Source organism: Syzygium oleosum, unplaced genomic scaffold (genome assembly GCF_021117445.2).
Source record: "Syzygium oleosum isolate NSW1041296 unplaced genomic scaffold, Sole_v2.1 Sole_v2.22, whole genome shotgun sequence".
In the NCBI taxonomy this organism is placed as follows: Eukaryota; Viridiplantae; Streptophyta; class Magnoliopsida; order Myrtales; family Myrtaceae; genus Syzygium; species Syzygium oleosum.
Window position 1 is genome coordinate 2,285,680 of NW_026607506.1, and position 120,651 is coordinate 2,406,330.

At 42.2% G+C, this 120,651-nt stretch overlaps 13 protein-coding genes across 21 annotated transcripts; 6 read left to right on the plus strand and 7 right to left on the minus strand.

Annotated features, from left to right (window-relative positions):
• The first annotated feature begins 504 nt into the window (after positions 1-504).
• On the plus strand, positions 505-1,979 carry LOC115669874 (bZIP transcription factor 11-like). The gene has a single exon (XM_030591022.2). It carries the CDS (start codon positions 1,123-1,125, stop codon positions 1,627-1,629), a length of 507 nt encoding a protein of 168 aa, XP_030446882.1. The 5' UTR covers positions 505-1,122; the 3' UTR covers positions 1,630-1,979.
• A 2,472-nt stretch (positions 1,980-4,451) lies between these two features.
• Positions 4,452-8,241, minus strand: LOC115669872 (26S proteasome regulatory subunit 10B homolog A). Its single transcript, XM_030591021.2, has 10 exons — positions 8,002-8,241; positions 7,107-7,226; positions 6,647-6,783; positions 6,375-6,536; positions 6,145-6,231; positions 5,961-6,047; positions 5,744-5,881; positions 4,998-5,189; positions 4,820-4,918; positions 4,452-4,669 (listed from the first exon to the last, which is right to left on the minus strand). Exons 1-10 carry the CDS (start codon positions 8,099-8,101, stop codon positions 4,595-4,597), a joined length of 1,197 nt encoding a protein of 398 aa, XP_030446881.2. The 5' UTR covers positions 8,102-8,241; the 3' UTR covers positions 4,452-4,594.
• A 952-nt stretch (positions 8,242-9,193) lies between these two features.
• LOC115669645 (uncharacterized) lies at positions 9,194-14,654 on the minus strand. 2 transcript variants are annotated; one of them, XM_056321416.1, is made up of 8 exons: positions 14,344-14,654; positions 14,221-14,310; positions 13,668-13,810; positions 12,528-12,799; positions 12,034-12,188; positions 11,197-11,459; positions 10,689-10,751; positions 9,194-9,819 (listed from the first exon to the last, which is right to left on the minus strand). In XM_056321416.1, exons 1-8 carry the CDS (start codon positions 14,522-14,524, stop codon positions 9,565-9,567), a joined length of 1,422 nt encoding a protein of 473 aa, XP_056177391.1. In that variant the 5' UTR covers positions 14,525-14,654; the 3' UTR covers positions 9,194-9,564. The 2 variants fall into 2 exon arrangements, with proteins under 2 accessions (XP_056177391.1, XP_056177390.1); XM_056321415.1 differs by having other exon boundaries at positions 14,221-14,654.
• Positions 14,655-15,976: 1,322 nt separating this feature from the next.
• Positions 15,977-20,304, plus strand: LOC115669654 (uncharacterized). 2 transcript variants are annotated; one of them, XM_030590811.2, is made up of 9 exons: positions 15,977-16,282; positions 16,806-16,873; positions 17,152-17,248; positions 17,334-17,462; positions 17,802-17,910; positions 18,011-18,155; positions 18,401-18,443; positions 19,225-19,398; positions 19,795-20,304. In XM_030590811.2, the coding sequence occupies exons 1-9, from the start codon at positions 16,037-16,039 to the stop codon at positions 19,894-19,896; spliced, it is 1,113 nt and encodes a 370-aa protein (XP_030446671.2). In that variant the 5' UTR covers positions 15,977-16,036; the 3' UTR covers positions 19,897-20,304. The 2 variants fall into 2 exon arrangements, with proteins under 2 accessions (XP_030446671.2, XP_056177120.1); XM_056321145.1 differs by lacking the exon at positions 19,795-20,304 and adding an exon at positions 18,559-18,766 and having other exon boundaries at positions 19,225-19,362.
• A 369-nt stretch (positions 20,305-20,673) lies between these two features.
• Positions 20,674-26,065, minus strand: LOC115669636 (jacalin-related lectin 3). The gene is made up of 8 exons (XM_030590799.2): positions 25,907-26,065; positions 23,543-24,859; positions 23,227-23,439; positions 22,556-23,023; positions 22,243-22,470; positions 21,768-22,136; positions 21,215-21,433; positions 20,674-21,116 (listed from the first exon to the last, which is right to left on the minus strand). Exons 2-8 carry the CDS (start codon positions 23,543-23,545, stop codon positions 20,814-20,816), a joined length of 1,803 nt encoding a protein of 600 aa, XP_030446659.2. The 5' UTR covers positions 23,546-24,859; positions 25,907-26,065; the 3' UTR covers positions 20,674-20,813.
• Positions 26,066-26,207: 142 nt separating this feature from the next.
• On the minus strand, positions 26,208-28,132 carry LOC115669666 (thioredoxin H-type-like). Its single transcript, XM_030590818.2, has 3 exons — positions 28,004-28,132; positions 26,682-26,804; positions 26,208-26,571 (listed from the first exon to the last, which is right to left on the minus strand). Exons 1-3 carry the CDS (start codon positions 28,088-28,090, stop codon positions 26,425-26,427), a joined length of 357 nt encoding a protein of 118 aa, XP_030446678.1. The 5' UTR covers positions 28,091-28,132; the 3' UTR covers positions 26,208-26,424.
• A 2,731-nt stretch (positions 28,133-30,863) lies between these two features.
• Positions 30,864-33,408, plus strand: LOC115670030 (uncharacterized). 2 transcript variants are annotated; one of them, XM_056321404.1, is made up of 2 exons: positions 30,864-31,854; positions 32,898-33,408. In XM_056321404.1, exon 1 carries the CDS (start codon positions 30,940-30,942, stop codon positions 31,816-31,818), a length of 879 nt encoding a protein of 292 aa, XP_056177379.1. In that variant the 5' UTR covers positions 30,864-30,939; the 3' UTR covers positions 31,819-31,854; positions 32,898-33,408. The 2 variants fall into 2 exon arrangements, with proteins under 2 accessions (XP_056177379.1, XP_030447079.2); XM_030591219.2 differs by having other exon boundaries at positions 30,865-31,830.
• A 1,525-nt stretch (positions 33,409-34,933) lies between these two features.
• LOC115670051 (probable GTP-binding protein OBGC2) lies at positions 34,934-42,487 on the plus strand. Of its 5 annotated transcripts, none has more exons than XM_056321364.1 (12): positions 34,934-35,122; positions 35,236-35,729; positions 35,864-35,955; positions 36,305-36,388; positions 37,068-37,145; positions 38,145-38,345; positions 38,421-38,528; positions 39,112-39,186; positions 39,289-39,488; positions 41,397-41,498; positions 41,570-41,651; positions 41,989-42,487. In XM_056321364.1, exons 1-10 carry the CDS (start codon positions 35,013-35,015, stop codon positions 41,494-41,496), a joined length of 1,542 nt encoding a protein of 513 aa, XP_056177339.1. In that variant the 5' UTR covers positions 34,934-35,012; the 3' UTR covers positions 41,497-41,498; positions 41,570-41,651; positions 41,989-42,487. The 5 variants fall into 5 exon arrangements, with proteins under 5 accessions (XP_056177339.1, XP_056177338.1, XP_056177340.1 ...); XM_056321363.1 differs by having other exon boundaries at positions 41,596-41,651; XM_056321365.1 differs by having other exon boundaries at positions 37,068-37,097; positions 41,397-41,651.
• A 488-nt stretch (positions 42,488-42,975) lies between these two features.
• On the plus strand, positions 42,976-44,769 carry LOC115670022 (dehydration-responsive element-binding protein 2D-like). Its single transcript, XM_030591213.2, has one exon. It carries the CDS (start codon positions 43,534-43,536, stop codon positions 44,269-44,271), a length of 738 nt encoding a protein of 245 aa, XP_030447073.1. The 5' UTR covers positions 42,976-43,533; the 3' UTR covers positions 44,272-44,769.
• Positions 44,770-50,647: 5,878 nt separating this feature from the next.
• LOC115669998 (protein WALLS ARE THIN 1-like) lies at positions 50,648-53,736 on the minus strand. The gene is made up of 6 exons (XM_030591176.2): positions 53,426-53,736; positions 53,246-53,308; positions 53,002-53,118; positions 52,414-52,831; positions 51,893-52,044; positions 50,648-51,147 (listed from the first exon to the last, which is right to left on the minus strand). Exons 1-6 carry the CDS (start codon positions 53,644-53,646, stop codon positions 50,952-50,954), a joined length of 1,167 nt encoding a protein of 388 aa, XP_030447036.1. The 5' UTR covers positions 53,647-53,736; the 3' UTR covers positions 50,648-50,951.
• Positions 53,737-66,301: 12,565 nt separating this feature from the next.
• LOC115670000 (cysteine protease RD19A-like) lies at positions 66,302-71,131 on the plus strand. The gene is made up of 4 exons (XM_030591179.2): positions 66,302-66,849; positions 67,073-67,192; positions 70,139-70,385; positions 70,560-71,131. The coding sequence occupies exons 1-4, from the start codon at positions 66,364-66,366 to the stop codon at positions 70,835-70,837; spliced, it is 1,131 nt and encodes a 376-aa protein (XP_030447039.2). The 5' UTR covers positions 66,302-66,363; the 3' UTR covers positions 70,838-71,131.
• Positions 71,132-71,360: 229 nt separating this feature from the next.
• LOC115669997 (V-type proton ATPase subunit a3-like) lies at positions 71,361-79,975 on the minus strand. 2 transcript variants are annotated; one of them, XM_030591174.2, is made up of 18 exons: positions 79,632-79,975; positions 79,210-79,254; positions 77,890-78,012; positions 77,704-77,811; positions 77,291-77,401; positions 77,022-77,195; positions 76,691-76,828; positions 76,019-76,126; positions 75,832-75,939; positions 75,553-75,701; positions 73,714-73,867; positions 73,464-73,624; positions 73,170-73,376; positions 72,749-72,932; positions 72,591-72,674; positions 72,294-72,487; positions 72,013-72,072; positions 71,361-71,921 (listed from the first exon to the last, which is right to left on the minus strand). In XM_030591174.2, the coding sequence occupies exons 1-18, from the start codon at positions 79,773-79,775 to the stop codon at positions 71,717-71,719; spliced, it is 2,457 nt and encodes an 818-aa protein (XP_030447034.2). In that variant the 5' UTR covers positions 79,776-79,975; the 3' UTR covers positions 71,361-71,716. The 2 variants fall into 2 exon arrangements, with proteins under 2 accessions (XP_030447034.2, XP_030447035.2); XM_030591175.2 differs by having other exon boundaries at positions 77,890-78,015; positions 79,632-79,710.
• A 24,016-nt stretch (positions 79,976-103,991) lies between these two features.
• On the minus strand, positions 103,992-106,607 carry LOC115669694 (protein SHI RELATED SEQUENCE 1-like). The gene is made up of 2 exons (XM_030590841.2): positions 105,319-106,607; positions 103,992-104,704 (listed from the first exon to the last, which is right to left on the minus strand). The coding sequence occupies exons 1-2, from the start codon at positions 105,908-105,910 to the stop codon at positions 104,319-104,321; spliced, it is 978 nt and encodes a 325-aa protein (XP_030446701.2). The 5' UTR covers positions 105,911-106,607; the 3' UTR covers positions 103,992-104,318.
• Between the last annotated feature and the right edge of the window lie 14,044 nt (positions 106,608-120,651).

Consider the following 120,651-nt stretch of genomic DNA (forward strand, 5'->3'; position numbering starts at 1 on the left):
CTTATTTAGAGGTTTATTTTCAAGGGACCGAGGCCGGAACCCCCGTGCATTGCATCCTTAACTTCCTCGTGCGAGGCGATGCTTCATCGGCGGGTGGCTCCGGTAATACTATCCCGTGATCAAACGGTTATCGATCCCGAATAGAAACGGGGTTCTCGAGAGATCGCAGGAGGACCTCGTCTGGCATATCGATCGAGTGTGATCGGTCTTAAACATCGTGTAGCGGGGAGTCCTTACTTTGCGAAAGAGCAATCAATGGAGCGTGCGTGGGTCACCTTGGTGGGTTGTGGAAATTTCGCCTCTTTTTCCACGTAATGTCCAATCGCTTATCTCCAGCAACCCAAATTTCTTCTAGAGGAGATTACTATGCTCACTATTCTCCCTTCCCTATAAACTTTTTCTTTTAATTTTTTTTGCAAAATTAATTTCTTTAACCTTTCTTCTTCACATTTTTGGCTCTATAAATTGGGCCCTCACTTCCATGAACAACCTCTTCCACCTCTCTCTCTCTCTCTCTCTCTCTCTCTCTTCTTGGAGCCTCTTGTATTATATTCATCTTCTCTTGGTCCTCATCTCCTCCTCCGCTTCTCCATGCAAGCTCTTTGGTTCTGCAGGAACCTCATGTCATAGATAGAAACCTTTTGTAATCGTTCTCTCCCTGTCTCCCAAGAAGATTCCATGCTTCTGGGGTTTTCGTTTTTCTGCTGAGAAGATGAACTTAGACACGTGATATCTTCTTCGTGTTGTTCTTGAACGGGTGAGAGCACCTTCATGTCTCCGGTTCTCAGTGAAATCCTTCGTTCGGGTTATATGATAAGTTCTTCCCTGAGGCGCAGGACCCACTTAGTTCAATCTTTCTCCGTTGCGTTCCTCTACTGGTTCTATGTTTTCTCATGATTTGTCTACCTTAAGTTCTTTAACGTAGTATTCATATACATATATAGCTTTCTAGATTAGCTAAAACATCGTTAGGATCTGGGTCTGGTGTGTTTTTCTCTGCTAGTTGACTCAGATCTTCAAATATTATCATAATTTTGATAGTATTAATTAGTATTCTTCCCTTTGTTTTGGGGGTTGTAATTTGGTGTTTTGCGAATCGGGTGTAAATATACGACTATTGCCATGGCTTCCTCGAGCCGGAATTCGAATTCCTCCTCGGGAACAACTGCTGCCGCCACCACCACTCAGATTCAAAACTCGAGCTCCGAAGACGAGTTGCTGCAGATCCAGAGGAAGAGGAAGAGGATGGAGTCGAACCGGGAGTCGGCGAGGCGGTCGCGGATGCGGAAGCAGAAGCACTTGAACGGGCTCACGGCCGAGGTGGATCAACTGAGGAAGGACAACAACCAGATCATCACCAACATCACCATCACCACCCACCACCTGCTGGGCCTCGAGGCCGAGAACTCGATCCTGAGGGCTCAGGCTCTTGAGCTGAGACAGAGACTCCAGTCCCTCAACGACATTCTCGGTTGCATCAACACGACCAATCTCAGGGTGTGCGACATCGACGATGTCGTGGGCGGCGTCCGGACAACGAGCCACGACCATTTCCTGAACCCACTCAACTCGCTGGGCCTTCATGTTAGCCAACCGATCATGGCTGCTTCGGACGTGTTTCTGTACTGAACGTGAAAACCTCGTCACAACCAAATCTCCATCCATGCGTTGGTGCCTTGTTCAAGCCTTCGAAGGGAAAGACTAGGGTTAAAGACTAGGGTTGCTTTGTTCCGTTTTGTCTATTACGATTTTGCAGGGTGATGAGGCCATGGAAAAAATGGCAAGAGCAATTATGAATTATTAAGGAGGGGGGTAGTGAGTGAGTGATGCAATGGATTGGATCAGCTAATCTGGGTGGTGCTTGTGATGTGTACTTTTGACTATAGTTTTGTGTGGTTTATTTTGGTTTGTGGGTTGTTAATTATTATATGTGATATTGTATTTAAAAGCTTGGTTTATCAATGATTGGTTGTCGCAAAGGGATGGTCTCTCTACATATTTAAAAAAATACAGCATTTGGTTGGTAACTTGGCATATATAAGCTCTTTATTGAATTCATTCCCACCGTGCAACACCACGTTAATTTCGATGATACATAAAAAAAGAAGCGCCATTGATTTCTGTACATTGGTGGCAAGGGAAGACAAAGAACAATTTGAAAAGGGATTAAACAAATTGACCTGATTTGTCTCTCCAACACCAAATTTTTCCTGTATTTTATTCCGGATTGCTGGCCAGAACTTCCAATACGACGAGAGATTCTATGCCTTCGTGACATTTTCCGCAATGAATATTGATTGAGCTTTTCTTGGAGTGCTGGTGGAGACAGACTGTGTCCATTAGTAAGCAGAAAGCACGCTGCCGAGGGCAACGTCGAACCATATTATATTTAACATCTATCATTTAGACCCAAAAAAAGAAGGCAGGATCAGTTCCATGCGCTCGAAACCAGTGCATTTGATGCAGTACACGTGATTCAGAAGAAAATCTCAATATATTGGATGTTCTGCCCCTGATGCTTGAACAGCTAGGGTGTGAAAAGAACCCTGTTGATGTACAAGGTGAAGCAATATAATTGCAGAAATATTCCTCCAGCAAAGGAAATGCGATCGGCGATACGCGAAAAGGGGAGGAAAGAAAAAAGATGTTGTGTGAAATCAACTAACAAGAACCCTAATAAAGAGCCTAGAAGTGGGTGAAATTAGGTATAATATGCCTCCAAAAGAACCAGACAACCTTCTTGCACTCTCTTGTCAATGCCTTTCTGTGTAAGGGTTTTGATTGCACGCTACAGCAACAGGAGATGACGGAAGGATGCATCAAAGAGAGAAAAGCTAAAATGTCATTTTCTTTGTAGTTTCATCTATATATAATTTTTATTGGGGGAGTGAGTGACCTTTTAGGATTTTTTTTTTAGGGAGGAAGGAGAGATTTGGCTTGTTCCACAAATCGGTTTCACACCCCAAGAAAAGGAGGAGACAGCAACAAACAACAGTACCACCATGGTTGCTGTAAAATATGCAGGAATTTTATCAGGTCTATTGTCCTGGAAAAAGCTTGGCAGTAACAAAGAAACAACGTCAACCAACATCCTTAATCCGGAATCGGGATAGTGTTAACGGAAAAATTAGCGATACCACAAGAACTTCAACGAGCATCGTTAATCAGTGAGCTGAGGTTTGTCTCGAGATTATTAACTTGGCCACTTCAGGGCCTTATTCGAGGCCAGGTCCATTTTGAAGACTCGTCGTATTGATAAAAACCAGTTCGGGATTGAATTTCAAGCCCCAACTTTGTCCCGCAAAAATAAATAAGCAAATTCCTTTTTCAATCTGTCTTAATGGTGAGGAATAAGAAAATTGAAACCATGGCATCAATGACGGCCCAAGCATCTCTCCCTTTTTTGTCAGCCAAGCATATTCAAATTTCTAGGCTTCCCAGGAGAGGGATAGATAAAGTGAGCATTTGCGATAATGGGTAAAAGCGTCACCAAGCTCAACCCCATCCACGAAAAGATCCAATGAGCATTGAACCCAAACTTCATTGGCCCGACCGCAATTTAATTTGTGCAAAGGTGTTGTGGCGTCTCCTCCTTTTTGGGATCTCTCATTGGTAATCTGTGGGGGGTGGGAGAGAAAAAATTTTGTTACCTTTAATGACCGGACCTTTAATGAAGTGCCCATCTCACGCAAATGAATGGGTCGTCATCGCATCATCTCTCGAGTCAATGGTATCGTATGTTGGTTCCCGAGAGGAAAACCGCCGCCCTAATTAAATGTAAAAAATAAGCACCGCAGAAAGAGGTGCCAACTAGATTTGTCAAAATGAGTTATAGACTTATTTCTTAACCTATATCTGATGTTTGATGGGCTGAATTATTATATGAATTAATTATATTCAATAAATGGATTTCAAATGAATTTAGAAATAGAATTGCAAAATCCATAATAATATGAATATTCAATAAATTCACAACTTATTTAAATTTAACCCACGGCTATGACTTCTTCTTCACTTTCTCACTTTTACTCGATTTTAGGCTTACTCACTCTGCGCTCTTACCTCAATTTGGATTTGAATTTTCTTAAATTGGATTAAATTATAAATGTTTCAGCAATATGTGTCAAGTACAAGTAACTAAATTTACATTACATAAAAATGGGTCAAAACTAATTAAATGGATCAATTTGGATCCGAATATTTTCGACCCGACCCGACCCGACCCACCACTTTTATGGGTCTACTGGCAACTCATGTCATCCCATTAAAAAACACACCCCTATAAGCAAGGGAATGTATGATCACACCATTAAACCAATTGCAAGTTAAAAGAGACAGCAGCAACCAGCCTCCTGCGTCGGTCTCGACCAATTCAAAAGATTCATGAACGACCATTACAGTACCTACTGTTGTTCTGCAGCTGATAGATCCTTTTTCAAAATCAGCAGTCATGACCAAACAAAGTACCGCAAATATCTTCATTGAGTAAGGAAACTTCATCAATTAAATTTAATATCCCATCGCACATTACAACAGAATGAACAAGAAAAACTATCGCCAAAGCGTCCATAACAATGAAAGAGAGGTGTCATTACTACTCTTTTCCAAAATCAGCATTATAGTGCGCGCTAGACTCTAGTTTCTTTGCTTCACTAAGTTTCCGAACAGCCTGCAAAATGGATCAAGTTATTGAGATAGCATCCTCAATCGTTGCTAACAACAAAAATAATTCTAATTGCGATGATAATGTAACCAATTCTTGCTCAGACGAAAAGACGAATACTGAAATATAAAATTATGCAAGAGGAAGGCCTCTTACCTTCATGAAATCTTCATGAATGACATAATCACGTTCTGCACGTATGGCAGACATTCCAGCCTCAGTGCAAACATTACGCAGATCAGCACCGTTGAAGCCCTAAAGCAATCAAAAATAAATCAGGACAACAAATTTGCCAGGGATAAAAGTAACAACCACAAATCAGTTCACAACTCACCTCTGCGAGCTTCACAACAGCCTCATAGTCGATTTCTCCATGCTTGGCAATGCCAGCAGCATGAATCTTAAGGATCTCCATTCTCGACTGCTCATTTGGCAGTGGGATCTCTATTTTTCTGTCCAATCGACCTGGTCGCAGAAGTGCAGGGTCGAGCACATCTGGTCTGTTTGTAGCCATTATCATTTTTACCTGGAATGCCAGATTCCCAACTAGTTGTGACCATCTCGCTATGCAGGTACATAAAGACAAAATGAAGCAGAAACTAGAACAACTGAGAACCACAAGGACCTATTAAAGCTATTTCAGCTACCTAAAGAGGGCTCCATCCCATACTACATGACACGGAAGAAGAGAAAACGTAGTCAAAATAATTCCCAGACCCCTAACAATTCAATTCACATTCCAAACAACATATTGAAGCAACAACAAAATATAACGATCTTCTCAAAGATTACATGCTATTGAAGTGGTAGAAGTCTGTGACATGGAGAACGAAAGCACAATAGCACTCTTCTACTTAAGCACTAACAAACTTTTGTAGAATTGGTGATTAAGATGTTTTTTTAGCATAAAGAAGACTTTCCCGATCTATAACAAATAAAAAGCACATGGAAAATTTCCTCCCCAACCTTGTCTACACACAGTCTCCCCCCAGCCATATTCAAAAAAGACGAAATGATAATCATACTTAATATCAGCCATTAATGAGAGCATTTCAACTGCAAAAGGCCTAGAAAAGGTACCTTTCCCAACTGATCAAATCCATCAAGTTGATTAAGTAACTCCATCAAAGTTCTTTGAATTTCACGATCAGCACTTGTTCCCTCACTGAAACGCCGCCCACCAATGGCATCAATTTCATCCATAAAGATGATACAGGGCTTCACAAACAAAAGAAAAATCTCGTAATTGGTTTCTCGGGAAGAATTATAAAAGTAGGTAGCAAGTTGGGTTTCTTACTTGATGATCACGTGCATATCCAAACATCTCCCTTATCAACCTTGCACTCTCTCCAATATATTTATCGATAATGGCACTTGAGACAACCTACACTTGAACAAGAGTGAATATGAAACAGAAAAATTTTCACGAAAAAAATATTCAAGGAAGCAGCATCACAGCATATCAAGATATAATATCTTACCTTCAAAAAGTTTGCATCTATATTACTTGCAATTGCCCTGGCTAACAATGTCTTCCCAGTCCCAGGAGGGCCATATAAAAGAACACCCTAAAGAGAGAGAGAAAGAGAGAGAGAGAGAGAGAGAGAGAGAGTCAGACTTTGTCCATCTGAACGCTGCTGAGAATATCCCCTCCATGCACAGACAGGACAACGTATGATCCTCTCGAAGAGTACAAAAAGCAACTACTCACCTTGGGAGGTTTTATTCCAACTCTAATGAAGAGTTCGGGATTCATCAGAGGCAGCTCAATAGATTCTCTCAGTTCCCTAATTTGATCTGATAAACCACCCACAGCAGAGTAGCTGACATTTCCAGGGTCTTCATGGAGCATGTTATAAACAACTGGATCAACCTGTTATTTCATAAAGCGCCATTGTAAAACAGTAGGATCGCATTCAAAAATCATCAACTCTATTAAAACTTACAGACTATCAATCATATCCTTGGGGAAAACCAAAATACCTCACGAGGAAGTGCTCGCATTATTGTCAAAGTTGTCATATCAAGGACTACTCTAGTTCCTGCAGTCAACTTCTCCTTATCCACTTTGCTCCGGCAGCCAACCACATATCTGGGGCCACTACTTGCTTTGACAATCACTGCTCAAATATTAAGCAGAGTTTCAGATACTTCTTTAGAGATAGAAAGTTCGATTTTGATCCTAAAAGTAGGAATAACAGTTAAAGAATTGATTATACATCAATCCTTATCCAAATAACCAACTGAATAAAGGCATTGATAAGGGAAATCCATTTCCACACCAAAGTTTTAACAAATACATCTCCATGCCAAATGCTTGCTTGCTAAGTGAGAAGCTCAGCAATTTACTTACAGAATGAAAAAGGCAGAGATAACATAGACCAAGCAGATTAGATTGTATCCTAAGCAGCAGTACAGGTGACCACTAAAGAAGGGAAGTTACAGCGTTCATTGTCAAGAGGCCTGAGAACTTCTCCGATGATCTGCCCAACACTTTGAAGAGACTTCAAATCATCCTCTGTCTTGTTGAACTCTTTTTTGGCACCTCGCAAATTCTCTCTCACTGCATATTTTACGCAATGCCAGTTTAAACATCACAATCAAAGCAAGATAGATTAGCACACCAGCATTTCTCTAAGCATGCAAGAAGCAGCTAAACCCGTGTGATAAGAAAGCGCGGATTCTTCACAGAAGAAGATTCCTTGATTTCCAGGTGACAAATTCAAACGATGAAAAAGTTGCTAGTCCGACACCTTATGCATTTAACAGACTATATGGAAAGTGGTCAATTAAATCTCTCCTCCAATACAGGATACAAGCGAATTTCAATTTCACCTCACAGAACACATCAAAACTTAAGCTTTTATCCACCAATTCCAGCAAATGAAGAAAAAGTTGCTAGTCCGACACCTTATGCATTTAATAGACTATATGGATACAAGCGAAATTCAATTTCACCTCACGGGACACATCAAAACTCAAGCTTTTATCCACCAATTTCAGCAAATGAGCGAAAATGCCGCCCTAAATCAATCGGTCTCTCCGGAGAAACCCTAACGCACAGTCAACTCGAGTGAAGAACCGAAACCTCTCGCTCGCCCAACACGAAAGCTCAAAATCACATCATCAGATTTATCTACCGAGTAGGAAATTGGGGAAAAAGCCCCAATCAGAGAGAGAGCTGCGACAACGGATCTGCCGTAAGAAGCCTAGCACGAAGCAAACACGAGGCATACGCAGACGAAGGAATCGGACCTCTCTAGCGGTTACTTCACAAAGAGAAACAACGCAGATCCACGAACGAAAGAAGGAGCTAGGGTTCCGGCGGATAAACTGACCCGATCGGACTCTGGATTCGAGCTCCTTGTGCTGGAGGAGCTTCTTGCGGTACTCAGCGACGGCGCTGCGGCGCCGCACGGCGTCCTCTCCGTCGTTCATCGTCGTCGGGCTCGGCGGAGGGGGGAAATCTGTGCTTGCGGTAGAAGTAGCTTTCGCAGGTTCCCCTCTCACTCTGCTTCGTATCCCGTCTCGCCAGCGAGTCCTTTGGCCTTGAGCCTAATACCCCTCGCGACGCCGCGAGGAAAAACCTTTCTTTCTCCGAAAGAAACCTATTTGCAATTTAATATTTGTGTTTTATAAACTTTTCTTTTTCCTCTGGCCCAAAAAGAAATTCGCTTTTTTTTAAAAATCTTTCTGCTTAGTGCTTACACAAAATTTTTATCCATCACAAATATGAATTTCTAAAAAATATGCAAAATATTAACGTATAAATTTACATATGAAAACTTCCTAACATTTTATATTCTAGATTTTTCTACCGATTTTTTCTTTCGGATTTAGGAAAAACGAATCTTTTTAAAAGCAAATCCAAACAAGTTCCCAAATTTCAATTACATGTCTTAGGAAAACCACAAATTATGAGTACGCTGGTGTGTGCTTTTGCAATTTACATTCAGCGACATTAGGGTGCGATGTTTGTGGTTTGGGCTTCATATCCCATATCACCCGTGTATATTTGTACATGTGAGGTGAGGTTGCTCACAGCTCTTACAAGTTAGAGTCGATTTGCCATGTTGATTGACACATAAGATATTTGGCATCGATGGTCGGTCGGAATGCAGAGGATGTCAATTTCAGCCTTATGGGTCGAAATTTCTGCCTTTTTTTCTGGACAATTGAAAGATCGTTATAACTTATAGGATTATTCCACGAGCAAGATATCGTGTGCCCGCCCGAAAAGTGAATTAGTCGAAGTGCAAGAAAACTGACCTGAAACACCACCCGACCGCTAAGATGAGAAAACGAAAAGTCGTGCTTTTCTGTAATATTTTGGCATATACCATGATAGCACCGAAATAGCGCTGGCGGAAAAACATGAACGCAACATTACCATTCTTCCGTCCCATTTCAGTGCGAGGTGAAAAGGTCATTGGTGCTCTTCGATTTGACGGTGCAGCTTAAGAATAGAATCATGGCTCTGTTCGAGTATCGAAAAATACAGGGCATGCGCAATCGCATGGCTACACGATCGATCAAAAGGGCATTAAACCCACCGGTGAAATTAAGGTACTCATTCGACCAAAAAAAAAAATTTAAGGTACTCAGAAGTTGGCCATCCCAGTCCCGAATCGAGAAGCTACGATCAGATATTTCCTATTGTAACATGAAGTTAAATGACATCTGCTCCACTATCGTAACCCCATCCATCAACCATCCATCAACCGAGGGAAGAATTGAGACCGGGACCGTTCCCATGACTTGCTTTTTATGCACAGCCTCACCATACACAGGAGCTTCCAGGAGCATGCCATTTCCGCATAATTTTAACCTTGAGGATGTTGCTGTTCCCGATGCATGAGTAAATCACGATCTTTTGGTTTATCGCCATTCGTGGATAATCATCATTGCTTCTGTCTTCTTGCATACTGCAGCACTTCTTCCAGAACCAAAGCGATTCTCTGCGCCATGTGGTGTTCCAAGAACTGCCCTTTCACCCTCCCGTATCCCTTCTTTCCCATTGTTAGCCTCGTCTCTTTTTGGGTGGCCAATTTGATGATATTTTCTGCCAGAGGCGTCACGCCTTCTTTCCCAGCAGAATGCAACCATCCTGTTGACCCATCTACCACAATTTCCGTGGTTCCTCCAGCAGCCGTCCCCTGGATTAAAACGAGTTAAAACATTCTTCTGTTGGAAATAAGAAAGAAACCCACAAATAGAGATAGTACAGCCTCTCATAGAAGAACAAGCAAGCAAACAATTCAAAGACCACGCGCACACGGTGAAAAACGAATCAGCAGTACAAAAACTTCACAAAGGGCATTAAATGATCCCACAACCACCATCACAATTAAGAGAGGGGGAACTCCATGCAGTAGTCTTTAGACATCCTAGTATTTAGGATAGATAAGGAACACAATTGACAAAAAAGAAGATTTCCACAAACATCATCATCATTGAGAAGCGAAAAAAAGTGAGGATTCTACCCGTTTGTCCACAATGGAAAAAATGGAATGTACAATGAGAGCAAGAACAGATAGATGACATAAAAAGTATCAAAATGGGTTGTCAATTGTCAGCCTGTTTGGTTGGGCTGAAAGCCCTTTCAAACAGCCACATTTGAATGTCCCACCAAAACAAAAATGATGTTTTAATATGAAAAAAACAAAGGACAATTTTGGGGTGACTTTAATTGCTTCTATATTTTAAAAAGATTTCTGGTATTTCATGTGAAAACATGTCAACTTTTTAAGGTCAAGATCAAAAGTAAAAGGACAAAGCAAAAGCATAAAAGTCAGAACCAAACACTTTCTAAACATTCATTATAGTTGTCACGAAATACAGTTAATATGCAGTGCCAAAGCTAAACGGTGTCCCAAGAGACAACCCTCAAAGGATGCAACAAATACCCCTACGATGGAAGCATCTTGTCAAAACCATGTATTTAACAAATTGCTGTTGATGAAGGAGAAATATGAAATGCATAAAATAGTGAACGAGGAAAAAGCGATAAGTAAATAAGGTTTACCAGTACAGGGAGTTGGAAGGCCATTGCTTCAATAGTTATTCTCCCAAAGCACTCTCCCCGCGCCTACACATGAATAAGAGTACAAGGTTTGAGTGAATCAGATCTACCGATTGGTCTGACACCAGATGAGTGGCCTCACTACGGTTCTCTCAGCATTTAGAATCAAGTAAAACTAAAGATTAAATAAACCTAACATTCTATTGTTAAAACCCAAGGTGCATCGTAGAATAAAATTGGTGAAACAACTCTTCCAATCAATCCTGAACTCAGCATGCTGGAGACCCACTCCTACATTCATAATGGTAATACAATTCCTTCTCTTTTTTATCGAATCTTTACATATCACTATACACAGCCTAGCCCCACTGTGAATTACCAAAAAATATTTTAATTGCACAGGTCTTGAGGTACATAGAAGTCACAAGGTTGATGCGATAGCAATAATCCAATTAAAGAACATGAACGCATCTACTCAGGCAAATGAAGTAAAATATGAACAACATTATACCTGAGAGTTTTGGACGAGAACATCAATTGAAGCCAGATAAGGAGCAACTTGCAAGGTCTTATTGACAAAGTGTACGCGATCCTGAATTTTCTTTTCTGCCACAAAGTTACGAAGTTCTGTCTCAAACTTTGTTTGAGCATTCATATCACTTCCCACTATCACCGCATGCATAGATGGCACCTGCAATTTCTTCTCTTGAATCAATTGCAGACTTTCATAAAAGGCCCTCAGAAATAGATCCTGCCCTTTCCCACGGGAAACACCTGCAATTAGATCAGACAACAGACAAGCAATGTTCAGGAGCAGAAGTTATACTGGTGGAGTACTATCTAGTAAACCAACAAATGGTACTCGGAGTGAATTTAAAGAAGTTAAGTCGATTTCGACATAGCATTCAGAAAAATTCAAATGGAGATCTAAGACATGAAGAAGTGAGCTCCAAATGGAGGAACTCTATGTTGCCTCTTGCCTTTGGAAAGAGACACTTCATTTTTTTCAGTGCTTCAGATACCCAGGATGAACCAAGTGGCAGTTCCACAGAAGTAAAGGATGCTAAAAGTGCAAAGGGGGGATAGAGGAGCAAAGAAGCACTCAAAAAATTCATGAACGCATAGCAGTGCTACAAAACTCATGAGGCTTACGTCAGCAATGAACACAAATTTGTTCAAGTTCCTCATTATCCTCATCATACTAATCCAACCTTATGCACTAAAATGTCAAATAAAAGGACCCAAACCTTCCACTGGAAGGGATTCACTTAACAGAGGCATCATTTTAGAATATCACAAGTCGACATAATCAGTCGGCAAAATTAGAAATTCGCTGTAGAAAGCATACTATTGATGATGGCAAAGAGTAGATCTTCATTCCGCACTCCAAAGGATTCACGGACATGCTGACGGAGAACCCTCTTGGCCACATTATCTTCTGCTACTTCCATTAATTCATTGCTATTTCCAAGGTGCACGACGTAAGTCTTAGGCATCTTGATCCTGCCAATATAGTTATTAGATAGAGAATAGGGTGAATACAATTGCAGAGTCCCACATACTAGTAGAGAATGTTAGTAAAAACAGCACTAGAAAACTGCAAAGCATCCATATAGAAACTATCCAAAATGCCAAGGTAAGAAGCAGATGAACTTGCTGAGTATCTGCTTCAAAATAAAAAACTTGCCGAGTATGCAAGGGGAAAAAGAGAAACAAGAATACTTGAACACGAAAAATCCTCCAGCACTGGTTAGTTCTTCACTGTGAAACTGGTGAGAAAAGCATCAACAGACTTAGAAGACCATGGCAAAACATGGCATATTTAATATGCGAGAATAATACCCTAGACGTTCTTGAGTTCTGGTCTTCCAGTATTCAGCTGTTGTGTGAGAATCAATCATTGCCCCTGCCACATAAGGCAGGTGCTTGACGTACTCCAGTTTGAAATAATGTCCTCTCATTTCGTGAATCCACCACAAAATTTTTGGGAGAACACTAGAAACATTGTCCTTGAGAACAGCATCGAGCCACTTCCCAGCAACAGCAGTATTTAACACCAGCAAATCAGCCTTAAGGGCTATATCAATGGCTTTCTGTCCTTTTGCAGAGAGAACCTACTTGTATGAACAGAACACGTTCAGACGAAAGCAAAAAAATGCAATTTATTCATGTCATATGTATAACAAAACAAACCAAAATACACTCAATGAGCCTTTCTGGTGTGACTCTATATCAGCTAGGTTTGTAAAATGTCAGTGATGATGTCATGCCTTATTGCTATTTCACTGAGGAAACCATATTACTCTCACTTGAGAAGGTTTCTGCCTCCCTGACCCATGCAAGAAGGACCATCTACACTTCTCCAACAAAACCAGTGCCCCTCGGCATGAGATTAGCGGTTAGCACCTGGGCCTATTTTCCCAGTGGAATTTCTTTCTATTGTTTAATTTAGAGGCTTCTTAGCTAGAGTTACTTAAGAAGGTTGTTTTATGGCTTCAAGCTCACCAATCTAATTTAAACTAATGCAGGTGAACGTGGCCTGTCAAGCATCGCTTGTACGGGCCCCATCAAGGGTTTTACAGCCACTTCATGGATTCATTTGTAATCAATTGACGATTTTGTCTTCGATGACTAACATTCAAAGAAATTGCTGGTCCTGCAGCCCCACTGGAAACGCTTATTTTTGCTGCAACCGACCAGACATACACTGCTTTGAATCAATTGACACTACTCATAGACCATACATACTTGTAGAATTCCAAACTAATCAGAGAATTGCATACCATTGTGCAAAACATTTCTCAAAATGCTACCAATTCCTCATCAAATTGAAGCTAGTGACCTCTACAATTTTTCCTATACCCCAAGCATATCAAATATTCTTCTGATGCTTTTACACAATCGTAGTCTAATGAGCAATGAATAATATTGAAACTGACTAAAGAACAAACCGCCAAGCAATAACATGAAGTTAAAATTTACCTGCACTCCATGGTCTAACATCTTATGCTCCAAGCTATAAGTGACATCGTCTGGCTCTGCTGGTTTCTGGTTAGTAATCCAGACAACCTCCGAGCCCACACCTCTCAACAGAAATGCCAGCTCCATGAGCAATAACGGCCCACCTTACACCACAGAACCGAAAAAATTCAATTGATTATCGCAACCCTCAACAGGAAGAGTGAAAAACTACATCTAAAGCCTGCTGGGAATGCCTGCCTCAAGGGAATACAATTCATTTGCAACTAACTCTGGTTGGATTGGAGTTGGCAAGCAATCTAAGGTCACCATTGAGTTTGCTTATACTGGATTTTACACACTACAATGATGCCAAAAGTGGCATAATTTTCCCAGAAATCAATTCATTTGGAGCTTAATCTCAATAATTTGCCATGCCGCATCCCAACCAATATCACTCATTCCAATACACTTCATCTCGCCAGCAACCCGAAACAGCTTAAAAACTCCACAACCCGAAATCAGATTGATACGAACTACACTCCGGGGAAAGATTCAGAGTTTAGCCAGTAACTACCGGAAAGGGAGAGCTCGTGGGAGACGAGAAGGACGAGCTTCGACTTCATGAACCCAAGCGGGCTGGGCGGCGACCCTCGGGGAGGCGAGCGGACGCCGCCGCCGCCGCCGCCGCCGCCGCCCGGGACCGCCTCGCCGGCGAAGCGCGCGCCGCTGGTACTGGAGGGGACGGCGCTAGGGTTGCAGGAATCGGACGCGAACCTGGTGATCAGGACGAGCGCGGTGGAAAGGGAGAAGAGGAGCAGGATCGTCAGAGGCCATCGCTTCTTCTGCATTGCGATCCACGCGCCCGATTGCTTCGCCATTGAAGGTTACCGTTGAGCGACCTTGCGTGCTCGCGCGCATCAACGCAGTTCAGGAGGTTTCCAGCTTGAGGCAGTCTGCAACTTCCTCCATCTTTGGCCAGAAGAGAGAGCCAGGTAAAGATATCCTGCACATCAAAGTTTCGGATCTATCATAATAACCAGACGACGGCGTTTTCTCTGTTAAGGAAAAAGCAAATTTTATGTTTTATTTTCTTTCACGTCTATAAATCGTAAAACTTACACACACAAAAAAATAAATTAAAGTGCCTAAGGCACTTACTAAATCTCGTTAATTGCGCTTTAAAAAGATAAATACTTTATTCCGAGCACGTGGCTTTTCGAAAAGTAATATTATTGCTCCATTTTCAAAACTTTGTTTTTTTTTAATTTTCAATGATCTTAACTAGTACCCTCGAAGTACTTATTAACAGAATTCATTTTAAAATGATGTTATCATTTCGCACTTACATATTTAGTTTATGCGTCCAAAGTTCCAAATTAATTGAACGTATTTCAATAACATCGTCCTTATGCTTTATTTATTCTCTCTGGCTTTATTTTGTTTACAAAAATGATTTGCTTCATTACAGACCTTAAGCCCAAAAAATTCAACCATGTTGATTAGTGAATAGAATCGAAGCACAGTTCAAATCATTTGACTTCCTTATTTATTTAAACGTTTTTCGGTAAAAAAAAAGATTCGGTCACGCCAAATAATAATATTTATCTAATTCATTTTCATTAAGCATCGTTTGTCATGTCTAAACGTCAACTATACCTTTTGTTCATTTTATTGCTCCCGTAATAACTTCATTAATAAGTTATATATAGCTAAAATAACTATCAATGAGTAAGAATTAACAAAACTAGCAATTTTATTTCCTTTCAACATTAAAAGAACCACTTTTGATTTAGAATATCTTCACCATTTTTATCAAGCGTAAGAATATTTGTATTATTACAAACAAGAATTATAAAGACGATAATAGCTCTTATGAGTTATGACATATAAGAGAGGGTACAATTAATTATAATGATAATTTTTAATTTCATCCCTTACAATTTTAAAGGCTTTAAGAGCTTTGCATCGGAATTTTGTGGCGAAGAGAGAAATGTAAGCTCTCACATGTAAGAGATCTGCAATCGTTTTCTTTCATCAATCTCAAATTTAATAAAGAGATAATCAGAATCACTTTTCAGATTATGAATAAACAATTCATTAAAGATAATTGATTATATCAATTCTTGTTTTAAATATAAATTAATTTCGTCGACAGCCATCCAAGTGGTATTTCACGTAGGATTATTTTTTTTTAAGAAATAGAAAAAACGGTTTTTGTAAATGTATCAAAACCGACTCTTATATAACACCCTACTAATAATTACGAGCGGGAAAATAAAAAAAAACGATTAATAATCATCCAATGTAAATTAACTCCGGCCCAAAAACAAGAGTAAACTCCTCGCTCCTCCTCTTCACCTCGTCGACGGAATTCCCGGAGAGCGGCGGAGATGCGGTTGCGGCAGCTTCAGCTTCAGCTTCCGTCTTCTGCAACCTCCTCTCTCTGCGCCGCCGCCGCTCCTCCTCCCCATCGTCCATGGCGGCCGAGACCGTTCCGCTTCATCCGCACCGTAGCTTCGCCTCCCTCCCCATCCCGCTCGCCGCCCTCGCTGTGCTCCCGCTCTTTCTGTTCCGACTCGACCTCGCGGCCGTTCCCCGAGCCCTCCGCCGCAGCGCCCGACGAATCCTCCAAACGCGTAATCATCGTTCTCGCCTCCGACTTCTTCTTTTGATCGTCCGCGGGCTCGTCGATTTGGAAAACCTCTTTCGTTTGTGTATTCCCCGTTGTTGTGAAGCGAAGCGTAACGGAGATAGTTTACTGAATGCTTTGAGAAATCCTCTTGTCGTTCTTGGTACGATAGATTTCGCTGAGTAATAATCGGATTAGACAGCTCGGTTTATCGCCGGCGCATGATTTACCAAGCGCTTGAAGAGACTCTGCGCTCTGCCGCTGTAATGGATAAGTCTGGGATATCATGTTGCCGTGTTTTGTCATCAACACTTGAACTCTGTGAAGATAAGTTCTTAGATAGGTCTTGCGGTGTAACGAAGCAGTCGGTAGTGTGTTGAGCTCGCTTGAAATGCTCACCATGTTTTTCGAGTTTTCATAGAAGGAAATGAGCTCCTGATGCATGCTCTTGTTTCGAATTCTCTCGCGCTTGCTTCAGTAACTTTTTCTCTGATGCCGTCTCGCAATGTTGCCTTAATTTGATTGCACAGGCTCCTCTGAAGCCTGGCCTCTATCTTGTAGGAACACCCATTGGCAATCTTGAGGATATCACTTTACGGTACTTGATTTTCAGATAATTGCTGTAACTAAAGCCTTTCTTCTTTCTCTGTTGATTTAGTATATCTTGGAAGTTGTGATCACTTTTCACCTGCACCTACTTACATCCAGTTGGAAGTCAAACTGATCTCTGTGTCTTAAAACGCCTTTTCCCGTCCTTCCGCTGCACATTGTCCTATCTCGTGCATCCGATATTTAGTTTGATGTCCTAGCAAACTATTCAACATAGCACACGCATGATGATTCTGATGCTTGGTAATATTGGAACCATCAATGCAGTGCGCTTCGCGTGTTGAGGTCAGCCAATGTAATACTTTCAGAAGATACAAGGCACTCGGGGAAGTTGCTTCAGCATTATGAAATTAAGACCCCTCTCGTAAGTACTTATAGAACTACTGTGCTCTGTTTTTTTATTGCTATACATTATTATGTGATTCTGATTGCGTGCTTTAGATTTTCAGCTAAGTTATCATAAATTCAATGAGCATCAAAGAGAGCAAACGGTGCTAAAAAGGTTGAAGCAGGGTGAAATAGTTGCGTTGATCAGTGATGCTGGAACACCAGGCATCAGTGATCCAGGCATGGAATTGGTAAGTTGATGCTCTTCTTCAAGCTTCTGCATCTGTTTGGAATTTTTTGGTGGTAAAGGAGCTGGAACAGAAAGTCTTTATTTAAAACTTCTTATTCACTGCGCAACATTGGGTCCTTTATGCATAGATGTTTCTTGTAAGTTACTAATCTTCAATGAGATAATAACAGTCTTATTGGGATGGGGAAGCACTTCAATAACTAGCTCACTCTAATCTGAGATACACTGCTTCAATGATAACGAACTACTATCGAAGTTAAAGGGCCAGTGGTGTTGTTGGGATAAAGCATCAATTTTCTCTCTTTCATTGATCTAGTCCCTCACATGCAAGTTTTCGCAGGCAAAATCATGCGTGGAAGAAAATATTCCTGTTATTCCTATCCCTGGGCCTTCTGCTTTCGTAACTGCTCTCTCTGCCTCGGGATTGTCAACAGAAGAGTTTACATTTGGTAAGTTCAAAAGGAGATAGGGCCATTCAAGTATAAGTCAATGAGTACGCCTTTAGTTATTATCGATCTTAGAAGCTAACAATTCATTGCACTTCTTAAGTTGGATTTCTGCCGAAACACTCTGGAGCAAGGAGAGAGAGGCTATTGATTTCTGCAAATGAAGCAAAGACTCAAATATTCTATGTTCCTCCTCATAAGCTTCATCAATTTCTTGAGGAAGCCTCAACCATGTTCAGTGAGTCAAGGTACAGAAGATAGAGCATGTGCATAAAATTCGTCTGTTTATCTTTACATCTTTATTTCTAAGTATTAATTTATTAATTTCCATGTAGTTTGACGGCAGTGAATAATGCTCTATGAAGTCTTGCATCCTTTCTAAATGCATGTCCGAGCTCCAACTGACAGACTCTTCTTAATAACTTAATCTTTTCATATGCACCTGATATGTGTTGCATTTCTGCGAGGGATGATGTACCTTGATGTCTCGCAGAAGATGCGTTGTAGCTCGGGAAATTACTAAGATTCATGAAGAGGTAGGATATTCTACAGAAGTTATCAACTTATCATTGCTAAGTTTGCTAGCTGTCTCTCAGTTCATACTGAATTTTTTCTGATGCTATTAGTATGTCCGCTTGCCTTATCTTGCAGTTCGAATATAAGCGAAAAACATGCTGTCGGTCAATTACACATGGGTCTCCCTACATTCCAGTTTTATGTTACATCTATGGCCTTCTTTTCCTCTCTCTCTTCCCTCCACTAAATGGGCATATAGGCCCTTATACGAACTCGGCTCACTTACTACTTGAGATTCAAGTATTCTCGAATTCACATGAGAAGACATAGTCAAAAGCTACAGGTACCATATCTGTAGACATATGCTCGTATATAGGTTTAATACCATGGGGGTATCATATCGTAATGTACTGGAAAGACGGAGGTTGAGATTGGGTTACAATTCAACCTCAGATAATATTGTAAGGGCTACTTTTGGTAATTGAATTGAGGAGCTTATATAACTCAAGCTTGAGTTACAAAGTGATGCTAGTAACATTTGACAATTCAAGTAATTCAACTTAATCTCTAAGTACATCGATAGTTTCTCTTTCACTCTAGTCATCTTTGAGTGAGAAAAAATGCACATTCCTCCAAGTGATTGTATTTCAGGGGACTACAGAGTTATTAAGTAGTTTGTTGTCTCGATTTTATTTTATAGATCCGACCACAACCTTCGTTGACCTTTTTCATCTGGAGTGCCCGGTGATCTCTCTTTGTATTTTCCTTGTAAAATTTTTAAAATGTTCTATGCCTCATCAGTTCTGGCGGGGTTCATTGGGGGAAGCTAAAGAAGCATTTTTGACACGTCAAGTGAAGGGAGAAATCACTCTGTTAATTGAAGGCAAGACAGACCGTTCTGTTGAGATGCCGTCAGAGGACCAGCTTGAAAATGAATTAAGACACTTGATGTCCAGTGGGCATAGCCTTTCCGAGGTATTGATCTCATTTTGAACATACTGGTTGCGCATTAGTTTCTAGTGTTTCAAATGGCTCAATGCGGAGCTTACCACATGCCCGAGCCAAATAAACCTTGTATAGATGATTATGGACCTTCTGGCGAGAATGTATCACTGTTCCACAATGCAAATGCATGTTAAAAGAGAGGAACAAAGTGTATTAAAACATGCTGTAAGTTTCCTCACAGCCACGTGTTGATAGAAATGCTCTGGTTGTTGTTTAGTCCGGCTGTCACTGTACTTTTTAAAAAACTCATGTGTTTGGAAGAGCTTAGCCATTTAGGCCCCAGTTTCTAGATATAAACATCTATTTCAAATCATTGTAACATGAGGTTAGCATTCTTGATGTGTGATGTAGTTTGGTTCTATTCAGGCTGTCAAAGTGGTTGCTGAAGGAACATCTACTAGAAGGAAGGCAGTGTATACACTTGCATTGCAGAAATTTGGACAGCAGCGCGAGGGTGGAGATGACTGACTTAACATATTGCTGTGGCCTAAAACATATTATGCTGTAGTTTTCTGCTAAGGCTCTTTAGCCTATCTGCTTCTAGCTGTCAGACTGTAAGTGCAAGTGAAAAGGCAAAAAGGACTTTTCAGCCAGTGGAGAGATCTCTAGCCAATTCATGCATCAACATTCTCAGGAGACAGAACTTTGACACTGAGGCAGAGTAATTCGCCATCCCTTACATATAGAAATTGAGTCCATGACTGACATGGCAGCCTTAGATTTCCTTTTGCCTTGTAGTGTCTCTACTTAAAGGAACTACTAGTTTTACTCTGTCCATTGGCGTTCCTGCAATTGCCATGGCTCTGTCGGCGATAATTATCTATGTTGAGCAGTTGACACGTCCCTCGAAAGATTGATCATTTACATTATGAATTACGTCTGCATGTATTGGACCCATATTAGTAATTTCGGTTTGTTAGTCTCTTTCTTTCTCTGTTTTGATTTTAAGTTGTGAGTCAACCGCTTTTACCAAAAGTTTAAACTCTTAGAAGATGAACCCACAAAGAAAAATTTCTTAGCGAATGTAAAATTAAGCTTCAGAGATGGATATCTAACTATGACTCCTTTGGTTAAATTGATAGGAGGCCTCAGATAATACCTCAATCTTTTCATCTTCCTTTTGCTGTGTCAAAACCGCATGTAAAAAGGAAGTTTCATTCCTTTCGAAATCCTTCATGTTTTGCCATTGAGAAGCCCGACTTCTCGAGCACTTACGTGATGTCATTCCCCATAGCAAGATGATGATATTCCAACGTGTGTTTTTATTCAACCAGGGATATGGATCATAAAGAGGCAATACATAATTATCTCCGGATTTGAAGGTAAGGTACAGGATGCGGTTTAACTTTTTTTAAAAGATCATATCATGAACTAGATACAGTGGATCAATAGAACATTCTCATGAGGGAGGACCTCGCTGTCTTCTGGTGTCCTAACCAGTGCTGCATATGGACCCCGATGGCGTCCAAGTACAGGCTGCTCCTCCCATGAAATCCCACCACCTTTCCTTCTGTCGTAGTTGAAGTGAAAAAGGTACCCACTTCTTCTCCAAATGGACCAAATCTCCCTCGACTCGTGTGAAATGTCAGCGACCTTATGAACTGAGGCTGAGGCCGCTCATCTTTGCTGATGGGGCCATAATAGCCAGAGATGCATATTAGGACTTCATTTGGATGCTCCAGCTTGATCTGAGGATAGAAAATTAGCTAAAGTTCAGTATCTCGTGGGAAATAGTAGATTAGCAGGAGTAATTTGTCTTCCAAAGTGAGATGTATATTTGGATTACCCGATGCGTGGTGAGTCCTCCGTTGCCTCCATGTTTGACTGACCAAACAGATTGTCCATTTCTATCATACTCTATCTGTATGGAGCAGATAGCTTCGGTTCTGGTCAGAATTATCTGTCTGATCCCGGAAAAAACACCATCATCCCATGGTCGCCCGTATTCCCCTCCCCAGGGGCCCGGTCCGCATGGAGCTGGCTCTTTGATAATGCCGCAAGCAACCTGGGACATCCAACAGACAATAAACTTAATGATCCCTTGGGCTATTGGTGAGTTCCTTTCAGTAGGCTCAATGTTTGTCCCGATTCAATCGGAAGAAAAGATGATGCCATGCTATGTAAGGCGGGCTCGTCGTATATCCCCCTTAGTGTAGGCATGCGTCTGAGTGTTGCTACAGCTAAAGTATCTACAACTAAGGTCAGCAGCTTCACAGTCACCCGTCTACCCGCCCAGCTCAGACTCGAACATTTTTAGGTTACCATGAACATTCTATTGACACATGTGCCTTAGGATTCAGCCAATTGGATGGATGCAATTATAAAGCAAAGAACAGTACCTCTTCTGCCGGCCTTTGCTTCACGTGAACCAATTTATTCGACCATTGAGGATACTCCACTTCAGCCAGATCCGCTTCGGTCTTGTAATTCTTGTTCGCCCGAGGAAGAGCGGCCGCCGGTACTTTCCCTTCGATCATATGGATGCCGATAGCATCTATAAACAGGCCGCTTCTACCGTGAAAGCCCACGATCTTCCCTTCTTTCGACTTTGAAGTAAAAGAAGGTCCCTGCTCTTCTCCGAAAGGTCCGTGCTTTCCTCTGTTGGTGTGGAAGGTGATTGATCTAATGATACTTGGTCCCATGTACATTAGAGGCCCGCAGGTGCCCGTTATGTGTGTTAAAACTTCGTCCGGGTAGTCGAATACTATCTGTGAAAAGTACAGAGAACAAGAAAGGAGGGATGAAAAATGCAAGTATAATCTCATTATTTTCTTGAAATGTAGCTTAGTACTGAACCGGACGTTGTTGTTTGACCTTATCGCTTCTGTATCCTCCTGTTCCGCCGCGCTTGCTTCCCCACAGCGCCTCCCCGTTCCAATCATATAGAACCTTTATCGATACGATAGCGACATTCCGAGATAGATTGATCTGTCTGATGCCGGTGTAGATTCCATCATCGTATGCAGACCCACCGGAACCTCCCCATGGTCCGACCGTCAATAGCCCTTCAATTATCCGGGGCACATTTTGTACCTCGGGCATCTGCAAAAGACTCGAAGTCTAGTGATTTGTCCCTCCACCTACTTTACCGGAAGGATGCACAGGCTAGATAAGTGAAAGAGCTTACCTTCTCCTTGGCTTCGTCGTCGCTGGATGACTCATGGGAACTAGAACTTTGTCTCGAGAATTTGGTCGGGAAACAATTGCCTTGAACTTCCTTCTGCCTCACGGCAAGCACTATGTCGAAATTCTGCCCGATGCTCCCTTGTACGACCGAGTAGCCAACCTTGTTGTTCCCATTACCGACACCGGTTTGAGTATGAACCAGAGTTCCAGAAGACTTTTCTTTCTGATACGGCTTCAGATAAACCCCAATTGCATCCAGGTACCAGCCGGCCTTGCCATGAAACCCAACGATCTTGCCGCTGGTCGCCGGGAAAGAGAAATAGGTCCCCTGTTCTACACCATATGGTCCGTAAGTCTTCCGATTGCTCACAAAGGTGAGCGAGCGAACAAGAACAGGTCCCCATTCATTGAGTTTCCCATAATGTCCATGAACAGAGGTTAGGAACTCATCCGGGTAATCAAGCTTGACCTGAGAACAATTAGTAAGGCCACGCGGCTTAGTGAGTTAAACCAGGATGATCCAGTAAAGAATGATTTACATAGGAAAAAACACGGTGATGCCTCTGTTGTGGAACAGCAAAGTTTCTTATTGCAACTGTCCTAGCTACAAATAATCAGCACTAAAGTCCTTCATGATCAAGATTCAAATCAAGACAGTTAGAGATTACCGACCCTGTCCACTTTGCAACCTCCGTTTCCACCGTGTTTTTCTGTCCAAATCGAGTTCCCTTTCATGTCGTACTCGAACTGGATAGAGTCGATGCCGGACCCATGAGCTATCACCAGCTGCCTCACCGTTGAATAAACTCCATCGTCCCAGCGGAACCCATCTTGACCGCCCCACGGCCCGACTGATACAGTCTTCTTCCCGCTCCCCTCCAAGCTCTGTAGAGTGAGCAAAAAAATAAAAAACATACCGAGTCATGATTGCCAACGGTAGAATTTTGAATTATGTGCCTGTGAAATATCGATCTATGCAAGTTCTTACCATTCTAAGTTGCGATGGGATCGGAGGGCTGAGGAAGGTGCTGGCGGACTGCGAAGATGGGAGTTCTCCGATGTTGCACGCAGTCGGGGTGATGCTCGGGTCTGAATTTCATGACCTTAAAAAGGCGATTTAGTCTGTGCCCTTCTGTTATAAAATGGTTTAAGAACCATGTAGAAGAAGCTTATTCGCTTTCCACTATGGAGGGAAAGGATTGAATAGGAAGAGAACCAGATGCTAGTTATTGCCAGGATGAAGGTTCTCCATTGAAGTTCTTTGCTTTTGGGAGGATAAAAGTTGCTTGAATCTTTTCTCTCTTCACGGTCATTGCTCATGGACCGCTCATTTTTTCGCCATCAGATTGGACTACACTCCCATCACTGAATGCAAGCACTTTGCTTTAGCGCCTCTTGTTTTCGAGTGCCGAGGCATCGTTCCATGGCAGATTACGACACATTGCGCGTCGCCTAGATACAAAAGCCATGACAGAAGACAAATCTATTCGCAACCAAAAACCATCATATGCCGATCAAATATTTGCCTCTTTCTTTTGTTGCAGAGTATCGATCTCACACAGCTTTCATCTGGAGATGGTGATATTATGCTCTGACATCCCTTCTCCTTTGACTCTAACTTTGCATACATGACTGTCGATGCACTTCGTTGTGCTCTGTTTGCATAAGCATATCAACCTTTAAATCAAGGACGAAAGATTTACCAATCTATTCCCACTCAAGAGATGGTATCCTGACTCGGGTTCGTTTAAAGTCGAACTCGTCGATTAAGTATTCATTCTCAATGCGAGTGCTAAGCAAAACTTATCCTCGAACATGAAATGATTAGTAGAAGGAATCGACAACAAAGCACCGAGAAATAGAAGATAAGAGTAGCGAAAATCCGATTCGTAAGCTGCTCTCATCTTGCTGATGGTGGTGATCAGTGCTGTCTCTCGCCTTCTGATTATGATATATTGCAGGTAGACTTGTACTTGGCCTTTCCTGGTTTGAGTTCACTTTCGCTTAAACATGGTAAGTTCCCAGAGAGAGCACCATCAAGCCTTCAGTTAACCGGCGGACAATTTATAGATCAAGGCACGAAAGATGGAAAACTTTGACACATTTGATGCCGCGATTCCTTGATGATAAGGAGATCAACTTGTCTAGGACGATTTTCTCCCCTGGTCATTTCCTTTCGTGCGCAATTTCGAATATCTCTGCCGGCTACAGAGCCGCGGTGATGGTCCCAAACTGGGGCTACAAGGGCTCCTTTAATTCAAGTCATGATCATCGACCCAAAGGATCAAGCTAACCTTCATCGGACCTGTCGAATAGGTTGATTGTGTCGAGTTTTGACCGATCGAAAATGATTTCGAATTGACCCATAATGATCTATTTCTACAAAATACAATTGTAGCAATTCATACTCAATCTAAATCCGATCCTAACCCGATCCACAACCTGTCCAACCTGGGCTCTAATTCTTAGAAATTTTTCTTAACCATTAAAATTAGGCATTTTTTTGTCGGAACACATCTCAAACATTAACGTTGGATGATTGAGAGGCGTTCTACTTTTTATTCATTTTTTATCATTTTTTTCTTTTCTTTATTTCCATGTTCGGTCTTCTTCTTCCCCATGACATCGAGGCTGAGGGAACGAGAGAACGAACGCAAATGCCGACAACGAAGGACTTCCGAACCAGCTGCCATGATGCTGCCGAGCATCGCCGTCACGCCTCCAACAGTTGGCGACACCAACCCCCTTGCCCACTTAACTCATCTAACACCTCTTTATCTACCTCTCCGCGCCGAAGTTGCGACTCGCCGCTATGGAGATCATGACCTCCAGATCTGGGGTCGCTCGCCAAGCGCAACCCGAGATCTATGGTCGCTCGAAGCCAGGCCTCTATAGACGCGACTGGTGGGGCACAACGCCTTCTCATCCTACCATTTCAGAGCCACAAAGAGAAAGGACCCATTGGCATGAACGTTTCAACGCCTGTTGGTACCCTCCAAAGGTGGTCAGGTCTACGGTCACACAAGGTCGACCGCCACCATGGCGGCGGCGGCGGGACTGTGGATTACAATTTGTGTGGCGACCCAAGTGAGTATGTGTGGTTCGATCCCGCTTTATCCAACCGAGAGTGCCGATAGGTAACTGCTAAAAAATGAGCCAAAATGGGTTCTCTAAAATATCCGAGAGGACCCAGTTTGATGACACTTTCATTTCTTAAAATCACCTTCACCTGAACCTTTAAATGTTTAAACACTCCATGTACAATCTACTACTAAAAATGAGTCAAAAAATGGATCCACGAAGCGTGTATGACACCTCTAGTCATATGTACATGAGAGAAACTCACTCTCACCTCTAATCAATCATGCCTAAGTCTGTGGCCACAGATTAAAACAGTCTAAGTTGCAGACACGCTTGATGGATACACATCAGACATCGGAAAACCTTGGATCGGAATGCAATGCTTCTGTGGCCAAGTCTTCCGGTGATGTTACCAACATCATCGGATGGTAAAAGAATGGGACCACTAATACAAACCAAGTGTTTTTTCCCTCAATTCGATCCAGCAACCAATACTTTGAACTCTGCACGAAAGATACTTCCAGCAACAACAATCAAGAAACCGCCTACCGAAATTTTGGCACAACAAAGCATGCGGCCAAACCTTAGCTCATTCCAAGAGATAGCGATATCACAGGCGCCAACTGATGACATTACATCAACCATATAACAAGCAAGTAGCTTTTTCTCCCACTAGTAACGTCAGAAGGCGATATCCAAGGGAGCTAGAAGTACACACCAAGCATAAAGATTGCAGAGTACCCAACAATTAAGCTGGTTATTTATTTCAAAGGAGCGCTAAATTCACAGTCAAGCGGCAGCTGCATCAGTTGCATGTTTGGCGACCAATTCCTGCAATTCGTCTTTCCGTGCACCCACAAGCTTGTCCACGACCTGGCCTTCTTTAAAGAGTAAAAAAGTTGGCATTGCCTCCACTTCATACTGCACACTAACAGACTGCGGACAAAAAAATAGCGGCAATAATCCAAATATTCAGCCGAATGAAGCCTAGCCAAAGCTGCTTGTGGTAAACCCTAAAGCCAGAAAAGATTTGGGCACACGCTTACCTGCAATTCATCCACATCCACCTTCAGGAACAGAACATTGGACATCTTCTTGGCCAACTCAGCAACGACTGGGGCCATGATACGGCATGGCGCACACCATGAAGCAGTAAAATCCACCACCACCTAGCAAAGATCTTCTCTTTCAGCGAACACTGGCAACAGTCGCATAGGAATGCAAGGCGATGTGTAATGTCGCCCAGTTTGAAGACTCGGGTCTAGTAAGCTCGAAACGTGAAAGTCGCGATAATTTGAAGAAGTTTTATAACAAACAGCCTTATAGGCGCGCAGAAAAAACTCTTTTCAAGGTCACTGGCATGAACAGGCTGAGATCGACTTTAGCAAGAACAGAACAATCAGAAAGAATGCTATTCATCAAATGAGTTGTTTTGAGAGAAGAAGAGCACGGAAGTAATTCTAGAGCTACGGATACAGATGGAACTCATCCGAATTTGGCTCTGGAATAGCAGAAACCTCTTCGCAACAAATTGCAGAGAGAATTTTTGCTAAGGGCCTTGTCCATCCTAGAGCACCAATTCTTTAACTACTCAAGGGAAACTGAAAGTCAATGCAAAGCCAGGTACAGGTGTTCACATAGACCTCCTGTGCATATACTTAATCGAAACTGAAAGTCATTGCTTTCTACTTTGCAAATGCCTCCTGGGCATATGCTAAGGCTGAGAGGCCCCCCCAAACAATCCTAATAAAAGCCGAAAAAAACCCCTCATCTCCATACACTTCTGTCCAAACGAAGAGCAACCCACAACAAGAGAGAAAACAACCATCAGCAAGCCCTTTTCCTCGGGATAAGGAAAAAAAGTGACATCACCACCACCACCGCTGCCGTCCGCATAGCATAACCGGCACAGAGGGGGCGAAAAACACAACAAGAACAAGACAAACCGCACGCACGCAAAACGGAGCTATCGCGCAGCAACCCATGTGCAAAAATCTGTGCTTGTAAAAGCGAGACGGGGACAAGAGATGGGTATCGTCTCGGCAAAATCATCGCTTTTCACCACCGTCCACCCACCTGAGAGGCTAAAGAGCTACGCTAGCACCAAACCCGCACCGCATTACCGGAAACCCATCAAACGCGAGACGTAACAGCGCACCCGATCTCGCTGCGCAAGAAGAAATCTCGATGATCCTCACAAGCGGTCGAACGAAAACCAGATCCACACGCGCGCGCGCGCAAACACACACACACACACAAACACACACGGAGTTTCGAGTAAAAAGGCGGGAAAAGAGAAAGAAGACGGAAAACAGGAGGATCGCAGAGAGAAGAGGGGGGCGGCGGAGGAGGGAATCGACAGCGATACCAGTTTCTTGGAGCCGGTCCCCTTCTGCAGCTGCTCCTTCCACTTCTCGACGGTGTGGCAGCCGACTACCTGCCCTTCCTCCGCCATTCTCCCTCCCTCCCACTCTCTACCTCTCTCTCTCTCGAATCAAATGTGTCGTACGTAAAAGTGTCGGTCGGGGGATCCTGTGATTTATAGCCGAACGGTTCGGCTCAATTACCAAAACGCACCTTCCTCGGCGCGTTTATTTGCTCGTATGCCACCGCACTTTGCGTTTATTCGCGGGTCAGGCCGGGTCGAAAATGGTCCGGCCCGAATTGACCCGTCTTACCTGTGTCGACACATTTTTATGTAATATAAATTTAGTAACTCATGTCCGATCTATATTTGTTAAAACACTTCCGTATTGAACTTAATCTAGGAAAATTTGTGGAGCACGGAGTGAACGAGGATGCGAGAGAGAGTGAAAAAAGAGTTACAGAGATCGGTTGGAATTTAAGCGAGTTGTTTGACTCATTTAACATCGAAATTATTTTGGTCTTTACCGTTCTAAACCCATTTATGATTCATTTACAGAATATAATTAACACATATAACAACTCGATTAATCAAATATGGGTTAAGAAATTGATTTATATCCTATTTTGATAGCTCTACTCTAAATCCAAAAACAACACTCCATCTTACAAAAGGTTCCCAGCTAATCTTTGTGCCGTATCTTTTCTCCTCCCGCTCGATTTTTACCCCAGATCTGCTCACACTTCAAATTTTGCTCCCAATTTACGAAAAGAAAATCGCTAAAATTGACCTAAGATTAATCGAGAGCTGACCAAGATTCGACCGATGATTTGTATAAACATCTAATAAAAACGGCGACAAAATTGATGCGACCAACATCTACCAAACAACAGACCAAAAAAAAAACATCTACCAAAACGCAGTTGAGAGTGACATGAAATGAGGACCAAAATCAAAATTCAGGGTGGAACCAAAAAAATTTGGAAGTTTAGAATGGAAATATTCCGCGTGGCTTTTCGGGTAGCTTAGGATTAAAAATGTTTTCTACACGGCGATTCCAAGTCAAATTGCATCTATCTAATCTTATTAAACAGGATTTGGTGATGTGAAGTGGAAGTCTCCTCGGCTATAACATAACATGCCACGGGGGCGACCACGACAATGTGTTGGATTTGAATGGTCAATTAGATTGCAAGAGGAAATTTATTTGTTGTCACATAGACTTAGGAATAAAAATATTCTTCCAGAAACATGTAGAGACGAAGTTGCACCCATTGATTAAAATTTTCAATTCTCGTTTCGTTCGCATTCGCTGAAGTTTTTTTTCTCTTGTCTTGTTTAAATCATGAGATTTTTTTTATGGTCAAATTTTAAATCATGAGATTAATGAGGTACGTTATAGGCACGTGATTTATGCACTTCATAACATTTTAGGTTCCAATCTTTTTTTAAAATAAACATCCGTTTTTAGTATACCGAATCCGGCATTGAAAAGGAGATCAATTTTACTCCTTCGTGGTGAGATGATGTATCATTGCCTATGAGGTTAAGATCCACATGCTTTACTAGATTGGAATACACAATAGGCACTACCGACTATATATGAGTAGAACTGATCATTGGGCAAGTCTGGGCCTGATTGGACCGGACTAGGCCTCAATGTTAGGACTCGGAAATGTTTACAAATCTGGTTGAATTGGGCTTGGCTTAGGCCTAATTGGGTCAAAACGAGCTTCTCGCTATTTTTCCTAGCAAAGCTCATCTAAATTGTCTCTGATAAGGATGATCGGTTTCAAAGTAAGTTGGTTCTTACCTGGAAATTTGAGAACCGGACTAGACATGACCAGTTACCGGGAACCGATCGTGTCAACCTGGGAACCGGTTGGTTAGACCGGGACAGGCTATACTTTTTTCTTTCTTTCTAATACATGCATAGATTCTTTTGACCATGGCAACACTTGCACGAAGAATTGCCGCATTGGTTACATCTCTTTGCTCTCACTTCCGTCTCCTCCAAACCCAGCAATCCTAACCCTCGCGAGCCCTTTGATCCAGACGACAACGCCAGCCCTAGCCCAAATACTCCTTCCAAGGTTAAATTCAACCCCTAGAAGAAGAGATTTGCCGGTGCAAGCAAAAACAAAAGGAAAGATAAATAAATAAAAAAACCAAGAAATTTACCTGATTTTTGTGTGCAAAGAAGAGGGGCTTCCTACGGCAACGAATGAGGGAGAGGAGACGATCGCAGGAACTGAGCATCGAGTGTGAGATTGAGCGTGAGCGGCGAGCGAGACGAAGAACTGATGAGAGACTTGAAAGCAGCCACCACTCTAAGAGTATGCCGAGGAAGATGAAGAACTGAAAGAGGAATGACCAACTACTCACTCGCGTCCTAAATATTCTATTAGGGCAATCAGTTCTATCGATCTTGTTCCGTTGGTCTGGTTTCGACCATTCCAAATTTTGGGAACTAGGAACCGGCACCAATTCGGTCCAAATCCGGCTTTAGTTCCTAGGTTCGACCAGGACCGGTCCTCATCCCTAGTCTCCGATCCTTTATTTCGTAGGGCTCTCAAACAGTTTTTTATCTTTTGGGTCGAGCTATCGAACGGGTCCAAGTCTAGTTGAGAGTGGTGGTGGACAATGCAAGTTTCTATTGAAAGGCCTCGGTCGAGCCGAGCCACGGGCTCATGCTCCGTCGCGAAGTCCGGCTACATAGGCGGCACGGCGAGGTCTCCTCTCCTTTAGCCAAGTGCACCAAGGATAGCGTAGCCAACCTCACGGTCCACACATATCTCTTGTCCATGGCCCATTGCAGTCCACACAGCACAGTTCTCGGTCACAACAGTCCCCGCCGTGAAGCTCAACAATGGCCGCTCTCTCTCTCCACATCTAAATGCAGCTCTCTCTTTCTCTCTCTAAAGCAAAACCCATCAACAATGGCCTTCCCTCTTCACTGCCCTCCGCTCTCTCCTCCTCCTCCCAAGACCTCCTTCGCCGCCGCCGCCGCCGCCGCCGCCGCCGCCTCCTCCTCCTCCCCGAACCACCCCTGTCCCCGTCTCTCCTCCCTGGCTCCCCCTCCCCACCACCGGCGGCGCCGGCGGAAGCCGGGCTCCCTCCGGTGCAGGGCCTCCTCCTCCTCCTCCCCGGAGCACCGCCGCGCCGGCCCCGCGCCCTCCTCCGACGCCGCCGAGCTCCCGCTCTTCCCCCTCCCCCTCGTCCTCTTCCCCGGCGCCGTCCTGCCCCTCCAGATCTTCGAGTTCCGCTACCGGGTGATGATGCACACGCTCCTCCAGACCGACCTCCGCTTCGGGGTCGTGTACGCCGACGCCGCCTCCGGCACGGCGGACGTCGGGTGCGTCGGCGAGGTCGTCAAGCACGAGCGCCTCGCCGACGACCGGTTCTTCCTCATCTGCAAGGGGCAGGAGCGGTTCCGGGTCACCGGCGTCGTCCGCACGAAGCCCTACCTGGTGGCGCGGGTCGATTGGCTCGAGGACAGGCCGTCCAGCGACGGAGGCGACGACGTCGAGTCGCTGGCGGGCGAAGTGGAGGCGTACATGAAGGACGTGATCAGGCTGTCGAATCGGTTGAATGGGAAGGGAGAGAAGGAAGCGCAGGACCTCAGGAAGAATCAGTTCCCAACGCCCTTCTCGTTCTTCGTCGGAAGCACGTTCGAGGGCGCGCCACGGGAGCAGCAGGCGTTGCTCGAATTGGAGGACACGGCGGCGAGGCTGAGGAGGGAGAAGGAGACGTTGAGGAACACGCTCAACTACTTGACCGCCGCCTCTGCGGTGAAGGATGTGTTCCCTTCGTCGTGATCGATTCCAGAGGTTGGTTCTGGTTTAGCTTTACAAGTGTCATACATTCTCTCTTTTGTTGGAAACTATTGGTGATTGTTCAATGCAATATGTTGATTGGGTAGCAATGGAATTTGCACTTGTTGCTCTGCTTGTAGAATTCGGATTGAATGCAGAAGCGAAGCACAATCCTTGAATTGGAAGACATGTTTAATCATATTGATGTTGGGCATGGTTTCAATTGGCATGTTGAATGTTTAGGAAAGAAGTGCAGTTTCATGCCTAGCAAAACATGGTTAACTCTTGCTATCCATTAGATTGGCTCTAAAATTGGGATATTAGCAATGTCCCCGTCATGTAATTTTCGTCGAGCTAAAAAGGATTTGTTAGTTTGAATCGAAAATGTAATGCTTCCTGTGAAAAAAAATGTAAAGAAACAAATGAACCTTCTCAGTTGCTACTGGCTCATACTCATCTTCCATCTAGCCACGAAAGAAAAGAGGGACTTGGTCACTTGATCTTCCTCTTAGTCGTGCGAAATGAACTACATCTACTGCCTATCAACAATGAGTGGGGTCTTTTTCGAATCATATAAGACGAGCTTATTCTTCTATGGCGCTCTGGGACTCTGCTTATTTGCTGTTTCCTGTCTCGAGCAAGCATATTTTGTGATCCACCTGCATTACCGCGTCTTCTCCGATGTTTGAAATGCACTGTTAACTGTTTGTCAAAACTGATGGTTCAAAGCTAAACCTGTGAAGAGAATGCTAGTTGCTATAGATGGATGCTAGGCCTCGTACTTTGCTGGCTTATCAAATAGCTCGGCAGATCAATTAGGGACCTAAGTTGGCTTTCTGAGCATATTTCATCCATAAGTAGGGGGTGATTTATGTGCTTTCCATCTACTGAAAAATTTGTTTGCAGAAGGGCCCGTGAAATTGTCTTTTACTCTGGGTTAAATGATAGGGTAGACTACGAAAATGATTCCTCATCTGAGGTTGGCACAATGAAAATAGCCTGACTTAGGCGGTGCTAGTATTCAGTATTCAGAAGCACGGTTCATTCTTTCGATCTTTGCTGACTTTTTCCAAACTTTTCAGCATAACTTCGCGAGGAGATTGTGGTGGGATTCTGGCAATGTTGTATCGATCATCGTTGTCACCATCGGACAGTTTGTCTACGATCAAACTCCTTGTTCAAAGTAAGGGATGGGGATCCAAGAAAACGGACCGTCCTTTATTCGGTAGTCCTACTCTGGACCAACAAAATAAGCACAAGCGGAAGTTCAAGTTCAGAGAAGTGCAGGCCATTTAAGCAAATCATAGAGCTTCTCCGATCTCAAGCGGGTTCTTAAGTGGCGGCAGATCGCCTTTCTGAATCCGGATTATTGCTGCTAATGAGTAATGTCGTCAAACATGATCTGTGTATGACGAGAGCTCCCGGTGTACATGTTTCTTTTCTGCATCATAGTTGAATTCTTCCAAGAGCTGAACTTTGCCGTGTCGAGGTGATTAAATCTGTTTATCTTCGGTTGTCAGCATACACATTCATCGGCCACCCTGCGGATCCACTGTTTCTGCCAGTCATAATATGATCTATTCATGGTTACTAGCCTCAAGTTCATTACGTGATTAGGCGTTTTCTGGATTTTCTTAATTTGATTGTGTTACTTGTGCATCCCTTCGAAAGAACTGACAGCTTCTTGTTTTGGTAACCAAGTGAGAGAAACAACAGCTACTTTTTAGGTACTCGTAAAAGTGAGTCCTAAGGATCACCAAAAAATAACCAAAAAGGCTGTTTGAATTTTTCACCATATATATATATTTATACATGTTACTATTTCTTAAACATTTAAAACAATTTTTATATTTCAATTGTGAAAAAAAAGTGGGATTTGCTTCCAAACAAAAGTATTCAAGAATTATGAGAAGTATTATGGTCATTCCTAGTGTTGAAAACTTAAATATGTTAAGAAAATTCGAGGGTGTTTGTCGCGAAAATAAAAACCTTTTTCATACTCCCAAAATCTAAATATAACATCAAATCTGTTTGGTCCGGCTTAGTTTTAGTTACGAGTTGTTAACTTTCCCGTCGAAGATATGTTTTTCCAAGAATAAAGGACTACAAAAATAATATTTTCAATAATTTCGAGAGGTCCCAGTTTTTTATTTTGAGTGTATGGTATTAGGGCAAAATTAAACATCGAATGTAAAAGGGAAAAGAGCACGTCAAACGGAGAAAGGAATGAGAATAGGACGAAAAGTGGGGTGGAGAAATTGAAATACCATGTTTGGAAGGGCTTAGAAATAAATTAGGTGAAGATTTTGAGGATGCAAAATGGGCACTTGGGTCCCCACCATTTTTTGTTCACCCCATAATTAATATGATAAACAAAGTTTAGTCTCACTGATATCTTTGGGCCATTACTCAAAACATTTATCGTTGATTAAGAAACCAAGGAATTAGTGGGCCAATTATTAATTTCCAAAAAATAACCTCTCGCTGCAACAAATTTTACACCTTCTTTCCTTGTCTTCTTCGCACGCACGGCAGTATATAGTCCGTAATAATTAAAGCAGATATTTCTAAAAATTCATTGAATGGGGCGAGATTATTCATTTAAAACATCTCTTATTCGCAGGCACAAAAAGGACATTTGACATATAAGTATATTTTTTCCCCTCAATTTCTTTCTCTTTTCCGAACAAATCAATTTTACGGCTCATCGTCGATATTTGCTTTTCCAAACAACATCGAGGAGAGTTTTTCCTTTCACATATGTTTTCTTCACCGCTTTTTGCTTTCGAATGCAATATAAAAGTTATACCAGTTAAGTGTAAAAATATTTGTTGGCTAAATCATTGTGTTGTTTATTCATGTTGAAGAGCATGATATAATTCTTCGATGGGTGCAAAATTCTTTTTTTTTTTTAAAAGAGATTTCAGAACGATATGAAAAGTTCCCTATAGGAACTGGCTGTTCCGGCTTTGATATCGGGAAACCCAACAACCGGTTCTATCTAGAACCGGCCTTGAACCGGTCGGTCCAAATCGATTTGATTCGGTTCCCGAATTGAACCGGACCGAATCGATCCCGGTGCTGACCCCTACGGAAAACCCGCCTAAATCGTGAACCCCCCCGTCTCTCTCTCTCTCTCTCTCTATCTCTATCTCTCTGATCCTCCTCCACTCTGCTTCAGCCTTCTTCTTCAGATAATGGCGTCTCTGGTTCAGCCGCCGCCGCCACCACCTTCCTTCCGCCGCCGCCGCATCATCCCCTCTACCGCCGCCGCGTCGCTCTTCTTCGGCCACTCCCTTCCCCTCAGGTACTCCCTCTCTCATCTCCCCTCCCCTTCTCCCTTCGCTCCCCTTCCAACTCTCTCGCTCTTCCGTCGGGGGCAAAACGCCGTTCCCGTGATTCGACCTTCGCGCCGCGCAGGTGCAGCCGGCGGTCGGAGGGGAGCGGGCGCGGTCTCTCGCGTTCCGCCGGGTACCGCTCGATCGAGTGCAGCAGGGCCGCTCGGGCGAAGGAATCGCCGCCGTCCCCGACCCCGGCCTCGCTCGCGCGGGAGCCTCACAAGTACTTCGACCGGGCGGTCGTCACCGTGCGGTCCGGTGACGGGGGTCACGGCGCGGTCCTCGGCATGCCCGGCCAGGACAGGGCCTCCGGCAAGCAGCGCGAGAAGGAGAGGACGAGGAGGAGGCGCGGCTCGTTGAAGAGGGACTTCGATGGCTCGCTCGTGCTCCCCGTGGGCGGACACGGGGGCGACGTGGTGGTCTACGCGGACGAAGCCAGGGATTCGCTGCTGGAGTTTCACGGGAGGAGCCGGTACAACGCGAAGCGCGGCGGGAATGTGGACGCGATGGGTGTTTTGACGTCTCTATTGCACAATGGATTCGCTGCTCCTGCTCTGCGCATTCCCGTGCCTGTAGGTTGGTGGAATTGTTGATTTAGTTTTAATGGAGGATTACGTCTGGTCTCTTGAAGCAGATATTACTACTGTACCATCTCGAACTAACTAGTTTCTTGTCCTTTTGGTCTACTCCTGCGATCGTTCGTACCCCAGGAACAGTTGTCAAACGTAAGCGAGGGAAGTTGTTGGCTGATTTGGCAAATCCAGGGGATGAAGTTCTTGTCGCAAGAGGCGGACAAGGAGGGGTGAGTCAATTCAGTTTAATAAAACTAGATATGTCAATTGGTGGTCAAAAGCATTTGTGTGTTTCTTTCTATAATGCTATGTCATGTTGCTGTTAAGTTATTGCTTTTTTCTCCATTCTTAACGTGGTTTACAATTGCATTTTCCCAAATGCAAAATGAATTGCGGGTGCCGACAGCTGTAAGATAGGAATCTACGCAATTCTAAAGGTCGCAAAATGTTAGTGCGTCGTGAATTTACCTCGAGTTTTGTTAGTTGCATGCCCATAATATAAGCAGGAACTCTGTGGAGCTTTCTATAAAGCTGATATCTTTGTAAGTCGGCTTCTTACATAAGTTGGTGTTTTGGCAGATTAGCCTGTTAGAAATTCCTGAACATAGAAGGAAGAAATTGATGACGCTTACGACCAATGTTATGAGAGATGACAGTGATAAGGTATAAAAAATGTCTCTCCATCCTCAAGATTGACTGCTCATAATCATCTTGCATTGATTATATTCGAGATTCACGTGAACTTATTCCTGTCATTGATTCTGTCTGATATTTTCTGATGGAGGCTGGTCTTTGAGTAGCACCAGCTTTCATTTTTTCGAATTTTTTCGTTTGAGTTGCTTTGACATAAGTTTATATATTATGGAATCTTTAGGCTGACTATGGCTCATCTCCATTAGCTGAACCCTTTCTTACCTTGCCATTGAGTTGCATTTGGTTTGGTAGACAGGTGTCTTGACATGGAATTGCATGTACTTGGAGTTAATACTGGATTTCCATGACACTCCTTTTGTGTCTTGTGCATAATTAATCGTGAAATATTCATGCTACTGAAGCTTGAAGCACGCTGAAAATATATGAGCTTAGGCTTGCTACCATATGCCATAGATCTGCGTTAATGTCACCTGAAATCGTCAAGTGTTGACATCGTATCAGTTAATTAAATTTCTTCCAATAGATTTCACCTAATTATAGTCTTACTCCAATGCATCTCATGAACTTTTGCAGAAATTTGATTTTGTTTTTTGACTTTCATGTGATTCTGCTGGCAAGTCATATCATTTTCTTTGTCCACATTATTTGTTTCTTTATGTCCTACTTTATCATTTTTATCTAATTTCAGGTTCTAGTTCTTGGTCAGCCCGGGGAAGAGGTTAGTTTGGAGTTGATTCTACGTGTTGTAGCAGATGTTGGTTTGGTGGTGAGTTTTACTGTTCCATTAGGCAGAGCTTAACAAGAACAAATTAAACTAGTAGTGAAATCATGATTTCAGCTTTCATTTTGGTGTTAGCCTTTTAGTTGTACTCTGAAGCAGTTATTTGTATATTTTTTCTTCATGCAGCCCCACCTAGCCCAGGCTATGCATCCCCCCCGGACCTAGGCCTCCACATAATTTCCTTGGAATTGAGCCCTGCATCCATTATGGTCATTGTTCGAGAGATGGGATTAAAAAATCCCACCTCCCGCATACCCTAAGGGATGTGCAAGATACCTGAGCTTGAGAACAATGATTTGAATGACTATGATCTGTAGACTAGTGGCTGCATCCGTTATGGTCATTGTACAAGCCTAGTGGCTGAAGCAATGATCTGTAGACTTGAACTTGAGAACCGCAGTAATGGAAAACCCTTTTCACCTGCTGTTTCCACTTATTTACGTTTTCATCTGTAGTTCATATGGTTTGGTTGCTTTTACCCTGTTCAATTAGAGACTTCGGTGGAAATTGGTCTTATAGCTTTCAATCTTCAAATCATGGATTTGCAGTTGGTACAAGATACCTGAGCGACAATGTTGAATGTGTACCTTTGGATTATTACCTTCTTTTTTTTGCATGAATCTATTATAGAAGCATGGGTTTCTACTATACTTCAAGCAGCTACATTTGACTTAGTAATTGTGGGGATAAATAATTTGAATGACTACGAGTTGCAGCCATCAATGTGTATTTGATGAACTCGTGGTTGAGTTGACTCAAATATAAGATAAATAGAGAAGAATGAAGAAAGGATTTGAGTTTGACCTTTCTCCTAGGTTAAATAAGGTAGGGAGGGGTTGGTGAGGCTAGAACCCAGTGTTAGTGGCTTGGAAAGGGTCTCTGACAACTGGGCCAACCCTAGATCATGGGAAAGAGCCTTTTGGTACATGTTTACCAGCCTTTGATGTTGATGTAGCATGTATATGTTGTTTTGATTTTGTATAGGGTCTTCCGAATGCTGGCAAATCAACTCTCTTGGCAGCCATAACACATGCAAAACCTGATATTGCTGATTACCCATTCACAACTTTGATGCCAAACCTTGGGCGCCTCGATGGTGATCCCAATTTAGGGGCTGGGAAATATTCATCTGAAGCAACATTGGCAGATCTGCCTGGTCTGATAGAAGGGGCACACCTTGGGAAGGTAGTACTCTATCTTCTTCATATCATAGTGCAGCTTACTCTGGCCATGAATTTGCTAAGTTTATCTTCTAAGCAGGGACTTGGTCGCAACTTCTTAAGGCATCTAAGGAGAACTCGGCTATTAGTCCATGTAGTTGATGCAGCAGCTGAGGACCCGGTGAATGACTACAGAACTGTGAAAGAGGTAGATCTGATTGAGCTTCTATTCCATTAAGACTTACCCATCCTGAAACTCATCAAGTCTTGTTTCTTTTAGCATCCATTCAAACTAAATTGAATGCGATGCACCGGGTTAGATTTTCATAGTTATTTACTCAAGATCAACTATCTTATTCGTTTTTCAGTGTAAGAGCTACTCTTTAGGTCACTTATGCTATTAATTACTCCTCAGTCTTTTTAATGCCTTTTCCATGACATGTACATAGAACAAGCAGATTTCTTAGGACCCACCAATTGCCTAAGTGAATAGTTGTTCGGGGTAACTAATTCATGGATCATTTATGCAATGCATCCTTTTGCCTTTTCAGATGGTTCTGTAAAGAACTTGGTTTACCTTTAGAGACTCGTGTTCAGAGAGAAACCTGAGGTTTATAGATTCAAGAAGACAGTGTCTGTTGACAATGTTCACTCTTTTTGTTCATTATATGCTTCTTTACAGTTCATGCATCTTCCTCGTGTACTGTGTGAAGCATTTATTATGACATCAATGTTTCTTTAAGCTGCTTTTCTTTATTGTGGCCTAAATTCTCCTAACGACGACTTTGCAGGAATTGCGGATGTACAATCCTGACTACCTGGAACGACCATATATTGTGGTTTTAAATAAAATTGACCTTCCCAAGGTATGAGGTTTTTAGTTGTATGTCCTCCCTCAAATAATGTCCTTTCTTCCTTGTTTTTGGGATCTGCAATCACTAGTTATACTTGGGTTTCTTATATTACAGGCTGGGGATAGAGTTTCACATTTGACTCAAAAGATACTAGAAATTGGATCTGAAAGGAAGCCACCTGAGTCAGGAATGAGGTCTAGCTCTTCCGACAGTGGAAACGAGGAAAGTCTTTCTTCACATGTTTCTGATGTCAGAAGGGATAAAGAAATTGAGGACTATCCGGGCCCACTTGCTGTTGTAGCCGTCAGTGTCCTGTAAGACCAGTTCTCATTCTCATTTCTCTTCATTGAATTTATATGGTTTTGGGGGTTGTGGCTTCTCTTTGAGTGAGTCCTAGATCCTTAACTTTCTTTATCCTTCTGCACCAATTTAGTAATTCCCTTGCTTTTTGTCCATAGTTTTTTAGCATGTACAAGCATACATGCACTGTTCTAGATGGAGTCCTACAATTTAACTAATGTAAACATGTGCATGTGCTCACATACATGTTGTGTGCATGCATGTGCACACACGGAATTCTCATTCTATTGAAGAAAGAAGCCTTGGTTGCAATGGAAATGCGGGTCATCATAGATTTCGTTTCATTGTAACTTGTTCAACGCAGACTGCAATAGAGTAGGCTGCAAATATTTAGTCAAATTTGGAACTTTTGCAATATTGTGGGTTGTTTCTTCACTTTAGCTTTTGGTCAACCCCCTTTTTAATGATAATCATTTCATCTTGAACTTCCTTTCAAGCTCCTATCTGAATAGTAACTTTTCAATTTTTTAATTCTGCGACGACTATACCAAAAGTAGTTAACCTTTTACTGGATATGAGGTGGAAATTCTTATTGGGTACTGTTGTTCAGCAACCTGGGCTGAAATGTCCTTTTTTTTGGTTTGCTTGATTACCCTATCTCTCTTTGTGGATGTATTGTAAGTTTTTACCCCTTTCATATGAGTTATACAATGATTCTGTTATTCATATTCCCCTTCTGCTTCCCTTATATGATTATATTGAAGTAATGATTCACTGAATTTAGCAGTAGTCTACTGGTTCTCTACTGTATAAAAACTAAAAAACTCTGCTTGGAAAGCTAGAGAAAGGAAGGGATGAAAATTGGGGTGGAAAATGAGAGAGATTCTAAAACTTGTGTGAGGGAGAGAGGGAAATTTGAAATTTTCTCCTCAAATTTTGTTTCCCCGCCCTTTCTTTATGTTATGTATGGAAGCATGAGGGAAGGGAATATGCAAAGAACATTTTCACAATTGTAAATCTTATCTCCTTTTCATTCTCACGAAAAACTTTAAGGCTTCGTTTGTTTTACGGAAAATGAACGATTTGGAAAGCATTTTCCTAAAAATGATCGCTTGTATCACTTGAAATAATTAGTGAATGAAAACCCACAACAATTTATGTCTAAACATTTTCATGGACGAGGATAATATTTTTTATTCATTCATTTTTGTAAGCGATACAAACAATCATTTTTAGGAACATATTTTCTAAATCGTTCATTTTTCGCGAAACAAATGGAACCTAAATGCTATAAAATTTTCCACCTGATTTTCCCCCACCTCAACTTCCCAAATAAAGCCTTAGCTTCTCAAAGATAGTGTCAATCTATGCAAGTGAACGGGCATAGACGGAGGTCTGTTTGTACATAATTAAAAATGAGATTACTGAAACAGACATTTTTAAACTCAAGGCCCTTCTTGGATCGCAGATGTATTGTAGTCTCACAGCACCCATGCTTTAATGCAGACACGATTATAGTGCAACCAAAGTGTACTCAATTTTCTTTTAATGAAAACAATGGAGTTATGATTCAATATTATTCTCTATGACAGACTTCTTCCTTCTCGGTCTCTCAGTTGGAGCATGTGTGACCGATTTTTTAGTACATTGATCAATTCGGATGCAGCTTTAGAATGTTTACCTGAGAAAAATGAAACTCTGCTTTATGTTTTCTTTAGAGGTGGATTTGCATTGTCATGTTGATGGTCACCACAAAATAAACTTACCTTATTTTCGTCTTTGCTTTTGATTTGGATTTTTTAATTTTATGACATTCCCACGCTCGTGTCCCAAAATTTAATTTGCAAGGTATCACCTTTTCAATTTGTTAGAAAATTTTCTTCCAACAACTAATATTATTGTCCTTCTGTTGGCTGATGCAGCAAAGGCATCAGAATAAATGAGATGTTGGATGAGATAAGAGCAGCTTTAAGGAAGTGCAAGGAACTCAATGAACTCTTGGAACTAGCTTCAAGATCATAATGGTAATGGGGTTGCTAAATCCTGGAGGTGTTTCTTTAACCGTGTTTTGAGCTAGAATGCATTAAGGTGGTAGGCTTTTGTGGCCATCTGTACATGCAGACACGGGAAAATTGGGATAGCAACTACTGAGCCAGATACGGCTCGAAGAAAATCAGGTGCTTGCTGTCACCCTCTTGTGGTTCCTTGTATATATCTGCATATTTGTAAGTCGGAATGCGAGCTATCTCTCTAATCTTCTTGTAGGCGATGAAGATCTGATTTTGTTGTGACATTATTGCTGTAATATGTCTAGTCATGTCTTATCCCTTCTGTTGAGGTTAATAGCTGCATTGACCTAGATCATGATAAAGTTTTCAAAACAACAGACTGGCGTGTCTAGCTAAGCATGGCATTAGAGACATCCTTACCTAAATAAACTCAGAATTAGATTGTGAAATCTGGCACTTATGAGAGATCTCATGCATGGGTTTTGGCAAATGTCAATGCACGCAGGAAACGGTTTCGTCCGTTGTCTTTTTACTCGAGCCGTGTCACAGGACAAATGAGACCGGTCGCGATCTCGAGGAGTTTTTCGTCAATCAACAGCAGCAGACGGTAGTTGAGTTATTTATTTCTCATAGCGTCGACAATGCCGTCAACCCGACACAAAAGGCGGTAACTTCAGTTTCATCTTTTCTCTGACTTTTCTAGCGTCTAGTGTCCTCCTTCGATCGGATATTGGTTTTATCCCTGCGCAATTTATACACGTCTCACTCTATAGTATGTTCTTCCGTAACTTGAACTAGCTTTATCTTTATCTGGTGAGGCAAGTCGATTGTTGAGAAGGAGTGGGAGGGGAGATGTATCAAGTTCGGGTCTGCCTCTGCTTGTTTTTCTTTTTAATGCATTAATTACACATGAACTGTGCAAAATAGGCAAATGCAATGAATTCGGCCTTTGTGGAATATGTTATAATTAAACAATTATTATTCGATGTGGAAGGGATCTTCCTGGGAAGTCTCCCTCCATTTTGTGGGCCCCGCCTAGGAGGAACTGCGCGGACAGGACACCCCCCTTGAGGGAGGGGGCAAGAAATACTTAGGCTGCGTTTGGTCGACCGGATCAAAGCCAGGATAGGATATGTTTTATCCTATCCTGTGTTTGGTGGTGGTCCAGGATAAGATAAGATCGGATATAGACCGGATATAGCCCGGATAAAAAAATCCGAGGGGGGAAGGTGGGATAGATCCGGATAGGATTTCTAATGCTTATTTTTCCAGAAACCCTACGCTCCACTCGCCGTTATCTTCATCCCCACACCTTGTGCGCTTTCACCAAAAAAATTTCTCGGCTTTTTTTCCTTCACCAACTCCTCCGGACCCGTGAATAGCAAAAAAAATTATCCTATCCGACTTTAAATCCGTAGTTCACCAAACAGTGGATAGGATATGAAGAAATTCCAGGATCTCTTTACGAAATTTTATGTGCGCCCCCACGAAATTTTATATGCGCCCCCACGTGAGAATATGGGGGATCACTGCAAAAGTTTTGTCATAGGCATAATCTCTTCATTCTTTTTCTATTTTCTGGGAACTCCCGGACGGGCTTATCTTTTAACCGTCGTTTCTTCTGAGCACTCCCGCCCCCCGAAGATGAATGACGATTATCCAATCTCCATCCCACGGGAAAAAAAGGAAAAAGAAAGTGAAAATGAGCAAATTTGGAATTTTGCTTCTCTGTATTTGCCCACCCTAGCCAGGTGTGCCCGACCCACATGAACACAGGACCCTCCTCCTTGACACGACCAATCCGTTCCTCATGCCAAGTATCTTCTGCCGTGTCACTGTGCAGACACGTTACAGTAGGTTCTAATCTGCTCCTACCCCTTTTGCCTTTGGTCTTACTTGGCGACAGTACATAAATAGCGCTCGCCCTTCGAGCCGTGAGCTTTACTGCTAAGTCCCCCTCCAGTCTTTGTACTCCTGTGCAGTCCTTTTTCTTGGGTGTAGTGGGGTCTGGGTGTTCTTTCTGGTTTTTCGTTTTAGGGAGAGGGAGAGGATGTTGAAGGCTGGGGTGGGAGAGAAAAAGCAGGGCAGGAAGCCCGCCCAGGCGAGCTCGAGAAAGGGGTGCATGAGGGGCAAAGGTGGTCCCGAGAATGCTTCCTGCACCTACAAGGGGGTGCGGCAGAGGACGTGGGGCAAGTGGGTCGCCGAGATCCGGGAGCCCAACCATGGCGCCCGTCTCTGGCTCGGGACCTTCGACACGTCCCTCGATGCGGCGGTCACCTACGATGCAGCTGCCCGGAAGCTGTACGGGTCGGAGGTGAAGCTGAACTTGCCCGAGCTGTATGCCGCCGTACCCACCACCAATCTGCAACCTCCTGCCCTAGCTCCAGCTATTACTACCCAAGCTGTTAACCCTGTGGGAAACCAAGCTCAAATCTTTCATAACTTGGTCCCTAATCCACCAGTCGCACCCCCTGTTCCCGTGATCGCTCATGTGACGCCTAAACTTCAGAACACCCAAGCCACGCCCATCTCTAATGATGGCTTTCAGGCTCACGGTAACGATCCAGTCGATCGGGTCCACGACAGCCTCAAACTCGGACAAGACATCGAGGAAAACGACCTGTGGGGGAACCCAAACGTGAACTTGCCGTTCTTGGACGAGTCATTATGGCAAGAGGCTGCAATGTCAGTGGACTTCCCTGTTTTGGACGATCCCGTCAACTTTGCAGGGAATTTCATGGATGGCAACGCCTGGGAGTCTTCTCTACCGTCTCCATGGTACGTGTGAAAAAAAAAATGGCCTTTGGGTCGTCAGCACATATGTGTATAGTTATATATGTGTGCATATACTATTATGTGAAAAGTCTCTATAAGAACTTATAGGAAACATATATAGGTATATAGAAGCATGCATGGTGATGGCCACGAAAAGGTCCTGATATATCTGAGCTATTGGCCGTGGCCACTTTTACATGTAAAAAAAAATCTTTCGCGTGTCCCGGAGACGTTAAATTATGTATTTCCATAGGCACCTTATATTGCACATAATGAAGTCCGTATCGTATATTCCATCAGTATTGGTCTGCGTTTGCAGGTATTTTTACTGTAACTAAATAGCGTACTGCGTTACCCCGACAAATGCGTACGTGTACATATGTATTTATACATGCATGTCGTATTCAGATGTATACGTACGGATATAGATGACGGAGATAATTAGTCGTTTCTCCGTAGATGATTGCGGGACACCTTGCGTCTTGTGTCAGCTGCAAGATAATTTGGACAAGTTCCTCCTTTGTCATTTAGGGCAGGCTTTGATTTCTCTTTGATCTTTGTTTGAATCGTTGGACACGTGAAATTACACGGCTTCATAGATATCTGAATTAAGGGTGTCAAAATCAAACACAATACCCGAACCGAAACACGAACCGACCCGACCCGAACATGAAATTTTCTTATTGGGTCGGGTTGGGTCTCAACTTGTTTGGGTAACAATAAAAAAAATTGGATATTGTTTGGATTTATTAGGCTTGGGTACCCAAACCCAACCCAAATAAGAAAACCCAAACAAGAAACCCTTACATCTCTCTTCCACATCTCTTTCCCTCTCTCACCTCTTCTGCGATCTCTTTTGCAATCTCTCTTCCACGTCTCTCTCCGCCGCGATGAAGCTGCCGCCGCCGCGACCCTCCGCCTCTTTGAAGCTCCGCTAATGTGCAGTTACTGCGTAGGCGTGGCCCCACGCCCCCATTCCAAGTCCCTCTTCTACCACGGCGGCGAGACCTGCATCGTCACCGTCAATCGCACCTCCGCGGCCACCTCCCCCGTCTCCCCCACCCTCGACGTCGCGCCCCCCTTCGCCCTCAAGTACTAGCTCCCCGACTCCGACCTCGACGCCCTCATCTCCGCTTGCATCGACGACGACCTCGCGTCATGATGGACGAGCTCGACCGCCTCTCCTCGTCGTCGCCCTCATCTCCGCCGCGGGCCTCTCTCCATCGCCGCCAAGACATCTCCGCCTCCTCGTGCTCCGATCTTCTCGTCGGTCGGTCGCTCGCTCTTCTTTGCCTCGCCTCATTCGCTCTCCGCGTCGTCCTGTCGCTCGTCGACGCGCTCGCCTCCGATCCATTCTGCTCTCGCGGCTGCTCGTCCGCGGCGCTCGTCGCCTCTCCGTCGTCGTCGCGGCCTTCGTCGTCGTGATCCGCTCCGTTGCCTCGCTCTGAATCTCGTTGCGATCGGTTCGTCCTATCCGTTCTGTTTTTTCTCCTTTCTTTAGGTAGGATTTGGTTGTTGATCACGGAATTGAATCGATATATGCACTAGCTCGTACACCGAGTGGCATTTGGAGGTGTATGTTCTTAGCTTGATCGTTAATTTTCCTCTTTGCTTCGTAGGATTTGTGTTCATGATGCTTAAATTTTCTTCCCTCGATAAGAAAACGATCTCATAGTTCGAAGCTCCAAAATGTGGAAGGAGCAAGTCCACAACGATCCCTCATACGATTCTCTCTGCATATGTCTCACCGATTACGAACGAATCATCTATAAGCCCTCTATAGATGTCCCCACCAAAACAATGAAAAGATCGATGTCTCCAAACAATGAAAATTGATGTCGATCGCAACAATGTACATCTCCAAATCTAGGATTTTTCGGTTCCTTCGCCAAATCGGCAAGGGATCCTCCGATTATGACACGGCTCGCAACCTCTGTAGATATCAACTGCAACCATCTTGGAGTGAGGGATTCGGAGGAAATCCTCAGGAAAAGAACACGGCAATGACTCTACTTTCAAGAGGATCAGATTCCTCATGTATTTGTTTCTTTCATTCCACTCCACACCACGCCAACTTTAAGAGTGTATCCTTCATACTTTGCCTTAATGCACTGCAGAGCTCGAGGCAATTCATCCTCCCGGACTCCAATTCATACTCCCCTCTTTCCAAAACACGAACCCGACCCGACGAACATGACCCGAACCGACTCGATTGTGTGGCTATATCATGTTCGGGTCTTTATTCGGATCGGGCCAAAGCACACATATTCATTGTTTCGGGTCGGGTATCATGAAAACCCGACCCGACCCATTGACACCCCTAATCTGAATATGCAATGGCTAGAAATCGACACGACACAGATTACAAACCCTGCGCGGCCAAAAAACTGGAGAGAAATCATGGAGTGGAAGAGTCAAAAAACAGAAGACAAAAGCTTGCGGAACAATTTTAACCCGTTCGGAGACTGTAGACTTTTGTAGGCTCTTTAATGGTACTTCAGATGGTTGGGTCTTTGCGTTAGTATTTATGGATTAGAAAAATAAGGGGGGGTTACGTAAGTTTTTCAAATCGTGGCGTTCCTTCCTATCTCCTCCTTCCTTGACTTCTGAAACGCATATAATGAGGTCATTTGACTTCTCTTAGGTTTTTACTCTCGGGTCAAAACTTTAAAAAGCATTTGCCTTGATTAAAAAAGATAACAATAATAAGAATCATATAAGCGTACGTCTCAATACAGCCATGCGTCTATATTCGAACGTTTTAAAAAAGCTCCAAAGTGTTTCGAATATAAAGTGTTTTTATGTACCGTGAAATTCCTGAGCAGAGATGTAAGCTCGAAGGGAGGCTCTCCTTTCCATCCACTTCTCATTCTTTCTGGAGAGGAATTGGATGTCTCTGCTTCGATGGGTCTTCATGATGCTGTGATCATTTTTCGATGACTTGAGCTCCGCCGGTTTACGCATTTACCCTCAAAGTAATGGTTACTCTAGCGTTTTCTATATACTCATCTGAAACTAGAACAAGGAATCACTGACCAACACAGCTTAGGGGTCAGAGAATCGACGTGTCTATGTTCCTCGAACATCTGCGTGACATTGGTCTGCAGAATCTTTGGCCAGTGTCCTACTACTTACTTCCCCAACATTTATGCTTTGGGCAGAGCCCTTAACTGTCCCTTGGCGATGGCTGTGGACATGAAGAACTGAACGAAAGTGTTACACAAACCGTTCTTTATCTTAAGTTTAAATTTCAAGAGACTTGTCCACGATGTGATTATAGCGTATTCCTCGACGGTCCCCGGTGCGTGTATCCCTGTCCCTCAAACGCGTAAGACAAGATGTGGACGAAATAAGTCAACAAGATAGCCGGAGGAGAACAGAAAACAGATGGAACGATAGAAATAACAAATAAGAGAAAATTGAGCGGGTGTGTTAAGGGTTTGAACTCTTGACCCGTGCTCTGGTATAATCTTAGAAAGTACTGTCCAAAAGTTTATATTCTGAGGATATGTGTCGGCAATGTACATAATATTTCTTAACCAAAAGAAACGTCGAGCCTCTTTCGGTTTTTGGGGGTTAATGTTGGTAATGGTAGCATCGTTTTCAGATCTAGAAGCAAGAAAAAGCTATTTAGCCATTCGCCTCTCTGCCCTCTCGGAAACTTCGATATCTTCGTTGAGAATTGATCAGGTGATTGTCACGGGGATTAATCGGTTCCGATTCAACTTGGGAACCGGTTCCGATTCAACTTGGGAACCGAACCGGCCTAGATTGAACAGTTCAAGGCCAGTCACCCTGGAATCGGATAGGTTCATGGGTAAGAAATCTGGGAACCGGTCAATCTGGGAAGTGGTCAAGACCGGTTCGACTCTTGGTTTAATGTGTTGGTTTCTAGTTGGAACTGGTTTTGAAATGATGTGCATCTTGTAATAACAATATCCGTAACTTGCTAAGTAAGAAATTTGATCCAGGGCCGCTCGAGGAGACCTACAGGTACTTATTATGCCAGGCGTATTTACTATGTATATAATGTTGAAAATAACTTTATTATATTCTAATAATTGTTTAATATTAAAAAAAAGTACAAAATAAAACAAACCCTAGCTAACACAAAGTAGTTTTAAACCTACGCCTCTTCACTTATTTAATCTCTCAACAAGATAGATTCAACTATCCGAACTGCAAAACGAAGAACGAAGAAAAAGAAAATATAGGTTTCGATTTTGGGTTTGCCTTGGAACTGGCCAGACCGGTTTCCAAGGGTTCCAATTTGATGATCGATTTCGAAATCTTGGAATGCCCTGACCGACTAGGTCCTAGATTCATGATCGATAATCTGCACACCCTGAAACCAATCACCTCTAGCACGTATTCTGTAACATTGTAGAAAATTGTGCGTTTGTCCCGATTGTGCTCCCGGTTCCAAATTCCCGAAATGCCTTGATCAGGTAGGTTATATATACTTGGTCTAGAATCTACTCAACTCTAGAACCGATTACCCTTATTTTGTATCTTACGACATTACAGAATAAATTGCATCTATAATTTCTTTCTTGTCTTGACCCTTTTCGAATTGCTTGCACCTCATTATCCTTTTTAAATCTTACACCTAGAAAGAAAAAAGTCCCCAAGTTAGGAACATGTTCAGCAACCCAAGAGCTGTCAACTCATTGAAAGCAAATTAGCAAAACTTTCATCCTCCATTAACTTTCAATCGGGCCGGGGTCATGTGGATCGGTCTCGGGCCCGAGCCCATCTGTTTCGGGCCTTTTAACTTTCATTTGTTCATAAAATGGTCCCCAAAAAATAAAAAAAACTGTGTCCCTCCAAACAAAAACTTAGCATCATGCAGTCCTCACCTCAGGCGATCCTGTTTCTGTTTTACTGCTGATGATGTATGTGTTTGGTCATCAGAAAAGAGTTTGAAAACTCGAGACCGCATCTTGTAAAACAAAACACGGATTGCCTTTTCGCTTCCGCGATCGAGCAAAGATATTCTTGCACATCCACCATCATCACTCATTATTGATCCATCCCATAGTCGGGAAGTCCTTGTGGAGGGGGGCCCAAAAGCTTAACGAGAAAGGTTAAAACCATGATGAACGTTCTAATCAGTGTTCTCACAAAGATCGGTGCGAGTGCGGTTGATATGATTGCAGAGGGAAAGCAAAAGCATCTGATCTTTGAGTACTAGATAACTTCTCTTTAGGGTGAGTTACAAAAGGGAGGAATGTGATATCGATGGAGGTCAATGATTTAGGTCACTTTGTAATGATGAATCTCGGGATTCAAACAAAAACTTGACTAGTATTCTCTATCATTTGATTGATACCAAGTATATTAAAATCGATCTTCTAAATTATTCGTGAGGTGATGTGATCAAGTTCTATTGAATATAAAGCATGACCGGCTTATTTAAACGCTCAATCCGCCGTATCATTTAGTGAACTAGCATGGTGAATCACTTTCACGTACCTAGCACCAGTCTTTTGACTTTTCTTAGCCTATGATTTGGGTCAGTGACCTGGAATTTATATCAGGAATAGTAAAGAAGCTATTTAATTACACCAACCCACTTTGTGGCTCGGCCAAAGTCGGCTAAGCGAAAAGCATCTGCGTAATTTCTTGCTTTCTAATGCCAAGAGATTGGGTTGGCCAAAAGAAAGGCCAGGTTGAAACTTGCTTTTTAAACATTTGCGCTCGATGTTTCTTTTTAAACATTTCTTTTTCTCCAACAGTGCCATGTCTTTGATTGGGGCGGGTTACAAGTTACAGATAATACCCATATGTAAACTTAACTAAAATTAAACGCGGGTAATATTTATACCAAAATATGACAATGGATATTGGATGGAAGGGATTAGTTTAAATAGTGATTTCTAGGTTGGCTATGTGATATGTAAATTTTGATTCACCTATGATTAGACAGTAGGATCTATTCTAAGTGCCCACGCTCCCCACAGACCTTTGTGATATGCCTAGGTGTGGGTTACCTATTTGACACTTAAAATAATAATCAATTAGTTTCTCCATTATTAGACTTGCACTCGAATGATTTGAAGTAATAGAGTAGCACATATACATGTCCGTATTTCGTGGTTGACTGCTGTTGTAGTATACATTCGATGGAGACTTAGACAAGGATTAGATTTGATCACGAGCCTAGCGGGTCACGGGTATGCCCCCAAATTGGCGGGCTTGGCCGACGAAATAGGCCTGCTTGGGTAGGCTTGGCCACAAATTTTGGACCCACTCGGGCCGACCCAGGGATCAGGTCTAATATTGATTGAATTGGTGATAGGCCCTTAGTTTTTTTTATTATAAAAATTAAACACTTTCATATACAAAAAGACAAAATAGTAAGAAAATAAAGATTGAACGCATTAAAATTCCATAATAAGGTGCAACTTTCTTTAGTTGATTGACCAAGACCATGAACCAAGACATAAAACCTTATGCAACATTAAAATCAGTCCTTTTGGTACCCCCACATTCGGGTACCAATATGTCTGCTTTTTTTGCGCTTCCTACTAGCAACCCAAAGGTAACAAAAGATGAAAATATAAAATAAAAAAAATACAGAAGAAAAATTAAAGAAAAAAAGGGACAAGCGACTCCAATACATTACACAGCACAAGCACAACAAGCTTTATTAGCTCCTGTGGTTGGTCAAAGGGGTCAGCGCCACGGCGGTCAGACGTTCTCGGTGGACGGCGGGAGGAGGGGCTGAGCGAGGGATGACGGCGCCTTGATGTGGGCGGGCAGGCGGGTGTTGCCGTGCTCTGGGGCGGACTGGATCGCGGCCTTCTCCAGGGTGAACTTGCGCTCCTCGTTCTTCCCCCATAGGACCAAGTAGAGCCCGGCTATGATCAGGACCGCTCCTATGATCCTGCGCGCCGCGCCCCCGACCGGAGAAAAAAAACAACATTATTCAGGTCACATTTTCGATGTTTTCCGATCCTACCGAAAAAAGGAGAGTAAACAAAACATAAAGGAAAAAATCTTCTCTAACTCGGAAGTCATGATAAATCATTAGGGCATGGTCGGGCCCTATTTGACCGAAATCGACTGATTACATGACGTGCTCGATGCCTTCAATTTGGATGAATGGGGATGAGCATGTCGGGCCTAGCTGGTGATGATTGATGATGGTGGGAGGCATTAAGAAGGGGTAGCGTCTAGAATGATGGTGTTGGTGCCTTTGGGGGTACCCTCGGGGATCGAGTGGACAAAAAAGCAAGGTAATTTCGTGGAGCCCAAGAAGGCCCTAGGAGAAATTTTAGATACTCCATCCGGGTGTCGTCGTTTCTGTTCACTCGAGTCAATCATCATGTCATGACGTACTTCTTCTTCTTGCAAGAGGGCACAACAATCAGTGGCTCGGGTGAACTTCATACCCGAGAGACGCCCGAAATGTCTCTCAAATTGGTCTTTTCGATGTCTGTGGCCGTCTAAATTGTTGGTTTTGATTATGCGAATCTGGGTATTCCTAAGAGATTGGACGGATTGATTTACATGCGGGACGAGTACATAAGGTCCACTTTTGGTTTCTATTAGTTTGGGTGGTTTAATCATGATGCACGTGTCGCGTCGATGTAATGAGATTTCGGACAGTGTGGGAATGCATCACATACCCGCCCAAGTAGAACTGCTCGCCGAGGGCAATGGAGGCCATGATGGCGACGACGAGGGTCTGGACGGGCTGGTACACGGCCACGAACACCGGGCCGCCTCTGTCGATGCACCATATCTGCACGGCGAATGCGATCCCCGACGCGACCACTCCCTGCATAGCATACATTCGCACAACAAAGCACACATGTTATACAGATCATCAATCATGTCCACGGATCGAACGTTTTGCTAATCTTCTCAGCTTCTTTTCTTAATTTGATTGAAGGCCTTTCTTTACTCAGCTGATAAATCTTTATGAACTTTGCCCCCACCACCACCACCTCCCCACATTATTGTTACGTCCCAACTAAAACAAAGCCACGAGGGAGGAAAAGGAAAGGCAACAAAGATGGGCGAGAAAGAAGGAAGGAAAGAGCTTTTTGCTTTTGTAGTCTTCTTCGACCGAAGCCAGCCCCCCCCCCCCCCCAGAAAAAGAACGATTCAAAAAAGATAAACAGCACTGAAGATTCGAATATCTCACCGCATAGAAGATGCTGAAGACCTCGGCCCCGGTGTGGACGAGCCAAGCGCTGGCGTTCCGCTCGATGAAGGCCGAGATGACGAGGAACTGGAGGAGGCCGAAGAAGCAGGTGTAGGACGTGACGGAGAGGCGGGCCGGGTACTTCTTCAGCACCGGCGCTTGCAGCACCAGCCACCCGGACCACGACAGGCAGTGGCCGATCAGGTACACGCACCCCAGCGTCCAGTTCTTGCCCTCCGCGTCCCCGAGCGCCAGCGTCGGCCGCCACACTGGACCCGCTGCCGCATGAAGCGGCGGCGCCGGGCTGTATATGGTGGGCCCCTTGTACAGCGTGATCACCGAGGCCCCCGCGACGCAGAACGCGGTCCCCAGGACCTTGGCGATGCCGTCCTTCCGGTCCAACCGCACCTTCTCTATCCTGAAAATCAGAAGAGACTGAGATTTCAGAAGCCGCAACTAACTGACTAAATGCACACGATCATTCTGGGGAAACTTGTTTGGTTTTCAATATTCATACTTGGCTGATAAGCTTTGAGACAAACATGGTTAAGTCATGAAATATGTTCGATGTTGTAAGTTTGAGCTTGCCTGAGTACGGCGGCCATCAGAAAAGTAATGGCGGGGACTGAGTTCTGAATCGCGGATGCGAATGTCGGCGAAGTGTTGTCAAGTCCCAACAAGTAGAATCCTTGGTTCGCTGTGATCCTGCCAATATTACGTACATCGAAACCTTTTATCATCTTATAAGCACTAGCCAAGATACATGCAAGACCTAAGATGCTGAACAAATCAACTCGTGGGGTGTCGTTAAATCATCTGATCAAATCATTACCCAACGAGCGCTAGAAGAAAGAACTGAACGAGGAAGTTCAGAGTGATCGCCGGCCTCTCTTTCCTGGACCAAGAAGAAAATAAGAGAAGAGAAGGAAATGTCATTGATCATCACATCGTTTACGAGCTACGGAACAAGTAAGACAGCATTTAGCCATGTCGAGCAGCCGGGTAAACGCACTTCTCGAGAAAGTAAGCGAAGGGGGCGAGCAAGAGGAAGGCGATGACGTTCCGGTAGACGATGAACACTATCTTGCTGATGCCCATGTTGAGGGCGGCCCTCGAGACCACATGGAACCCGGCGTAGCCAAACTGCAAGGCCAGCATGGCCATGTGCAGCTGGAGCCGCTCCGGCACCGAGCACCACATCCTTCTGGCCGATCCCGCACCGGCGTCGGCCATAATTCGACCGGGACGAAAACAACAAGAAGAAGGAGGAGGAGGAGGAGGAGGAGGGTAAAATTCAAAGAAACGCTAGGAGGAAGGGAGGAAGGGGAAAAGGTTGATGGAGTGGTAGGCTTAGGGTTGGGGGGATATAAATATTAGAAGAGAGGGAGAGGCAAATGGCTAATGCGTAGTGTATTGCAGTAGTAGTAGTAGTAGTAGAGAGATAGAGTGTAGGGAGTAAACCCCACATGGGACCTAAAAAGGAGATGTTGTGTCAACTATGCGGATGGGACCCCTTCAAATGTTTTTGGTTGTCTCCCACATTCTCTGCCTTTCTCTAGTCTGACATGACAACCCCCGATCGCACTTCACGTTATAAATTCAAAGATTCACTTGCCCCGTACATTCATTTTATGAACAGTATCATAGAAAAAATCAATCTTAGTTTTAAAAAAAAATGCCAAAAGCCAAAAAAAAAATCTCAAAATACACCCACCACCGTGACACATAAACCTCAAATTTGTACCTATGTATTACTCTCCGTCAAAGCTCTCTCAATGAGGACCGTTAAAAATCTGTTTGCATTAACGCCGAAAAGCAAACTTTGTTGACATGGCGTTCACGTGGTTTAAAAGAAATAAAATTAATGTTTTGACTGAAAAATTATCGAACAGAACTTTGATAGAGGATAAATATGTCACATATGCATAAATTTGGAGTTTTTTATGTCACGAAAAAAGTCCATGTTAAATGTGTCACGGGATGTATAATTTGAGATTTTTAATATTACAAACGTGACAATGAACATAGTTTGAGGTTTTTAAAACAATAATTTTTTACGAGATTCAGTTTAAATCTATGGATATTCGATAACCGGGTATGAATTGATGTGGTCTTGTGTAAACGAGTCTAGATAATATCACGGAATTAATTAAATCTAACAGCATCTTTATTGGACTTTGAGATATAAATATTGTGAGGAATTAGAAAAGGAGAAAAGGCTTCTGTTTTGGCAGCATGCTCTTAATGATGATAATGGAGGTGAGTGAAGCCGCCATCGATGGATAGCGCGCACACGAGGGGGATGTGGGGAACCCCCATGTCCCATGCCTTCACATCCTCCATACATATAAATTTATATGTGTATATAAATATATTTATATAATTACGATACATTGGACTTTATTGTATACATGTATGATGGATTTTTCTTGTCCACATAATTTTATCATTTTGTCTCAATAATTAGAACCCCCCCTCATCAAAAGAAGAAGAAGAAGAAGATATTCTTCAAAATCAATAGTAGCCTTTAGATAGCACACTCGTGGTTTAGCCTAAGCCACTAAACTTGGATTTGCAACAGATCCAAACCCATCATAAATATGTAAAATCGATGTGGGCTGCGGTGTAAACTTCAGGTGAGTCATGACAATACCATCGATCTAATGTACCGAGACGGAAAAATAAGCTTGTGAAAGTATTGGGAGGATTCCTGATTAGCTCCATACGTTGCTTACGGTAGGTGGTGCCGGCATCGGCAATAACGATCGATGGCATCAAGCGTCGGCCAATGCGGCGAGCGGTTACTATTACAGAGGAAGAGTAATTTGGTCTTCTCGACCATACATTTCCGTTTTACAATGCGATTTTGAGAGCTGTAAAAAGAGAAAATGTGAAATTGATAAGCTAGTGAAAAGAGCAGGAGTGATGTCTTTAAAAAAAAAAAATTCCCCATTTTCCTTTCGCAATTATAGGGTCCACCTTGTATTGATCTAGTAGAAGACAACAAACTGTTTAATTCATAATTGTTGATCCCACCTTTTCTAATGGTGGATATTATACAAGTAGGAGTGAGCACGGGCAATATCCTTCTTTCTAGGAAACTTTTTTTGCGGAATTCTCAACATAGATTAGGCCATGCTCGCTTTATGGAATTTCTTAATCAAACTCAATGGACACTAGATTCATTCATGGCATGTTGATCCTCTTTCATATGCAAAAGGTTAACACTAATCAATAGTTAAATACCCACTGAGGTTTGCAAGGGGTTGGGTTCTGATATGCGCCCCTCCACTTGAAGGGACATGTTGTCCCCCCCTCAATTGAGACCATCGTTAGTCTAAAATTCAAGAAAATAAATCAAATAAAAAGAGGGAAAATAATACAAATGATCCCTGAAATTTGACCCAAAGTGCAATGTAGTTTATGAACTTTTAATTTGTTTAATGCGATCCCTGAACTTTAACCCGATGTGCAATGCGATTCCTGAACTTTTAAATTGTTCAATGTGGCTCATGAACTTTTGGTACATGTTCAATTTAGTTTAATGTACAATATTGAGTATTTTCAACATCTACTACAAGTTCAGGGATCATATTGCACAAATTAAAAGTTTAGGGATCACATTACACATCTCGGCAAAGTTCATGGACAATATTGAACAAATTAAAAGTTCGGTAATCAGAATATACATTGAATCAAAATTTAGAGACCTGTGCCGTTATCCTTAAAAAGAGGTAAGAATGGAGAAGCTTTCTCTCTTTTGTTTTTTTTTCCTTTATAGAAACATGCGAATTGTACAGAAAGTGGGTTTTGCATCTGACAGCAAATGCTTTTGGGGGGGAAGGGGATATGGTGGAATGAGTGTGTGTGGAAAAGAGAGGGTGGCGAGACTGACCCGGCCTGCGTGGACCGGTCGGACAACGCCCTGACCAGCACAGTTGTGATCTCGATTGCGGTTTCGTGCTGTGCTGTGCTGTGCGCGCACTTTGAGCTCTCGTGCTCCTCCTCTTCTTCCTCTTCTTCGTTCGGTTGCGAATAACTACAGATACAGAAGGGTCTCTGACAGCTACGGTAGTAGATCTTTGCGGTGCACGAGCGAATCTTTGAAAGAGCAGGCAGTGTCGTCTCCGGTCGAGGTCCTGTCTGTTATTGCCAAAAGCAAGGGAGAGAAGAAAGTGAAAGTTTTTCTGAATAGATTCCTTTGACCCATCGATTAAAACTGATAAGAAGTCTTCGTTTCTTTTTCTTTTTTTTTAAATTTATGTCCCTCGTGAACCTGGGACGAAACCTGCTACGGCTCGACCCGTTTCATTTGAGCCGAGCTCGAGCGGTAATTATTGAGAGATGACCTACACTGCTTATGTATCACATAACGTTTTCCTATCGCGCTACACATGGAATTTTGGACAAAAAATCCCCTCGTATAACGTAGGACACAACTCCGATGAGGAGGCTATCTAAATTACATACTTCTCACGGATTTACTCATATGGTGTCGTCTGTGATAACCCAATTAGAGATGGACCTAGCGGGTAGGGCTAGTGGGTGCCGTCACCCTCAGGGCGATCGGGTGTTTGGTACAATTTTAATCAATGGTGTATTATATTATTGAAATTTCTTGCAACCTGTTTTGATCTTGACCCTACGCTTTTACAACCTTAGATTATAAAGTTTGCATCCGCTTCTAGATCCGATCCAATTTACGGCAGTCAAACCCGATCCCTCCCTTTCAGAAAAAGCAATACTCAAATCAACGATTGATTGCGAAAAAGTCATTACTTTTGCAACACTGGGTTTCATTGCAATCTCATAGGACTTTGGGGGTCATAAATACAGAGGTACAAAATTCTTTGGTGCATCAAATCTGGTCACTCATCTTCACATCCACACTAGGTGAAATCAAGGATGGAGAGCGTATGTGAGGATTTAGAACTTTTCCCATCGCATCGATCGAGAAGTTTTGACGTCTGTTGTTGCATCAATACTGCCTCGTTAGTCCCGATATTGTATCTTAGAATATTCAAGTCATGTTTACACTTCTTTTTAATGCTGAAAACATCAATACATGATAAATTTAACTCATAAAGCGACATGGCATATTATTGTTGGGTATTGAATATAATTCACTTGCTTAGATGCTCATCTTATAGCCTGACATAGCTCTTTCTGAATTAAATAAAAATTTCAGGACATGTTTGATAGAACTTTCAATAAGCGAAAGTACATAAGTGCGGTTGTCGAGACCTCGTTGAGCCCTCATGTCTTCGGATTGAGGCCGCCTGAGGGCGTCGAAGCACTTAGAACCGATTTGGGGCGTCGGAGATCTTGGATTGAGCTCGATCAAATCCATGGTCAAGCACCTCGGACGACCTGGAATCGAGGTCACCAAGGTCTGGGATCGAACCCGAAGGTGGCGGGAAGTGGGGGATCGAGGGAAGAGGCGAAAATAGATAAACAAGGGGAGATGCTGTAGGATCTAATCATATACATATACTTAGCGAATCGTAACGTTGATCTATTCTTGTAGAACTAGCTTCGCAAATTCTATCGCACGTTCCTACGATGCGCTGCTTCACAAGGCTTTTCATCCCGACCCACCATACAACAATTCTCAATACAGTCAATGGTGGCACGACCATAAAACGCGTTGCCCCTACCAGCACGTGGCGCATTGACATTGGGGAAGTGGTCTGGACTCGTACAACAACTGGCTGGACCTATCTTCTCCACGCAACGTACAATGATACATACCACGAAATCATGCGGAATATGCGAATTCTCTCTACGTATCCGTATTTTATCGTGAGAGCGAACGTATACCATAATTACGAATTACAAAAGTCTCAGCGCCCATCGAAACAGTCTCTGTACTTCCATGCCATGCCCATCTGATGGCATGCATGCACGAGAAAGGAGCTCATCATCGCAATTTTCAACCTTGGCGATCATTGCGTCTTCACCAAATAATAATGTCCTCGTACCCTTTGACGATCGATTTGAATTCCTACATGACCAACCCAATCGAGCCCCACCGATTCGCATGAGTTGACCCAGCTCAGTCCCTCTCGGCAGAACACACGATTAAGCTGATTAACGTTAATAATAAAGCCTCCTCTTTGATTAAAGGGCACCAACTCATTAAGCTTCTTTCCTCACGCCCCCACGGAATGCTTAACCCTTTTGAGACATCGTCGAGACCCCGTGGGCTTCAGTTGTTCCTTGTTTTTCCTCTTCAACGATTCCGAATTAGCGTGAGCTGTTTTCAGAAATCGAGTGCTCGTGTTAAGTCGCCTTCATTGTTCGGGATCAATTAGACAGCACATGGAAAGACAAAACTAAAGGTTTTTTGGGGTAGATTATGGTCCAAGATTCTTATGATGAATCATGAGGACCGAGTGGAATAAGTCTAATTAAATCGAGACTTGGAGGAGCACTGAGATTGGTTGTGTCTGTGTTTTTGTGAACAGCCATCACTATCTCAGCATGAGTTGAACCTAATGTAACGTTTCGAGGATCTCCACTCAACTGGAACTTTGGGTGGACCCATTCCATTAGGGTTTTGATTTTCGCAAGAATTTGAGCACTGTCAATGAAGATCTCGTTGTTCATTTCTGGTGAAGCTTCATCTGATTTGAGCTCTAAGTACGTGCTAATAATTGAAATGATATTGTTCATCTATTACCTCGAAGAGCTTGATATGCAAGCTCAGGTCAGAATCATTTTTCTAGTAAGCTTTTGTGTGAAGCATGTAGGATAAGTACTTAATCTCTAATCAAGTATAAGAAAGTGTAATTTGAAAGCATTGGACGAGTGAAATGCAAATCCATGTATGGGTCCGGAGTGTCTAACAATTATATATTGTGCAAAGGAACAATTTTGTCAGCTAATTGATAAAGAGCGATGTAACGGGTCGGAATCAACCGGTTGTGTCTAGCTAATTTGCTGGTTATAGCATTACAAGTGGTTATTGGTCTAGTCTATCAAATCAAGCTGAGAGAACACCTTATCTGTAAGGCACTAATGCTACACTCTTAGAGGTTTGGGATTTTTCGCTAATTAAACTTCTCCTCGCATTATATTCCCATCCTCGCTCCTTTTAACTATTAGGCCGATTGACCAGTGAGGTTTACTGCAAGTAGATTGTATACCGTATGTACGAGATCCTATATATTCGGGTGCTCCAAAACATACCGTTTTGTGAAGGGAAGAACACAGAGATGTGCTTACCAGATATTACATACATATTACGTCAACAGGCAGAGTCAATCAAAACCTAGACTCATCATTCACGCACAGCAGTGAGAACAGGAAAAAGAAGAAGAAGAGGCAGCAAAAGGAAAAAGAAAAGGCCAAGTCCCCTTCCTTTGGGAAGATCCTTGTAACTTTACGTGGTTTGCCTCCATTCAAGCTTTGGAAGGGTAGCAGCTGAACGCACTAAGGGGGGGCTGGCCTCCTTTTTTACTGCTTTTTGCTTGGCTCTTTTGGCACACAAGAAAGGACGATTCCATCCACATCGCCGTTTGCAAGAGGGTGAGCAAAAGCAGACGGAGAGATTTGGTGATCAACAACTTTCACATGCTTTTGCTAAGGTCCACACCCAACATGATGATAAGATCGGTTCGTGCAATTTTCTCAAATTGCGTCTGGACTAATCTAAATTAAAAGAGAAAGATAGGATTTGGTGATCGATTGTCACCTCTTTGATGCCGATGGCTTCTCTTTGTCATTTGACTTGGGACATTAAGATTTTTTCTTGGCGATTACGTGATCGTTAGTTAGTCGTAAAGTCACAGCTTTATCTTTGCGCAAGGGTCTCCTTTGCCGTTTCCTTTATGATAATTTGGTGTGCGTGGGTCTACAATCACATGGGATTGTTTTTAGTTAATCCCCATGAATGCCTTTGGTCATTACCTCACGTACGGTATATGGAGATCCTTATCTTTGCTTAGATTTTGTGTAACATAGTAATATCCTAGTTATAAGCGAAGATTGGAGCGTGTGTGTATTTTCCAACGTAGATTGCGCCGACATTAATGTGCATGAAGAATGGTAGTGAATTGAAAAAGGCCAAAAACCCATCTCTATCAATTAAGTTCTTGAGCTTTTTACGGTTATCTTTAGCATTTGGATTCTTTTGGTTTGCTTTAGCATGTCCATTCTTAGGTGTGATTCTTTGAATGTTATTGCTTTTTCAATTCATTTTTTCTCCGGTTTCTGCGGGTGAAACTATAATTTGATAACATCCAACAGCTCGACATTTCACAGTTGGAAAGGGGTGATTCATTATTGAATTCAAAAGTCAATAGCACATGAATATCATGGGGAACAACCTCTATTCGGCAGCTACATGTGGGATTCGAAAGAAAAATAGTTTATGAGTCGGAACTGTTCGTTCTAAGAGACATTTGAAATCATTTTCTTTTAAGTGATAATGCCCCGCGAGACAACTTAGCCTCTCAAACTCTCGACATGAACACGCGAAAATTGGAATAGCATTTTTGAGCGAAGGACTATGTTCGTATGAGAACAACGAAGCAATGTTTCTCGTGAACAGACACAACCATTGGATCGGATAGAACGGTAAACTTTCAATAGTCATATCTATACGAAAATTCGACATATCGGAAATTGTTTAATCACGACTTTTCATGAATTCGGGAGTTTGTAAAAATAAATGCAAGAAGCTTCATGGGACAATTCAAGCCCAAGAGGGCCCATGTGGAAGTGCCCAATCAAAATTAAATAAAATTAGGTCTATCCAATACGCAATGTCCGCTTAAGAGCTCATGCTTTCAAACGACATGTGCATGAATGTTCTTATGTATAAATTAAATAGTTTCCTTCCATTTTTTCTTCCATATTCACATTCGTAATGGGATTTCGATTGATTCTGATTTCATATGTATAGCGAGTAGGATCAAAATCCAGATGAAGTACAAAGTTTGGTGCCAACTTTTTTCATGAGTGGATACGTAGTACGTAGCTAATAGCTAGTCTTTGTCGATATGTACATACATACAACAGGTCTCCAACATAAACATAGCAGTGGTAGGTTTCTAGCGATTAGCTAGCATGGGATGAAAGTTCTTAAGTACTATCAAACTGAATTAGTTCAATCAATAAGAGTTCGCCAAGAAAAGGAATCGAACAAGTAGTCCATCCATGAGGGACGACCGATTTCGTGAATTTCATCAAGGTTTTATCAAACAAATCCACTCATCAATTGTGGAAAAATTCTTTCAATTAAACACTATCACGTCTGTCTATTCAAGTAAGTCTCATACTTAACTCATCATGTCACTAGATAACTTTCTTACAAACGACGTGGCGGTCCTTTATTGGGTGCCGAAACAAGTGGAATCCCCACATTGAATGGCTGACAACCAATAAAGAATTGCCATATCGTTTTGTAAAAGAGTCTTAATAAGATTACTCAATACAAATAGGGTTTTTCTGAATGAAAAACCTAAGACCGCCATGCATATAGATCCTACAAAATCGCCAATCATTATCTTCATGGACTTCACTTTCAATCTCCATTTATTGGCTCTAAACCACTTTTGACATCCACGTTCATGGGAGTGACCAATGTCTCCATCACCAACTTGCCCTTTAAAACCAGGTATCTCCCATTGAGAAAGCAAAGGGGCCACCAAAAACTTCTGCCGAAAAAGCATCAACAAGCCCAGTTTGAACCGCATCTTTCATGTCTCTGCTTTAGTCCAAGATGGTATTGGAATCTTTGAGCAGAAAAAAAAGGGGTGTTTGGAAATATATCCTCCGGGCGAGGGGGAAAAAGGAGAAATTGAGAACAAATAATAATAAAAAAGAAGATTCCTAGTTGGTCGTTTTCAAGATCCTCATGATGTTCTGTTCTCGGCGATTCCTCAGGCAATGGTTGAAGGGGTTCAGTGGGCGGCACATTGATTGAGCATGGTGCCTCTTCGTGCTTGCGGAGAGAGAGTTTGTTCCAGGCAGGCATGCATGCTCTGCAATTTCTCTCTCTCTCTTGCAACGTCCCACTCACTCGTTTGACGTTTGATGCATCATTTCCATCAGTGATTGTCGTGCATGCCGAGTCAGCTAGGGTTTCGCGAATGGTCTTGTCACCGGAAATTTTGCAAGATGCTTGCGTCGAACATCTTTACGACGATGGTAATTTGAATTGTCTGTTTTTCAGACAAGGTGCTTAGGACTTCGTTTACGCTGAATATATCCCTACAAGTGTCCTCTTTATATGAGTTCTGCAATCAGGGAACACTCCAATGATGCAAAAGATCCACCCTAGCTTTGCTATATCGTTTTTTCTCGCCTGTGGTATAAACTGATCGACATGGATCTCACCTTGTTAAAAAGTCTAAAGCTAGGAAACAATCCCGGGCTATCTGGAAATCAACTTTGACACGGATATATGATGTGGGGTTGATAGCAGGATGTGGCCGGAGGTATGAAGATGATAATGTCCACGTATGCGCGATGTAAAGTTTGCACATTGTGCGTCCAAGATGCGCGTAATGATGATATGCGAGAACAGAAATTTGGCAACGGCCCATCACTCGTTTGAGGAAAGGTTAGCGCACTTTCCACATCCGGTGGCCGGCCTTTTCTCGTAAAAGTTAAACAACCGGCGAAATTCAATTAGATTCTCCTAGCTTTTTGTGTATAGATCGAGGCAGTCGAGAGGATTCAGGACAATGCGAACGATTCCAAAATCTTGGCACCAATCATTCTGCAAACTTGTTTTAGCTAGAACCTTTTCTTACTAGCATAGTTCTTCGGCTAAGTGTCCCATTCGACAAACATTCCCTTTCGCTCCGGCCTCTTTTGTTAGCGAACAGCTTACGGCTTTTCGTAATAGCTTCCGACTCTCAATAGCCATGAATGGCCGAAGATAAGTACTGCTGTGAGGAGGACCTATACCATCAAAACATGAAGGAGCATGGAGACTGGAGACACGAATGAAGTTTGCCCAAAATTAAGATGCATGAATAGAACAAACAGCAGCAAAAAGACATGGATCAATGTCAAGTTCTCTGGTGGGCCTAATGCATTGATGAACCCAGCTTCTGCTTCTTCTTTCTTTTTGAAGCCCATATACAAGAAGAATACAGGGGCTCTCCAGCTTCTATGCTTCTATGTAAGCCCATGTTCGTGCAGTTGTGCCCGATCCATTCCTCCCTCCGTGGCCGCATGAGTGGGGGAGATCTTAGTTGAAACCCCATGAAACATCCTGCAAGTCCAGTGAATCAGTTAAGTCGAGTCGTTCGTCCCGCGTTGTCCAGCGCATGGGGACCTAAATTAAGAGTATTTTGAACGCAACTTGTAGGACTTGAATGGATGACTTTCGGTTCGTGAGTTGAAAATCCTGCCATGCCTTAACCGATCACGACAATCTTGGAGGGTTCAGGCAAGATATGTTGCAAGATATGTTTTAGGATTACGGTACGGAAACTCATAGTTTAAAACTTTATTAAGAAAACAAGTATGGCAAAAGAATAGTACTCATCTATTGTTAGGGGCGATCACTAGCCCTGTGGGTTGGGTGTCGTTGCTCTTTTGGTTAAAACACATGCAAATATTTCAAGAGCCGGCGTCTCGGTTTGAACTCTCGTCCCAACCTTAATATTTTTTTTTTCTTCTAAAAATAATCGCTTTTATCACTTGAAATAATCAATCAACGAAAAACATTTCCATCATCGACCATAATTTATGCCCGAACACTTTCGAGGACGGCGAAAACACGTTCCGTTTCATTCATTTTCGCGAGCGATCGTTATTTCCTCGAAAAACATTTTCCGAGCCATTAATTTCCCCGCGATACAAGACGTGAGCCCTGAAAATCGGTTAATTCCGCGGTTTCGGCAAGTCGGGTTTGTCGACAAATTTATGGGCACCATTTCTCTCGCTCGCCACGGTCATAATAATCTCAAAGCTTTAGCAGTAACGTTCATAAATAAAGAGACTGTGTAACGATGAAAGAACCAAAAGAAAGCCCCACGCACAGATCGAGAGGAAATGCGTGACCATCGTGGGGCCCTTGACTTGAGCTCGCGTGGGGTCGGGAAGGGTTTCGCAACGCAACGATATACTTGCGTGCTCAATCCGAACACCTCGGGGGATAATATCTTTTGACCTTTTGCTCATAAATATCGCAAGATTCCCTTTGGAAAGTAATCGCCAATCGGACAAAGAGCCGCGATCAAGAGCGGGAAAGAGCGCATTCAAGTCCCACAGACGTTTGCATTGGCAGTTGCGTCGTCGATTTGTCCCTAATACCCACGTAAGGAAAAAAAGGAAGATAACGACGCAACGGTCCGTAAACTTTGGCTTAATTTATAACGTGATTTTTAAATTTTTAATTTGTTCAATATGATCAATAAACGATATTGTTGTATCCGTAAACTTCGGCTTAATTTGTAATGCGGTTCCTAAACTTTTAATTTGCTCAATATGGTCCATGGACGACATTGTCAGTTGATGGATCATATTATACATTATGCCAAAGTTCAGGGACTGCTTGTGTCATTTTTTCTTAAAAAAAAAAGGGCAAAATGAATCGAGATCGCGTCGAGATATTTTTGTTCAATTGAGGGAGCGGCGGCGGCAACGGCGACACATCGGCTCATGAATATTATATTGCGCGCGCGCTCGGATTCGCATGGGGCGACGAGAGCTTCGACGAAGGCGGGTAGCGATCGGCCTTTGTCCGGATGGCCGTGCGGCCCTCCCTCGTAGTTACCGGTCGGGTACGACAAAGGAAGGTGAAATTGGTGCGTTTTCCACCTTCCGTTTTGAATTTTGGTCGGGGAAAAGCGACTTTCCCACTTTCGTAATCCCTCACACTTCCCTCTTTTTGCTTTTCATTTTTTTTTTGGAATTTTTTTTTTAATTTCCCAATGATGAAACACGAATTTTCTTCTTTTTTTTTTTTTGAATAATCGATGATCACGCTTTGCAGGTGGTGCGTGTAATGTGACACGGTGGGTCCACGAGTTGCAAAGCTTTCTCCTTTTTCTGGCGTGTACAGAAATTGAGTATTTCGGGGTAAATTGTTTTTTTTTGTAATTTGGGGAGCAATCATGATCAGTAATTTCCAAATATAAAAAAAAATGCTCATTATAAGTTTTAAACAATTGAGATTGCTTACTCCATTAAAGATGTTAAAAAATTGAAATTGGGTACCAGAGGATTTTTTATTTTTTCTCCTTTTGTTCGGATTTTAAATCTCCAAGCGGTCTTACAAAAAGTCTTATGCTCCAATATACTTATTAAGCTTAAAGATCACTTTAAGAGAGAATATAAAGAGCATACATCTCTTCCGCCTATACTGAGCATTTTGTTTATGGTTCGGGTGGTTTAGTATTTCTTTTACTTTTAATATTTATTTTGTGCGAGTGGGAGAATTTAAAATTTGGAGATGATATTTTTAAAAAAAGAAAATGATATTTCCTTAAAAAGGAACACGAGGATAATTGATGTGACTATGCAAAGTGGTCTGCGAAAGCAAGATACAGGTATGGACTTTGTATATTTTTAAATTAGATGTACATTTTGACCCAAAAAAAGAGAGTAGATGTACGTAAGCAGTTCTTGGGCGAAACACGAGATACGTATTTGATATTTCTGTTAATTTTTTATTTTCCAAATCAGTATTTCCTCTCTTTTTTTTTGGTCGTATCCACATTACCATTGACACGTATGAAAAGAAAGGCTAACACGAAATCAGAAGAAAAAAAAAGGAAAACAGAGTGTCAAGCGGGCAAGATATTTCGCGTTTTATTAACCCCCGGATGACATTGAAAGCCACGTGGCGAGATCACAGTGGCGGACTCATCGAGCCTACCGTCATCTCGGAACCACTCCTTCCGTTTATCTACGAACACTCCACTGTTCTTCGCACGCCAGCAATTTTTTACTTTTCCCCTCTCGCTCTCCCTCCGCACTGCAGCCATGTACCGTCTCCCTCTCCTCGTCCTCTTCTCCGTCGTCGTCGCCGCGGCGACGGTCGGGATCGCTCCGGCGGAGCCCGACGGCGAGCGCGGCGATCCTCTGATCAGGCAGGTCGTGTCGTCCGGCGGCGAGGGCGGGAGCGAGGACGGCGACGTCCTGGTCCTCGGCGCGGAGCGCCACTTCTCCGACTTCAAGCTCCGGTTCGGCAAGGCCTACGCCACGCAGGAGGAGCACGACCGCCGGTTCGGCTTCTTCAAGGCCAACCTCCGCCGCGCGGCGCTCCACCAGAGGCTCGACCCCTCCGCGGCGCACGGCGTCACCAAGTTCTCCGACCTCACCCCGGGGGAGTTCCGCCGGAAGTTCCTCGGCCTGAAGCGGCTCCGCCTCCCGGCCGACGCCAACAAGGCGCCGGTTCTGCCGACCGACGATCTCCCGACGGAGTTCGACTGGCGCGATCGCGGTGCCGTCACCGGCGTCAAAGACCAGGTAAATCGTTCCCTACTCGTCAGGACTAAATTGCTTTTCTGTACGTTTATCTTTGCTTTTCAAGCATCCTGTCCTGTTACTGCGGCTATTCGTAACGCTTAATCGGTAGTTTGACTTGATCGAAACCATTCTGAAAAATCGAAGTAAGGTACGAGTGTGACTTTCTGTGCGGTTTAGATTGTCGTAAGATATGTAAGCATGGCTTTGTTGATCATCGTCGCAGGGGGCGTGTGGATCGTGCTGGTCTTTTAGCACGACCGGGGCTCTGGAAGGAGCTCATTTTCTGGCTACTGGAGAGCTTGTGAGCTTGAGTGAGCAGCAACTTGTGGACTGTGACCACGAGGTTTGTGATCTTTGCTTTCTTCTGTCAATTTAAGTCCTCAACAGCCTTTGGTGGAGTTGAATAGTTTAGAGAAAGGGGGAGATGTTGAGTATATCTTGCGTAGACTTTTGAAGTACTGTCGTCACGAGAAATATGCAAAAACTTTGCCAATCGTAAGTGTTTTGATATAATTCTCTAGGAATCTGGTTCTACTGTCTCTTTTGTGAACTTATTTGCTTATATCCGGGATTCGTGATCTTTCTGTTGTTCTTTTATATGGGTAGTGCTAGCACTTACTGGTTTTAAGAGATATTAAAAGGAAAAACTTCACAGTTCATCATATAGTCTTGTCCGAAATCATTGGTAAATATCTTTGCATAGTCAGTCTTATGTTTCTCTCTTGCTTGAGTTGCTAATTTATCAGTTTCTGTTTCAGATGATTGCCGTGAATTTTTATGCTTTTGACTTTCTGCCTGTTTGCTTTAGCATCTGGTTTTAAGTCACTATCTTGTTTTATGTTCAGCAATCTCCATCAAATGGAAATGATAGAATGATAGGCCTTCCTTTACACCTCAGATGAAGCATATTTTTACTCTTAAACTATGATGTTCGAGATTATTTTGAATAGGAAAAGGTCGAGACTATGAATCTGCATTTCCAAGGGAGGGTTTTCTGTGATATCCGTCCATACTGCTGGCAGAGGTTAACCCTTGTATATTAGGTGACTTGATAGTAGAATATTGAGTGCATATTATTTAATATCTAAAAGTAAGATCTACTTGTGGGTGTTAGCTGCTACTCCCTGATTGCCTTATGGGGCCCAAGAGCTCTCTTTATTTTTGGTTAAGTTGAACAGGCAGATGAAGTGATACGCAGGTAGTCAGGTTTTTCCTGTTTTCAAAAGTCAAAGTGGTAACCCCGCTCAAACAATTATTCACCGAACATCCTTATCTACCATTTTGTGTCCATATTGGACATGAGCTTGACTAACCATATTGAAGCACAATCTGCACGACCATTGTTATCTCAACTATCCCGAAGCACCATCATTTAGAGTTCTACAAATCCTTTGCCCTCTGTGCCGATAGAAATGCTAACAATCTCTGCTTTTAAGTGGCAACTGAAGAAACAGAGTCCATTATGTTTGTGCCAAAGTTAGTTTCAATTTCCAAACCTCGACTTCTGCACTATTCAGTTATGAAACCACCTCAACCTTAAATGTTCTCTACCTCAAGATGTTGGCACACAAATCTACCTTGATTGTTCCTTTAATTGCTATCTTATAAAATTGACAAGGTAGTTGTGAGAGGCTTTTGCAGCAGGAATCCCATTCTTGCTCTGTAATTCTCCTCTTAACCTTGTTTTACTACAACAGACTATTTTTTTTTTGTTTCATCTCTCGCTTCGTTCAATACTTTCAGTAACAACGAGGCCGCATTTTGAACTAGTAAATGAGATATTACGGAAAGCTAATTTAAAATATACCTACGTTATTTCATGCAAGTAAAGATTCATGTAGGGTTTCGTGTAACTGGTCCAATCTCATGGGTGGACATGCAAGTATGTACATGCAGATATGCCCAGTGGCCTTTTTATAGTTATATTTAAAAATCGCACAACTTTTTTACATGATTTACATAAACTTTATATATATGTAGACTGTACTCTTCCTTCATCTAGAAGCTTGACCTTTGGGGTTGATTTTTCTTATATGATTGCTGAGCCCGTTTGTGCATAGGTTTATTTTGCGTCTGGCCAATTCCTCGGTTGCATTGGTCGTTCGCGGTCTGACTTTGTGCTTAAGAGGAGTTGCTAAAATAACTCATACCATTCTTTTACAGGTTTATATGGGTCTCATATATATATGTATATATATATATGTATGTATGTATGTATGTTATTTCCCTCCATTTGATAACCTCAATTTTTTTTGGATTGAACTTTTTTACAGTTTGCACCTATAGTTACCTTTATGATTGTGATTTTGGGTGACATCCTGTATGAAGCTTTTTGACTTGCTGGTATTGTTATAGTTTACTTAATCATTTCACTTTGAACTTATGAGGCAAAAGACTGGATTGAGATATTTTCTGGGTTTTCTTGATAGGATGGGTACATGGATATAGCGCCTTGTTTTCAAGTTTTATCAGCTTGTATGCTATTGTATGGTTGTCGAAAGCTGTGAGATTTGTGTTGCTTGTAGCTTGCTTTCCATTTATTTGCACAGCTTTTAACCAACCGGTTCTGTCATATTATGTTTCCAAGATAATATTCTTCTATACAAATAAACCTCGTGAAGTCTTTTGCTGACCCAAGCAAAATCTACTACATTCTACTCTTATTGGCTGATTAGACTGGAAAGTCACTTCATTTGAATCAAGTTTCTGCAATCGTATTATGTCGTGCAATGGTCTTGAAGTTTGACTTGAGTGAAACTACCAAATTAGCATCTAATTGTCCTGGCTAGAGAGTCCATGACCTTAACCAATTTGATTGCCAAAGGAAAGCGAATGGCTTGATTTGTTGGTGTAGTTTGGTTTGTTGATCCAGCCTTGCCTCTCTTTTACTTGAAGCACTGGGATGGTGACCATAATTTTGAGCTGGCTCAAGGAGCTCTGCTGCACTACAAAGCAGATGCTTGAAGGTTTTGCATGTATGAGATATCTTCGAAGACTAAATCACCTTGTATACCCTTTTTCGTTTTGTTTCCCATTTGGGTCAGTTAGTTATGATAGCAACTCTTCTTTGGCTTGTATTATTTTATTGGTCCCACACAATTTCACTCTTGCATGATAATTCTTGCTTTTATTAATCAGCTTGGTCAACAGTATGCCGAACTCTAGACCCCAATCCTGCATAGAATTCTTATGCATTCTAATCTAATAGTGGCTGTAACACGCATGGTGATGCTTCCATGAGTATGGTGTTTCCAATACTATTGAGTATTGAAATTTAACTTTCCTGCAGTGTGACCCTGAAGAATACGATGCATGTGACTCGGGATGCAGTGGCGGGCTGATGACAACTGCCTTCGAGTACACCCTTAAAGTTGGTGGGCTAGAGCGAGAGGAAGACTATCCTTACACTGGGACGGATCGGGGCTCTTGCAACTTTGACAAGAGCAAGATTGCCGCATCAGTTTCTAACTTTAGTGTTATTTCCCTGGATGAGGAACAGATTGCAGCAAATCTTGTCAAGAACGGTCCCCTGGCTGGTAATTGGCCACTCTTTTTTCGGACAAAATGTCACCTGTTTTATTGTTTGAATAGTTGTCAGCTTAATAGTCTTAATATAAATCGAAAGATTTAAGTCTTGTTGAATAGAATTAGCTATTTTCGGCTATGAAACTTCACTGATTGTGAATTTTTTTTGTGCCTGTGTTGTGCAGTCGGGATCAATGCAGCGTATATGCAGACATACATAGGAGGAGTGTCGTGCCCATATATTTGCGGGAAGCATCTCGATCATGGGGTGCTCTTGGTTGGGTATGGATCTGCCGGTTACGCTCCCATCCGGTTCAAAGAGAAGCCATACTGGATAATTAAGAACTCATGGGGAGAGAACTGGGGAGAGAATGGATACTACAAGATCTGCAGGGGCCGTAATATTTGCGGTGTCGACTCAATGGTGTCGACTGTGGCTGCTATTCACACCACAGCTCATTAGATCATGGAGTTACGAGAAATTCTGTGCCAGGCATCACATAATTTCTCCTTCATGATCCCAGCCAGGTGAGCGTGTTATGGTATTGCTTTAGGTGTCGTAGCTTTTGAAGACATTGGACACGCAGTTGAAGAATATGAAATGCTACTGCTGTTGTATCTGTAAATTATAAGACGATACCGCAACCGTGGTTACTGCTGGCTTCTGTATGCTAACTTCATATGATTATATGCGTGGCCAAAAACTCAAATCATAATGTATCTCTGTGTGCTCCTAAATTCAGCTGGATTCTTATCATCGCACGTTAATCTTCGCGCTTTCCTCGCAGTGCGAGGAGCGTGACCAGTGCCAAGAGTAAATAACGCATCGCGCTACAGGACATTTTGTCATTTCCTGTTCTTTTTTATTTTTTTGGGGGTTCTCCACTGTCGGAATTTCCCATAGCGTACTTTCTGCTAGATAGTATCAAGTGACGATACATAATAGCACTTAGCTCTCACCTTACAAATAACATGCTATGAAAACATATAAAAATGAAAATACCGTGATTAGACCCAATTGGATAGACCTTGGTCGTATTATGTGGTTGTATAACATCACAAAGCTAAAATACCTACGATGAATATTGAACGATTAGCCACAAACCTCAAGGACTTTGATAGCTGGATCGGCGATTCTGTTAGCGTGTATAACCACAATGGAGTGGAGAGCAAAGAGGCCAAGGTCTACCAAGTTTGCTGCATCGTGTTCTTTGTCCCCCGGCACTAGCTGTTCAAGCTTCTGGATGAACTTCATTAAAAGAATGGATCAATGGATATCTACAACATGAACACAATACAACAAAGTTTTGTCTCCTGTCCGCCAAAAGCTGTACTCGATGTGTCATTCATCCTCCTCACTTAGTAATGCGAATGAAAAGGGTTGGAACTTATAACCATCTCCCTCGTAGAACTTGTTTTGGAACTCCACCCAGTGAAGTCGCAAAGCATGTAAGAATGCGCTTAAAGTTTCCATCACTAGTAGCACACCGACAGTGGCAGAGATAAAGACGATGATGCCAATAATGAGCACGAGGGTGTTATTGAACCTGTAGGAGTTGCAACGAATCACTATTTTTTCTATTGCCAGATCTCACAAAACCAATATGCAAGAGATATCCCGGGAGCAAAAGAACTTACCCCCATGCAAGGAGTAAAACTTTGTCATAGAATACACTGGCCAGCTCCGAATGGGCCAGACTGAACAAATTCAACAACCAGATGATCAGCAGTTGAACAACATCTGGAAAATGCAGTTCTTTTCGAACGCAAGGAGATGCTGACCTATTGTGTTTTGGAAAATCTTTATTGAGCTTAAGAGATTATAACGGAAATAAACAAGAGTGCCCCACATACATCAGTATACCTATATCAGCTGATATGCCTTGTGGAAAACCAATTGAAGATGTGCAATTCCTTACCTAAGAGCCCATAACCGTAGGTAAGAAGCCGTATTAGAAACTGCTCCGAGTACGAACTCAATGGTATGTATAAGTTGGTGGACGAAGACCTCACTGAACTCAAATTCCTCGTGCCCATGGGAATCGGAATGGAGATCCATCTCGAGAGGATCATCGACACTGTGAAGGATTGCATATTGTTGCCCTTTGTGCCTCTGACAACAATTAAGCTATCAAGCGACAGATGATGAAAGGACCGCAACACAATTATGTGAGAGGTACACTGTAGGAAGAAAAAGGCATCAAACTTAAGCTTACTTCCTCATGTTGCTTCTTCAAGATAAGAGGCTTGGGGAACAACATCCATGGAACTGCAGCCAGGGCCAACAAAAGTAACATAACCTGGCAGCGACAAAGGATCATCATTGAGTGTTCATATTTTGCTCAAGGAAGTGAATTACAAGAAGTACACAAACCTGAAGAAATTTTTGGCCAACAAAAAGCTGGTTTTCACCTAGGTCCTCCATAGGACTCAAGAACATATATATCATTACATGGTACAGATCTGCTTGTGATCCAGTGCACCATTTGACTATTATAAGGAGTGACAGGTAGCCAAACAGGCTATTCAAGAAAATCATTTGGGGAACGAATTGGTACCTGAAGCAAGGCATTGCAAATGCAGTCATTTATCACTTACTTATGAGGCTGAAGTTCCACGTACATAACAAGCACACAACATCGAAAATCTAACAGAAAGGTTGATTGGATGTACAAGCCAAATTCCAGTAGGCACCAGGAGAAAGTTTGAATATCATCATCCCCCTCTCAAAGGGAGAAAGGACAGAGAAGATGCACCAAAAGAAAAAAGAGTTAGCTACCACTACAATATCTCACCGGATGTTCAGATCATTTGCAAAGAATCTAGCATTGAAGTAGCTCAGCACAATTCCCAGATTCATCTGGGCAACTCCCAGTAAAATAGACATCTTCATCTTCAGTGAGTTGAGAAAGGGTAACTCACTTCGACTACCATGCCACACTGGATCAACACCAAATGGATAAGTAGCACGAACTTTTATTAATCCCTGGGTAGATGCATCCCTGAAAGTAAAACTATGAGTACTCATAACTTGCAAGGGAAAATGCCAATGGTTCCTAATGCATATACCGTGTTTAAAACTATATTACCTGCAAGAGAGATCTCGACAAGCATAGGCAGAGGGCCCAAATATGTCAAATGGGACAGAAAAGAATTCATTGTATATCAGTCCAGTATAGATCGAGAACAGGGCCATCATCAGGATGACATAACGACCACCAAATATCATCCCTGTTATGTCCCCAAGTTTCTGTTCAACAAGATCAACCAAACGAAAGTGATGACAACTTATGTAAGAAAATAGAACTGTCAGCTAATGACGGGGCACTTGAAAGTTACCTGATTAGAAAGCTTCTTTTCTCTGAAGATAAAGTACAAAGTTGCCATAAGCAAGCATATGCCATGGCCCCAATCACCGAACATTACAGCAAAAAGGAAAGGAAAGGTGATAATCGTGTAGACACCGGGATTTGCTTCCTGATATTTGGCTACTCTGCAATCAAGACAAACGTTCCTCAGGAGTTTTGCATGAAAATCAAGAACTTAGTGTAAAAGAAAGAGAGAGAGAGAGAGAGAGAGAGAGAGAGAGAATCAAACGAAACCAGAAAGTACACTTCAAATTTCAAGGTCAGAACTTAGAAGGTGATCAATCAGTGAGTTTCAGATATTGACCAAACAGAATCAAAATCACAAAAGAAACTGGAATAACAAAAACCATATCAACTTCTAATTAGGTTACATGTTCATATCTACATATCAAATGAAAGTTCACATACAGGTTCATTTGTTTTGGTGTACAGAGTATCTCACACTTGATGTCATGTATGCTTACTTAGGATAACGATAAAATTAGGTTTATAGAGAAAAGGAGGCTAACTTTCCATTCAGAACAGTTCGTGCTTGGACAGCGGAGACATGAACAAGTCATGAATCAAAGCTGAACAATCCAAACTGAACCAGCCAAAGTATTTGGCTCAGTAACACGAGTGTTGCTCCCTGGCCATATATTGCTTGCATTTTAGAGCTATTCTAAATCACTATAGTTACTTTGATTTGAAATTATACACTGAACTGAGTCAAAACTAAACAACCTAACCACTGAAAGGCATATTTCACCAATAGGAGTGTTATTGTATATTCCTGTCACCATTTCTTTGACAATTCAAGAATTCTCTGAAGTCATAATGGATGTAAGAAGATTCATGTGCTGACAAATCTATGTAAAGAGTTCTGTCTTTGCATGGTCCCCATGTAAACGGAAACAGAATAATCTCTTTAACCTATATCTAAGATGATGTAACTTGGTGTACTATTTTTGCAGATGACACAATCATGGTAGATGGAAACCCAAGCAAGAGTAAACAAGAAACTTGAGCTTTGGAGGGAAACATTGGATGCTTCTAAGTTGGTCGAAGACAAAATATGCAGAATTTAAGCTCAGTATGAGCAGAAAGTTCCAATTACACATGAGTGAATTGGAAACCAGGAAATTCCATAGGAGTGAATGCTTCCTATCTCTTGGATCTATTCTGCAAAAGGACAGAGAACGATGGATACGCCACCCACAGAGTACATGCAAGATGTAGAGGGTAAATAAGTGCATCAATGTTTTATGCAATGGTCAAATACCACTTAAGCTTAAAGGGGAATTCTCTATGAATAAGGCTAGTGATGCTTCATAGCACGGAATGCTAGGCAGTTAAGCATCAACATGTGCAAAAGGAGTGTTAAGGAGATGAAAATGCTTTGTTAAAGTGCGGGCACATGAGAAAAGGATAGGATGAGAAATGAATCTACTTGACGGTTGAACTACCCGCAAGAATACGAGATAGAAAAAGATTTAAAGAGGTACAGAACGAAATTTTAATTTGCTGATTGCTTTTTTCAAGCTTCAATGATTAGGTGACACGATAATAGCTGGCATGGATATGAGGCCTGACAGTTTTTTATGAAGACTTGTCCTCCAAAGAGGCTTCATGAGGCTTCTGCATAATGAAGGGACTAACCCAGCTAGTTTCAAAGGGACCACCCTGCTTTCTGCTTTTCTTAGCAATACACGAACATCAAATCAGATTTCAGAACTTAAGAATAATAGAAGCATATATTTGAAACTCTGGAGCTGCTGATGTGACAATTTAAAGAACTAGGCTTCACAAGGACTATGACAACATGACTAACCCGTATGCATCAACGATTTCTTGAAAAGCAGTAGTAAATTTATTTGTACAGAAGTAAGTAGGTGGTGATTCCTCGGTATGCAGAACACGAAATATTGCTCCCACTTGTGAGTTGCAGTCTAAGGTTGCCCTTTGCAGCGCATTTTGAATCTGCAAGGGTAAGCCTCAGTAAGTAAAGTAAGCCTTGAAATCATAGACTGGACCTACTTGTAGTCAGATAAGATTCAACAAAAAAGCTATGTAGAAAGCCAGAAAGGGGGATATGACGTGGTATGCAAACCTGAGTGGTTGCAGAAACTGGACACCAACCTTCTGCAACTAGACATTTCTTGGTCACATCGATGCTTAGCATATTTAGAGTATGATATATGGATTTTTCCTTTTTCACCTATGCAAGTTGTGAGAGTGCATGAGAAGATTCATCATACAGTTCATTCAGCAATAAAAATTAAGCAACTCAAACACACCAGAAGGCTCCAGTGCTCAAATTGATGAGCAATGTCCTGAAGCAGACTTGCTTGGTGTAATAGCCCCACATCGATAGTTGTCTTCAACTCCAAGAGTCTTCCAGACACCTAAATAATTGAAAAATGGAAATCGTAAGAATCAGATTAAAAGAACCAGTTACTGGGCACCAAAGGGATCGAGCATGTACAAGTATCAGGTAAAAAAGAAACAGTTTTCAATCTGTACTTATGTTCCTCCTGATAAGAACACATGACATATTAAGTGCGCTGGAAAAGTCATCAAAATCAGTGTATATGGACAGAAGCTTCACTGACTACTTAATGAAACATGCTTTCAGACCTAATGAAATGCGATAAATTTGTTATACCTTTGGAACAACGAAAACGAAATTATAGATTCTCTCAGTAGATTTATTAAAGATTTAAAGATTCATCCAGTCTCATAGCTTTTATCACTTGCAAACAGTTTCCCCAGTCAAATACTGGCTATGCAACCTGTAAGTTTAGTTCATGTTATCTATCACTGTACTTGTCTGCATTCAAAGGTCAAAGAATAAGAATAACTCTTGGGTAGTGGAACCAACAAAATTCAATTTCTGTCAAGACATCGTAAATGGAAGCTTCTATTCACTGCAAATGTATGCAAATAAATGTCCCAAAGGATTAACATACCTCTGTTATCATTTGAAATTGCTTGCCTATATCATCTGCAAATGGATACCGATTTGCTGCAAATGCTTCACATATTTTCATGATTTTGTTCTTTGCTCTCTCTCCACTGTAGAAGATAACAAATACATTTTTCTCAACCTGTAATCAATAATCCATCAGTTCACAAGTAAAAGGAATCATAAAATTGATAATTGCAAAAAGGGGAAGCACCTCTATAATAAAAAGAAGGCATGAATATTATGGATTAGTAAATTAACGATAGGCAATAACTCAACATGAAGGGAACGAGAACTTTATCCGATAACAAGCAGAAGTAATCACAGTTAGTGACCTTTTCTCCAGAGGCAGGATCTCTAATGGGCTCTTCAACAGTGGCTTGCTTCAAAAACACATTTCCCCTTGTTGCACGGAACAAAATTCTTTCAAAAGCTGTTGATTTGTCTCTCTGCACCAGGCCACTGACAAAACCCAACTTAACTTGCTTGGAAGGATCCGTCACCATTTCCTAGTCAAATCCAATCCGTAAGGACCTTTGAGCATAGAAATATGAGAGAGCTGATCATTTCAGAAAGAAAAATTGGAAAAAGCACGAGTCCTTACTTGCTCTAATAACAAGGGACTGTCAATGGATCCTTCACCAAGAGACTCTGCTTCGAGTTCTCGTTGTTGAACTGCAGCAATGCTTTTAGTTGAATGAAAAAACTCGCCAGCCTGCAGCCAGAAAGATGCAAAGAAAAAAACGCCACAAGTTGTAAAGCACAGTCCATGAATCATCCCCCCCCAAGAAAAATCCAGGACCAATGGTGATGTGATCCCAGCTTCCAACTTACAAATCCTGTATGCTAATGTTCAGTGAAGATGTGTGCTTTCTATCTCTCCATCATTGCATGTGGGTGCGGGAGCAGGTATTGAGTTTTGGGTTTTGGTGGGGGATTGGGGGGTGGAGGGGGGCCAAGAGCTGGGTGTGTACAACATAATGCACAACCATCAACTATACCCCAAGTTATGCATACCTTCTGAAGAACGAGCTTATATTCCGATAATTCAGCATAGGTGCGTTGTAACTGTTCGTTGTTTGCATTCATTTCAATAATTTCTGCTTCAAGTTCTCCGAGTTTCGCCTAACCATATCCGAGCAAGTTTGTTAATTTGCACAGAAAGAAATTCAATACCAAATCCAATTGTGGCATCCATCTAACCTCCAAGTTTTCCACATTTACATCAGTGCCTGACGAAGGCCTTGTTGATGTCGACAAACCAGCCTTTATCATTTGCTCCCTTAGAAAACGTAGCTTGCGTGCCATCTCTCCACACCTTTTCATCTACTAATTCAGATAGAATTATGCTGAGAAAAAGATTAACAGTTACAGTAACAGTCCCTAGAAATTAATACTAAATAAATATTACCAAAAGGAAATATTGAGTAATTCATCTTAATTCATTAGAGCTATAATAATCTTGGGATTCTGATGATAGAGGTGTATTATAGATTAACTGTGTAGTCCATTTAAACTTAGGAAGCACATAAATGTTCACTCTGTGAATTAAAGAAGATGGAGAACACTTGATACAGAGAAACTGCTAAATCATCCCAATAGACATAAGTCAATCTTTCTGGCTACGAGAACATGGCTACTCTTGTTTAGCTTCTACCTCATAATCTACTCCGGTATCATCTCTCTAAGAGATTGGACGACTAAATACGCAATCCAGCTAAGCAACAAATTTTTTGCATTCTAATGCTGACAGTGGTAAGTCTTAAGAGTCTGGTGTCTCTTTTCCTAGAGAACGTCCACAAGAATATCTGAGTTGCAAAGCCAGCATGTAGTCTGTCATAATTTTCTGTAACTAACAATGTGTCTGAGAAAATACCAAGGTCCGCTCTGTGTTTATGACTCCATTTTGTGGGACGTGTGGCCATATGGAGATGAGTCCCATTAACAGGATATCTTTTGACATTGATTGATGAATTGTGTACATTAACACTGGCAGATAATATCTCAATTCAAGACACTTCTAAGATGCCTGAAATTTCGCCCCTTGGATAGTATCAAAATCTTATAGCCACTTGCTCATTTATGTACCCACAAAACGGGAGAAAGTATTTTATGTGAAGATTATACCACGAGACAATGATGAAGTGGTGTAACCAACCCATCACCATTGCCCGCATCCTACGGATTTCATCCTACTTGGCGTAATGTGCGTTATAAATTTCATGTTTGGTTAACTTGTTACACCACGTGTCGCTGCCACATGGCGGTGCAGACCTCACATAAAAAAATATCTTCGCTTGAATGGAGATTCAAGAAGATATCCATGCATGATACTGCAATCACAGCACGGTGCGTTCAGGGAAAAACCATCCCCTTCCAAATTCAATGTGCAATTAACAAAGGGAACCCGGAAAATGTACTATTGTACTCTTTGCAAAGCACACAAAATTCATCAAGCAGTGTCATGAATTTCTTATCGCAGGCGTAGCCGTGAAGAAGGCGGATAAAAAGAGAGAATCACACCTGGGCAGCATACGTCCTCTGGAAGGGGCTCTTGTCTGCATTAAGCTGGGGAGCAGATAAAGACAGAACAGCTCGAATCAATTGGAAAAAAAAAACAAGCTGATGGCTCAAAAACGCATGTCCCATCATATAATTCGAATGTCCAATGCGAAAACCGACAAAGGCCTAACATACATTACAAACTTAGAAGAGAAACACTTTCAAAACGGCGGATCACTTCCATATCCACGACAGTCAAAATCCTTTGTCTCGAAGCCAACATCTAGGGACTTAAAAAAACACGAGTTTCTATTTCCCCTAACGTAAGCAGGACATTTGCTCAGCCGCGGCGGCGACCGAGAACCGACGTCGAACCAGAGAAACCAGAGAAATTCGACGGAACACAGCTCGAAAAACCATCACCGGATATCGCGTTCGCTTACGTCTTTGAATTGGAAGAGGCCGAGATCGCCGAGGTAGGAGACGGTCCGACGAGCCGATTCGATGGGGATGATGAGCTGAGCCAACTGCATTGGCTCGGACCGGAGCAGATCCATCGTCGGCCAGCGATCTCCATTCCACCTCATCCTCTCTCTCTCTCTCTCTCTCTCAGATGTGATTCACGGAATGCGCTTTTGCGCGGCGATGATGAAGGAACACACCGCGGGGGGCATGCGCAGCAGGGCGGAGATCGGAGCGACGTCGCCGGCGGAAGAGATGGTCGGTCGGTGGCGATGGTCGTCAACGGCTTCGCCTGAAATTCTTTTTATGGACGCTGGGGCGTCGACCGTTCAACGCATGCGGGAATTTGTGTTTTATTTTTATTTTTTCTTTTCCCGGTAAATGTTAAAAGTTTACTATTTTAATCAAAAGTTTTTTTTTAAATGTTAAATAAGAGGTCCAAATACCAGAAAAATTAAAAAAAAATAAGAGGGCTTGTTGGGCCGCCGAAGGCCCAACTTAAGCCCATCTGGTTTGGTCAAAAGGGTAAAAATTTGAGCTTTTCTTCTCCTTTTGTGCAGTTGAAAGAAACGTAAGAAGGAAGGAAGAAAAGGAAGGGAGAGAAGAAAGGAGGAATCGATGGAGGCAATTGAAAAACTTTGAGTGATGCCGGAAGACGCTATTTGCACGTAGTTGGTGAGAGTTTCCTGGTGCTTTTCCCTCTTATGAGTTAGTTTTGCTGTTGGAGTGTAAATCTGGAGCTTGAAGAAAAGTGTGTCAACTTTGCTGGCGACGCTCTAATCGAGGTCAAGCTATCCAATAGTGATTGTAAAAATTATAATCTAAGTTTGAGCTTGAGTTTCGCTTATCCTTTAACTCTAGGATAGCATTTGTATTTATAGAGTTTGTCTTCTAACTGTCACAATAATTACATGAGATAAGAATGGACTAATTCAAAATATTTTGAATTTGAACGAGCCATGCATTGTTATCCTTAATAGGCCCCCGCAAGTTGAAGGTGGTCTTTTGGATTATTTTCAACTTGGATTTGAGCATATCATGACGACACCTTGTAAGAGGCTTGGTGAAGATATCCACTATTTGGTCACGTGTGGATATGAAGCGAACCTCAAGTTTGCGTTATGACAGTAAATGGTGGACAAAGTGAAAGTCTACCTCCATATGCTTTGTTCTAGCATGAAAAAGTGGATTCATCGTAAGATACGTTGCCCTTAGGTTGTCGCACCCAAGGATAAGAGGTTTTGATTGAGAGATGCCCAATTCTTGTAACAGTGATTGCAACCATACCACTTCTGCCGTGGCATTTGCCAATGCCCGATACTCAGATTCAGTTGAGGAACGTGCAATGGTATGCTGCTTTTTGGCTGACCAATAAATTAGATTTTGACCCATATAAGTTGCATAACCTCCTGTTGAGTGCCTATGAGTGGGACAACCAGCCTAGTCCGCATCACTGTATGCGTGAAGTTCTGTGGTGGAGTGGGAACTAATGAACAATCCATGCGAAACGGTTTCCTTTAAGTAGCGTAAAATCCGCTTTACTGCACTCCAGTGGTCTTCTGTTGGTTCTTTCAAGAACTGGCAGATTTTGTTTACCGCATAAGAGATATCTAGCCGAGTCAGGGTGACATACTGAAGAGCTCCTACTGTACTCCTGTACAAAGTAGCATCTTCAAGTGGCTTACCCTTATTAATTAAATTGGTATTTGTAGCAATGGGCGTGTGAACCGGTTTAACACCATCCATTCTAGTTCGGTGGAGGAGATCTGTAACATACTTCTATTGTGACAGGAGGAGCCCTTATGGATGGTTGATCACCTCAATTCCTAGGAAATAATTAAGTTCGCACAAGCCCCTTATAGAGAACTCCTTGTTTAAGCAGTTGATAGTGTCTTAAATAAATACCGCGTTGGACCCTATAATAACAATGTCGTCAACATAGATGAGCATGTAAATGGAGAAATTGGGTTGATGTAGTATAAAGATGGAAGTATCGGTTTTTGATCCAATAAATCTCAATGATTCTAAAAAGATGCTCAACCAATGGAACCAAGCTCGTGGTGCTTATTTCAATCCGTCTAAGGATTTTTGTAGCTTGCATATATGGTTTGGCCTTTCTTTATCAATGAAGCCCTAGGGCTGAGCCATGTAGACTTCTTCAGTCAAGTTACCATTTAAAAATACATTGTTAACATCCAACCGCCAGAGTTTCTAATTCTCTATCACAACTAATGAAATAATTGTATGGACGGTGGTTGCCTTAACAACGGGACTAAGCATTTCTGTGTAGTCGATACCCTCCTACTGATTATAGCCCTTGGCCACGAGGTGGGTTTTGTACTAATCTATTGAACCATCTGCACGTGTCTTGACTCGTTAAACCCATTTGGAGCCCACAACATTTGCTTTGGGATTCGGTGGAACCAAAATCCATGTTCCATTACGCAACAAAGCATTAAATTCTTGAAGCATCGTGTCCTTCCATTTTTCAACTTCATTAGCTTCGTTGAAACATCGTGGCTCGTCCTTAGAGCTTATTTAAGTCAAGTTCACATCTGGCAATGGATATTTAGTGTTGGGCCTCGGGTTTTGACGCAGCTGCATTGAATGGGTTCTTGATTTTTGATAAACCGGTTGTGGAGGTATCACAACAGCTTGTTGTGGGGAGGCATCTGAAAGAGCCTCATTAGAACCTGTACCAGCATTAGACGGACTAGAAACCAACGTGTTAGATGTTGAAGCAGTATTAGTATTTGATAATGCAGGTGATGGTTCTTCAAAGGTGGGTGGAGAAGTGTTAGAGGGTGGGGTAGAAGGTAGAATATTACCATTAGCACCATCGTTTGCCTGGGAGGACATACCAGCTATGGAAATCGTCAATCAAGAATGTGATGGTGAGGGTATTTCAGAAGGGTGGAAACCAAGTGTGGCAAATGGAAAAATATTTTCAATACAATGAGCATGTCTTGCAATATACAAGCGTCCAGTTTTGTAATCTAAACAACGATAACCAACATGCAATGGATTGTATCCGAAGAACACACATTGAGTAGAACGGAGTGAAAATTTATGCGAATTGTATGGCCTTAATAAAGGGAAAACAACACAACCAAATATTTTTAAAAACTTGTAATCCGGTTCTTGATGAAAAAGTGTTTGAAAATGTGAGATATTGTTTAAGAGTGGTGTAGGTAATCTGTTAATAAGGTAAATTGTAGTTTCAAAAGCATAAGGGCAATACTTAAGTGGAAGAGATGCAAGTGCCAATAATGTAAGGCCGGTATCAATAATATGGCGAATTTTTCGCTCAACTACTCCGTTCTACTCGTGAGTGTGTGGACATGCTACACGATGGAGAATTCCATCATTTGAAAAAAATTTATTTAGGGTTATATATTCCCCACCCCAATCAAGCTAGATGACTTTGATGAATTTTTCAAATTGTTTCTCAGCCATGATTTTGAACTTTCTGAAAATGGAAGGGACCATAGATCGATTTTGAATAGGATAATACCGGGTATATTTGGAAAAATCATCAACAAATAGAACAAAATACTTATAACCAGAAATAGAATTAATTGGAGCAGGTCCCCATACATCGGTAAAAATTAAATCGAGAGATGCTTTACTAATACTATGAGTGAGGGGTAGGGGTGTTTTATGAGATTTGCCTAACAAACATGAAGCACATTTGTTGAAATAAAATGTAGAACATGGCAAATTGTTTGAACGAATCAAAGAGCGAACTTTGCTTTGTTAGGGATGACCCATTCGAGCGTGCCAGGTAGTGGTAGTGGCGGAAGTATCAAGTGAAATTGTGTTGGCGGATGAAAATGTGGTATAAAGACCCGGCAGTCGGTATAGTCCATCCTTAAGCGAACCTTGGAGTAGTGGTGTTTTGGTCTGCAAATCCTTCACAACAAAGTGAAATGGATGAAACTCAAAGAAGCAGTTGTTGTCACGTGTAAAATTATGTACAGAAAGCAAATTACGTGTAATGGCAAGGACATGAATGATATTTGAGAAATGGAAAGATTTGTTAATAGGGGTTTTGAGAGTGGAAGAACCGACATTAACAATGTCTAAGCCTGCTCCATTACCTACACGAAGAGATTCGTTACCGTTATGTGGTGCAGAGATTTGCAGATTTGCGATATCAGGCGCCACATGGTGAGTAGCTGCAGTATCCGGAAACCAGTCTTGCTGCGATGGGGTAGGAAGAATCCCAGCCATATTAGCAGTAGGTTGAGGTGCACTGTTGTTAGACTGCGAATACCTGAAATAACATCTTGCAGCCGTATGGTTATATTTCTGGCAAAGTTGGCATCGGTCTTTCCTGTTTTTAGATCAATTGCCCGAGTTTCCATAATTGCGCCGGTTGCCTTGCCAACGGTATTGAGGGTTTTGGGTAGTAGATAGTTGGAAATTGGAAATCGATTACGATTGATTAGTAGGGGTGGATGATGGAGGGGTGTAAGTGGTAACATTTGCCTCTATAGGTATCGTAGCAGATTTTATTCGAAGCTCGTGATTGAGGAGCAATCGATGGAGATCAGGAAAGGTTATCGGATCAGGTTTTGTAGCCAAGGCAGCAATAATGTCAGAAAAATCAGAACCAAGATTACGAAAGATAAGGCATTTAATTCTTCATTCCCTAGAGGGTGATTGGCAGCAGCCAATTGATCTGAAATGTACTTTACCTCGCAGAGATAAGTTGAGATAGACTTGTCACCTTTGGATGTATTTTGGAGTTGCATATGAAGCTGAAGAATGCTTGTATGTGATAGAGATCCAAAAGTAGTTTGTAGAGTCTTCCAGATATCGGCAGCAGTAGCTAATCCAACCACATAAGGTAGGACATCAGATGAAAGAGAAGATAGCATCCAACTAAGAACAAGTTGGTCTTTTCGAATCCATTCATCATATGCAGGGTTCGGTGCAGCAGTAGTGGAGCCCGTGGGGATGATGGTTGGAGGAGGACATATAATGTTGCCATCAAGATATCCCATTAAGGACTGGCTACGAAGTAACAGAAACAACTAGGTTTTCCACAATAGAAAGTTATCACCGGAAAGTTTGAGACTAAGGTGGTGTTGCATAGCGGAAGTGGATGTGGGAGATGACATTGTGATTAGAAGAGGTCAAAAAAAAATGGAAGAGAAAGAAGAACTAGCAGAGGTGTTTCCAAGGATCCTACTGGTCGTCTGATACCATGTAAGAATTATACTCTAAGTTTGAGCTTGAGTTTCGCTTATCCTTTAACTCTAGGATAGCATTTATATTTATAGAGTTTGTCTTCTAGCTGTTACAGTAATTACATGAGATAAGAATTGACTAATTCAAAATATTTTGAATTTTGAATTTGTCCGTTATAGTAGTAACTAGAGTAATAACTAGATTCGTTACAGTAATAACTATAGTAATACCTAATTGAGATAAGAATGGACTAATTCAAAATATTTTGAATTTGAACGAGTCATGCATTGTTATCTTTAACAATGATGACCAGGTGAAATGACTAACGCAACAATTAAGAAGGGCTGAATTAATAATGTTAAGAAAATTATGACTTTTTCATGAAAGGAGTGAGAAAATGCTTTTGTAGAAGGAACACAATTTTGCTAGCTTTTAGCAAACGGATAATAATAGAGTTAACGAATAAAATATATTGCAAGATAGAATTAGGGTACATTTATTTCACGGAAAACGTAACGTTTTTAGAAAATATTTTCCGGAAAATCATTTTCTAGGAAAATAGTTAGTTTTCCTTTGTTTGGTGATATATGATCGAAAACGTTTTATGGTGTTTGGATCTCATTTAGAAAATAATTTCAATCCCATGATTTTATCTCTGACAAAAAAATAATTTCGAATTTTTTAATATTTTTTATTTTTAAAAAAAGAAAAGAAAGAAAAGAATAAAATATTTAAAAAGTTAAGGGAAGCAATTCCGAAAAATGTTTTCACCTTCTTAGATTAGAGAATTTACTTCCTTAATTTTATACATTGTTGACACCTATTTTTAATATCCCCAAAAATTAATTACACAAAATTTAGGAATTAATTTTCTTTAATTCCTAAAACAAAAAAAATATTTCTATTTAAATGCATTTCATATAGACATTAGGCATATGTGCATTAATAGGGCATATTTTCTTAAATTTAAAAAAAAAAATCGAAATCGATTCGGTAGGTGGTGGTGGCCGACTCTACCTTTTCTTCCTTTTTCTTTTTCCTCCTGGCGGGTCCGGCCCGTTTCCTTTTTTTCCTCCGCGCGTGGGCCCGGCCCGGCCGGATGCCCTCTTCCTTCTCCCCCCGTCACTCTGCCGCCTGTTCGCTTCGTGCTCGACTGGAGCGTGACGCACCGGCGGCGCCGCTCCTCGCCGTCGCTAATCGGCCGAGGAAGGCCGAGAGCACGCCGACGGCGGCATTAATTGCCGGTCCGTCCTCCTGTTTTCCCAGCCTCTCTCTCCCCCATGTTCGCTCTCTTGCCTCGCTTGAACCGGACCCCCTTGCTCTCTGCACCGGCCGCCATGGCCACGAAAGTCGTGGGGTGGCGTAGGCGTGCGGCCGTCGTCATTGCCGACGCAACCGAGCGGACGCCGCCTTAAAAGGCCGAGAGAGAGAGAGCCCCGGTCGGCCATTTTTGGAGAAAAATACGAGAGAGAGCGTGAGCGTGGCGGGGAGAGGGGAGAGCTCGGCGGCCACCGCGCCTCATCCACCCATCCCGCCGCCGAGACGACGGCGGCTGACAAGTGAGAGAGAGTGGGTCGATCGTTTTGGGAAAAAGAGAGAGAGAACACATAGAGAATAGAACAGAGAGAGAGGGAGTCGAGAATCCGCCGGAGCTAAAGAAGAACCAGCAACGGTCGTCGACGCCGCCGGACTAGCGGGAAGCCGTCGGGCGCGTCAATAGGTGAGCTCCCTCGGCCGCGAAGCTCCCCCGTTTTCCCACGATTTTTGGCTCGGTTTGGCGGGACTCGCGCCGGCCGTTTCTCGCGAATCCCGGCCCATACCGACGTTGTTCCCGGCCCCCACTCGCTGTTGAAGACGAACCACAGTCGCCGGAGCCGGCCGGATCGCCGGAGGAGGTCGGAATCCCTCGTTTTTCCATGCACCCGCCAGGCGTTCGACGAAATGCCTCAACCAGGCTGGTTTTTGTTTCATTATCGGCCGGCGAACGGCGGTCCGGACGGCGGCTCGTTGGAGTGCACAGACCCACGGGCGGTCCTAGTCGGGCGATTGGGGGGCGACTGCCTGGGTCGGCCGGCGGACGGCCAATTTTGGCCTCTCCGCGCCCCCTCCCGCAGGCTGTGTGTTCGGGTCGGATTCGACCGAATCAACAGATCGACCCGGTCAACGCCCGGTCGGATCCATTGACTCGGGAGTCTGCCCGACCGACCCGGATTAACAGTTCGACCGGTCAACGCCCGGGTGGATCGTTGACCGGGTCGGTTCCGACCCCGGTCAACGCCCGGGTCGGATCCGTTGACCGGCCGGTTCCGACCCGATCCGGATGGACCGATCCGACCCGGTCAACGCCCGGGTCGGATCCGTTGACCGGTCGGTTCCGACCGGCCGGATCCGCAACCCGACCCGGTTTAATATTATATTAATATTTTTATTTTATTTTATTTTTTAAAAAAAGTAATTTAAAAAAATTTTAAATTTTTTTTCTTTTTTTTTCTTTTGTACTATATATATCGAAAAAAAAAACATTTTAAAAAAATCTTTTTTTAAAAATTATTGTGTGATATATTCTAAATGTTTAATTTATCGTAGTATTATTATGCATGTTTTTGTCTTGTTTAAATTAGACAAGCCTGAGATTGAGCGGTAGTATTTTGCATATTAGTTTTTATTATCGCTGTATTATTATGCATGATTTTAATACAATCGCATGAGTTGTGTTTTGAATGTCATCTGACTTAGTTAAGGTTAGAACCGTAGACTGCATGAATTATTGTGTTTTTGACTGCTAATCGTTTTTGATTATGCACTCGCTTGATCACCTCACATGTTAGGAGAAAGGTCCTAAAATCAATCTAAATTACCTGACAAATATTTTCATGAAATGAACAGGGTAAAAGGTACCGAAAGGGCATTAGTTATCCAACTAGTGTAACCAAGTCCCCGAATTCGGTTAATCTCGGTTCGCGGGAATAGGGTGATTCTCCCATCACCTTATTTGGGTTTCTAATCGACCCACCCCAAATCGATTAGTGGCGACTCCTTGGTATAGACCACTTGCATGTTAAATACTTAAACCCTAAGTCGCGATATGGTATGGGCTTGGGAGGGCCCGAGTTAAGTCCCGAACCTAGACTTAGCACGTACTGTGCGAGCCCCCTTTTTGCATGTTCGATAAAAAAGGGCTCGGGAGTTCGGTCGCGACAGGCGACTCGCGGGGACTTGCATTTTTCAAAGTGGACTTAAGCCAAAAATTTATCCTGTTCAAAATGATTTTTGTTTGGCGGCAAGGACTCCAGGTATGATCCCGACATTAAGGTGTTATTTGTCTTTGCAGGTTCGAATTGATTGTTTATAATTTGTTGTGCATGCTTTAATGATTTAGCACTACACCGTTGCACACACAACCACGCCGCCGAACCTGGGCCGCGATAGGGCATGTTAGGATGGTGTTAAGAAAGATACGACCTCGAGCGCGAGCCCGCGATGTAGAGGTTGCCTTTCTTTTCCCGAAATTTATTTCTAAAAATCGTAAAGAAGTATCTTTAGCCGCTATTTGCGTGACTATAAGATATTCCTTTCGATTTGGCCGAGGTTAAAAGGACTTGACACCAACGCGAGGCTGCGACGGTCAGGCACCCTTTTAACTTCATGTTGCCGAGCCAGTCTAGATAGAAATCGAACCTCACTCCTCATGTGCATGTTGTTGCGATTGCCATGGTTCAAGGAAAGGTATATATTCTATCCTTCTCATTTTTTTATATATACGGCCTACTTATTCAATTGATTTGTTACTGTTAGGCCACCCGTTGATTGCAGTCTATATACCAGGGATACGCTTATTGCGGAGCTTGTCCGTAAAAATAAGCGCCTCCGAGAGACCGTGATTTCCCCATCGTTTATAAAATGAGTATCGGGAAGGGCACCCTTTTGTTAAAAGCCTCTGTCTTTTATATTTTCTAGTAATTATGTTCGGGATTTTGGTTATCTCCTGTAAAAATATTTTGGGTTGTACAAATGTTAATATAACTCGGGCCGTTTTTATGCTTTAAATAAAATTTTTGCCCCTTAATGACACCATCGCGGCCTTCGGCCCAGTGGTATCCGGGGATGTAGCGTCACGGTCCGAGGCGAGCGGGGTTCGAACCCCGGGGACGCCGCTTGTAATGTTAATATTAATAAAAACCCTTTTTGCTTATTTTTTCTTTGCAAATAAAGAAAATATGCAATAATAATATGACTAAGTCATAGAATGATTCTTTATTGGGCATTATACTCATTCATATCGGCGTTTTCGCAGTAGCTACAAAAAATGGCCGAAGAAAACATTCGTCTCAATAACATGGAAACCGAAATGAAGCAGGTCTTCGCCTTTCTTCAACAACTCTCAAAACAAGTGGAACATCTGTCGGTCCGCTTAGACCAACTCACCATGACTCCGCTTCGCTATCCAAGACCAGGGGTGATGATTCAAATGGAGCCATACAGTGTTGACCAGAAGGGTAAAGATGTCATAGTTGACAATGTCCACGAGTCCCCTGATCCTAAGGAATTGAGCACCCTATGCCCAAAGTTCATGCAACGTGAACAATACAAGCCCGGTATCCCTCCACCCCAAAGGCGAAATAACAAAAAACAGTTCACGCCACTCCCTTTGCCTATGTCTCGATCCCGCCTATTCTCCCGGACAAGAGGTTGCTTGCTAAAGAGCCAAAGCGTAAAAATCCCGAGCGTTTCCCGCCTACGATCCCTCCAAGGCATTTGACTATCATTTGAGCGAAATAGGACATTCCGTCAATGACCGTGTCGTCTGAAAAATAAGGTCCAGAAATTATTGGATGCAAAGATGCTTTCATTCCACAATGCACCACCCCATCAAGCGGGAGGCGCGGATGTCGTCATTGAGTAAAGCGTAGACTCAATTTTCCTCCCTTAAAATAGAGGCATATTTAATAGTTTGAATCCTCCCATACTTGGGAGCTTTTCTTGCTTTCTAAAGTCTCATTGTTTTCTAGAATTCCCAGTTTTCGAATTTGTAATTATGCTTGGAATTTTAGTATTGCAATTTCCATTCCAACAAATGTAATTCGTTTGAACTATTCAAAAGAATTACAAATGTTTTGTTTTGAGGGCCTGAGGAAGTATTCCAAACCGGCCCGTTGATGATATCTAGCCACGAAAAGGAAAGTGTTACGAGGCCGGGCTTCCTCATGCTTCCTGTCTCTAAGCTTTTGAAAATAAAACAAACGTTTTATCATTTTTCAAAAGGACCGAAAAAGAACGGTGGTGAAAAAGCATGCATGCTCATAGCCCTGTTTGTCTTTCTAACTCGCTCACTTCGTGTCTCGGAGCATACTCCCTTTTGATTTATTATTACGAAAGGGACATTTGGAAATGACACAAACTGAAGAGCACATCAGACCCTAGTGATGCTAGCGGACCAATTCATCTGATAGGGGCAGTCCGAGCGAAGATCATCCAATCTTCAAATGAAACATGGGGCAAATCTCACTACTACCAATGGGTGATATCAACCCCAGAGAGTCAAAGAGAATGCTGAGCATTCCTTGACTCCATGACGAGCGAAACATCATTTCGTACAAAAGTCGGGGGCAGATCAAGAAAGATTACCCCTTTTGAAAAAGGTATGCCTTATTCCTTAACAAATTTTGGAAATGACATTCCATCCCTTTTCTTTTGCAGATAATGAACTGGGGAACATGCTAGACTCTGACGTGCTAGCGAGCCGGATAGAGCACCAATGTTGGGACCTCTCGAATGAAACATGACGAAAAAGTGCTTAATTGGAAGAGCAGACTATGGGGCATGCAATCCCCCAGTCCATCAAAAAGGGTGTATTTCGTTCCTAAAGTTCATCTACTTTAGCATAGAAATGACACATTCTTTCCTTTTATGTAGGACAAATTTGAATAAAGATCCTGTGCAAGCAGCTGGAAAAGACTTCGCACATGACAAAATGGCGTCAAGGCCGATCCTGACAATCATGAAAGTCTCGATGTTAGTCATGCCCACATCCGTCAAAGACCTTTAAAGCGAAATTAGCTTTTTGCGAAGTTCCCATGCAAGCAATTGCACATGCTCGTGCAATCAGAATCGGAGCATCCACGAGAAACTTCTCAACATTTGGAATCGCATTGACACGGCGTGCGGACGATAAAACCCTCTATTTGGAAGCACCCCGATTATAGAGGATTTCATTCGAGCTTCGAGACCGAGAATATAGAGGAGCGGACTCAAACAGAGAAGGCTAAACAAAGTAAAGAGGAAAAAGACTCGCTTAGCTTTGAAGGCAAAATGGAAGAAGGGTAATTTGTATCGTTCTCAATTTACCCTCAATCATCTCATTTCTAACATAAGCTCCTGTTTTTGTCGAAGGGAATTATCAATATCCGAGAAAACTCAAGGAGTTGTCAATTTAATTTCAAATGAAGGGAATCACGAAGGGTAATGTTGTGTCGTTCCCAATTCCTGTTCCTCAAAGATCCGTTCATTAACACGGCCTTTCTTATTGCCTTGCAGGTTTGCCTCATCACTACTGCAGCGTAGGTAAGTATCTCTTTCCATTAAAACTCTTTTTAAGAGTTGAATGAATCAAAAGAAAGGAAACATGTTAAAGCAAATAAACGCTTAACCTTCCTCCAAGTGCATCGCATGCCTTTTGGAAAGAATTTTGCATGGTAATTTTACATGGTAATTTTATCATTTAATTCACCAATTCCCTGTGAAAATTTTGACAATTCGACGAATGGTGTCGAACTGCTCCGTTGTATTGAACGAGGTATGTCAGGATGATGAGAGGCAATCCTTAGCCTATACACATTCTCAAGTACCAAACCCATGTAAGATGAGCGAAAAGATTCCACTTCTACAAGGTAAAGGGGTTTCTCGCATAAGGTACTGTAGCCAAAATGACGAGAGGCAGTTCATTTCTCGCCCCATACACTACCATTAATCCTTTGCTTGACCATTTGAGCCCATACACTTGGAGGTTCTTTTTAAATCACCCCTGTCAAGAACCACCCCACATGGGGCAGCTTGAGGTAAATCATCACGGGAGAATTCAAATTCGGAGGAGCAAGAAGAGCGTCCCTCCCTTTCGATCACCGCCCACTGGCTTCGGCCTCGTCGTCTTCACGGGTCCGGCGGTCCTCGACAGAGTCTTCCAAGACAAGCACACCATCGACGGCGGACGTCGAGGCTAAGAGGCTTTGTCAAGAGAGAAGAAGAAACTAAAGCTTGTCCAAAATGCCAACATCTTATTGATAACATGTGATGAGCAAGACAAGAAGGATGAGGAGTTTGCAATATCTAAAATTTTCTATGATCATCAGCTGCAACAGCTCGCACAAGGTGAAAAGATGAATAGACATTTTCTTGCTCTCATTTGCATTAATCTTTGAGTAGATGAACTCTCACAGTAATTTAAGTGCCCTAGGATGACGAAGAGCGGTCCTTCTTCTATCCCATACACTTATATTCCTTGCTAGCCCAATTGAGCCGGCGATTTCATTTCGTACCAACCCAGTTGGTGATCATCCCCTACACCGGGGCAAGGCAAAAGTCACCACAGCTTAAGTATCAGGGTCCAAAGCACCGAATCAAGATGAAGACTCCAAGAGCCTAATAACATTGTCTGCTCAAACTTGTTTAGGCTAGTCCTGACAACACCAGAAGAACAGCAAAAAATGCTAAAAACTTGGGGCATGAAAAAGCAGTGTGCCTGGTAAAAGCAAGGTCAATGCCCATGAATAAAAAAACAAAGAAAAAGAAAAAAGGAGAAGAAGAAAAATGATGAAAAAGACGACCCCAAAGGGTTAAACTTGAGTTCTTCTTCGATACAAATTCCTACTTTAGAAACTCTGTCTTGACAAAGATCTGTCACATGATAGATGAAGATGAAACTATTCTTGAGAAAGCAATTGGAACAGAGATAGAATGGTATCCAGGAAAATGCTTGACGCAGAAGCTCTTCAAGAAAATGTTGTCAAAGATGCTAAAACACGAGATTACCCAGGGAGTTGTCCAAGAGGATCCTAATGATGAAGAAAAGACAGGTGACAATGCCAAGATGATCACCAACTCTCACCCTTACACACATTTTTGAGCCTAACGATCCTTTCGTTTCTCAACCTGTGAACCGAGCCCACGTTACGTCCCTCAGGAAGTCTCTTTCTGACTAGGACACTTGAATTAACGTGAAATTTCAAATGTTTATAAACAACGCTCGAGGAAGTGCGAGCAAGACTATTTCTATCTCATTTTGCGGGGTTCTTGACTTGTAAACCCGGAAATAATTGCAGAATTTTTTCTTTCATGGCCTTGACTTGGACAGTCTCCTTCGTTAAGCCATTGACCAAGCCTACATTACGACCACGAAGAAGACCTCTCGATTGGCGTCGTACCGCTTGCGATGAAAACTCGGACCCTTGCGGATGTGATAGCGGTCGATTGAGTGTTTTCGATGTTCCCGCATTAATGGACGGGACAAATAGCCCTTTTCAATGAGAGCGAGTGGAAAGTCCTTTCGATCGAGGATCCCTCGTTCAAGCATCTCGAGAAGTCCACCTCCCAAGCGAAAATTGTCTTAATTGACCCTCGGTGGATGTTTGGTGATGCAAACGTGGTAAAATCATTATGCATGAACTTTCAAATACACATTCTGGGATAGCTCAGCTTGTCTATCCTTGATGAATGCATGCATGTTTGCGCTAACCCTCTTTGACAGGTAAAATATCTTCAAAGACTCAAAGAACATATGACCTTTGGAGCGTCTCCAAAGATGTCACAAAAATTCCTTACGTTCCACAAGCGGAATTGACATAGCATGCTTTGCAGCTCGAGTTCTAATCCCGGTGATAAAACATGAAAATTCGGGCCTTGGAGAAGCCCTCATTATCATCACAAAAAAGATGCCCCGAAAAGGTCGGGTATTCAGCAGATGATACATCAAACCTCCGGGTAAGAAATCCCAGGTATTTCATCGATTTCTTTTCAAACTACCCGAAGGTAAACGGGGTGTTTCTTTGAAAAAGAAAAGCATCTTGACTAGCTGGTCAAGATATTTCATACGATATTCAAGAATAGCCTCAATTGTCTATTTCTCCGATGAATACGTATGTCTTTGCAAAAAAACTTGTCTCGACAGGAGACACGCCCCAAGAGCGGGAACGTGCCTAGGTAAGTACATTTTACCCATGTCTGATTCCAAAAATCCATGTACCTACGATTGTTATGGTACCCTTTGAACATCGGATTGACCCCGTTGTTCACCCTCTGAGCATGGGATTGACCCCCCTGTTCACATCAAATCCTTAGGCGAGGACCCCCAGGTGCTCATCGTTTGAGCCTTTTCAAGACCTGCTGGCGAGGACCCACCAGGCAAACCACCAAATCCTCGGGCGAGGACCCCCAGGTGCTTATCGTTTGAGCTTTTTCAAGACACTCGGCGAGGACCCACAGCAAACAATCAAATCCTCGGGCGAGGACCCCAGTGCTCATCGTTTGAGCTTTTCAAGACCTCGCCTGGCGGGACCCACTGAGGCAAACCAACAAATTCTCGGGCGAGGACCTCCGGTGCTCATCGTTTGAGCTTTTCAAGACCTGTGCGAGGACCCACCGGAGCAAATCATCAAATCCTCGGGCGAGGACCCAGTGCTCATCGTTTGAGCCTTTTCAAGACCCGCCGGCGAGGACCCACCAAGCAAACCAACAAATCCTCGGGCGAGGACCCCTGGTGCTCATCGTTTGAGCTTTTTCAAGACTCGCCTGGCGAGGACCCACCGGGCAAACAATCAAATCCTCGGGCGAGGACCCCAGTGCTCATCGTTTAAGCTTTTTCAAGACTGGCGAGGACCCACCAGGCAAACCAACAAATCCTCGGGCGAGGACCCCGTGTGCTCATCGTTTGAGCCTTCTCAGACCTGGCGAGGACCCACGCAAACCAACAAATCCTCGGCGAGGACCCGTGCTCATCGTTTGAGCCTTCTCAAGACCTTTGGCGAGGACCCACCGGGCAAACCAACAAATCCTCGGGCGAGGACCCCGGTACTTTGTCAAAACAAAATCCGTCATCAAGGCGACCGAAGAAAGGTTCGGGTCCTAGACAGACAAAATCCGATCGAGCGACCGAAGAAAGGTTCGGTCCTAGACAAAAGCAATTTCGGTCAAGGCGATCGAAGAAAGGTTCGGTCCTAGACAAAAGCAATCCCCGTCAAGGCGACCGAAGATAGGTTCGGGTCCTAGACAAACCATTTTTTCGTCAAGACGACCGAAGACAGGTTCGGGTCCTCGACACACAATATCAACTATTTGGAATTACTCTACCCTTTGGCAAGGTAAGTAGCCCCAGGTATGTTTTCATTTGCTTTAGCATGCATCATCTTATATCGCATCATAAAAATGGGACTCCGGTCTCGCCAAAAATAACATTCATTGAGCATGCATGGGCCAAATTTAGGTGTCATTTTATCTTTGAACGTAACCTCTCGCAAGCTCAATCTCTGCGAGCTCACCTTCAAGAGAGGCAATTGTTAACACCTATTTTTAATATCCCCAAAAATTAATTACACAAAATTTAGGAATTAATTTTCTTTAATTCCTAAAACAAAAAAAATATTTCTATTTAAATGCATTGCATATAGACATTAGGCATATGTGCATTAATAGGGCCTATTAGAGCATATTTTCTTAAATTTAAAAAAAAAAAATCGAAATCGATTCGGGAGGGTCGGGCCGACCCTGGCCCTTTTCTTCCTTTTTCTTTTTCCTCTGCGCGGCCCGCCCGTTTCCTTTTTTTTTCCTCCGCTGGACCGCCTGGCCCGCCCAACCTGCCCTCTTCCTTCTCCCCCGTCGCTCCGCGCCTGTTCGCCTCCGTGCTCGACGGCAGCGTGACGCACGGCGCGCGCGGCCTCTCGCACGGCGGCGCCGCCTCGCCGCCGCTATCCGGCCGAGGAAGGCCGAGAAGCACGCCGACGGACCGGCATTAATTGCCGCCTCGTCCTCCTTTTCCCAACCTCTCTCCCCCCATGTTCGCTCTCTGCGTCGGCTGACCGGACCCCTCGCTCGCTCCGCACCGGCCGCCATGGCCACGAAAGTCGTGGGGTGGCGTAGGCCGGTGCAGGCCGTCGTCATTGCCGACGCAACGGAGCCGGGGGACGCCGCATTAAAAGGCCAGAGAGAGAGAGAGAGGCCCCCGGTCGGCCATTTTTGGAGAAAAATACGGAGAGAGCGTGACGGCGTGAGCGGGAGAGACAGGAGCCTCCGGCAGCCACCGCGCCTCATCCACCCATCCCCGCCGGCCGAGACGACGGCGGCGACACGAGAGAGAGAGAGTGGGTCACCGTTTTGGGAAAAGAGAGAGAAACCGAGAGAGAGAGAGAGAGAGAACACGAGAGAGAATAGAACAGAGACGAGAGAGAGGGCCAGAATCCACGGAGCTAAAGAAGACCGAGAATGGTCGTCGGCGCCGAGACTAGCCCGGAAAGCCGCCCGGGCCGCCGTCAGCGGGTGAGCCCCCTCGGCCGAAGCTCCCTTGTTTTCCTCGATTTTTGGCTCGGTTTGGCGGGACTCGCGCCGGCCGTTTCTCGCGAATCCGGCCCATACCGACGTTGTTCCGGCCCCGCTGCTGTTGAAGACGAACCACGGTCGCGGAGCCGGCCGGATCGCCGGAGGAGGTCGAATCCCTCGTTTTTCCACGCACCCGCCGGGCGTTCGACGAAATGCCTCAACCAGGCTGGTTTTGTTTCATCGCCGCCGGCGAACGGCGGTCCGAATATTATATTAATATTTTTATTACATTTTATTTTTTTAAAAAAATTAATTAAAAAAAATTTAAATTTTTTTTTTCTTTTTTGTTCTTTTTTTTTCTTTTGTACTATATATATTTCGAAAAAAAAAATATTTTAAAAAATATTTTTTTAAAAATTATTGTGTGATATATTCTAAATGTTTAATTTATCGTAGTATTATTATGCATGTTTTTGTCTTGTTTAAATTAGACAAGCCTGAGATTGAGCGGTAGTATTTTGCATGTTAGTTTTTATTATCGCTGTATTATTATGCATGATTTTAATACAATCGCATGAGTTGTGTTTTGAATGTCATCGACTTAGTTAAGGTTAGAACCGTAGACGCATGAATTATTGTGTTTTTGATCGCTAATCGTTTCGATTATGCACTCGCTGATCACCTCACATGTTAGGAGAAACGTCCTAAAATCAATCTAAATTGTCGACAAATGTTTTCATGAAATGAACGGGGTAAAAAGGTACCGAAAGGGCATTAGTTATCCAACTAGTGTAACCAAGTCCCGAATTCGGTTAATCTCGGTTCGCGGGAATAGGGTGATTCTCCCATCACCTTATTTGGGTTTCTAATCGACCCACCCCAAATCGATTAGTGGCGACTCCTTGGTATAGACCACTTGCATGTTAAATACTTAAACCCTAAGTCGCGATATGGTATGGGCTTGGGAGGGCCCGAGTTAAGTCCCGAACCTAGACTTAGCACGTACTGGCGAGCCCCCCCTTTTTGCATGTTCGATAAAAAAGGGCTCGGGAGTTCGGTCGCGACATACATGAATATTTTTCTTGACCAGAAAGTGTTTTCAGTTGATTAATCATTTTCGACGAACTAAATGGGTGAAAGTCCGAAAAACGGATTCCTGGAAAACACTTTTCCTGAAACAAACGCACCCTATAGTGGTTCCACTTTCCACTTTGCTCATGTCTACTCTCCCAGAGCTAACAGTTTCCAACAAGGCCGGAATCTACTAGTAATTCTCGAGATGTTAAAATATGCGGATAGTCTCGGTAGAAAACTCTACAAACACAAGCATGTCGTACAACATTATAATTCCCATATCTTCCTAGATTACAAAAAAATACAACTCTTACGGAGAATTACAATCAGAAAATAAATAATTTTGCACAAGTGAAAACTCAGGATTATGAACGATCGAGAGAATAGAAGTTTCGAATTTGCGCCAACTTCAATAGCCTCCCTCGATTTGTTTAAATAGCCCTCCAATGTTCAAAGTAACCGTTGGAAGCCATATCAAGGTCATAGGAGCCAATTTGACTCCCTTCGCTGGCCAACAAATCTACTTCCCGCGTGATTAGTATGCAGTTTATTGGCAAAGCAAAAGTTTTTTTAGAAATAGAGCCTTCTGCTTCTACAGTTTTTCTGACTCTTTCTTTTGCTTTCAACAAAAATGGAAAGAAATTCTCCAGGCTTCTTTCTGTAAATTCTAGCATTTGAGTGTAGCAATTCGACACTAATTTGAATTCACATCAAATGGGAAAAAATGTCCGAGTCTTCTTATCTAGGAACATAGAAGCACGTATCACGTTCTCTCCTCCTTCTGCAACAGGAGTTGCTTCTGCTTACGGTCCCTCTAGTATTTTCATGCTTTGCGCTGAATTGACTATTTGCCTTCTACACACTAGTCCCTCTAAGCATATTGGCATCTTTTGGTTCTAAAAAGTTGTTCACCTTCTACTGGTCAATCAAAGCCCTAACGAACTATCATTCTACAATTCGTTAACCTTCAACAAAGGTCCATCCAGCCTCAGACACCTTTTACATCCGATATCTTGTTCACCTTCTGCAGAAGCAAAGCATTACCAACCTTCAGACATTCCAGTTCTAGACTTCATTTGCATATTTGTCTGTGAATAAACAAATTGGTTCTACAAAACCAATGCACATATTAGTAGCATTTGATTATTTTGTCAATTCAAAACATCATGAGGGATTTTCTCAATAACTTTCCCATTTTTTTTATGATAACAAAACAATATGTGAATTTAATAAGCACAGGTGTTTCCACGACAAATGAATTAGAGTTTCGAGTGTGTGTAAAGTAAAGGCGGTTTACTATTATGCCTAAATATTCTGAGTATAGATCGGGGCATAATAAGTAAGCAACGTAGTTTCCAAATTATAAGATATTCAGTGAATATAATAAGGAGACACGACACAGAAGCAAGACGGACAAAGTGAGTATGAGCTTGTATCAGCTCTTCCTTCTATGAAGATAACTTAGTTACATAAGATCCAAGTGAGCGATATATCATGACGTAAGCTACATATATTTGAGCGTAAATAAGTTGAAAACTTCTTACCAGAGCTCATATTTTATGTGTTCTAGAGGTTGTCCCTGGAGGTTGTCCGCAAATATTCTACGTCTTCTGGATGTTGTCCGCCAATATTTCAGAACACACATTAATTTATGAACTCATATGTATAACGTGTGAAAACATGAAAATACGAACAATCTCATATGCAAACATATGGGGTGTCGTATGTTAAATTCGTGACCCCATACGTCTTTTATCACAAAAGACTTTGTCGCTTTAGGGTGTTTTTTTTTCTCTTGTAATACGATGGGCCTAGCATAACTCATTTCTCATCAATTCTTCTCTGCCTCTCCTCCAACATTCTCTCCAACAATAATCAATGCTCCGAAATAGAAGGGCTATTTTCAAGTCAATAATGGTCTATCCTCGTCTCTTTCCGGGTGAACAATGGTCCACCCCTGCCCTTGGAGAGAAATGCCCTTCTCTCATTATCGTTCTTACGAAGTACGGGATCAGATACATTCCAAAAAACAAAAAAAGTACGGGATCAGATGGCGTAGGGGGGGATTGGAAAATTTGTGTGTCGCCCCCCAATCTCGAATTCTCCGTCCGCCCCCGTCGATCGGAAAGCAAATGCAGCAAACCAACGGCGTACTAATTGCATCTGCCTACTGCCTAGTTCTCTTCTTCTTTTGCAGCTCTCAATGTGATAGACTTCTAATGCTAAGTAGTCTCGAATCATATCATAGGGAGACATTATTATCAGAATTTGACTAACTTTTGCTTTCACTGACCAAATAATACCTCCTCTTTAACACTAAGTGAAGCGCATGATGCTCGTCTGAATCATCGGTTAAACTCGTTTCCTCTTTTCATTATTGTTGTGTAGAATGTAGAGATTGGTGGGGCTGGGCAAGGATAAAGAACTTTAATATTATTTCTCAAGAGAAGAAATTTTACAAATGAAAAGCAGTTGCCTCAGTCGTTATGTATAAAAACTCTTGCTAGTCATTCAAATCTAACTCACTCGTTCTCTTGCACACACTGCTGATATTAGCGCGTGCATGCACACATCTGCCTCTCTTGGAAATGAATGCATCATCCTTTTGGGGAAGCTCCGAGCTAGAATAGTCGCAAATACACATGGCTGAAAACAAGTGTCTTTGCTTTTTCCATTGAAGGCCAACTTTATTGAGAGGTTTACTCCTTCCGGCGAACTTGGGGAGAAATTTGAGAACATGTAAAGTATCAAGTGTTCCTATCTCTTTGTGAAGTGTCTTACAACCCCTATAAGCCGGTTAAAGTCTAGCTTCCATGGAAGTCGTCTACCTCTGAGCGTTTAAAATATCTTGTTTTAGAAAAGTTCTCTCCAAATATCTTTCACCTCTTTTTACATCTTGAGAAAGTTGTCTTTATGTTCTTGTGAAGTGAGTCAATTAGCTTCCAACAATGCATTATGACTTAATGTTGATCAACATGCATTAACTTGCAATTGGGAATCTTAATGAAAACCATATTTTTTTATTGAACCGGTTTTGTCTTTTTCTCTATTTTACGGTCCATGGATCTGGGCATGGAGATCCAATTACCTGGACACTGGTCTTGATCCAGAGCAGTTAGAACGCAACCGTAGAATTTAGAAGAGCGACTTCTAATTTCTAGCTAGAAATCTTCCAACTCCTTAACCTAGTGTGCCAATCGTCAAGATTGAATTGAATTGATACTCTTCACCATATGGGAAACTTGCTCCGAATCCATTTTAAACTTATAAATGAGTTTATCTACCCTAAATCGTGTAAGGGTTTATATAATTGATCTTGACAAAGACTCTTTGCATAAGCAATCTAGAGACCACAGGAAGAGAAAGGAGAGCAACTTGGCGGGCTACCACTTGCACTTCTTTTTTCTGGGACGAAGCTTGGAAGCTTGGGTGACTACCATCTCGAGGTTACTATATAAGAACTAAATAATAACATTCGTATACCTAATTTGGCCTATACTAATGTAGGACAGCTTTCCCTGCATATCTATGTTCCTGTTTCTTGGGGCCTGGGTCCATAATTTCGTAGAAGGAATCTTACCTTCCAGGGGAATAATTTAGTAAGCAGGTTGTAATTTCTAATTTTCCAATGATGATCAGGCCAATCTTAAGTAGGTTAAATCCCAAACTCATGAAATGCCCCACTAACACTACATCATTTGTAGGTTAAATGCAAAGCCTCAAGCACTCAAAGCTACCATGTTCTCACCATTTTCTACTTCACAAGCTAAGCTTACAAACCCAAATATGTCGAAGCCTCTTAAACATTATTCAACTTCGCGGTTGAGCCTGGACCTTCTCGTCGTTATAGCGATCATCTAGCTAGCGATGAGGTACACTATCAAACAGGAAAAATCAACCATACTCAACGAATTTAGAGTTTCGAAAGCCTTATTATCGCTTTGGACAATATTTGAGAACGGGCATTAGCCCGTGTGCATTGCACGGACATGCTCGATAGTATTCGTTTTTCGCGCCAACTCTAATCAACGATGAATGAAGAAAATGAATAGATCTTAGTTTGATAATATAAAAAAATGTGTATATAGATCAAGCTCGTTGTTGTTGGCTGATAAATGGAAATCAGGACTACATGCAAAGATATACTCCATTGCCTTGCTCATCAGATTTGAAGTAAGAGAAGAAGTTTCATATTATTTAGTCACTGTACAGGTTAAACTTGTAGCTAAAAGTACAATTGGTTACCATACTATTCGTAGAAATTATTAACATATTTTGTTCGGTTGGGAACCACATTGAATAAATTAAAAGTCCATGGACTACATTACACATTGTACCAAAGTTCAAAAATCATTTATGTCATTTCCCCAAATAATAATTATCCTAACAAAGTTACGGTGGGCAACGAGCTAGAATTGAACTGTGTTTTCGCCCAATCGTGATTAGAAAATAATTTCTTCCTCACTCTTTAATCGGTGGATTACGTGCGTAAATACATACCACTGGTAAATTTAACATAAATAAAGTAAATAAAAAATGAAGTTCCAATCCTAACCCTCCAAAACACTAGGGCACAAATAAATGCAATCAAAAGACATCATAACCCAGAAGTCCTCTTCTATCTCATGTGTTAGTTGGGGCGTCGCAAACTCCTACACTTAAAAGCACTGACTTCCGCATCGATGTCAGCCCTATAGTCCAAGAGTGCACCATGCTAGTAGAACTCTAGAGGTGACCGCTGCCGCCGTTCATCTCAAACGGGCTCCCGATATGGATCGCATGACGCGGCACTTTGTTTGGCACGATAGTTAGCTAATATCGACACTTATGTTGATGTATTGTTCTAATGCTATTTGTAACGAGTCCACCGATTTCTATTGACCAAGTTCCCCTAAAAGAAGTAATTAAATGGATAGTGATCCGTCCAGGTGGTCAAGGTTTAGGGTAGGTCAAATGCATGGATCAAGCCGTCATTACTCCCTCCCATCAGATGTACGCCGTCGGGGTATCACACTTGCCTCCGGTGAACATCCCCACCAAACCTGGAGCTATAACTCTCTAAACCTTTCTCTCTTGGGTTTGTCCCAGGTCATCGTTGATAAACGATGCAGTCTAGATCTAGCTTGAGAATTTTGGAGTTGCTCAAGTAGGCACAGCTTGTTGGCCCTTGTCGACCTGTTCTCTCTATGTGTCAACACTGAGGATGAGGCTAGCTATGAGCACACGCATGCACGCACTGGCGCGCGTGCCTGCGCGCACAGAGAGAGAGAGAGATGGGCAATGTTGTTGTTGGTATTTATGGCGCGTTTCCTAATGGTTTAAGTTTTTTTGGGAAAATGGTTTACCTAACATGGTATTGCAGTGCAACACGGTTTAAAAGGGTTCAGATCTTGACATGTCCTCTCATCTTTCTCGTCCATCATTCGCATTATTCAGCATAGTTAACTATACTCATTAATCTGTCTAACGTGATGACATCCACATCTTGTGTCGTGGAGGTGAGGAGGACCTGCGTTCGCACCGGAGGGAGTGCTAATAAAGAGACGTGGCATGAAAATATTAATGACACCTTCCCTAATAGCTTAAGGTTCAGGAAAAACCAACCGGTCTAAAGAAATTTACCATCTATAAAAACGACCTCAAATCCTAACTCCTTTGCTTTCTTCTCTCTTTGCCTTCTACTGCAATCCCCCACATCCGCACCGATCCATACGCTGCCGCCGCCGCTGCCGCCGGCCATTCCCCGGTGCAGCGGCTAGGGCAAGCTCTGACAAATGCACGCACAAAGGATAGACTCCCAAATATTTTCTCCCACAATCAAACAAGAAGAGCCAAAGAAAATCAAACAAACATCGAATATATATAACATCGGAAACAACATCAGATTTTTCAGGAACGGCAAAACGATGTCCGGCTTCCGATGTTAGCACAAGGGAAATAAGTACAAAGAAAGCGAGTTGGTTATACTAAAGCGCGATGTCTTCATCGGTTTGAGGTTCGAAAGTAAATGTGTTGACACAGACATTGCAGCGTTAAGGATCGATTTCCACAGCCTTCACGTATCTATCAGCGTTCTAAATGTGGCAATCTAGGAAGGAGCCATTAAGATCCCTACCCTTGTGGCTCTTCTCCTCTCTCTCTCTCAGCCCTATTCCTCTGATTCCAATTTAACATGCCAACATGCATCCAATTCACATTTGAGAGAGAGAGAGAGAGAGAGAGAGGTTAATGGTTGGACACATGATTTTTTAATTATCACCTAATTAACAAGGACTTTAATCTAATTAACAAGGACTTTAATCGAAGAATGAGAGAAAGAATTTGAATTTATTGCGTACAAGACCTGACATTGCACATCTCAATCTCATCCGGCAAATGAACGGAGAAGCTGGGATAAAGTGGCTTCGAGTTCAACACCAACCAGAAAGCAAAAACTTAATTATCGATTACCCACGAAAGGAAAAATTGACCATAAAGATGCAATAATATATATCTAATGCACCGACGGCTTTCGATACCAATGGAACGAATTAGTGGTAAATTAAAGGCGCTTTAGGCAAAGAAAAATTGGATCATCATCCATAATTAAAACATGAAATGAGGACATTACACTACTAGAAAGTCAAACTTGAAGCTGCTTAAACTAAGAAGGATACAATGGAGTCCGGACAAAGACAAGTGCGTGATATAACAATCGGATTTCGAAAATTATTCTTGAATTTTGAGAAGTTTTCATCGTCTAATCAAGTTCAAACTCTTAGGTAAAAGCTTCGATGCCGCGTCGAGTTCCTCAATTTTCATCGTCAATGCATCTAAAATCTTGAAACTTTTGGATGGAAAAATGGTCGATAACACTGAGGGATGGAACGTTTTGATAATTACCTTGGGGGAGGGAAGAATTGCGTGCCGGCCATGAAAGCGTTGAGCGGAGTTGCATACATCGAAGGGTCCAGCAATGCAGTGGCTAGGTTGCTGGTGGCAGCGGAGGCTGTGGCGGTAGCGGCGGTGGAGCCTGGTGCGGCGGTTATCAGATTGAGAGGTTGGTGAGCTCCACCGCCACCACCGGAAGAACTCTCACCCACCGAACCGAAGCGGCTCTCGGGCCCTTGATCATAGAGAACCCCCCTAAAAACATGCCCTCCAATATTGACAGCCGTTTGGTACGCGAACTCCTCGTCAGTGTCATCCATTGCGCTCACTCTTACGCATCGGAAAACAGCGGATGAATTGATTTCTGGAGGGAACGCCTGTCCCACTTCCAACCCTAATTATCACACACATACAAGCATAGTGTCATAGTTAGAAATTTGCCGGATCAATCATAATAAGAACAAGACTCGATCACTATGATCATTATTCGAACTTTTATCGTAAGTTTTACCAGCAAACAGTTGTAGAAGCTGAGAACAATGATTCCACAGGTTCACATGCAAGTAGGGTTATATGATGAACACAAAGTAAAGCTAAAAAGTCTCAAAATTCTTCAAACACCAAGAAACTTTTTATCTTTTATTCTTTTACCATCAAACATAACTGGAAGTTTAATTTCTTCATGGATCCTCCCAAGATCTAATCCCCAAAATCCTTAAATAAAGCATGGTGTAATATCTTCCTTGATCAGCAAATCTGAAATGAGCATTGAACATACTGCAAGATCAATACTTAAAGTTTTATTTCCCTGGTATCGGTTGCAATGCTTCCTGATGTGCATATTATCTAACAAGAACTCGGATAATGCTTGTGCAGAACGTGTATATGTCCACAGATCACAAATTGTTTCAAATTGCAAAAAATAAAAGATAAAAAAATTCACGAGCTCTTGCTGGTGGAAAAGATCCCACAAAATCTCTGTTTCCACCTCGAGACTAATAGTATTACCCGAGGCAGCGGTGGGGAACGGCGGGGCGGCACCGACGTCGCCCTCTCTCTGCCTCATGGTATAATGGTCGAGCTGAAACGGCTGCTCTTGCCGCAACGGCTGCTGGTGGTGGTGGTGCATGACGGCGGCGGTGGCGAGCTGCTGCTGCCGCTCGCGGCGCTTGGCCGCGGGGACCCACGTGCTCTTGACATGGGTGGGGCATTCGAACCCTCGGCTCTTGCAGCAAGTCCTGCACCTCAAGTGGGCACAGTCTTTCTTGGCTTGGTTCCCGCAGTCTTGGCAATTTATACCTCCTCCTCCTCCTCCTCCTCCTCCGGGTCTCATCATCACCGTCAGTAGCTCCGGAGATCGCGAACTAGGGCCTGCTCCAAGCGAAAAGTAGCCGTCCGTGCTTTGATGACCCTGATGGTGGTGGTGGTGGTGGGGATGATACCACTGGCTCTGTGGCCATAGCTGCAAGATCTCCTCCTCCTCCGCCTCCTGATGGTGGTTGGACGGTCTGTGCAAGAGGGTGTTCGTATCCTCCACCGGTTCTTGATCCTGGCCAGCTGATGGGTGGGCTAGCTGGCTTAAATAGAAAACCCCAGCCATTTCTTGCACGTATGGGCGACGACAGAAGCTGAGAGCGATGATGATGCCCTCAAAAGTGAGAGCTGATCCATGACATACACACTCACAGAGGGAGAGAGAGGGAGGGAGAGAGAGAGGAAGGGTTATTAAATGGGTGTGCTTCAGTCCGTGAAGACTAGACAACAGTGATGATCTGATGAAGTATCTTAGGTTGTTGTTTAGCTTGGTCTAGGTTTCGCTTCGCTGGTTTGCTGTGGGATCGATCTTGTTGTGGTTGTTGGTGTTGTTGTTGAGGCTGGGAGCGCTTTTTGCTGTTGCAGCTTTTTGGGCGAGTGATGGCCCCTATTGGGACATGGGAAGGGTTTTTTAAAGAATTTGACTTTAGAGAGATAGAGAGAGAGAGAGAGAGCAGAAGAAGAAGGAAGAAGGAGAAGGAGAAGCAGGAGGAGGGGAGGGGATCGATGCAATTATGGCACGGAATTACAGCCTGCAAACGCCGCCATGGCGACTCATCTCGCAGCCCCACTCTTCTTCGCTCGCCCTCTCTCTCCCATTTATTGCCCACTCCAGACTCTTTCTCTCTCTCTCTGTCTGCGTTGAAAAAAGTTGCAGAAGGAGACAATCGGGAGCATGTGAGGTGAGGGGAAGGGGGGCGAGAGAGAAAAGTGGGGGATGAACAGTCGAGTGCGCTGAATGGAGGAAAAATCCTCGGCCTGCCTCGGACCGTGCGAATTCAGTATTCTTATGAAACGGATGCTCAAATGTGGATAATACGCACATGAAATAGTCTGGCGGGCATCGTCGAGAATGGCCATGGACTTAGTATATCAATAGCGACGTTATTGGGGACTACTTGGCTCTCTTGGTATTCGAATTTCATAGGCTGGTCCAACATACACCTAACATTGATACAAAGACACCTGTAGGCATTTCGAAATTCAATTGGTCCGGAGATCTATGGTTCGCTTGTTTCGCAAGGAACCGTTTCCGTCGAAACATTCATATATATGATCGTCATAAAAGATTTCAACAGAAAGCATGTGATCTTCCCTTTCTCGGATTTATTCAGTTGTAACTGCTCTCGCAGTACCCACTTTGCCGAATACCTAGCCATGCTTCCATGGCCACCAATGCCCCGGCCACCATCGCCGACCCGAGTCCCCCAATGAGGCCTTTGACCTAATATGAGGTCAATGTACTTGTATCTATGATATCGTACTCATACGCTCCACGAATAGAAAGAAGGACGGTGACATGGTCATACTTCAAGTGTTAGCAATAAAGGTTAAAGCTGCCCCATCGTAATTGGTAGTGACATCGGAAGCGGCCTTGACATTAGAAGCGGTGGTGATAGGTGGTGTCGATGGTGACAAGGAACAAATGATCACGAGGATAGATACTGATTAGTCGCTTACAATATTTGATCATTTCAGACTCTATTTGGTTTTCTGAGAGAGAAAAGAGAGGTTGTTCTAACTTTTTCCTATGTTTTTCATGATTTCCTTTCCGGATTTGTTAAAGAAACTATATCGAAGGAATTTAGATGAAAAATCCAAACACATAAAAAGTTTATTTTCTGGTCAATTAATACTCACTACTAAATGAGGGAAAACCAACCATTTAATTAAAAAAAATTCGTGTATACATATCATTCAACATAAAATTTTCATGAAACAAACATATATGTATTTAAATTAGAATATATATATATATTATATAGTAGCATATACTGAATATATAAAAGAGGAGAGTTCGACAAGGAATTTGCATAGGTGGTTGCCGCTCGATTCCGACATAAACTCGACTAAATGATCTCTCACTTGAAGAGCTCATCCCACCACACGTCGGCGGTCGGCGTTGAAGCTACTTGTAAGCCAGAAGCGTTCCAATTATTATTGAGATGGGTACGAAAAGTATGAGCAAAAAATCAATGAACATGCTTGCTCTACAGAGGCATATCACTGTTTTTTGAACCAGCTATCTCTTCTTTTGGCCGGAACTAAATCAGCTAGCTTCAATTATTGCAGCCAAAAAATGCCAGCATTCTCGGCTTCAAAGTCCTTTACCACCTAATGAAATTTTACTATATACACCAGTCAGAAATTGTTGCGCATGCTTTTCAGGATAACTAGCATTGCACTACACAGAAAAGCCTCAAAGAACTCATTGCGAGACTGTTTATGAATTCGAGTGCACCTCAAAGAAAAAGTTTCCTTAGGGCAACTTAGCACAACTTAACTTTTGGCCCCCTAAACTGTAGCTATTCATTTTGCCATTGTTCTTACATTCTAGCCATGTAGTTAATTGATAGTGATGATGTGGGTCGTCGGTCGGTCGAGGAACCCTCGTGAATTCGATACATGTTAAATATGGACCGTATCAAGACCGCTTGAATTCAGTAAGTCTCGTTCACGAAGTGAGAGATTGATCCATTCAACAACTAGTCATCCTTGGTAGAGAAAAAAGTTATTCATATAATGAGCATATCCTCAATGAATGAAGAGGATGAAAAAAACCAAGACCTAACTACGAAATCGGCGTGGATGCAGTGTTATGGTTGTCTTTTTTCCCTGTGACATGTCTACGTTAAACCTAACCATAGTCTCGTCATCTTCAGAAGAGAAAAAAATTGCTTTTCGCAGTCGTTTTCCAGTTGAATGAAAGACAAGGCTCTTCTTTGTCAAACTGAGGTTTTTAGGGTTTGTAGGTCATGTTTCCAGATCGGGTTAGTCTTTTAACCAAGAAGAAAATGAAAAATTCAAACGCCGCGATAACAAGAAAACTTGTCTCATCACAAGAGAGAATCTTGTGGCCCAGTCGTGCGATTGAGATCGATTGAATAGTCATCGAAATAAGATATAGCACAAGTTGATGATGATCATCGATGGACCTAGGCGTGTCCTACTAAATTGATGGTACTTTGCGTAGCGTGGTTGAATTTTCTTCTTGAGGTTCATTACCATCGATTCGCACCTTGTACTAAATTGAGGCTAAATCCGAGATTGTTCCATTCGAAAGAGACGGTCCGATGACTTTCATTGTTTTTTTATTTCAAATTTTCTGTCCGTTTGAGTAAAGGATACCGAAAGTTAATTAGAGAAGCTTTAATTAAGATTTGTACATGGCCTGCATGATGTGCACTTTTTTTAGAGTCATCGCATACGTATTCCTAGGTTTTGTTCTCGGGAGTAATTAAACTCACCTTCAAGTTTTCTCAACCGAAGAAAAAATTCCCCGATGTCACTATAAAATCATCTAGACAGGTGTGATCAGTTGGTAATAGAGTAATTAGTTACAATTTTGAATTGTAAGAGTGTCGAATTTGCCATGGTATTGCTAGAGCATATAAACATATAATCTATGCATTCATGTATAACAGCTAACATTTTTGGTAAGTTGGCGATGTGATTTCACAAACTCTACATGGTATCAAAGACACGGCGTTCGGCATTAGAATTTCTTTGGACCCGTCAATCGCGTTCTCAAAATAATTTTCCATCGGTTTGTCTCAAATCAAATCTTAACTTATCCATATGAAGGAGTATTGTAGGATTTAAATGTTTGTTAACCTAAAATTTGATAGAGACAAGCTGGCCTTGATTAAGCCCTAATGTTGTCGTGTATAGTCCATGTTGTTTTCGCTTCTCCAAAAATGACATATTTTACAAGGTTTGTACACAAAGACAAGTTTACCAATTAATTTGTCAAATCGATATTGATTGTTGAATGTGGTTCACTAATTTAAAGGTCGAGCAGCACAGTGTTCGTCAACCCGACATTGCTCATCTTTTTTGAAATGGGTTTTATTTTTTGGCCACATTTTGACTGCCGGTCAATGTGATAGAAACTCAGAGATAAAAAAAAGTGCTACAGGAGTGAAAAGGTGAGGCTCTCCATACTGTCCGTGCATCAAGTAGCAATGTACTATGCTCCCACTGCTCTTGATGGATGCACTTTATATCAAGTCCATTCAAGATTCCTTCTGGAAAAAACAAAAATGAAATAAATAAAAAAAATTAAAGAGTTCCTATGATTTTTTACTTCACGAAATGTGACTCCGGGAACATAATGATGATTATATACTTCCAATTCCAACGGTTCAAAACCTCCCCTTTAGTTATACATGATTAGCAATATATATTATAAAATTCACTTTTCTTTTTTCACCTCTTTCTGGGTAGGTTCCCCTCCTCATTTCAAGTGTGCAACTGTCTTAAAACTTAATTTTCAACTATTTGAGTACGATGAGGAATATATTCATAGATTAAGGCGCCGTTTAATTCACGTAAAATAAATTTTAGGAAAAAGTTTTTCGAATTTTCTAACGTTTGGTTTACAGAATATAAACTAGTCAAAAAAAATATTTTTGGTCAATGAAAATAGCATATTCAAAAGTAGGAAAAATGATTTTTTTTTTCGAAGAGAGGAAACCATTTTCCCTTCTCTTTCTTTCGCCCTCAACTCTCTCTCTCTCTCTTTCTCTCTCTCTACTTCTGCCCTTCCACGAAGCGAACCCATGAAGCTTCTTCATCACAAATCCATGACGACAACCCGACCAGCTCCATCCCTAAACTCACCAAGCAACACCGCGACAGCAACTTCGATTCTCTAAAAAGATGGCTGATCCTCCCCTCCTACCTCCCTTGGTCCCAAAACCCTAGCGTCCGGCCTCACTCCTAAGAGGCCTTCTTCGGCAACGGCTTCACTCGCCGCCTCGACCTCCTCTCTACCATCGACGGCAAAGGGGAGGATGGTTCTAGTGCTTCCATAGCGAGACGCTCGCGAGCTCCATCTGCGAGGGAGGGCAGCTGAGGATGTTTGCGGAGAGGATTCGGATGGCGGTGGGAGGGGAAAGGTTAGAGGATGTATTAGGGAGGAGCAAGGAGGAGATGCCGGTGTTCGAGGATGGCACATTCCAAATCGCTGAGGGAGGGGGTGGCGACGAGTTGGGGATTAGGAGAGGGAAGAGTCTTGTGAGAGGTGATTTCCTCGCCGAAATCTAGTGAGGTCAAGCCTTGCCAGCTTGGGGCAAGCTCGTCCCATGCCTGTGGCTGGCTGTCGCCATGGCCGGCAATTGGTCGAGGAAGAAGGAAAAAAGAAAAAGAAAGAAAATAAATAAATAAATAAAAATTTGAGTTTTTTGGTAATTTTCCCTAGGAAAATCAAATCAAGTTTTGCATACCAAAAAGCGAAAAATATTTTCCTATTCATTTTCAGATTTTAGCCAAACACCGGAAAATATTGTCATTTTTCTAGAAAATGATTTTCAGAAAAATATTTTCAAGAATTGTCTTATTTTTCGCGAAATAAATGGAGCATGTTAGAATAATTAAATATTAAACCACGCATTCATCTAATAGCTTAAGCTTTTAGAACAGTTGGCAATGGTCCTATAAAATCTCATATGGTATCAGAGCTGGAGGTCCTGAGTCCAAATCTTTCCATGCCCTATTTGTCTCTCCAATTAAATATGTCCATGCTTAATACTAGTCAAAAAGACTCAACTAAGCGTGAAGGGGAGTGTTAGACTAATTAAATATTAAATTACGCATTCATTTAAAAGCTTAAAATTTTAGAACAGTTGGCAGTGGTCCCACAAAATCTCACAAAGCCTAAAATTGAGATGATGAGAACGCCCGAAGCAGGCAAACCCTATAGGAATGGCCTTTAAAGCTTATAAAGAAGGAAATATATAGCAGGGTATAAAGGGAAATGAGAAAATTGAACTCAAGATGTATGGCTCTAACATTAATTTAATCCAAACATAGGGTTTTGACCTACAATCGCAACGTGAACGGTTATATTGAGAGGTTGAATAAGAGGTCTGGAGAGATTCAAATATATAATCTCCTACTATAGTACTATCTGAATTGAGGGAACCGTGTTTTGTCAAAAATTTAAGTCACTAGAAAATATCATGCGAAGTATATTTTCATGCCTTAACATATCCTCGTGTACTAGACCTATAGACAACATTTCATTAACTCTTTCTTCATTTTTGCTTCTAAATTTGAAAATATGTTTCTCTTGAGCACAACAAAAAAAGGGTATGAACTCACTTCTATAAATGGTTTGATAAATAGAGTTAATCACAATATATGAGTTTTGTTTATGAATTATAGGTGCGGATCTTACTATTTCTCAATACATGATCAACTTGATCTGGTTGGCTAAGTCAACCAGGTAACTTTTCTCATTTCCCTTACTTACTGTAACCTTCATTGAGGCCACATTTACAGAATCGTTAACATAGGGTTTTTAACCTAAAAAAAATGCACCAACTTTAATTCGGAAAAAAATTTGGCCCCAACTTTTGAGTATAGCATAAGAAAGGCACTAAATTTGATGGGGAAATAACTTTGGCACAAACTTTCATGTGTCTCGTAAAGAGGCAAAAACTTTTTCCCCAAGCCATTGTTAGAATTTTCGTCAAAATGTGGGTACATAGCACCTGAGATGGCAAAGGAACGCTGACATGGCAAGGTGAATGCCATGTTAGCAAAAAAGTGACTCTCATAAATAATCAAAACGACGTAATCTCCACATAAAATGAAAACGTCATTCTTCCAATTAAATTAAGGATAAACTAGGGTTGCATGAAACGACATTCTTCCAATCAAACAAGCAGAACGACCATTTCTAAGTCAATTAATGGGGCTTCGTGTGTTTGCGTGTGTGAGAGAGAGATACACGAATTGGGGCTTAGGGTTCTTTACAAGATTGGATTGAAGATGGGAAATTGGGGATATCTTTGTGAATGTGCTCTGATTTGTGAGGAACCCCAAGCCCGAATTTGTGCACGCCCTGTCTCTCAATTTGATTTAAAGTCCTAATATTTCGATCAAAAAAGGACATTATTTTCATGAAATATGAAAGACGACGTGGTTTTAATTATCAATGGAGGTCAATTTTGCTGGCATTGCATTCGTCATTTGCCATCTCAAATGCCACATACGCACATCTCAACTAAATTCCTATCTATGGTCAAAATTGGAGAAACTTGTCCAAAAAGTCCTAAACCTATTACACTAATTCAGCCCTAAACCTTTTCACTTCTTGCCAATTGAGTCCATTCGGTCAATTTTGACCGGCCAGCGCTAATGTGGTCTTCGGCCAAAGCCGGCCGTCCGGCCAATGCTGACATGGCCGTCCAACCAATATTGACGTGGAATTTTTAAATATATTTTTTCAATTTTTTTAAATTTTTTTCTTTTTTTTCTGCCTTTCTTCCCTCTGGCTGGTCCGGCGATCGGCCAGAGGCGTGGGCTAGCGAGGTCAGCCTCACCTTGGCTGGGTGAGGTCGGCCTAGCAGCGGCGGGCGAGGCTTGCCCTCGCCAGTGGACCAAGGGGGCGAGCTTCGCCAGAAGCCGGCGAGGTTGACCTTGCCGGACCGGCCAAAGGGAAGAAGGGTAGAAAAAAAAGAAAAAAATATTTGAAAATTGCCACGTCAACGTTGGCCAAATAGACTCAATTGGCAAGAAGTGAAAATGTTTAGGACTGAATTGGCAAAAGTACAATAAAGTTTATGACTTTTTAGACAATTTTCCCGTCAAAATTTCCTATCGGGTAAAAGTGAATGCCTTTTTATGACACTTGAAAGTTAGGGTTAAATTATCTCTTGATAAAAGTTAATGCCTTTTTTATGTGACTCTTGAAATTCGGGTGAAACTTGATCGTCGGTTAAAAGCTGGACTCTTTATTTTTTGTTGTTGAAAGGAATGACTAACCCGAGAGAGAAATTGACAAGGCAAATTGTGTTGTTTATATTTTCATAATTAACGAGCGCTATCTCAAAGGATCGGCTAATTGGAAGTCCATGGAACATCTTGCAAATCTTATGAGCCAATTAAGTTCAAGCTTTTTGCTTATACAGGTGGCCTTAATTGATAGTAGTTTGCACGCAATTTGTGAGATTTGAACAAGTGATCTTTAATTCCTGAATTGGGAATTCACCATTGCCCAAACCAACCCTGCCAAGCTGGGCTTTAAAGCAAATGTATTGCTTACGCATTAAGCAAAACACGCACAATTAATCAAAGTGTTACATGTCGCATAAAGAAAAACTACCTTTCTTGATTTTGGATATCAAAAGAAGCACCTCACATGTAAGTGTTGGCCGATGGGAGTGTAATAATAAGATAAGACACCTCCTCAAATAATGAATAAAGCCATTATTATCATCGCCGAATTTCATCCCAAAAGCAATCACGTGACAAGCTCTAACTATTATGGTCACAATAAACTATAACATCGGCTTGTCATTACGTCTAAACATTTGTACGGACTCCCAACTAAATCTAATAATTCCGCCGCACGAAGGCCTTGGAAATCTGAGATTAGATTAACCCGTGCCTAATGACAAATTAGTCTCGTAATTATGCATATACTAATGAAGTCTGGTCAAGCCAAAAGAGGGAATCATTCAAAACTTTACCTTATAATAAAGGGCAATATTAGGGGCCCGAGGCAAAAGCATAAAAGGTCCCTTGTTGACCATCCCACATAGTCTTATGTTCAATATAGAAAAATATATTTATGGACAGATAAAACGAAATAACCATCTAAAAGAAGCGGCTCTTAGAGTACTTATCATTGTTGAATCTTATCTTACTCGATGATTCAGCAAATTTGTGTGATATATTTATCGTAGTTGATGTTCATCTAAGTTGCTTTTGAATGTTAAAGAAATATGTTTGTTTTCTGACGGTTTAAACTTTTTGGAACAACTATGTGTATAATATTGCTTTAAAATTTTAGGTTATGATCTCTCTTTTGTATCATTGTTTGTTGGATGTAGATATGTAAGGTTTGACTTACAAGTAAGGGAAAGCAATAAGTAAGGTTTTTTTTTTTTCGTCAGAGCAATAAGTAAGGTTAATTGCTCAAAATTCCCTTGATCGGCACGGCTTGAACCGATAGCCCCCAGATTTTGAGAAGTTACATATTATGCCCTTAAATTTTGATTTTTTTGCTGTTGAGGTGGCCAGTTGTTTGTGTTACCTGAAAAATGGACATATTAATCTTTTCTGACCAAAATAATCTATACTGCTAAAGTCTTATAAAAAAATAGAGAAGATGCATGATTGATGAAGTCGATTAGTAAAATTAATAATACAGGTTATTTTGATCCAGAAAAATTGACGATTAGATAGAAAGAAAAAATAGTGACTGTAATAAAAACCAAAGTTCAGAGGTGTAATCTACAATATTTTTAAATTTTGAAGTACTAGTGTTGTTGTGTAGCCAAAGTTTAGGGAGATTTTGAGCAAATAACCCGATTGAGAAATATGCTTAATATATATCATGCACCTATTTCGCCCGACTTAAATTTTGCCCTAAAAGCCTCACGTGAATGTTACGTCTTTCGAATTCTCGATCTCAAATGGCATTATGTTATTAATAATAAAGTGTCATTTCATAACATAATAATAATAATAATGTGTCTATGATCACAAGGTTTTCGTCCCAACATTTAAAGAAATTAGAAAAGAGGTAAATGTAAGACCAATAAAGATTTCAAGAATAAGTTATATGCACGAAAATGTTTCGATATTTACTGTTTCGCAATGTCTATAGCATACAACAGGCAATGGTCAACAATCCTTTCCTCTTTTCCTCTATGAGGACAAAGAAAACCCTAATGGAGTTGCTTTAACCTTGTAATTGCATTATATTTGCCTATGAGCCAACTATATCGGCAACCCATGACTTCTTTATGTCTATTCTCAATTTGCCACATACGAGTCATCTTATATAGAATTTTGTGAAACCATTATCAATTATTCTAAAATTTTAAATTATTAAATGAAAGCATGGTATAATATTTATCTATTCTAGTAGTCATGGCCACGGTTCGGAACCGGTGGTTCCGGTTCGTGGCCAAATATGAACCGGAACCGGAACCGCCCATGGCGGTTCCGGTTCTTGGCCGGTTCCGGTTCCGGTTCCGGTTCAAGTTCGGAACCGGTTTCGGGCCGGTTCATAATTTTTCTTTTCTGTTTTTTTTTTCTTTTTCTTTTCCTTTTCTTTTTTTTTTTCTTTTCTTCCTCCGCCGGCCATAGACGGGGCCGGCGGAGGTCGCCGGGCCTCGTCGGGCGTCGGGCGAGGGCCGCCTCGCACACCGGGCTCGGCCCGCTGAGATCGGGCGAGGCCGCCTCGCCTGGGGGCGCGAGGCCCGCCTCCTGAATCGGGCGAGGGCTCGACCCTCGCCGGCAACGGCGAGGCCGACCTCGCGACCGGTCGAGGCCTGGGCCTCGCTAGACAACGCGAGGCTCGACCTCGCCGGGCAACCAGGCGAGGCCGGCCTCCCCAAGGCCGGCGAGGTCGAACCCTCGCAGGATCCGGCGAGGCTCGACCTCACGGCGTCGGGCGAGGCCGACCTCGCTCGCAATCGGCGAGGCCGGCCTCGCCCGACGCCGGCGAGGTCGAACCCTCGCCAGATCTGCAGCTTCTTCTTTTTTTTTTTTTTTTTTTAACCGGTTCCGAGCCGGTTCAAAAATTTCTGGAACCGGAACCGGGCCCGTAGGGCACGGGCCGATTCCGGTTCCAAACCGCGGGCCCGAGTTTGACCGGGCCGGTTCTGGTCCGGTTCTGGGCCGAAACCGGCCCGTGGCCATGACTATATTCTAGCATTCACCTTCATGCGCAAACTGAACTTTGGCCTAAAATTAAGCATTTGAAATATATATTAAGGGAAGCAAAATAAATTTTCAGTAAAGATTTGAACTCGAGACCTCCTATTGTAATACAATAAAAGATTTTGTGGGATCATTGTCGACTATTCAAAAAGATTTGCCACATCAACCCGCCCCTATCATTCCCCTCTATTTAAAGGCCTATGCGGCTACACTCCACTAATAGTTTAAGCTTTTAGTGCAAGACCTCGTGATTGGCATTAGAGCTAATTTCTGATACTGGGAGGAGTATGTGACAGGGAGTCTCATGTCGCCTTGCTGCTACTATTTCTTTATGATTAAGCCTAAGTTTTTATTCGACAAACAAAAAAAGGTTTAAGCTTTTAGTGCGAGAATCCGTGATTTCGGTCTTATTGACTAAGCATTGACAGCAAATCATACCCTCTTTTTTTTTTTTTTCTAGGAAACAAATCATGCTCCCAATTGCTCTGGAATAAAAAGGATACTCCCACATTCGTGTCATCCACCAGTCGACCCGAACTGCTTTTTAATAAATAAATAATTGACGAAACTATTCAACCTCTTTTTGCCGGTTTTTTAATTTGACTTGATCTGGATGTTGACCCGGCCCAAACAGGCCTGTTTAGATTGGTCGTAGTACAGGAGAAGAGTGCCATAGTACAAGAGAAAGTGCGTTGTCACTTTCTCACTGTCATGTCATGCGGTATAGGAAAATGATGCCAAATATATAAAAAATTGATCTATCCAAAAACAATTTGTACATTGACCTGACGGATTATTATTATTATTATTATTATTATTGTTATTTTGTTTAATTTGTGAATCGATTACATAAATCGATTTTCATATAATGAGCTAGCAAATGTTTCTGTAAAATAAAAAAAATTAACAAGTTTTTACCACTCCGTGTAGATGAATGATTGGTATTTCTATCGCACAACACTAGACTTTTTATTCTTCAATGTCCTCGTAGATTAGGAACCAAATAAGTCTTTGAAAAATTTCATCTCGGTCATCATCAGGACCTCGGAATTATTGGTGTAAAACTTTCAGAGGGTATTCCCTTTTTTTGGAAAAAACAAGATTACAAGGGGGATGATTAGTATTTCCTTTGTACAACACGAGATTTTTTAATCTTCATGTCCTCGTAGTTTCGATGGATCTTCTATACGAAGATGCCGGTGCAATGATCCTTCAATTAGATTCTTATCCTCAACGACCTTAGCTATAATTGATCGATCAACCTCATATTAATCTAAACATTGACTTATAGTCTTGAATGAGTTCCCTTAAAACCTCAAAGATCTAAGGGCAAAAGCCACAAAAAAAACCCTAACTTATGCCTACCATGAAATATTTATCTTAAATTTTTTTTCTGTGACACAAAAAATCTCAAACTTGACACATTTACCTTCTATCAAAGTTTTGGTAATGAGAATCGTTAAAAATCTGCCTACATGGACGCTAGAAAGTAAACAATGTCGACATGGTGCCCATGTGGTTTAAGTGAAGTAAAAACAACGTTATTTTACCTAAAAAATCATCTAATGATATATTGACGGAGGGTAAATGTGTCACACAGGCACAATTTTGGGATTTTTTATGTCACGGGAAAAATTTTATGGTATATGTGTCCCGGTGGGCATAATTTAGAGTTTTTGATGTCATAAAAGAAAGTTTATGGTAAATGTGTCACCGTTGGCATAATTTGAGGTTTTTTTATGGCTTTTTCCCAAGATCTAATAAACTAAAGCACTTAGAGAGATTACACCCGACCTTTCAACAACACGCATAGTAATAGCGGTTCATGAATTTGAATTTTACCGAACATTATTCGGATTCCACCCAACTGCCCAAAAACAAAGGTTCAAAAGCAAAGCAATTAGGTGCATCAATCCTGCATTCTTAAGGTTATGCGATACACGAGGTAAAAACAAAGTAGAAAAAGGACAGATCTCTCAAATTGAGTGAAAGTTAATTTTAATATGATTGGATTTACTTTCCCAATAATAAAGGGGCTAACATGTTGATTAAGCCGGTGCGGAAAGCTTTGAGAGGACATAAATTAAAGAGGACGAAAGTGCAAAAAATAAGAAAAAGAAGCAATTCATAGTGAAAATTTAAAAATAAAAGGGCCAAAAAAAAATGTTCTGTGGCTCTTTTTAACTCTCGAGCCCTGCGCTCGCTTTCTAATCCGCCGAGAATCGGAGGGCCCAAAATTTCTTGTCGGAACTTTCTTATTAGTGTCATTAAATGGTGATTGTTTAGGTATGTTTGTTCACATTTTTAAATACAGAAGAAATTTGTTTATCTTTTTTTTTTTACTTTCCCGTCAAAATTTAGATATCATTTGCATTTCAAAAATTATAAATAAAAAAAAAGCATTTCGTGAACCTATGTGTCAACATTTAGATTAAACAAAAATTAGAAAAATGAAAATCAATCCGGACAAGTGATTACGAGTAAAGAATTTTAATCTCGTTCCGAGTGAAAAGTTAAGCAATTTATACTTTGCATCTTGTAGATGCTATAGATCTAAAGATGCAAAGTTCAATTTTTTTTTTACTTTAACGGTCAAAACATAGCTTTAAAAAAAACGTGATACAAGAAAGCATGCGTCGCGCTCGCAATAAAGTTGAGAATGTCTGTTGTGTTTACCCTTTTAAATTAACTCTAAGATCTAGGCTAATCTATCATTACATGTATGACTAGCCCTATCTATGGACTCAAATGTTCTCATCCAGTAGATTGACTTTGAAATTTTTTATCGAGTTGATAGAACGTTATATTCTTTAAGAAGAAGTGTGAAGCTTTTCCATTTTAGAAAAGAAAATTGGAAAGTAATTCGTCCTTGATTGAGGAGGCCGACTTAGTTGATATACAACAAAAAAAAAATTCTAACTAATTTGAGATATCATTTGACAAACAAATAAAAAATAAAAACATGATATTCGTCCTTCCAAAATTACAAAACGAAAAGCAATTTAGTGGTAAAAGTCGTTCTCATTTCAGCAGTGGCAGACTTGATGGGTCAGTCGTGGCCCGGAACCCAACAGACCAAAATCTTCATATATCATTAGAACAAAAAAAAGATTTCGAAGTAATTATGTCGAGAATTTATTTTTTTTTGGTCGGAAAGAAATTCAAATTTAACAAAGTTTTCTCTGGCTTTCAAATCTCAAGTCCATGATCCGCCGGGACGGGCGGCTGGTCAAGGGTCGCCTTAAAAAACTCGAAATAAAACAAAAACAAACACCAAAAAAACTTTGACTTTGAGCTAATCCCACTTCGAAAGCGGGGTAAGAGTCTGGTTTTGGCCTTTACTAGGGAGCAATTTTGTCCCTTGTCTCGAAAAAACAATGCAAATTCTAGACTTCATGTGTTGGGCTCTTTCCTTTGATTTAGAGCCCACAATGATGTTTGATAAAATCATTTGAGCTTAGCCTAGAAATTTTGTAGCTCCAAGGAGGGCCTCTCCTGATCAATTTTTGGCGCCGTTGGTCTCAACTGATCAACTAGGACCATGTGTATGTACTAAGTTTCGTGGCCCGCGTTCCGCACGGGCACTGACTTTACTATTTGTAATTAGTTAAAAGTACGATGGGTATAGTATTCTAATTTATGAAATGTCACGAAATTCCATAAAATAGTATTTCTGTCGGCATTTGGAATTCCTAAACTTGAAATCTCAAGTATCTCGCCGTACGTTTTCGTAACTCCGATTACAATGTCATTGAGATGTAGAGGATGGTTCTCTAATAGCGGGCACTCGTGAGCCACGTATGTATCATGTATTGAGTCTACCTCATGATTATAAAGATTTGTGAGCTCTAATTTAACATCAATACGAGAAATTCCTTTTAAGGGAATTGCCAATTTGACGATAATAATATGTCGTAAATTTATATTATGCTAACGTCGATGGGTCGTTCATCCTAGAAATAGGGGATGGCGCCATAGCTTTTGTGTGCCGCGTCTGCCACGGAACACTGATCGACAGTTATGCTTGCTCAGTGACAGTCTTCTCGGCGATTCTGGAAACCCTAAAATACTTTGTAAGCCTCGGCGAAGTGAAGCTACATGAACTGAAGTTGAAACTCAAGATAG

Coding starts and splice junctions, on each gene's coding strand:
- LOC115669874 (XM_030591022.2), top strand. CDS start 1,123: ATGGCTTCCTCGAGCCGGAATTCGAATTCCTCCTCGGGAACAACTGCT.
- LOC115669872 (XM_030591021.2), bottom strand. CDS start 8,101: ATGAACGACGGAGAGGACGCCGTGCGGCGCCGCAGCGCCGTCGCTGAG. Junction 6,048..6,144: donor TAGATGCAAACTTTTTGAAG/GTAAGATATTAT, acceptor GTTCAAGTGTAG/GTTGTCTCAAGTGCCATTAT. Junction 5,190..5,743: donor GATTTGATCAGTTGGGAAAG/GTACCTTTTCTA, acceptor CTGGCATTCCAG/GTAAAAATGATAATGGCTAC.
- LOC115669645 (XM_056321415.1), bottom strand. CDS start 14,524: ATGGCGAAGCAATCGGGCGCGTGGATCGCAATGCAGAAGAAGCGATGG. Junction 13,811..14,220: donor CCACGAGCTCTCCCTTTCCG/GTAGTTACTGGC, acceptor CTGTGGTGTAAG/GTGGGCCGTTATTGCTCATG. Junction 9,820..10,688: donor CCTTCCAACTCCCTGTACTG/GTAAACCTTATT, acceptor GTTTTAATCCAG/GGGACGGCTGCTGGAGGAAC.
- LOC115669654 (XM_030590811.2), top strand. CDS start 16,037: ATGCGGTTGCGGCAGCTTCAGCTTCAGCTTCCGTCTTCTGCAACCTCC. Junction 16,283..16,805: donor CCGACGAATCCTCCAAACGC/GTAATCATCGTT, acceptor TTGATTGCACAG/GCTCCTCTGAAGCCTGGCCT. Junction 16,874..17,151: donor CTTGAGGATATCACTTTACG/GTACTTGATTTT, acceptor CCATCAATGCAG/TGCGCTTCGCGTGTTGAGGT.
- LOC115669636 (XM_030590799.2), bottom strand. Junction 23,024..23,226: donor GAGGTTGCAAAGTGGACAGG/GTCGGTAATCTC, acceptor AATTGTTCTCAG/GTCAAGCTTGATTACCCGGA. Junction 21,434..21,767: donor AGCAAAGGCCGGCAGAAGAG/GTACTGTTCTTT, acceptor TGGATGTCCCAG/GTTGCTTGCGGCATTATCAA.
- LOC115669666 (XM_030590818.2), bottom strand. CDS start 28,090: ATGGCGGAGGAAGGGCAGGTAGTCGGCTGCCACACCGTCGAGAAGTGG. Junction 26,805..28,003: donor GGACCGGCTCCAAGAAACTG/GTATCGCTGTCG, acceptor GATCTTTGCTAG/GTGGTGGTGGATTTTACTGC. Junction 26,572..26,681: donor TGGATGTGGATGAATTGCAG/GTAAGCGTGTGC, acceptor TTTTGTCCGCAG/TCTGTTAGTGTGCAGTATGA.
- LOC115670030 (XM_056321404.1), top strand. CDS start 30,940: ATGGCCTTCCCTCTTCACTGCCCTCCGCTCTCTCCTCCTCCTCCCAAG.
- LOC115670051 (XM_056321364.1), top strand. CDS start 35,013: ATGGCGTCTCTGGTTCAGCCGCCGCCGCCACCACCTTCCTTCCGCCGC. Junction 36,389..37,067: donor TGAGAGATGACAGTGATAAG/GTATAAAAAATG, acceptor ATCTAATTTCAG/GTTCTAGTTCTTGGTCAGCC. Junction 39,187..39,288: donor ATAAAATTGACCTTCCCAAG/GTATGAGGTTTT, acceptor CTTATATTACAG/GCTGGGGATAGAGTTTCACA.
- LOC115670022 (XM_030591213.2), top strand. CDS start 43,534: ATGTTGAAGGCTGGGGTGGGAGAGAAAAAGCAGGGCAGGAAGCCCGCC.
- LOC115669998 (XM_030591176.2), bottom strand. CDS start 53,646: ATGGCCGACGCCGGTGCGGGATCGGCCAGAAGGATGTGGTGCTCGGTG. Junction 52,045..52,413: donor TCTTCAGCATCTTCTATGCG/GTGAGATATTCG, acceptor TATGCTATGCAG/GGAGTGGTCGCGTCGGGGAT. Junction 51,148..51,892: donor GAGCAGTTCTACTTGGGCGG/GTATGTGATGCA, acceptor CGCGGCGCGCAG/GATCATAGGAGCGGTCCTGA.
- LOC115670000 (XM_030591179.2), top strand. CDS start 66,364: ATGTACCGTCTCCCTCTCCTCGTCCTCTTCTCCGTCGTCGTCGCCGCG. Junction 67,193..70,138: donor TTGTGGACTGTGACCACGAG/GTTTGTGATCTT, acceptor ACTTTCCTGCAG/TGTGACCCTGAAGAATACGA. Junction 70,386..70,559: donor CAAGAACGGTCCCCTGGCTG/GTAATTGGCCAC, acceptor TGTGTTGTGCAG/TCGGGATCAATGCAGCGTAT.
- LOC115669997 (XM_030591174.2), bottom strand. CDS start 79,775: ATGAGGTGGAATGGAGATCGCTGGCCGACGATGGATCTGCTCCGGTCC. Junction 78,013..79,209: donor AGAGGACGTATGCTGCCCAG/GTGTGATTCTCT, acceptor CTGAATTAGTAG/ATGAAAAGGTGTGGAGAGAT. Junction 76,127..76,690: donor AATTTCAAATGATAACAGAG/GTATGTTAATCC, acceptor TCAATTATTTAG/GTGTCTGGAAGACTCTTGGA.
- LOC115669694 (XM_030590841.2), bottom strand. CDS start 105,910: ATGGCTGGGGTTTTCTATTTAAGCCAGCTAGCCCACCCATCAGCTGGC. Junction 104,705..105,318: donor GTTCCCCACCGCTGCCTCGG/GTAATACTATTA, acceptor TGTGATAATTAG/GGTTGGAAGTGGGACAGGCG.